This window comes from Ambystoma mexicanum, chromosome 5q (assembly GCF_040938575.1).
Source record: "Ambystoma mexicanum isolate Mex_15411 chromosome 5q, UKY_AmexF1_1, whole genome shotgun sequence".
In the NCBI taxonomy this organism is placed as follows: domain Eukaryota; kingdom Metazoa; phylum Chordata; class Amphibia; order Caudata; family Ambystomatidae; genus Ambystoma; species Ambystoma mexicanum.
In genome coordinates, this window is record NC_090933.1 from 620,001,819 (window position 1) to 620,145,997 (window position 144,179).

A 144,179-nucleotide genomic window follows, 5' to 3' on the forward strand; every position below is an offset into this window, starting at 1 on the left:
TTGGACACATACTACCCAAACAGGAGTACCACTTTGGAAACCATATGTCTATACCACATAGCCCAAAACTACACATACAAAAATAATATAAAACCTGATGAACAAACCGTAAACACAAAGTGACAAACTGTGAAGGCAGCTTAGTAAAACTCACCAAACCAAATTTAATTAATCATATCAAATTGTCATTAAAGACTCCTCAACATAAAGAAGTATATTACATGTCCCTGCTACAATTCTTTAAACCATGGAGAAAAGAAGAAGAAATACTAGATAACTATGACTCACATGAAGATGCTTTCAAAGCAAATGAAAGCAGTATAACTGATGTAAACTTTGCACAGTACAAAACAATGTTGCACAATGAACAGCAACACGAAGAAGAACTCCAGGCCCAACTAGATAAGGACACTCCTGACAGTAGTCAAACTTCTGTCACAGGAAGCCAAGAACCACTGGGAGACCCACTAATAACAAATGAGGCAGAATTAGCTATGATAGAAGTAGAAAACACCATGTGTCAGTATGAAGATAAAGAAGACTTAACTATACTACAATCAAAGCTAAACAATGAGCAACGTAGCATTTTTCAAGAAGTAAAAAAAGAAATTGCACATGGTGTACAACATGAAAACAAAGAATGCACCTGTCAAAATTACAAACCGATACTATTGTATGTCAGTGGTGAAGCTGGTTCTGCCAAAACATTCCTAATCAAAATCATCAGTAAGTTCCTTCAACAATTGACAAACAACAAACTGTCAGCTGCCCCCACAGGTTTAGCTACCTACAACATAGGTGGTGTCACTTTACACCGATTACTACTCCTGCCAGTAGAACACCAAAACAAATTATATTATTACAAACTTTCTGCGAAGCTGCAATGGAACTACGCAGAGTATTGAAACAAATGAAAATGCTACTAATAGATGAAGTGAGCATGGTGTCCAACCTAATGTTGGCTTTGATTCACCTCAGATTACAAGAAGTACTCAAAACAAACTATGAAGAGCTCTTTGCAGAAAAACACATTATTGTTTTCGGAGATCTTCTTCAATTGACATCAGTAAAAGGTGAGCCTATTTTTAAAATATTAGGACACAAACTCTGCCGTAAAACTGTTGGCAGCATAGGCAATGTCAACCTTTGGCAACTTTTCCAATACAGAGAATTAACAGAAAACATGCTCCAATCTGCAGATCTCACTTATGCCAACATCTTAAAAAGTATCAGAGTTGGTATACTTTCTAAAGAAGCAGAAGCAATATTGAAAACCCGGCACATTCATGCACTTTATGGTGATAATGCATGTGCTACAGATGTTATGGAACAATTAGCCCACAAAAATGTCAATTGTATGACCTTAATGCCAACTCTTGCAAGCTGTTTCAAATTCAATGAAATAATGTTAAGTAAAGAAATGCAACCAATAATGGAAATTAGCGCCATAGACAAACTAGATCTACATGGAATGACACTACCCATGTGTGACCAAGCCACAACAAGACTAAATAGTTTAGAAAAATCAATCTCAAACACAGCAGGCTTGGAAAAGATATTAAAATTATCCTTAAATTGCAGAGTAATGCTGAAACGTAACCTTGATGTGGACCAAGGACTAGTTAATGGAGCACTGGGTACAGTTGTTGGCTTTCAAACATACCCACGTGACAACAAAATTCAGTTTGTCAATATTCTCTTTGACAAACTTTCAGAAGTAAAAAGAATAGGACGGTCAACAGCTCGATTCCTTCTCTTCAAAGACATGTATGTCTTCAAAGACATGTATGTTTTCTCTTGCATACACAGTCACCATTCATAAATCACAAGGTCTTACCCCAGACAAAGCAATGATAGACATTGGTAACACAGTCTTTAAAGAAGGCATGAGCTACGTAGCACTATCACGCTTACGTACACTTGACGGTCTATTTCTAATCAACTTTGATGCAAGTATAATAAACGCTGATATTCCTTGCATTTTAGAATACAATAGACTTCGTTCACTATACACTCGCCATCTAAACACATATTCTGTTCCACAAAAAGTAAAACATTATAAAAGAAAAATAAATCAAACAGAAAAGCAACAGGATGTCACTGCAAATCCTCCAAAGAGAGTAAAAGAAAGTAATATTTCATCAAGTGCCACAAGCAAAAAAGAATCAATTAGGGAAAGTAAACCAGGTACTTCTTCAAAGAAGGAAGACAAACTCCAAAAAAAGCAGTCAGATACAGAACTACCTGGTCCATTTAAACTCTCAAATATAGTTGTTGTAAGTTGCTACGCAAATGTAGCAATGAATATTCTATTTCAATTACCACCAATTTTTGAGAACATTTACTTAACCAGTACAGACCCATTGTGTTTGCAAATGTTAGTACTTCACAGAAACGCAGCAAACAATCCTGACAACACGTATCGTGTTTATGGAATAAGACAACAATTGGACTACTGTGCTGTAATGGTGAAATTCACTATAAACTCACAGGAAGATCCACAAGAATTTCTAATGTACTTACTATCAGTTCTGGAAAACAGAAACATACCTATAAATGAAATGTTCCAGATTTCATACATATGGAAACAAACATGCACTCGCTGCAACAATGTGATACAAGAACAAATCCCCAATTAACTCTTTGTGTATATATCAATACCTAATTGTGAATCCGCTCCATTTCAGCAACTTGTACAAAATGCAAACCATGGTAGATTATGTTCGACCTGCAATTCAGATAATCGCTCCACGTTAGTAATACAAACACATAGTAAATACGTAATACTAATGCTTCTACGTTACAATGCAGATGGTACCAAAAACAACTGCAAGCTGACTGGATTCACACATGGTCAAATATCACTTGGTAGGAAAACCTTCACAACAATAGGTATAATCTACCACGCAGGAGCCACAACCAATTCAGGGCACTACACTGCATATATAAAAAAGAAATGTGGATGTTTCAATGTAATGATAGTACCATTACTCTAAAGCAGAGATTACCAGCAAATCTTACAAAGGCTTATTTAATGTTCTTAAAACCAAAATTTGATAACTAAACTGTACTTAGACCTTAAGTACACTTGCAGTAAAAAAATATAAACTGTCAACTGCCCAAAGATGCTACAACAACTAATCAGATAAATTAATACCACTCAAATAGAGAAAAAAACAGACCGTTAGAATACGCCAATTTGTATCTAACTGTCCCAAAATTTAGAAATATCCAAACAGATAAATCAATACCACAAAATTATATCAAAAAATAAACAGTTAGAATATGCCTACTGGTATCTAACTGCTCCAAAATTTTACAATATCCAAACAAATACCTAATATCTTACTGCTCCCAAAAACTGGAACAATCCAATGTATAAAGCATTAGCCAGAAACAACAAGTAAACATTGAAAACAAACAAACAAATAAACTGTAGCATAACACAAAGTTTTTTTTCTCCCACAGACCCAATGATTTTAGCAACAAACACAGAAACTGAGCAAATTGCACAGTACTCTGGTTTGTCATCTACTAAATATGAGGGTAAAAAAAAAGAAGAAAATGTTGGTTGTACAATGTAATAAGTCTTTATAAAATACTAATACTAACATGCTATTTTCTTTTATCACAGAAATGAACAAGAAAAACATGGACTCCCGTTACTAAACGAAATAGTAAGTATAACATGATAAATACAAACATCGCAGCATATCACACCCATACTGGCTTATAACAATGTTCCTTATAAATTTGTTTTTGACCCAAAGTTATAAGCCACTATGAGTGTGATATGCTGCGGTGCTTGTGGCCATAGCATAGACTCTTGGGTGCATGGCATATGAGTGTGATATGCTGCGGTGGTTGTGGTCAGGGCAGGGAGTCTTGGGTGCTTGGCCAAATGGCCATGCACCCAACATTCTATACCCTGGCCACAACCACCGCAGCATATCACACCCATAGATTCAAGCATTGCAACCATTTTAATGTCCGCAGACACAAGGAAGTTCCTAGAACACATTCAACTTGCCAGAGGATGATACGGACAGCGTCCTCAGGACACCCCATTTTCTTTATGTGCGAACATTTCAGGACACCGCGAGTGTTCTTAGAACACTTTCAGCTTGACAACGAACAATACAGACAACGTCTTCAGGACACGCCCTGCGAACATTCCAGGACCCCACAAGTCTTCTTGGAACACTTTCAACTTGACACTGAATCCATTCTGCTTACTTACGAACATTTCAGAACAGCCGTGTTGTCCGCAGACAAATTGAACACAACAAAAAATACAACATTGCTCCTATCTCATACTCCCCCACCCTCCGCAAACACTCTTACACACCAACACACTCCACTAAATACAATTTTTAAACCAAGTTTCACCTCGCTGTCCGCGGTCGTCCGTGAATGCAAGATGTCGGGCGCCACCAAAAATCTGACGCGCTCCACGCCCCACGCCGTCCAATCAGCGAACACGTCGGATGTCCGCGGACATCGCGCAAGCCACTCGGCCAATCAGGGCACTGTCCGTGGAGCAACAGTGCCCTGATTACACCAAATTTGCAAAATCACGCTTTCAGGACCAAGCCCCCGCTCCTGCCGCAAATTTGGTGTAAATCCGTCCAGCGGTTTGGGCTGTAGGCGTGCACAAAGTTTTTTTCCCATTATGTCTATGGGAAAAATCAAAGGTTTTGGGACCCCCTCTATAACTTTGCCCCCCCCTGGACCAAACCTCTCCAAACTTTGCAGATGAATTCAGAGTGGGCCATATACTTTGAAAAGTTTGGTGAGGATTCGTCCAGAGGGAGCGAAGTTATAAGCCGCCCAAAAAATGCTCTTCCTATGGAAACACCAACTTAACCATAACTACATGGACGCTACCGCGTCCATGTAATATATATATATATACATATATATATATGGCCAATTAAGAGAAAGTCTTGAAGAAATGTAGAAACCTCCCATCACCTATCGCAAACCATCCAATTACCTGGTTGTCATACGGAGATGACATTGTTGTCCTCGATCAAACTGCAAGAGGTTTGCAACATAGTCTTGAGGCTCTGGAACAGATTGCTAATAACCAGAGTTTAACTATGAATGTACCTAAAACAGAAATCATGACCATTAAGGTCAATAGGAAAACTATTAAGATATATAATTGGGCTATTCAAAACATGCTGCTAGAAGAAGCTATTGTCATTTGGGATTACCTATTATGAATAATATGGATAGAGAGATTTGCTCCAAAGTCATAATTAACAAAACAAATACAAAATGTAAGGCCATCAGAACTTTTATTTAAAAAACTGGTGGTCACTCAATAGAGGGCCTGATACAATTGTATAAAACTTGCATCGTGCCTTGCATTCTGCATAGTCTGGAGGTCACTGCAGAAGAAGTGGCCTGGTTGAGTGTGCTAGAAGGTAAATTATGGAGATCCTCTCTAGGGATAGCTCAGTCGGTTCTGATGGAAGCTATTTGCAGCGAGTTGGGCCTTATTCCTCTTTTTATATGTGGCAGGACAGTCTTAAGATTGTATCATGAAGTAACCTGGATTGTTATCAATGTGTATACACTTTCTTTGACAAGTGATTTTATATTTAGCACTTTGCACAGTGAAATATTGATATATGAGTATCTATTGTATGTATGAATGTTATTTTTAAACTATGCTTAAGGTTAAAATTAACCAATAAAAAAACAATGTCCAATTGCAATACACAATGTTGCCAATAGGCACACTGCCATTGCCTCTGAAACACAAGGAAAAATGTGCAAGTATCTGTAAATTAGCAGGTCGTTCATCCATCTTTATTCACATTATGTTCTGTACATATTTACTCCACACATTGTAGCAAGTTTTGTTTATTTGTGTCACTACTTCCTCTGGGAACCCCAGCAGTCCTCCTGCTCTGCAGCTCACCAGCCCATCCTGCCATCTGTTGTTAGATGGAATGGGCGGAGGTATAGCAATTATTGCAAAATCCACCCTTAACATCAGAGAAGTAACCAGCACAACCCTACCTTCTGCCGAACTTCTATCCGTCAAACTCCCTTTATCTGACACACAAACCATACTGCTCCATATTATATACAGACCCCCAGGACCCCTCTCCACCTTTGAAGAGGATATCTCTCTCCTACTCACCACCAATTTGAAACCGAAATCCCAAATCATCATTCTGGGAGATTTCAACTTGGGACTCAATGACCCCAATGACAAACCAAGCCACTTCCCTTAATGACACGATTACTCATCTAGGCTTCACCCAATACATTAATCAACCTACTCATACAAAAGGAAGATCCTTGGATTGGCTTGCAGATGCCAATTGCAACCTCTCACTGACTGACATCACTCCCTGTGCTTGGACTGACCATCATCTTATTACCTTCTCTTTACCTAGATCCTTACCATCTACCACACGACCTACAAAGTTACCTCAAATAATTTCCAGAAACAACCGCAACATCACTATAGAGAACCTCAAACCTTTTCTCGCGCCTATCAGTAAAGCTAATGTACCCACGCAAAAAAACAACCCAGCAGCCATAGTAGACCTATATAACAATACTTTAGAACTAGCCCTCAACCAGATAGCTCATCTCAAACAACGAAAAACCAAACCTATTGCCCACTCCAACAAATGGTTCTCAGCAGAATTAAAAGCTCTCCGTAATATTAAAAGAACTGCAGAAACTAGCTGGAGAAAAGCCCCTTCTCTCTCCACTAAAGACAAATTTGCTTCAGCTGCCTCCACCTACAAATCCGCCATCTTAAATGCTGAGAAAGAGACCTACAACTTGAGAATACAAAATGCCAAATCTGGCACCAAAGAACTCTTCGCTATACTAAGAGAACTTGAATCACCACTGCCCCCTACAGAGGACTGCAACAAAGACAAGGCCTGGTGTAACAATATCCAGCTCGCCCTTGCTAACAGAATTGCCCTCCTACAAACCAAGATAGAAGCAAAAAAGCTAGCATTGCCTTCAAGCAGAACGACAGCAGCAAAACTAACTACACTACCCCTATCTGCCCATCTTTCCACTTCTCACCAGTCACAGAAGAGGAAGTAATCAAGATAATCGCCAGCCTCAAACCATCCAACTGCAAAGGTGACATTTGCCCAGCATCCGTCATCAAAGATGGTGCTAATGAGTTAGCCCCTCTAATCACCTCTCTGATCAACTCCTCCTTCAAAAACTCAGTGGTCCCCAACAACCTTAAAGAAGCGTGGGTCCTACCCCTGCTAAAAAAACCTAACCTAGACGCCAACATCCCCACAAATTACAGGCCCATCACCACAGTCCCATTTCTTCTCAAAATCTTGGACAGGGTAGCCTATCTCCAAATACAACAACATTTGGAAGAAAATAACCTCCTAGGCTTGCGACAATCCGGCTTCAGACCAAGGCACGGGACTGAAACTGCCCTCTTGGATCTAAAAATCCAAATGGATGACGCCAAAGACAAGGGCAAACTGGCCATCTTGCTCTTGTTGGATCTCTCTGCTGCCTTTGATCTGGTTGACCACCAGATCCTCACTCAACACCTCTCCTCGGCTGCTGCATTCTCTCAGAATGCCACTAAGAGGATCCAGTCATTCCTGTCTGACCCCCACGGCGGCTCCGGACCCTATCCCAATCACATGTGGAGTGCCGCAAGGCTCCTGCATTTCTCCCACACTTTACAACATCTTCATGAAGCTCCTATTTGACCGTCTTGACGATCTGGGTGTCAGCTACACTAATTATGCAGATGACACCCAGGTCCTCCTCACGCTCACTGGCAGCTATGAAGAAGATGCTGCAAAGCTTAATGATATCTATTTAGAAATCCAAACTTGGATGGCCACACACAGTCTTTGCCTTAACGACGATAAGACAGAATTGCTTATCGTAGGCTCCCAGGCTCGCCTCAACAAACTGGACCAAAGGTACCAATACTTTACCATTGATGGCAACATCATAAAAGTCTCCAAAGAGGTTAAAACATTAGGTGTATACCTCGATTCTACCCTATCATTAAAGAAACAAATAAACTCTACCATCTCAGCTACCTCATACACCAAAAAATGTATCAATGCCTGCAGGCCTTTCCTCTCCACCTCTAGCTGCCTCACCCTAACTAGAGCGCTGATATTGTCTAAATTAGACTATTGCAACACACTCTACTTAGGCACTACCACTAAAAATTTGAACAGACTCCAGATCCTGCAAAATAATGCACTAAGATGTGCCCTCAACCTCCCACGCAAGGCGCACATATCCACGGTTAGAAAAGAAGTCCACTGGCACCCGATCCGTGACAGAATTAAGCTAAGAACACTGGTCATCACCCACAAGTGCCTATCACATACTGCCCCACGATACCTTTCTGACAAATTCGCTAGACAGTGCCCCACTAGAGCCAACAGAACACCTTACCTACACCAACTAAAGATCCCTAATTATAACCTAAAAACAGCAGGGGGCTCCAGTTTTCCAGTGCTTGCAGCACAATGTTGGAACACCCTCCCCATTACAATTAGATCTGAAACCGCACTCTGGCCATTCAGAGCCATGGTAAAATCATGGCTACTAGCCTAAACAGCCAGACTCTCACCGACATGACTAACGAGCCGCCGCTCTCTACCTGTAGTAATGTTCACTCCACGTACAGCCTACTCAGGACCAACCTGTAACCCGGTCCACTTTAGCCACTGTAACTTTTTTTCTTTTTTGCATATTCTCTGTACATACTTTTCTTGGTATATTCTACTCTTGTATGTAACATTCAGAGCCTGGACTAATGTACGTTCTGTCTGTTGTACTATGATGCTCGTGTAACGATATGTAACTCTGCTGTACACATGATTATGCACCCAGTTACCTGAGGGTTCGGATGCGCTTTATAAATAAACAAACTAAACTAAACTAGAGAAGACGGCACATTACAAATATATGTTTGCAGTCTGATTTGGCACTGCATCAGCTCCTTATTTTCAGAGCGCTCACTGGTGTCTGTATAATTAGAATGGTTGCTTGAACCTTGTGTCCTTGGAACAACCCTCGTACCCTACATAGAGCTAGGTGCACTAAACACTGTGCAGTTAGAGCTGGCATTTCCTTGGGAATAAACAATCTGGAAGTTCCAGTATCATGTGGAATCAGGGAACATATGTAACAGGAATCCTTTGACTTTACCCTTCCCACCTCCCGCATATGATTATACCAAAGGTTACCCGTGTCAGGGTGATGCACATTGCAACAGTATCCAAAAGAACCCCTTGATATTCAGTGTCCCTTCTGCTTTTGGGCACTGAAACACTCCTATTTGTTACACTCCTACTCTTATTTGCTAACACATGTTCTACTTCAATGTCCTTATATATCCCCCTTTTATCTGCCCCATCTTATAATGCCAAAAGAAAGGCAAGAAGAGAGAAAAAAAGAGACATGCAATACACAACATTATATTCTTCATGCAATGCGCTGTTCCTGGAGGCTGTGAAGAAGAGCTAATATTTATCCATCCAAAGGGATGCATTGCTTGAACAAATGTCAAAAACATATGAGCACAGCTCATCTTTTAGTGCTGTTCCTCCTGTGTGTCCTGTGGAGGAGGACCGGTGCTAGTTTCCTTTCTGAAATCTGTGAGGTAGATCCAATACTTTAGTCCCTCAACCTTTACTGCAGATGGAGTAGAGTAGATAACCTTGTAGGGTCCATGAAAGTGTGTGTTTTTCCATTTCCTGATGAATGAGCATACAAACACTGAATCTCCTGGGAAGAGCTGAGGTTCTTCCAGCGATGCTGGGTTGACCGTGTCTATTGCAGCCAGCTGTTGTGAATGCTGTGCAAGCTGTTGGGAGATAACTTTAACACATTTGGTTAAATCCCTTAGATAGCCCCGAAACTCCTCCCCTAATATATCTGCTGTTCCATGAGCATCTGAGGCTGTGAGTGGTGGGGTGAGTGGTGTGTGCAGCCTCATACCCATCACAAATTCGTGAGGGCTCAAACGGTGCTCCTTCCCTGGCTTATTCCTAAGGCTGAAAAGTGCAAGTGGCAACCTATGGAGCCAGTTTTGCCCCAAAGAGTGGCATATTTTTGGCAAACACTGTTTTAATAAAACATTAAGACACTCCACAATTCTTTTGGCTTGCGAGTTGTAAACTGAGCATAGTTTATGCTTTATGACCAATAGGGAGGTAATTTCTTTGGATAGCTCGTTAAAAAAGTGTGTCCCATTATGTGATCGTAGGAGATCACACATTCTCCAGCGAGGAAACAACTCATGTACCAAAAATGTAGCTGCTGATTTGGCATCAGGGTGGGCACAAGGTCCTGCTTCAAACCAATGGGACAAGTGGCATACTACAACAATCAAATAACGATAGTTACTGCACCTGCTATCCATGTCAACGTAGTCGATGTGGAGCTCTCAAAAGGGCCCGGAGAGGCAGGGCAATGTTCCTCATAATGTTCGGACAGTGGGGCCTGCACTGTAAAGGTGGCAGGTGGTACAGTTTGCTACAAACTTGTCCACATGTTCCTGAAGATTGGGGACAAACCAGTCCTCCTCAATGTCTGCTGCAATGTGTTTAATGTGTAGAGTAGCGCAGTTGCCCAAAGGCAACTGTAAGCGATTCCTGAGGAATTGCAACTAAACCTGTAATATTTTGTCTGCAAATTAGCTCTGTTGGTAAAAGGGAACATCTTCTTTTGACCCACAAATCCTTCTCCTGTACCTGCAGAGGAATAATCTGGGTTAGGGGAACAGCATTGTAAGGAACTGGAAGCTGCATTTGCTGGAGTGCTTGCTCAGGGGATACTGTGAGTCTGGTACTTGTTGGTACGCTGCTTCTTTTACTGCACTGTCCACTGTGTCATTACCATAAGCAATTGGGTCTGAATTATTGGCATGGGCCGTGAATTTGACCACGGCCACCACTGATGGCTGCATCAATGCGTACATTAATCTTGCTAATAATGCTGTATGTTATATGGGAGTTCCATCTGATTTCTTTTAACCCTCTCCTGCACCATCTGGACAATCCTGAATGCACAGTGGAAGTAACGTATGCTGAGCCCGAATAAATGATAACTGAAGTACCTCATGACATTTCTAATGCTTCTATAAGGGCTATGAGTTCTGTTGCCTGTGCAGAATAATATCCAGGCAATCTTGCATGTTACAAAGGCATAAACTATACAAGCACTAGGAAATTACACATACATAAAATATACAAACAATTCAGTCTGTTAACATATATGGTAGCAAAATACACAGTATTTAGTATAGTATACTACTTCTTTCTGACAATACTGCATTTAGTGTTTGTCTACTTTGTACCCTTTTTCTGCAAGTAATGTTAAAAGTGGCACTGAATCTGTTTTATGCTGTTCTTTTGTAGAGCTGCAGACCAACACGGTATCTACATGTTGACTGATTGTGCTCAGTACCAGTATATTACCTAAATTAATTTTGAGTACTCTGTTGAAAATACCTGGGGACTCACATACCCATGAGGTAATCTTGTGTGCTGGAATCACTACCCATGGTACATAAACACAGTGAATTATTGAGAATCTGGGTATAGTAGAATGGAACAGAATGCATTGTTTAGATCAATGGCAGTAAAGTGTGTCGCTTCAGTAGGTATGTTGCAAAGAATCGTGGCAGGATTTGGAACCACTGGGAATTCTGCCTCTACAATATTAATCGTCAGAGGTCCTGCATCATCCTACAACTTTTTACACAAGGTATGTGGACACTATTTCATGCCTTGTTGCCATAATGATACAATGGTGTCATAAATTCCTTAATCAGCCCCCTCAAGACAAAGAATACAGTCATACTCTTGGTAACACTGCACCTTGCTTCAGCTTTATGCAAATAGCCCCTATGATCTTCAATAAACCTACACTGTGGGGGTTACTAGTCCATAAGTTTCTGGGTACCTTCTCCATAGCCTCCTGTAAGTATGAGAGCAATGCCGTGGCAATAAACATAGGATAGGGGTACTTCTCTGTATTGAATAATGATTTGGCAGGGTATGCACATTTCACAAAATAATTTCTCCTTTGCCTTCGGCATCTGCAAACAGCTGTTTGTCTGATGCATCCCTCAGTGGCTGGATTGGGTTAATGCACAAAACTGTTCACCATTCGTCCCCTTCCTCGTCTATACATAACAAAATGACTTCATCCTTTTTCGTAATCACTGCTTCGAAACCTAATATAATGAACATGCGTGCATCATTTTCCTGGGGGACAGCTGGCCTGAACAGAAATCTGTACATGCAGCATCCTATCCTTTACTCCTGGTACCCATTCCAACACAACTGTCACCCCATAGAGAAACAAACAGGATGCAAGGGCACTCCTCTTATGGCACTGTCGCTGTACAGCGCTTGTGTTATCATGGCAGCCCTAGCATGGTATATGCCTGGTGTTGAAAACAATACGCCTTCCTCAGGAAATGCAATGGTCATATTTAGTTTACTTAGGAAGTCCCTGCCCAAAATGATGACTGGGGTATCTTTTGAATACAAAAAGGGATCGGACACCTCCTTTGTGTCTACTGTAATGGGTTAATCTTCAGTGAAAGGAACCAACAAAATTGCCCCAGAGAACCCCCAAAACCACAGGTGTCCATTATCTTTCCTGACAAGGGAAACATTCCCTTCTAAATACAGGACTTTGTAGCTCCTGTGTTAACCATAAAGGTGAATGTTTTATTTTCAATACATACTCCTACCCGGGGTCTTCCGGGTTGGCAGTGACCGATAGAACTGGCAACATCAGAGCTCTCTGTGAGCTTTTCTATTTGGGGTAGGCTTGTGTCCCAGGAAGTAGTAAGGCGTTTCCACCTAAATCACTTGCTCCGGTTTACTGTGTCACTGTACCTTGTGGCAAGGGAGTTCTTTATTCCAGGATTGTGCAGGGTTCTGCGAGGGTGATTACTGCACATATGACTGTGTGACATTTGGTGCTGAGTACTGAATTGGCTGCTTGGGCATGGGGTACTGGAACTGCTGCAGTTGTAATGGGCTATGGGCTGGGATGGACATGGGGCCTGGGGCATATGGGGGAAGTGAGGGCAATATCTTTGATGGCAGGTGATAAGTGAGCACAAATGCTGTTCCACCAGGGCAGGCACAGGATTCATAAGAATAGGGTGGTCTGTTCTGCATTCTCGTGCAAAATGTCCCATCTTCGCACAAGACCAACACGGTCCTCCAGCCCTGGGCCTCATTCCTTCAAAGCCACCCCTCTGTCTGTTTGCAACCCCCCTCTTCCCCTCTGGAAACTTCCCATTTCCCTTCTGTCCTCTCTGTACCCCTCAACTCATTCCTGCGCCTAACCCGGGTGGGGCTATCCTTCTGTGGTGCTGGTAATCATAGCTCCTTCCATGGTCAATTTAGCTAACTTCTTCTGCACCAGTTTAGATTCTGCTTTTTGCTCTTGCTCCGCTATCTCTTTCTCCTTCTTTTGTCTTCGTCTACAGTGGTGTACTATATGCACCTGAATGTCGGCCCATCCCTTCTCCTCAAACCAACCACCTTATCTAAACCCTTTTGGACTTCCCTGGGGAGACCCTTACGTAAAAAGTGATCAAATATAGCTATATTCTTGTCCTATGCTTCCCCGGCTCTGATTGCCACATCTCCATTAATACACAGTGCAGGGTCCTCATCTGCTTTCATGGTACGGGTCATAATTGAATTTATGTCAGGTGTGTCGGGGCATGCTCCACTCAAAGCTTTCCATATGCACGCTCGACAATTGTTAAATGGCACTCCATCGTGGTCGTCACTGTTCATTTGCAGTCCCCTACAGCTAAAATGTTCCCTGCTGTCTTCTTTTGAAGTGCATATATCCACTTGCCTGCCCCCACTGTGAGTGAGGGTAGTACCTTCATTTCATATCCATATGTGACCAGGGAACACAGTGTGCTCTTCCTAGTCCCTTGGCAACAATGGGAACTGTTCCCCCATCTTCGTATTCTGTGGCATTCTCCCTACTCTCTTGCCTTTTGCTATGGCCATTCACTCACTGATGCATTCTCACCCTCGGGCCTCATGGTGTCTCAGACCTCTGTCCAATCCCTTGATCTTCCTCTGCTCCTCATCTGCTGCTCACCCCTCTAATTCCCTCTGTTCCCTATTCTCTACTTGCATAATCAATGTTGTATCATTGTGCCCCACTGGGGTCCTCTGCCTGGGCTCAGTGGGGGCGCATATGGGGGGTTGGTGTATCCCACAGCGGGCTGCAGAGGAAAGCACCCATAGGAAGAGAGCTGGTGGCAGTGGTGGTGTGCGTGCACTTTGTCTGTTCTCTCCTTGTTATCATCAGGTTGCCCTCTATATTTTCCACAAGTTTAGTATACTCTGCCTGCTCTTTAACTTTTTTCATTTACATTTTGATGCCAAATACGTATACATGTGCTTGAGGACCACTTTATCGTTTGTGCTCAACTCAGGCCGAGATTGAAACATCCTTCCTTCGACCCCCTGAACCCACTCGCATTTTCTCCCTATACCGTGGCAATGCTACACACATATGGTCTAACGGAGTACTCATACTCCTTCCCAAATCAAACTTTATTTACCCCCCTAGGTTTACTGATCACCAGTTCCGTGGTGTCTTGTTCCAAAACCTCCCAATGCTTCAACAAAATCACTCCCTCTTCCCATGCCCACATTCCATCCCCACCCAGCCCAAAACACTCACACACGCACCATAACACACCTCTTATCCACACAAATAGATTACCACCATCCCACACTACCCTACTCTTATATACACATTTATTATTAACAACATCATCAAATAGAAACACAGTTATTTACACAATGGTATACACCCTTCCTCTATCTCCTTTCTCTCGAGATGAGGGAAATCAGCCATCAACACACCCCTTTCACTAAAGGGTGGAGGGTCCTCTATATACGAGACGTTACCTTTATTGCATTGCTGTCTTTCCTCAGCAAGAGGAGATATCCCACATCAATTCTTCTCTTTTACCACTACTACACTACTATAATGTAATCTTGCCCCACAACGGGGGAGTTTCACCTCCTTATTACTTAAAAAACAAATATGTCACCCTGTGGTATTTCACTCTCAAAGACATCCAAACTCAAGCTGTGACGCCCCTTTTGTTGTTCCCGCAAGAGTGCACTCACGTTCTAAGCGTCCCTGAGAGCTCCTCCAATGCGTTGCCTCCCTTTAACTGCCTGTACAACTGGGCGCAGCACCCTACTCCAAGGATCAGGCAGGCCTTCTGACAACACGGCACCTGTGGGCTTGCTCAGAGTATGCACATGGACCGGCCACTGCAAATGGGTGCTGCAACCCACAATGCACGCAATCACGTTGGGGTCACCAAATTTGTAAGGGAGACCCAAAAAATGATCAATAAAAACAACACCAAAGGGTCAATAAGAAGTGCACCGTTTGCAAGAAAAACAAAGTGTTATTACATGTAAATGGGAGTGTCAGTCAGTCCCATAGGACTGAAAACTGAAACCATGCTCAACACCCCCCTTTAAAGTGACATATTTTATAGCGGAGAACCGCACGTTAGCATAAGCAAAACATATCAAATACAAGATAATCCCATGTTCGCCATTGGCTAAAACCTATACGAAAATCTAAACATCCACTATAGCTCATTAGCCCATTGGTGAAGCATATCTAAATACAACCCCTTGCAATTACTAATTGTGCAGTCAGCAGAAAACACTGTGATGCGATTGATCAACTACTTTCAGGGACTTTGTTGCAACAATGGACTCTCCTTATTGGTTAAGGTAACATTAACCAACTTGTGATGTGCATACCGGCAGGGCCCAATCCAATGAGGGAGCAAATGGAACCAATGAGGTCAGCCCTACCTGGGAATAAAATGGCTTCCTCATGAGACCAGACACTTTGACACTCTTCGATATCTCTTTTGACCTTGCAGCTATACTCTTGCTACTGTATTAGAACACATAACACATGCATAAGACTGTGATGCTCTCTAAAAGTATGTCAACGCTAACTACAAGTAACACGTGTAGAGAACTGGAAGACCAAACGGGAAAATACTGACAGTAAATGACCAGCTCTTCTTGCTAATACAATTTACGCAGCCTAAACCTCTTTCCATGCTTGGGACATTACACTTGCGTCCCAACAGCTTTCAGAGGGCTCAATGATATCAGCCTTGAGTATTTCCTCTACCTCCTTCTCAATTATTCTCTTCCGAGCTTCAGATATTTGGTAGTGCTGTCAATGCATGATTTTCCCTGCTGGGTTCTAATACAATTGAAAAAATTAGAAACCCTGCCTGGTTGTTCAGCAAATACCTCGGAAAACTTGGCGAGTACATTTATAATGACTGCTTTCTGGGGCAGGGACATTCAGGTGAAATTAGAGTAGTTTCTTTAGCGGAATCTGTAAGGAGAGAGGCCATAGTAACAGTGGTATTCTCACTATTACCCACTCCTTCACCGGGTTGCTATGATAGACTTGCATCTTCTGTCGTCTATCAGGTCATGATACAAGATAGTTCAGGGGCCCCTTTCTTTCTGGGATTTTATAGGGTCGATACCACCTAGAAACCATTTTGTTTTCTGAAGTGGGTAGGAGAACCAAGTCTGATTGTCCGATGGAGAAGGTACGGGGTACTGCACATTTGTTATGGACAGCCTGCTGATGTTCTTGGGCTTCTACCAGGTGTTCTCGTACTCAGAGGTTTGTGAGATCGGCAGAATGGCTTCTTCTCTCTCTTCCGTTTCCTTAAACATATCTATTACATCTCTGGGTTCCCTCCCATAGATAAGTTCAAACAGAGAACATCCAAGAGAAGCTTGTGGTGTTTTCCTGACCCGGAACAGAGCCCATGGAATCATCACATCCCAGTTTTTCCCATTGGCTCAATCAACTTGGAGTCATATCTCCTCGATACAGCAATCCTTTTTTTAAGAAGCAGAAGGGACCTGCCTGACTGTGTTGTTCTTCTTCTGTGACTACTTTCCCAAATGCCTCTCTGAGGATGGAGTCATTCCTCTAAGCAAACACAAGATCAGGTAATTTGTCAGCCTTGTCTGACTCTCTGAGGGACTTAACTTTTCTGCTTTGCTTTCCAAACCCTTTTGCTCCCCTGTCTGTCTCGGTTTGAACTGTTATCTCTTGGGGTATTGGTGGGCTACCTTTTAACATAATGTTGGTGGTCAGGATAAATGATTTCCCCCTAACATCTAACCAATGTCTCCAAGCAAAACCAGACTTTGAAGCTCATCTCATATATGTTTCTTTGGGGGGCTAATGTTAATCCAGTGGTAATTAGATGTGTTTCACTGGGTGGTATTTTGATTTCTGTGGTGCTTTGTAGATGAAACCCTATGGATTTTGAGGTGGCAACAATAGGGCCTTGGGACTTAATTTAGTGAATAATAAGTGTCCCCAACTTTTGTCAGCTGGTGAGGATACCATGCTGACACCATATTTGGTGGGTCAGAAGGAGGACACTGACTCTTTGAGGACATTTCAAGGATGGCTTTATTAAATAATAAATATAATGCCTAACTTTCCCTATCTCTATGGTGTATTCCCTACCTATCAGTACTAATCAGTGGTCTGTGAATGTCAAAAAGAAGACCAGTGTCCAAGGTCCAAACTAACCCTAACTGACCCTATCACTATTCTAACAACTAAAGACAGAAGAATGGCTCCCTTCTCCTAGAGCTTGCTTCATGCATGTTTCTTTCTTCTTCTTGATTCTTCTTAATATGATATTTTTAAAATAGTCTCATGTGACTTCTTTAATCAGTTCATATAATCCTTCAAGGTTTCATGAGGTTTTTGTCCCTTCTCAGAGGTAGGGTTCCAGAACCTTGAAAAACGACTTTGCACTTTAGCGACAGATGATTCACCCTTTTGTTTCCTCTATTGCTTTGGCTCATATACAATGTGTTCCCCTTTTCTTAGGGTAGTGATAACCAGTGTTTACAATTCTCTCTCTTTAAATCACCTTGTTTCCTCCTCATTTATAGTCTTCTTTCTCTTTATGTTGGCTGTCTCTTGACAGATATTTCACTTTGCCCTTCTCCTCAGGCGTTACTCTATCTTAATTCGTCTCACAATTTCTATTGCATTCGTGTTTCTTTCAATGAACACTCTGGTTTTCTCCACATGCATTTGTTCCTTAAACTCACATTACAACCCCAGTGACCCGGTAATTCCGGAGGTGGAATTCCATAAATCCCCATTCCCATGGAGTCCAATAGGACTCCATGGGGATGGGGACAATGGAAACACTGGTTCCGTCTGACGGCCGGGGTTTTCCATTTCCGCCCGCAGACAGGTGACGTTACTCCCGCCAGGTCAGACCTGGTGGGAGTGACACCTCCCGCCTGCAGAACTCAGAATCAGCCGGTCCAGAAACAACGGTGGCGGCAGATTTACCGGAGCGGCTGACTCATAATGAGGCCCAGTGTCTCCTTCAATGTTTACTGTCTTCAAGTTTCTATTATCACCATCATTCAATTTTCTCACTCTCTTGTGAATGTGACGAGTGTGGACGGTCCCATAACAATGTCCTCCTGGATATCCCGTTCTCCCCATTACCTGGGCTTGCCTGGGATAATGTCACTGGGCCCTTCATCGCTCGGGGTTCATAGCTTTCCTCGCTTTCTCATGTTCTTGTTTCCCTGTGGCATTCAAAGCTCTGTATTCTCTCTCTGTATGGACTGACAGCTCTGCGGGAAACCGGATGGTAGGCAGTTGCGGCCACCTAGTGGTCTTGGCATAGTTCAGGGGACCACCGATCCACCACAGGATCTCCGGGATCATGCCACCACCATAATCTCTCTTTTCAGCGTTCTTGAAGGGCGATCTACGGCTTGTGCTCTGCTATCGGCTCTCCGGCAGTTTTCAAAGTTGTGGGCTTCGCCGTCTCTGGTGTCCGCTCCCCTCTCAGGTTTTGCATCACCAGGGAGCTTGCCTGGCCGACGGATGTGTCTCTCTGCCTAGGCATGCTGCAGCGTCTCTCTCCACTTCAACTTCTTCATCCCAGTTAAATCTCCACTTAAAGAGACCTATTCATTTTCTGGTTGACAATAATTGATGGCAATGTTTTCTTCATCCAAGTCTCTATTTTGTATGTCCTTTAAGTTGTTTGATATTCACAAATATGCCACTTCAGGATATTCTGTTGGGAGTTCCTCAGAGAAACAGGTGTCCTTGTGCCCACAGGGGGGGGGGGTCTCTCCTGGCGAGGCCCTGCTTGCCTCTACCCCTAGGGAGGGTGTTGCTGAGTGGGCATACCTCCCTAGCCTCGTGGGGGGGGGGGTCTCCCAATTAGGGAGAAGGGACAAATTCCGTCAATTCATCACAGGAAGAAATTCGTTTCTGATCACTGGATTTAAGTGGAGGTTGCATTTATTTAAGCATTACCTAAATGTATAATTTACAATCCATTAGTCAGAGACTATACTTTTTTCTTCAACCCTTGTGGCTTTTACTCCCAAACGGACTTGGTCCTGTAGCTGGGAGTGGCAGAGATTGTCATTACATAATATCGCTATACATTCCTGGATTTTAATCATTTTGGATGTGAAATTAGGATAAGGGTCTGGAGGGTGAGCACCAACCCTCTGCTTGCTAATTATTTTGTCAAGAATATTGAATGTGTTTTCTGTTGAGAATACATTTTTGTTTTGCATGCATTTAATTCTTAAATTAGAGGTCATTTTTATTAATTATTCAACAAAAGGAAGGAAAAAGAGGAGTGATCACTCTAGTTGTAATCTTCATTTAAATCAATGAACTTTCATGTGTGGATGACCAATCAGAGTCTAACAATATGGATCTTAAAGGTTTAAGGTGTAAATTGAATGTTTTGTGGATTCGAGAGGTGGAAAAGGAGTCATTGTATACCATATAGGGAAATTGAGGAACAAGAGGACAGATTTTGGGCAGCTCACCACAAAGGGATTTAGGAGGGAAGAAGAAGACGATGAGGAGGTCACCATGAAGGTATTTGCTCTGCTTTTTTCAATTGCTACTCCTCTTTCTATTATGCTGACATGGAATTAGAAGACTGGGCTCAATAATGTTTTTCAAACGTCACAATTCCCAGATCGGAGGTATGTTACTATGTCATTCTTGATTCTCGAATTCCAGTACAGGAAATGATCACAGCCTCTGAGTTAATGAAAGTTAATAAGTGTCTGGGGTTGGCTGGTCTGCTGACTGTTTTATATTTGATGTATACATTTTGTTTTCCATGTTTACTGTAAAATTGTTTATTGAGATATGTTTGGGTGCTGCTCTTCCAAAATCCATGACTGAGGCAGTAACTTCTGTAATTTCTAAACCAAACAGGCCTCTCTCCTGTTGTGCTAATTTCTGCCTGATATTTTTACTTGATGATTATATAGAACTCCTGTCCAAAACCGTTGCCTTGAGACTAAATGGCCTGAAGCAGACGTTTATTAACACAAATCAAGTTAGGTTGATGAAACGGCATTGCGGCCATGATAATATGCAGGAGTTGCGAGAAATGATCCATCTTCACAAGAACTGGAAAGAGCCTTGTGTCGTGGTCATTATTAACATTGAGAAAATGTTTGATTGTGTGTGTTGTAAATACCACACATATACTTTGACTTTGGGTCCCTCTTCCTCACAATGTTTAGAACCCTGTTCACATGTTGCTGTCAATGGATGTCTTTTGCAGGCACTTTCCCTGCAGTAAGTGAAGTTTCAGCTGAGCTTTCAAGAGATCCACAGTTGGGCTGGCATTGATTGGTATGGGCACTAGGTTCCAGTAGAGTGGTGTGAGTAGGCAGAACGTGCAAGTGAGAGGAGGCACAGAAACTGTATGGGACAGTGGGATGGTGAGGTTGTGTGCAGAGATGGATCGAAGGGAGCAAGATGGTGAATAAACTGAGATACAAGCAGACAGGTACTAAAGAGCAAGGGCCTTGATAGCATTGTAGACTAGGAGAAGGAACTTGAAAAGAGAGTGGTTGTGCATGGGGTGCCAACTGCGTTGTCCGTAGATAGACGTGGGGGGCTATCTTGCTAGGTTGTAGAAAGTATGGGTAGAATAGTTGAGGACTTTGCCTAGAGGGAGGAAGGAGTAGATAGGAAGGCCAAGGAGTAGGCTTGAGCAGTAGTCAAGTTTGCCGAGCACAGGAGTGGAGATTAGTGTTTTTTAGAGTGGTTAGTAGGAAAAGGACACATTTCCTGAATGTTGAGTGACTATGTCTCTAGGGTTCTGCTGCATGCGGAAGATCATTTGGCACTGTTTTCTCCTGGTATAAAAGCCATTCTTCAATGCAGTTATCAGTAGACATGTATAGCTCATGTTTTGGACACTGGTATTATTGCAATCTGGGACGAACCAAGGGATGAAGTCACTTTTCCCCAGGAGAGAACTTTCCTTGTGAGGCTAGGGAGGTGAGCCAGCTGTTCAACATTCCCCCTAGGGATGGCAATAAGCGGGACCTCACAGGAAGAGACTCCACTCTTGGGAACAAGGACTCCATTCAGATGAGGAACTCCCTTTTAATTCCACTTAAAAACAACCCGAGGCTATATTAGTCTCGAGAAAACCAGAATCCTCCTACATGTGTTATTGGAACACCTCTGCAGAAGATAAATATTCATCCGACACTGAGTTGAGTAAAAACCTAGGAGTAAGGAAAGAATACAGAATTGCCTGACACTGGGATGAAGAAATCCAAAGTAGTTATGATGAACGTGATTCCGACACAAAGAAAGGACTGGTGCTAGAAACTGGGAAACCCGCAGAGCAGCATCATAAACGGAGGAGGAGCCAGAGAATCAGAGAGAGAGAGAGAGACCCAGGAGTTTCGAACCAGCTGGAAGGAAGTTGGTAACCAGGAGAGAATGCTGTTCTCAATGCAAGCGTGCAGCAGGAAGCAAGCAGTGTCTACACTGCAGTGTGAGAGGGGCAGGACTGAGGACGCTTGGCTTGCCAATGCAGTGCAGAACCAAGCACAGAGAGACAAAGCCGTGGCTTGCAAGCCCCGAGCCACAAGTGGACACCGAGAGTACTACTTACCTGGGGGTGGCTGGGAAGGAAAAGGAACAGCAACACCTTTCCACACTGAGACCACACGGGGAGAAAGACAACATAGCATGTTGGAACAAGGAAACAAAGTGAGAGCCATAGCCATTCTTTTGAACTATTGAGGAACGTCAAAGGTGAGTGCTGACCCGGTGATGCAGCCCTCTTACACAGCAGGTAATGGGGAGAGCGGATGACCCGAGGGACAAGGCACATATAATAAGAGTGAGAATAAAAAAGGGACTCCGCTTACTTGTCCCAATGAATGTTAAGACATTAAGAAGAGTGAGACTCACACAGGGGAGCAATATACATGTCTCAGTGATTGTATAAAGAGTAAGAAGAGTGAACCTACTCAGGAAATCAGCTAATTTATCCAACTGAATGGAAAACCTACAAAGGGAGCTAAACAGGTCACTGGGTACATTACACAGATCCCAGTGTGAAGACAAGGACATCACAAATGATAACAAGTAGTAATCAAAGAAACATTGAGAAAGAGAAACTTGAAGGTTCAAAAAGAACTAAAGAAATAGAGGTGGAAAAATTCTTTGAAAGAACTGAACAAACTCGTCCAGGAAATAGCAAGAAGCTATTTAAAAATCAGGGAGTCATTCTCCTGACCTTTAGCTATTTAGTACAAGTGTTAGGGTCAGTAAGGATTAGGTTTTGGACAGAGGACCGACTTACTTTGGACTTTCGACCATACTACGAGCACCTTAGTTTAGTTATGTTAGGTAGGGACGACCTTAGAAAACGTAAAGTTAGGCTTTTTCCTTATTGTTTCATCAAATATCCTTTAAAATGGAAAACATGTGTCTGCCTCCTTCTTCTGACATTGATTCAGGCTTGGAGGGATAGTTGAACGAATTTTCATTATTCCCAAGGTAGTAATCCCAAAAATATAAACTGAGGAAAACATGCATTGAACAAGGGTGTAGCAGACATTATCTTATCTTTGCACACACGATTTGCAACTGTACCCTCAACACGAGTGAGGGGTAAACAGAGACAACACAGTCCTTACATAACATCAACAAGATGTTTTGCCTGATTTAGGGATTCAAAAGTGTTGATTCTGATCTGATTGTAAGGTGCATTTCCACCCCAGATTCTCTTGGCACCGAGCCATCGATAACACAAGGGAAAGGGTAACAAACAAGATAAGTGTAAAACATTAGAGTACAGTCTGGCTTTTAATGCACAGCAAAAGAACAATTGTGAGATAAGGAAAGAATTAGCAAAGGCAGGTCTTGCTTTGAACATTTAGTATATTTCCTTGTTAAAAACAGCAAAGCTGTGTCATAAAATGTAAGGTGAATCAAATAAAAGACCTTAAACTGAACTAAGCAGCGCAACAAAAGTCAGGACAATTGGCGAAGAACAGGTGAAATGCATGCAAAGCATTTTATGCCAGCCAGGAGCCAAGCTGCCACATTGTGGACCACCTGTAAATGTTTGATTAAAAAGGCAGGACATCCTAAACAATGGGAGTTCCAGTAATCCATTCTGGCTACATTGGCAATAATAACAGTGTTCTGAAAATCAAGGTATCTAAGTGGCAGAACACATAGACGAAAATATCCTGCACTAACAAAGGAATTAACTTGCAGGTCAAGGACAGTCTTTTCATACCTAAACCACAAATGTATTGACCCAGGAAACTTGCCAAAAGAGGAGTAATAAAGGTGGTCAGGGCCTCTATCTAGTTGGAGTTCAATAATATTCAATTAGTGTTCATCCCCTTCTGAGCCACCAATCAGAGGTGGAGCAAAGTGACATCAGGATTAGAATCAAATTGAAAACTGAAAGACTGGATATGTGCAAGCAAGAGGCAGAACTATTAAAAATAAAGAATAAGGGAAAGAGATGAACCCCTGTGAACCTCACAGGAGGTGACCATGGCATTGGATGAAAAAGGATCCATATGCACTCATTGCTTATGCTCTGCCACGATTAATTGAAGCCAGGTTAGACCAGAGCCACCAATCTAAGCTTTTTTGAAGCAATGAATTTGCCATCGGTGGTTAACAGCGAAGACAGCTGATAAATGAAGGAATCATTCAACCACCGCCGACCACTGTCGACCACAACACGAAGGTCATCCAAATGATTCTGTACTCCTTGTGGGTGGAATTCAGCTTCTTGAGAGGACAATATATCACAAGACTCAATGTACTTATGGATTTGCTAGGCTGCAACCTTCTCTGCCTCTTTAGCAATGAATGATATGTTTAGATGCATGAGTGGGAATGACGGAAGGCATGTTCAAGAGGGGACGCAAGTAAGCAGATTTTCCTTGCTCACACTAACTAGGCAACACTCTAAAGGGGATACATTTTAATAGTATCAGTGCGATCTCAATAATCTTGTAAGAGAAGAAAACAATATTTAAGCATATGTGTAAAAGAAGGCAACTGTGTAATATAGAGTACAGAAGAAGGCAGGATTAGTAATGTCCTTCAAACTAATGAACACATGCTACAAACCTTGGTACCAAATAAAATAAGCAATACATGTACATTACGCAAAAGTAGGGGATGACATCCTGGATGTACATGTCTTGTTTGGGCTTATATGAGAGCCTCTCTGTAAAGTCAGAAGGGAGTTTTATAGGTCTGCTTCTCAAGGGGGGTCATTTTGTGCTCCAGTTCGTTCCAGAGTGAACCGCTTAGCCTCATGCGTTCGCCGTATACATTTACCCATTTTTCTGGGAGTGATTTGAATAATGATGAAATAACCAAAGTACAGTATTGAAACGGTAGGTTACCGGTGGGAAGAATTGAGACATAGGTTATTTAAAGTCGTCCAATTCCTGTATTGTGGGCGAGAATAACTTATCAATGGTGCTCCCAGTCCTGGCACCATGATGGTAATAAGAAAATAATCACTCCATGTTAAAGGCTGAATCTCTGAAATCGTAGCTTGGCTAGGTAGGGCAAAAATTAGATATAAACTTTGCCGAGCACTATAAGTGGGCCAATCACTAACTGATGAAGGTTAAGAGACATGGGGCCTCATTACAAGTTTGGCAGTCTGCAAATACAGGTGACGGTAGCAATGTACTGCACCCTTTCTGGTCCGCCAAACTACGAATTTGCCGGGAAGGCGCACAGAACTGCTGGCAGACCTGACTTGCTGGGAATTCAGGCCCCCATTGGCAGTGTTTTCACTGAAGCAACAGTGCTGGTGCTTCAGTGACCCCATTCCCGTGGAGTCCTACATGGGAATTGGAATGTGGATTTACCGTTCTGCAGCCGCTCATGATATCCCAGTAGCATCTGGATATCAGGCTACAGAAACGGTAGTACGGGGTTGGTGGAAACCCGTCGGTAGCACCAGTACTATCATTTGGGCAACAAAGATGAACAGACTGTTTCCAAAATTAGGGTCAAAGGCAGGGCAGAGGCAGACCAATAAAAAGTTGGTAGAACATGAAGGTGAAACATTCATTTTAATGGCAAAATATTTATCTCCCAATTGGGAAGATGACAGATAGTTTTGAACGGGAGAAGGAACCCCTGAGAATGACTGCAATCCCTCCTCCTGAGAAAGTGGGTAGGTCTATTAACCATTTTAGACAATCTTATTCCCAGAAGGTATAACAAAAGCCATATTTGATCTGCTTCCATCCATAATCCGTCTTTCCGCTACAAACAGGAGGTCAATAATGAGGCGAGTGATAAGATCGGGACTTCTATCTTGTCCTTCACTAAGGATCAACTACGAAGGAGTCCCCAAGATATAGGATTGTGGAACAACACTTTTTTAGACCATGGTTTACGGGCAGGACTAATAAGAGCAATAAAGGGAGGTGGAATAGATGTGGCAATTCTATGTCCTGAATTGCCAGAACAGGATGATAGGTGGGGGTTCAATTCAGCAGAATATAAAAGCATAATAACATCTCTGGCAATTACAATGTGCTGAAGGGAAAAAGTGAGGCATTCTTGTATTGGCCGAGGCGCAAATAGATTTGTTTCTTTCATGCTTCTGAGACTTGAGGGCCACATATAAGGCCAAAAAGAAGATTCAGGGGAAGAATTTAGATCAATAAGCAAAGTTAAGAATGTACAGAGACCAGGCACAATTTTTAAATTGGAAAAGGTCCCTAAACCTGCAACGATGGAGTCCAGGCAGAACTCCAGGATCTCTGACCCCCTGAGGTTATACAAGGAAATGAAGGGATTAATCATAACATATCATACACAAAAAGGGCCAGGCACACGCATGCTTTTATAGGCACTTCAAGGAAATATATTAAGCAATGTAAACATTCCCTAAATGAGCAAGTTTGGGGTCTGGCACACCCACAAACTAAGGTACATATAGGGAAATAAAGAGGCAACAAGCCGAATCTGCAGAAGTAATGCTGCTTGCACAAGTACTGGAGCGGGACACGGTGTAACCCTTGCCTGACTTCCACTGGATGTGCATGCACTTCACTCACCTGACTGTTATTATAAAGCACACAGATGGCATGGATACCGGTCTTTACAACTGACAGGTGGACATCTGCTCTTTCCTAGTATAGCAGCTCAACACCCAAGGCTTCCAATGATTTCTTTCTGGAATCCTCTGTTTATATTCTGAGTACCAGAGTCACAGGTATCTGTTATTTTCTATTCTTTTTCTGACATTTCTAGTTTTATCATCTCAAACAGATTTCAACTGCCGTGACCGGCAACTAGTAGGTGTAGTCACCATTTTCTTTAAGTACATTCACAATTAGAGTACTTCTCGGCATTAGGGATTGGGAGGGTGTGTGTAGTAGCACAAGGAATTGAGGTGTGCAGTATCAATAGTATTGATCCTATTTCCACTGTTTTTCAGCACCAGTCCTGTGATATTTCTCGTGTCCAGCCGTGCAGGCTGTCTGCCACTGCTCATAAGAAATACTCTAAGGTACCCTGAAAAACCATGCAGTGCAGGACAAAGTCAACAAATCAACGCAAAGTCTCCATGTATCATCTAAGTTAGTCTATACATAGATCACTATTTATAAAGCATTGATCAAATACACTCCGAAGAGTTGTTAAAAAAGAAAAATCACAAATAGTAGAGGTATGGTGGAACATAAATGCAAACTTGTCGGCATGATGAAAACACAATTCACACAAATGCAAAAAATCTTATCTTAATCGTATTAAATAATAGTCTTCATGATCTAAAAATCCATTCACTTAAATCACATATCTAAATACTATGTGCAAAATGTAGAGTGCGAAGTGCTCTAGCATATTTTCCTGCATACATAATAAATATACACATATATCACAACAATGCTTGATATTGATATAAACATCACACAGAATAATAGATTACATCACTTATTTATCTGTACACAGTCTAAACAGATATTGACTGATAGCACTAGCTATCAAACAATTCTGTTGCCTGACCCCACTATGCACTGGGACACGTTGTTGTGCATGGGGGATGGTCCTCCACCCTGAATTATCTAGGAAAAGGGGCACCTCTGGCACAGTATAGGTATCCGGTGAAGCTCTTTGAGGATGGTGAGATGTAGCAAGATGTGCCATCACTTTTGATTAGATGGGCTTCTGCATACTGAATGACTTTCAGCTGGGCCAGGGCTTGGATTGTGAGCAGGGGTTTTCTACCATCAAGGAAGAAGAGAACTAGGGTTTAGACTACAGTTCTGAAGTATGGGGCCAAGGTGAATCACTTCATCTTGTGCAGAAGTGTTATCTGGCGCTGGACTGTTTGTGTATTCTTGGTAATGAGTCTAGAAGAAGAGATCTAAACTATTGGTGAAACCAAATCACCAAAACCGAGACGAAGGTGTGAAATGATCATATTAAGCTGAAATTTAGTGAACCAGCTTTGAATCTGTGTGCATTTGATCGAATGTAAGAGGAGGAGGTATTCTATCTTCTTGGGTGCAGTTACAAGGAGACACTTGACCTCCATGTCCGTACAAGGGAGTGGGAAGCTTGCAGCAGATATGGTCGCCAACGCAGTAGACCTTCAAGTAAAGCTGTGCATCTTCTGTATGTTGGGTCATCTATATGTCTTGGATGGCTAAGAGTTCCACTATTCTATTTAATTTCTATATCCAACCCTTTTTGTTTCTTATCCGGGTGCATGGGGTGCGCTATTACTCCTATGTGGATGATACACAGATCCTCGATCGCCTTGTTCTCACTCAAGCCGACACAGCGTCTCGGCTCAGGAACTACCTGGAGGATCTGGGGCGAAGGATGATGAGAAATTGGCTGAAGCTTAACGGCAGTAAGACCAAGGTCCTGGATGTGGGTACCACATCTCCCCAACTATTCTGGACCTTGCAATACTGGCCATCAAGTTTGGGCCTTCTCCCCCTCCCGGTTTAATCGGTCTGGAACTTGGGCATAAAAATATCTGCCTCTCTTGCCTTTGATGACCAGGTGACTAGTGTATGCAGTGCTGGGCACTTTAAACTGTGTATTTTGCGGAAAGTTCTGCCCTTCATTCCCACCGAATGCCAGGCACCGGTGGTGGCAGCTCTGGTTCTAAGCTCTCTTGACTATTGTAATTTCCTTTTCCTGGCCCAACCACGCTATCTGATTAATAGGCTTCAATTACTACAGAATACGGCTGCCCGTTCTATGGTACGCCCCCCACCCCCTTTTGGATCCCATCTTTCTCCTCTGCTAAGGAAATTGCACTGGCTTCCTTTTGCCAGCTGAATCCTGTTTAAATCTTTGTGTTTGGTGCACCGTGCCTTCTGTGGCATGGGCGCTAAGTACCTTTAGGCCAATTTTGTTCACTACATCCTGACCCGACTGCTGAGATCTCAATCTGCACTCCTTGTAGCAGTTCCTCGATATCATCTGTCACGTAAGCCTTTTCTGTGGTGGCTGCAAGATCTTGGAATGATCTTCCTCTTGCTCTTCGTGCTACTGCGAATCACCTCACCTTCCGCAGACTTCTGAAAACTACTCTTTTTTGGTATGGATTTCCTTCACGCGGTTATGTGATTGTCCTGTTGTGTACGTGCGCTTTATTAAGTTCTGTTAACATAACATAACATAACTATCTCAACATTTAGAGTTTGAAGAAGACCAGGGATGGGATGGATCCCTTGGGGGACGTTGTCTCTGTCTGTGTATTGGTGTCTGAACTGCTTAGTAAATGATGGCGGAGTGAGTGTGAGGTTATAGCGTAATGTGCAGGCTATGAATCATCCCAAGGTAAGAGAGATTCGGTTGAAGAGATGGGACCTGGGTGGTGGGGACCGTTGGGTCCTCCCAATAAGATTTTAAGGATTTACTAAGTATCCGATGTAACATAATTAAGCATCTATAAAGACTTACCTGAATTCTTTACAGCATTGGGGATGAGTTGGTCTTGTGGGGAAAGGAGATGGAAGAACTGGTGTGAGCTGTGGTGAGGAAACAGCCAACTGAGGACCTGCCACCCCCAAAGTAGGACCCACAATCCAGAGACAGCTGCATACGAGTGGTAGGCGCTGGATGATGCAGCTGGTAGGAGGAATTGTTCCACCGGAGAGTATTGGAGAGTGCAGCTGGAAAAGCAGCTGTGCACCCCAAGGGTGCTTGTTTTAGTAACGCAAGTCCAGAGGAAGCAGAGGGGGCAGAGTGAGGTGAAAACAGGATCTGCCCTGGAGCGCCAAAGGTTGTCAGGTTGGCGTGGAAGGAAACTGCCACTTCAGTTTGCCCTGCCGAAAATGCAGCAAGAGAAAGCAGAAAAGCGGAAGACCGGGCTGCTGTTAATCAAGCTGGCGAGGAATTGGTGAACATCGCAGGCAAATTCAGCATGGCAGGATTATAAGCAGAGGCAAGTGTGACCGTGCCATGAAGTAAGCAGTTCACCGGTTGACTGGTGCTCACCCAGGGAGCAAACGGAGCTCCTGACCCGAGCGTCTCCTGTGTGGTAATGATGATGTAGGGGGTGGGGGAGCTGGGAGAGCAAAGGAAAGGAGGTTGAGGCATACTGACATTGCAAAGGTGATGATGAGCCCATGTGTTTCAACAGTAGAGGTGCAGCAGATCAGCGTGCGGGAGACGTAGAGTGGAACAGACATGGGAGTGGATGAGGATCACCGCAAATGGAATGCGTATCTGCCGTGGCCTGATGCTGTTGGAGGGAAATAACATTGTGCATGTTGAGAACCACCCCTGTAATGCAAGTAGGGAATGGGCGTAAGGGAAGGAAGCTTTTTTTTGTGAAGGTCGTCGTAGGGGCTTTTTTTCACTTCTAGGATTTGCAGGTTTTTAGAGTTGCCACTGCACAACATGGACTTTTAGAAAAAAATATCCAAGTTGGAGGGTGCTGTTGTGTGCCTCAGTGTTGAGCATTAGGGTGTTGACAAACTAAATGAGGGCAATGTTCATGCAACCAAATGTTAAGTGGTAATGCGCCGGGTTGGTGTAATGATTGAAGATCTTGTAGGTTGCAAAGTGGTAAGTGAAATGGTGATGTGAGGCTTGTGTGTTGGCGGGGGATTTAGTGGGGATAAGGGATATGTTGCTGTGTACTGATCCCCAGGAAGAGGTGTGGTTGAAGCGTAGTTATGGGGGCAAACTGAAGACATGTACGTCTGTGTGTTTAGAGTTGCAGTGTGGTTTGTGGCAGAGTTGCTGTCTCTGTGATTGGATAGTTAAAAGCGTGTGATGAAAAGCACCCATTGACTGGACAGTTATTGCCGCTTTGTGCATTGGTGATTTTTTGATTGAGAGTGTGGTGTCAAAGTGGGCACAGTGTGGCTAGTAACTATGGTAAGCGGTCAGTATCCAGGCTTAAAGTTGCTGACATGGGGAAGGCAGTGTTGTGCCAAAGTGTCCAGATGAAGTGTCTAAGTGTTGGTGGTGTGGTCATGGGGAGCATTACCCGTGTGCACGCTTAGGTGTCAGGGGCATGTGTGTGTGTGTGCTTTGTTTTGGTGATATGGAGATGTGGGGAATGTTGTCAGATTACACATTGAGATGTCAGGGGGCATACATGTGTGCGTCATGTTTTGATGACTTGGTGAAATGGAGAGCGGTGCATGTGTGTCCGCGAGGTTCGACATGGCATGGCATTAGTGCGTGCCATGTAAGCAGTGATTTAGTGATGGGGAGCATTTTCTTTGTACGCACTGAGTTTATAGGAACACACAAATGTGTGTGATGGGTGTTGGTGATGGGGAGCATTGCCCATGTGCACACCGAGTCCATAGTATCACGCACATGTGTGTGACAGGTGATTACTAGTGCTGCTTAGTTGATGAAACATGATGGATGTCACGTGTAGTATTGGAGAGGTGAGTCGAGATGGAAATGGTATTTCACGGTTAGTGTGAACATAATTTGAAATCTCTCTAGCATGGTACATTGGTGTGTGTGTTTGCATATATGTATATTGTCATCAGTGTGTGGATGTATGCTTTGTTCTTGGGAAAGAAGTGAGGTGTGCGTTGTATCTGCCTTGTGTGTTGGTGTCTGAGCTGCTGGATGCTGACTGAATGATGCCAGAGTGAGTGTGAGGTCATAGCAGAATGTGCAGGCTATGAGCCATCCCAAGGTTCCATGAAGAGAGAGTCAGTTCAAGAGATAGGACCTGGGTGGTGTGGACCGGTGGGTCCTCCCGATAAGATCTTAAGGACATACCGTGTATAACTCAATAAAGCATATATAAAAACGTGCCTGAACGGTATGGAGTATGCTTTAAAACCGGGGACTCTTCTGGGTATGGGGTGGCACAGATATTTGGCATAGCTCATGTTTGGCATATGGCAACCTCGAGCATAACAGCTTTGTCGTCCCCAGCCTCTGCAAATCATCTGCTTTTATTTAATGAAATTGAGACTAAAAGATGTGCCACATTTCTAGTATGGGGCACGAGTTGCAGACAGCATTGTTAAACCAGGGAACTAATATGAACAAGTGTCTGGCGTATGTGTCAATTTCACTGATAAACAGTGAAGTGCAGAGAAACACAGTATTATTGCCTTTTATGCCTATTTCTATCCACAATGGACTTCACTATAACTAGGAAAATGCAACAGGCAATCCTGGCAATTGATGTGCACAAAACATTTGGCGGAGTCTACTAGAAACTTCTTTGAGATACTTTGTCACATCTGGGCTTTGAATGGGAATCCCTTAAGCAATCCAGTGCTTATACTATAAACAATTATCAATCCATTGAAAAGTAGAAAACACAAGCCAACACTGTCACCTTCCACAAATTCTCTTTCATTTGGTTCTATGTGGAAATGCTATTGTGTGAAAACTGCTGGCAATTAACCCACCAGCATTTACTTTTACAGGGGTGCTAACCCCTCTGGTAACTCTGCCTCCACTCCATGCCTAAGCGCCAGTCACTTATTTCACTGTATATGGGAGGGGATAAAAGGAAATGCCACAGCATTGTCTTTTACCAGAAAATACAAAAATGTGAATTTTTCCAAGTCACAAAAACACCTTATCCTTAATCAATGTAAACAAACTAGACTGTACCCCAACACATTATGAACCATTAAGAACATTATTCAGTATTTATAGATTCAAGAGAGCAGAAAAAGATCATTTAAAGCCAGATTGTGTTCCTTACTTTCGAGACATTGAATTGAGTATGCCTCTTAATGTCTTTGTACACGGTGCAATAGTGTCTTAGTACCACAAAAAAATGCAATATTGTTTTATTACCTTACTTACCCATGCATACAACGTTCTGAGGTCCGTGTGTCCCCTATGTTACTAGATTAGACCATATCTCACTAGTTTGGACTATATGAGTAGCAAACCAAGCCTGAAGTGAGCACGAATAGGCTTACAATGCTGAAAGGAAATGTTCATAATTTCTTTGTGAGCCATTTTAGGCTTATTATAATATAAAGATATGCTATGGTCCTTTTCTCCCAGGCAAATCTGATCTATGTGCTGTAACCAATGTTCAAAACGAATTTTCTTAGGATTGCATTGAATAAAATGTAGCCATGTTATTCTGTTTATCGGCACACTATAGCACGTATTTGGAATTAGCTCATTCGTTAAGTTAACCTGAGTCTTACGCCAAACTGAGCACTAATACATTAACGGTTGTATAGAAATGAGGTATCTAAATGTGTCCTACCTAATTCAGGATGTACATTGCATGAAATTGCAAATGAGGAGAGAACCAAAAGCCATTATAGTAAAGGATTTTGAACTCTGCAGTCTAAGAGATTCAGAGTAACCACAAATTGCAGCTCCTTACATTCGCAGTGAAACCCTTGTTTTATCTGAAAAGTCCTAACATTGAATCGATAGGGTGACTTTTAATATTACTTGCAAATCTAGCTATAGCTCCATTTGGTTGTACCATTTGTGTAGCCTGTTTGATCACGTCACTTGAGAGGATACATTCAAAGCGAATACCCAAATAATCAAATTTACAACAAGGTTCCAACCGCAATTATCATTGCTATGCCACAGTTTTACCACCATTTTCCTTTTCCATACTGCCATCATAATTCCTTATTTTTTTTATTGTTTAACATTCACAATTATGCCTTCTTTTGCCAAACATAGAGTATATGCTTCCACGGATTATGAAGGCCCACCAGTACTCTGGCTAACAGAACTCCATCATCCACGTAACTCAATACTGGTAGTTGTCTGTTGCCAATTCGAGCAACATTTGATGGGTTGGTTTCCCCAATGTGATGAGGGTGAGCTTGTGCACAGATTTAAGAGGGTTGCCACCAAGACACGCCCCTTATGCACCCACCTTTCACCCCTAAACGCTCTTGTCACTTTACCATCTCTACCATTACTAATGCTTGCTGTGCTACTAGAATGTAAATCAATTATTCTTCTGGAACAGCAAGCTCCCGATCAACATGATCAAATGCAGCCATCAAATTCATGAATACAACGTACATTGGGTTGTTAAGACGTAGGATGTACTTCGACCAAATTAAAAGAAGATTCACATTGTGGTCTACCATGACAGAAGCCTGGCTGACTATCACTTAAAATACAATTTTATAGGGGCCATTATATACATCATGCATGCATTACTTTATCAAAACGCTTAGAAGTACCTGGAAATAAAGAAATAGATCTACAGGCTTCAAGTAAAGTTTTTTTTCGCCTTTTATACAAAGGTACAATTAATAGAGTTTTCTAGGAGGACGGAATTTACCTATCGACAGGTAAGTGTTGTAAAATAAAGTATGCAGAGAACCCAAAGTTCAGGTTCAACTTTAAATATTTCTATTGGGACACCATCATACCCACAGCCTTAAACCACTGAAGTTGAAAGAACCTCTTTCACCTCTTTCCAAGTTAACAAGCACCTTCTGATCTGACATCTTTACTTTGATCAACTTCTGGCTTTCTCTCTTCAGTCGTGGTTGATATAGTATAATGATTTGTAAACTATTCCACCCAACTATTGGCAGAAAGATGTACTTTAATAGCGTTATCCTGCTTACTAACACCATTTCCTGCAATAATTCTCCAAGAATTACCAGCATCCTTCTGTTGAGCTACTTTAGTAAATTTGGACAAGCGCTCCTCCTGCACATGTTTCCTCTTTTGGTCTAATGTCTATGTATAGGCTCATCTGGCTAACCGCACTAAGCAGCTGCTTGATGGATCTTGTTTATGTTTATTCCTTTCTCTTATATTTACAGCTATTGTCCACCCATGAACTCTTATTTTTGCCTTTTACAAATACCAATTCTAGGAGTAAATTTACCAAAGGGGACAAAAAGTTAATCAAACATTCTTATTCTCTACTCCACCAATATATTTCTACCTAAATAAGCCATTATTTTATCCTTCACTGCCTGGTTGGTTTGTCATACAGTTCTTCTAGTTTTTTGTGAATACTGAATGGTTAGGGAGGCCCACCTTCCCTCCTTTATATTGATCACTAAAAGACCTGAAATAATCAGCTTATGGTGAATTTCTATATGAGGAATAACCACGAAGAACCTAATTTACCAACACTTATTCTGTAATGAATAAAGGTATGAAATAATTAGGGTATGAAACCTACCATTGTCAAATACATAAGTAACAGGTATATCTAAGTTAGCTCATCCATTCACTGCTCCCTAGCCATGTTATTATGCTCCAAATCAGCTGCTCAGTATTACCAAACATTTTAGAGCAAATCAGAGCTTCTAGGTAATTAGGTTCTTCACCAGAGTCAGCATCAATTCACTTCTATCACCGAGATTAGCATTGAAATCACCAGCTATCACATGTATTTTACCCATCTTTGTAGACCGGGCTGTCATGATGCCTACCCCCGGGGAACCAGACCAGGTCCAGCAGCCCCGGGAGCAGGCATCACATTCCCGGGGAAAGGCCCAGCGACCCCTGTTAGGGGCCATCTGGACACAGTCCTGGCGCTTTTGGCGCCAGGCTCATATGAGACTTCAGTCCTGGCACCATAGGCGCCAGGCTCATAAGGGGAAAACTTACCTGGACTTACCTGATGCAGACCATGCTGCAAGGGATCCAAGCCCTCAAGAGGCCTTGAAGGGACTACTTTACCTAGGGACTCTTTGCCACTCGGGTGTGGCGGTGGAGGAATACTTACCTGGAACTACTTTGGAGGCTATTTAAACCACGCCCGAAGAGCAGAACACGCTTCGTGTTATTCTGCATCCAGCAGCGTAATGCTCAGCGTGCCTGCAGCAGCATCCAGACTTCAGCCACGCCTGCCTCAAACCCGGAGCACCTAGAAACAAGGGAAAGAATGAGAAAGGTTAGAACCAGAACATTTACCAGCTTCTTACCTGATTCCAGAGCCATCGCATCGTCAAACCAAAGGAAAGACTTTATTTTTAAACACGTTGCATCGCCAGCAGCAGCGCCGCGCTGCACTCACCATTCCTCGCAGCATCTTCACATTTCACCGCAGCCTCCTGCATGTTCCCGCCGCATTCCGGCACCTAGGGGGAGATAAAGACAATAAGGTGAGCCAAGGGAACATATAGAGGAATACTGGTTACCACCCTAAAACCTACCTGATTTACCACCGGGGGAACCCTTCCTCTCCTCGGGTCGGCGCAGCTCCCACTGCACCATCGCCGTACCACGGCCCCTAAGGGGAAACAAAAGCACAACAGGGTGAATCAAAAGGACAATCAAGGGGAGCCACCTGCCGCCATAGACTTACCTAATTTTACCGCCGGAGGTATAACTCCTCGACTCTGGTTTTCTCTCAGCACCTGAATAAAGGAGAAGACCACAGATTACGGGATTGAATAGGAGTGATGGTCAGGCATTTGAACTCTTACGAACTGCATACTTACAGCGTCTTGCCGGGAGAGTCAAAATAGCCCTGGAACTCACCAATTCCTTTGACCAGTGGAGCAACTGGTCCACCATGCGCCCCTGCGCTCGAAGCAGGATGGAGAGCTCACCCCTTCAAACCATAAGGTGAGACTTTGGAGGGGACATCGGAGGTGGTCAGTGGGGAGAACAATGGGGGTGGGGGGGAATTTACGCTCAACTCCACGGGTGGTTAATTCCCCTTTCTCCATTCACAGAAGAGTACTGCTACCGGCCAGACAAACGACACATCTCGGCCCTACGCATTACGCTGGAGGAGGCCGCAGCAGCCCAGATCAGACAGGCGCCTCTGTGGGAGTCAGGTGAGCGTAACACGGACCTCTACCGCCGCTAAATTCATTAAAGTAGTTAGACTCAATAAGATTCTCCAATATTCCCATTAGCATCTTCTAGTATGCTAATTGAAATAATGAACAATAGTATACTAAAGAAAAAGAACAAAACACAGAAACAATTTTCTATCCCAAATACTTTTAGTTAGCATACAATAAGGACCAGAATCCATGACCATTCATGACTATCTGCGGTCTCTGCAGTCTCCCTCTCCAGGCCATGCTTTATTAAACAAAAACAGATTGCACGTGCACCCCATCACATAAGACAGCCCTTCTACCATTTTTAGTGTTATGTTTGTACCACTACCTCATTACCTGCTTTGAAACAGTCACACATATATCCACACATATATCCACCAATTAGTTAAAAAAACACTACAGATAACCCTATCAGCATATTAAACTTCCACAAACCTACTGTCACTTAAAACGCTGCACACACCTTTTCCATATGCATTTGCCTTGCTTATGTAAGTAAATTGTACGCAATGCTGCTATAAATGCACTTTTGCATTGTACAGTAAACGAAGTGCATGAATGGAAAGAGGAATGGGGATTACCAAGTAAACAGAATTTACTTGTATACGCACCTTACAAATGCACAATAAATAAATAGAAGCCAGGAAGGAAAGTACCAAGACATGCCAAAGTGGGAGGCCACTAACTACCTACCGCGGCAAAGGAGTTCCAAGGGTGTGGTACACCTGCAAGGGCATTGCTGAAGGGTGAAGTGGTGTACTGGTGTCGACCAGATTTAGGGCTTGGAACCTGTGAGGTTTATGAGGGACCAAGCCACCTGTGCCAGTGACAGTGGTGTGAGTTAGCAAGGAAAGGATTAAGTAAAACAGGAACACGAAAAGCACAGTTTTGAGACATTTTCAGAACTTAATGAAGTCCAGCTCTAGTATAGAATGAGCAGGAAGGCTGTTCTAAAGAGAGGCACTGGCCGAAGACAAAGACATGCCTCCCACTCTGTTTCAAAAAGCATTTAACAAGCAGAATAGTGGAGTTACAGCGGCAGAGCACTCTAGCAGTGCAGTATTTAGGGAAACAAAGTTGAAATTATATTCCTTGCAATTAGCAGGATCCAATGTACACAACCTGTTGCAGTCTCTACCTCTCCTGTTCCCTCCCGGGCCCTCTGTGCGGCTCTGGCCTCTCACTTCTCCTCTAAAACTCAGAACATCCTGTCCTCTATCTCCTCTTCCTCTTCCTCTCTCGACCCCCCTTTGGGCATCTCTTGCTCTCCTCCTCCTTTCTCCTCTTTGTCTCTGACTACACCTGACAAGGTTTCTAGACAAGTCCAATCTATGAAAGTGTCGTCCAAACAGTTGCTCCTCTGCTCCTCCAGAACCATCAAGGACCATATTGGCACCCTCGCTCCAGCCTTGACCAATTTCTGTAATCACTCTTTCACCACTGGAACTTTCACCTCTTCCCTTAAGTACTCTCTTGTGCACCCCCTCCTCAAGAAGCCGTCTACCAATCCTACTTGCCTGGCAAATGAGCACCCAATCTCCACCACCCCTTTCCTGGGAAAACTCTTGGAAAAGCTGCCTATCTCCCAGCTTACTATGCACACTGAATCTGTTGGTTGTCTCCATGACCATCAGCCTTCCTTCAGAGCTGCCAGTGGGACAGAAACTACTCTCCTGAACACCCGTGATTATCTGCTCTCTAACCTTGATTCCAGCATTCCTTCTGTCCTTATCCTCCTTGATCTTTCCTCTGCATATGACACCATCAACTACGCCATCCTGATCAATCGACTGCGTGAGAACCTGGGCATCACGGATCTGGCCCTGGAGTGGTTAACCTCCTTCCTCTTGGACCACCCCTCCCAGGTCCAACATGGTCCCTTTCTCTCTGTCACCTCTCTCTATACCTGTGGCGTTCCACAGGGCTCTATCCCCTCGCCATTGTTTTTCAACCTCTACCCACTTGATCTCTACCTTTTCCTCTAACTTTCAGCATTATGTGGATGACACTCATCTTTCCTTCAGGCTCCCCTGAGCCTCCTCTCCCCTCTCGCTCGTTCCTGACTGTCTATCTGCGATTCAGGATTGATGCACCTCCAACGAGGGGCAGGGAGAGCAAGAGGAGATAGAGGAATGGATGTCCTTAGTTTTAGCAGAGAAGTGGGAGGCCAGAGCTGTATAGAGGGCCTGGGAGGGAACAGGAGAAGTACAGACTGCAACAGGTTTGGCCAGTTCCTTGCAGATTTTAACTTTGGCCGTGTTGTTAGAGGCCGCAGAGATGCAATTGAGATTGAATGTGTGCTCTCTTCTTGGGCAGGACAGAAAGTCTGTATTGCCTTTGGAGCAGATGGCAGGCCAGTTTGTCAGAGGATGCGCCCAAAGCCCTCCACTTCCTCTCAGCCACCCTGCACTTGCATTTCAGGATGGCAAAGTTGAGATCATTCGAAGAGTTGCACTTAGAGGAAGCTTCAGCCGGATTCTCATGACAGGGACAAGGATGTCTAGGGTGTTGGAAATAAAAAGATGCATATTAGAAACAGCTGCACCAGGGTGATAGTCAGCTGCAGGAGTAGGAGGTGCAGTGAAAGTAGAGGCAAAGGCATCCCCTGACACACGCTTCATGTGCTGAATGACCAAGAAGGTAGGTGGCAGTGCAGGGGTCGGGGGGCTTTGCCTGAGGGATAGAGAGTTTCAGGAGGAAATGAGAAAAGAAGAAAGACATCAGGTGAGCCAGAGGGAGGAAATAGATATGTAATTTACACCTGATTAAAAGCCTAAAATCCTCACATTGCCAGGGTGATGTCTGCCCAGCCACCATCAACAAGGATGGAACCAAAATTCTAGCCCCTTTCATAACCACCGTGATCAATGCCTCTTTCGCCTCCAATCAGGTACCCCAAAATCTCAAGGAAGCTTGGGTCATGCCACTATTAAAGAAAGCCAACTTGGACCCGAACATCCCCACTAACTATAGGCCTATCACCACGGTTCCCTTTCTCCTAAGGATCCTGGACCGGGTGGCATACTTGCAAATCCAGAAACACTTAGATGAGAACAACCTCCTCGGCCTTAGACAATCCGGATTTAGACCCAGACATGGGACCAAGACTGCTCTCCTAGACCTAAAGATTCAAATGGACGAGGCAAAGGATAAAGGAAAACTTGCAGTCCTCCTATTACTAGACCTATCTGCATCCTTTGACCTCGTTGACCACCAAATCCTGACCAAACACCTCTCCACTGCCGCAGCTTTCTCCCCCAATGCATCGGATTGGATCAAATCCTTCCTAGCAGACCGCACTACCAGAATCTTTTCACCCTCAACCTGCGCAGACCCAACTCCAACCCTGTGCGGCGTCCCGCAAGTCTCTTGCGTGTCACCCACTTTATACAATATCTTTACGAAGCTCCTCTTCAACCACTTTGACAACCTGGGTGTTGTCTATACTAACTACGCTGATGACACCTCATCCACCTCACTGGCTGCTATGACCATGACTCCAATTTACTCAACAGTATCTCGAAATCCAAGCCTGGATGGCTGACAACGGTCTTTGTCTCAATGACGACAAGACAGAGCTGATGATTGTAGGCTCTCAGGCACACCTGAGCAAACTTGACTGCAGTTACTCATCTTTCGTCATCGACAACAACATAATTAGCATCTCCAAAGAGATAAAAACCCTGGGGGTTTACCTCGATTCAACCCTCTCCCTCAGAAAACAGGTCAACAGCATTGCATCCTCTACAGCCTACACAAACAAACTAATATATAGTTGCAAATCTTTCCTATCCACAAGTAGCTGCATAACACTAGCCAGAGCACTCGCCCCCTCCAAAATTGATTACTGTAACACACTATTCCTTGGCACCTCGGAACACAACCTCAACAAACTCCAGGTGCTCCAGAACAACTCACTACGAGCAGCACTTAGCCTCCCGAGATCCTGCCACATTATCACACACAGACAAAACACCAACTGGCTGCCCATCTGAGACAGAATTACACTTCATACCCTGGCCATCACGCACAAGTGCCTCACCAATTCCACCCCGAAATATCTCACAGATAAACTCTGCCTCCACCAACCCACCCGCATCACCAGATCCTCAAACCTAATGATCCCAAGATACAAACTAAAATCAGCAGGCGGCGCCAGCTTCCCAGTTCAAAGAGCCAAACGCTGGAACGCCATCCCCACCACCATCAAATAGGAACCATCTTTCCTTACCTTCAAAGCTGGCATAAAAACATGGCTAAACAACAACCCTTCCCAGTAAAGACCAGCCAACTCACTTTCAGTTCCCATTGTAACCAGCGCCCACCGCTGCATCATCACCTGTGTATCTTGTAATCAACGGTACTGTAACCTGTGTCATTGTATCTCGTAATCATCCCAACTGTAACCAGGGACACTCCTTCTGTGATTTATTTGCATAACCTGCATACCTGCTGTAACCTGTAACCTATATTCTCAAGCGCCCAGTTACCCTTGGGTTTGGCGCACGATACAAGTAATAAACAAATGCAAAAAATACAAATACAATGATAGGCTAAAATCCTGGGGTACTCTGCAGGTACACAGTGAGGTGATGGAGTACAAACATCCCAGTTGCAGCTTGGAAGGGAGGTTAGTGAGAAAATCAGATCAGCCAAACCAGTGACCGGTCTATGATGCTAAAGATATCATGTAACTGTTTAATAAGGATACACTGGTTTACCATTTAAAAGGTGAACACGACTTCAGGGAGCACTATCCCCCATTGTACTACAATCATAAATGCCATATACTCTATTGAGACATACATTGTTAGTCGCACACAATGCCTCAATGGGAGTCAGACAATCAGGGGAAAAACAAAGTGAACACATTAGTTCAGGAAAGTTTAAGGAAAACTGTGTGTCATTACAATAACACTGGAAATGAGAAAAGAAGAAACACATCAGGTGAGCCAGAGGGAGGAAATAGATATGTTATTGCCACAATGATAGTATAAAATAAAATATATATAGTATTTATGATTAAATGGTTACACGATACCTTTAGCATCATGGACCTGGCACTGGACTGGCTGATTTGTTTTCCTCACTAACCTCCCTTCCCAGCTGCAACTGGGCTGCTTGTACTTCACCACCTCACTGTGTACTTGCAGAGTACCCCAGGATTTTATCCTAATAAAACCCTGGGGTACTCTGCAAGTACACAGTGAGGTGGTGGAGTACAAGTGTAACCATTTAATAAGGATGCAATGGTTCACTGTATTAAAGGTGGTCGAAACATGAAGGAGCACTATCCTCAATTGTAGTACAATCATAAATACTATATACATTTTAATTATATAATCCAGCCATATTACAAATACTGTATACTCCACCTGCATTACCTATGATTACTATACACATATTACTATACTATGTGTTGCCAGTGGGCAGAATTTTGGGGGTTTGGCCTATGGACATGCCCCCAAGAATATGGTCACTGGCCACAACCACCACAATAGATGTCAACTATTTAACAAGTACATACAATACACCTTCAAATAACACAATTCACTCAGAATCCCCCGCCCTCCATGTAATGTCTGCGGACAGCAAGAGGGGACCATGGATCGGTGGCACCTACACACCCCTTTTTCACCAATGGAAACAGCTCAATATTATCTCCATTCCACTCCCCTATCCTTTCCATGCCCCCTTTCAGCTATCAAATAACCCCAAATGTGTTTTCCAAACTGTTCGTTCACAGCGCTGTCCGCGGCTACCCCGGTGTCCGCGTACTGGGTGGCACCCAGACCCACTTTTTTCACCTAGAAAAACAGCTCCATATCATCTTTATTCCATCCATCACCCTCTCCAGCCCGTCTTTCGACCACCAAATAACCCCAAATGCGTTGTCCAGACGGCTGACACTGCTGGCTATCCACAGATCCAACATGGCGACCATTTCCAAAAATATGACGCACCTCATGTTTTTCTCCATCCAATCAGCGTGTGTGTCCGATGTCTGCTGACATCATGCCGGACCCTGATTGGTCCAGGGGGGGTGTCCGCGGACCGATCAGGGAATTGAGTCTGCGGACCGGACCGGACCCAGATATCACTATTTTTTTTAACTTACTTTTTGGCCATTTTTTTAAAAAGAACTACTGGACAAATTTACACCAAATCACTTTCGGAATCAAGCTGCCGCTCCTGGTGCAAATCTAGTGAAAATCCATTGAGCAGTGTGGGTTGTAGGCGTGAGCAAAATACATTTTCCATTGCGTCTATGAGGATTTCCACAAATTTGGAACCACCCTATAACTGTGCCCCCCTTGATGAAACCGCACCAAACTTTGCAGAATCATTGCGAGGGTGCCACATAATTCTTTTTGCAAAGTTCGGTGTGGATATGTCCAGGGGGAGAAGATATAAGTCGCCCAAAACCCTAGAAATTCACTGCATTGGGAAAGTCAGCACCGGATTAACTCAGCACGTTCTCCCATGAAGCCATGTCCCTCATAATGCCATTTTGTTTGACATTGTGAATTCTTTCACTAATAATATATATATGTGAACCCTTAGGCTTTTAAATGGGAACACGCCGAGGTAAGCCGGTCCTGAGTTTCCCAATGTGCTGAATTTAAAGTTTAATAAACACCCTTGAACTGTGATCACTTGTGTCTGTCTTTACTGTTGCCACCATGAGTTCCTTACACCTTGTAACTAAAGTTTTTTCCCTGAATTTCAAAGGTTTTGTTACAATTTATTGCTCGCCTTAACATCCCTGCAACTAAGGTTTTTCCCTGAATTTCAAAGCTTTTGTCACAAATTATTGCGTACCTTAATCTCTGGGCAACTAAAGATGTTTCCCCTGACTTTCAAGGGTTTTGTTATACTGTAGTTTCTTCAGGCCCAATAGGGGGCCACTAGCCGTGCCCGTGGCCAGAGAGATCCTTTACCCACTGCAAAGATGTGATCATTCCAGGTGTAAAATTACTTTTTTTTCACTCTGTCCCCATTCCTGCGGGATTCCCCTGGTATTTCCCCAATAATAGCAACAAACTTGAACAACCCATGCCTGTGGGATTTCCCCCCATATTCCCCCGATAATGCTCGAAAATCCCAAACACTTCCTGTCCTCGCAGGACTCACCATGAGCCCCCCTCTTTCTGTGGTTCCTCCACTCCCCTCAATTGCTTTTTTTCCTCCCTGTCCCTCTCCTGGATATTACCCCCCTATTACTGTTTGGCTCGTGTGACACATTTTTGTTATATAAGGTGGACTGGATTGAATACGAGTGCTGAATTTCTGGAGTTTTGTTGCCCTAAATCTCATCACCTTAATTCTCTCTTAACAAATGTTTTTCACTGAATTTCAACGGTTTTGCTATACCTTAGTTTCCTCAGGGCCCACTAGCCATGACCTTTGGCCGTTGCCGCTGCACATGTTATACCAATAGTTTTCTTTTGGGACCACTGGCCGAAAATGTTGCATGGTTGAGGTCTCACTAGCTATGGCCTTTGGCCATGGCTTCTGTGCATGCTGCACCAATGTCTTTCTTTTGGGCCCACTAGCCATGGCCACAGGAAATGTCAAACCATTACTTTGTTACCAAACACCAACTGCACCTTGCCAGTAGATGTAGGCACTGTAGAATGCAAACCTTTTTTTCTAATTCTTCATTCCTGCAATAATTTCACAGGAATCATTTCCAATAACAGAAATTCCTGCAGTAGAGTAGCCGATTCCCGCGATAACGGGAACAATTGCCCAGAATGAAAAAGTCCTCACAGGCACTCAGCATGTGCCCCCCTTCATTCTCCAGGACCCTTCACTCCACACAATTGCCTTTTTATTTTTCAGAGTACTTCTTGCAGCGTTGCTGCTGTTACCTCGTGAGATTCCTGCAGTCCTCCCCTGTAAACCAAAAATGTTCTAGCCGTAACTGGCTCCCCAACCCACCCCTAAATCCTAAACTTCACATGGTGTCTTCTTTCCCACTCCAAACCTCTAGTCTGATGTGATTGCTATTGGTATTTATATAGCACCTCTGGCCATGCCATCTAAGCCCTGTGGTTCAAAACAGTCATTATTCCCATAGGAGTGACTACATAAAGAGAAGAGTTTTGAGTCCCTTTCTGAAGTCGAGAACGTTATTGGGGAGTTAATTCCAAAGTTTGATTGCATCCTTTTTCCTCCGCCAAATAGCATTTTGAGTTCTTTTATTTGCGGCTTCTGGTAATATCATGGGAATAACTTGCACTGAGCTAAAAAAATAAAAAAGCATCTTTCATTTCTCAAATCCCTCTCAGCTGCAAAGAACCAAGTCTGATATATACAAATGTTTTAAGGGACAAGGAACTAGGGGGCAACAAGGGGGCAACCCCATGTCTCTGCCAAATAATTTAAAAACTACTGGATGGATTTATCCCAAACCAGTCAAGGAAATTAAGTCAATGATGTGTGCCCAAACTATTTCTTGTTTGGTCCAAATCTGCCCAGTGGTTATTGTATTATGGCTGTTCAAAAACTGCACTTTTTCTCTACGGGAAAATTAATGCGAGTAGGTGTTTATATGTTTTCTTAATAACTTTTTCTTTTTTTTAATAAAATGTTCAGTTTGGGGGTAGGGCTTTGACAAACCTTTGGTTTAAACAATGTCACACAAATCCATCAAAAGTTATTTGCCTCTGTCAACTCCTCTGCTGAAAAGCCCCAAGACAAAGGTTTTAAGGCTGACCGTGGACATCGCAGTGGGTGAAACATTTGGAAAACACATTTTGGGCTTGGAAAGCGGGGCTGGCAAAGGTGGGGGAGTGGAAAAAAGATGATATGGGGCTATTTTTGTGGGTTGAAAAAGGCCAGACTGGTGCCGTAGCTGCTTGCGGGGTAGTTCGCAGGCAGCATTCTGAACGGACAGCTTGGGAACGACATTTAGAGTTATTTGATGGCTAAAAGAGGGCATAGAAATGGTATGGAAGTGGAATGAAGGTAATGTGGAGCTGTTTTTATAGGTGCAAAAAGGGTTTGCAAATGCTGATGGGGAACGCAGTGAATTTCTGTGTCTGCAGACCTTATTTTTATTGCAGGTGGGTGGGGGGGAGTTTTATTAATTGACCGTGTATGATACGTACTTGTTATACAGTTAATTGTGTTTTTGTGGAAACGACTGTTGAGGCTTCCGGGTGGTACTCCACTTCCTGCAATAAAGCACACTTTGCCAATTTCTTTCTAAGCTCAAAGGTAGAATGGAAAAAAATGTTGCTTCTGCGCTGTGTAATGTTCCCTCCTGCATTTACACTGTTTAAGGATCTTAACCTCTTGCTTATGCAGGGGAATTGTGTCATTTTTGAGCTTTGGGTGAACTCAGTCCTCCTGTTGTTGATTCACAAACCCATTGAAGAGTTGGAACATAATCCTGTTAGGGAGAATTCTCAAAATGTGCTAATTCCCCTTACCTTTTGAGGCCCCCAGCAGGGGGATTTGCTGGATTTCTAGGATTTTATTTTTTTACCTGGGAAGAGTGTGAGCCTTTTTTCCAACTCTTCCATGCATTTTGAGATGTGTTTTACTTTAGTGTTCTTTGGTTATGGAATTTTAAAACAACTCCATAGGCATCCTCTTTTTCTGTGTGTCACACAGCACCTTCAGTGCAGTGACACAGGGATGTCTTTCAGACTTCCCAAGGTTTAAATACTTTCTCTGGGATTGACTACTGTCTCTCAGAGCATGTAAAGTTAAATTGACTTTACTAGTCTCATTAAATTTACAGACTCGGCACACACTATCTCCCTATAGAGTGCTGGAGGGGTTGCCTAGCTTCCCCTGAGTCAAAACACCCATGTAACAGTCAAATGTTACCTTTTCCTACTTTAAATGGCTGGTGGCAGTGGTCTTGATCAAACTACCATGATTTTTCCTGACCGTTAACAACAGTTGCTAAAAATCGAGTCAGCCACATTTTTCAATATGGCGCCCAAGACCTATCTGTAAAAAAAGTCTCTGGTCATCATTTTTCGCCATTTCTTTTAGGAAAAGTCCTTCTTGTGTTTGTCTCTGCGTGCCAAACCAGGTTTGGTCCCTTTGTTCATTGGTCTTTGGTGGGCTTCAGTGCTGAATCCCTCCTCTGGCGCCTAAGTGTCAGGGTGGATAGGATGTGAGGGAGGTGCCCGAAACTCCCTGTGCTTAGTCTCCTAGGAGATCTGAGTGCACTCTGGCATGATTTGCCGGCTGGCTGTCCGGCAAGGACAGCCACCCCGCCGTGTGAGTGACAGCCAGGCTGGAATGAATGGGGGAAAACTGTTTAAAAGCAGGTCTCTGGGACTTGAAAAGCAGAGTCGACCACTGGAACGAAAAAACCGAAGATCAGCTGAAGGAAGAGGACTGCTGCAACTCCTGGATGACCGGTGAAGCCCTGCTGCAGGTCCGAATTGCCTGAAACTCCATCAAGAGAGAAGCCCTTCATGGTTAACTTCTTCCCTTAAGTTTGGTGGGAACAACCAACTCGCAAGCCACCTGGACACCGTCCCCATCTGATCGAATTTTCATCAGAGTGCTTTTGAAAACCGGATAGCCAGAGGGAAGGAAACCAGCTTGTGGATTTTAAAGCACTCACACCTTAAAACAAAGTTTTGCCAAGCTTGTGGCCTCATCCCTGGGCGGTGCAGGAACCTCCTGACATCGTCCTTCTTGTACCCACGACTGACGCTCAGGAACAGCGAGGTCTGCTTGAACTGCCAGGAACAACTGCCTCAGCAAAAGCTTTTCTTCACTTACAAGGTACTGTGCAAACGCGGTCCAGAAATCTTTTCAGCCACAGAGAAAGTGAGTTAAACTTTCCAGACTTCGAAGGCTTGTCCTTCCCTAAACTTTCGTCAAACTTTTCACCTAGCCGAATTCTTCTAAAAACCATGGCAAAGACTTAACCGTTTACTACCAGAACTGTGCTATCCTATACAAAGACTCTGAACCATTGACTTTGGCCCAGGTCTATGAACTGAATTGCTGGTTGTAGTTTACTGAAACCCGTTTCCCTGCCTATGAAAGTATTTGTGCTGTTGATTCTTATAACCTTGTCTTTTTACCCTTTTTGAAAGTATCTGAAGTGCCATATTGCTCCCACTTCAGGGGAGCTAAACTTGTTCAGTTACTAACCGGTTGTGTATTTGTGGTTTATTAGTGTGATATTGAGCTCCTCTTGCTAGTGTAATGTTTTAAACTGACTGTGTAAATAAATGTATATTCTTTTACCAAGAAACCTTGAGTAAGTGTTTGTTTGAACCACTGTATTTGTTGGTCCTTTGTGTAACGTGTTCTACTGCTCACTCAACTCTTGAGATAAGTCTGGCTGCTCAGCCATCGCTACCACTTTACTGCGTAGTACAGGCTTGTTTGTACCAAAGGTGAAATTGTACTTACACTTGTAGTCTTAATTGCATTTAGTGTTCCCAAAGGGTACTGCATGTGATTCTGCCTAACAAATCCAAATAAGGTTAAGAACGTGCACCTTCAGGCTGATTGGATTAGCAACAGGGATAATATTGTGGTCTGCAAGGTATTTGAACCCTTTCTAATGGACATTAAACCTTATAACGCTCCACAGCAATGTTTAACTAGACATGCTTCCCCTTTCCTCAGAACATTTTGGTTAAGGATTAAATTGAATCTCCTATTAACAAACGATGTGATAGGGAGTCGGTCTGGGGTGCCTCAAGCCGATCAAATATATTGTTGTTGTAGGTTTGGAGTTGAAACTCTGAAACATCTAATTGCCGACTGCCAAACTCTATCAGGCCTTCGTGAAGAGAGTTTTAAAGGATATTTTACCATTCGCCTGTTTTTATCCTGGTATGATTCATGTTGCAATGTGCTCAATGATCCTAATGATAGATTGCTAATTAAGGTTGTACATTTTTTCAAGTTGCTTTCATCTCTATATGATATTCAATTGATTTAGCTGTATGTTAATTTGCGATGAACTGATGAAATGTGTGCAAAGTTTGATTCTTAACTAAATCACACAATAAATAAATACTAAATGTTGTTGTAGTCAGTGGCTAGATATGTGCACTGTTCACAGTGACTACAGTACTAATATGTGTATTGAAATTATATGTAATGTAGTTGGAGTATGGGAGAATCACCATAGTAGCAATATGTGTAAAGTAACTATACGTAATCTAGTGAGCGTATAATGTATTTGTAATATGGAGGTATTATGCAATTTAATTGTATACAGTGCTTATGATTGTAGTACAATTGAGGATAGTGCTCAAGGAGTATGTAGTCGATTAAGAATGTTGTGGGCACTTAGTTGTGTAGCGTCATGAAGCTGCAATCTCTGGTTTGTTTTTGTGGAGAAAATAACAGTAAAATTGGTTTAGCATGTTAGTTCAAACGCTGTAGTGCTGCACAGTTTGAATAGAAATGTTCTTTTTCAGACCCTCATACACAGTACATTTTAAGTACAATGCTTGGTAGAGCTGCTGTTTAGCCATTATATAATGATTGGGGTCTGTACTGGATAAAAAATCCGAATACAGTTATGTCAGTGTAAAGGTGACAGTATGTTTGTTTGTAGTATGTTTTAATTAAGGGAATGCTTGGAATAGTTAGATACCTGTTGGCTTATTCTAACTACATTAGAGGTCAAAAGATGCTGCTGCACTAACTGGTTACCTGGCCAAACAGTAAACCTTATGGGGACCACGTGCTTTATCACCAGTAGCTCCATGCACTTTCTCCGGGCCCACCACGCACTATGGACTGTATGTGCAAGCACATGGTGCCATGGCTTTTTGCACTTACTTAGAACTGGCCACCACAGCGTCACTTACTGGAGGTTCCTTACTGCACTATACCCTTCTATTCCCCTGGCATTTCTCCTCCTGTTTTCTGTTGCACTTGTGTGATATGAATGACACAAGGCCTACTACCATCATTTATTCTGTTTCCTTTTGTTGTTCACTTCTTTGTTAAATTGCGCCTAGAAACACCGGTGTACAGGTGAGTTACAAATGACTTATTATATTAAATAATTGTTGTTTTGTTCCCTGGACCCACCACTTTTTTGTTGGTCTTGTGACGACGTGCACATTTCTTGTTTTGATTGTAGGGGCTTCACAAATAACCAAGAAATAAATGAATAAAGTAAATGAGGTTTGGACACTCTGGAAAGTAGATACTATGGCTGCAGATTGCAATAGACAATGAGTTTATGTGCCACAGTGTTAGCCAACATTGAAACAACGGCAAAGGAATTTGTATTGCCCATGTGCATTATGAACATCTGCCTGTGGGCTTTGCACATTTACATCTTACTGCACAGGGCAATGAGAGGAGCGTGCATGAACGCAGAAATGATTGTGATTGCGGGAATAAATGTAGACAGAAACTCACCACCCTTTTTTGGTCTTGTGCTGACATGTACATTTTTCTTTTTGGTTTTAGGGGCATCACAAATAGGCAAGAAATACATGAATAAAGTAAATGAAGTTTGGACATGCTGGAAAGTAGATACTGTGATAAGTTGCAGCTCTTCCTGACAAACTACTTTTGTTCACAATACATTCGATCTTGCCGCTCCAACTCTCTGCTAGGGAAATGCTTCTCATAGCGGAGAGCAGGGGGCACATTACTATTGACGTATAGGGAAATCCATGCCTGTGTGCACAGCGCATGAGGCTATTTTTTTTAAAGAAAATGTAAATATATTGGGAACAGGCACGTTGTTACCAGTAAAATGGAAGTCAATATTGTGATATGTGGCTTACTTGAAATATTTGGTTGTTTTTGTAATGCGCTGTTTGACAGTAATATTGTTACTTTTTGTGGCATGTGTTTCCAGAAACGAAACTGACTTGGGCATGCTGTAATTGCTACATGAAGGGTGTCATTGTTATGTATCCTTCAAAACACAGCACTAAGAATTTGTGGGAGTAAATGTATCCACAATCCACAAACAAAATATAAGATTCACTGTATTAAAAGCAGACATTGGAAAGTGAATTTTCTATTTCAGGAAACTGTGTTGCAAAGCGGTTGATCATCTGCAACATCGGAAGAATGGATTCGCAAAACAATATAATCAAGATGTTAAGTAATAGTTATTGTAGTGTGGAAAGTTTACTGTGCGACATATGATGAACGCTGTGATGGAAGAATGGTCACTTTGATGCAAAGAGTAGACATGATCATTGTTACTTGAAACTTTAATTTATAGCCAAAATAAAAATGCACTGTTTATTTAATTGTAAACTGATTACTGAAATATGTTTTTGCATTATCAAGTTGTTATAGTTATATACTCCGCTCTGTGCGTGCCATGGGTACAGTCTACCAGCCGGCAGCTTCTTCAACAGTATTTGGACAATAATTATCAACAACAGATACATGATAACAATAATTTGGGACGATCGCCAGACAACAATTTGTCCTTATTGCGGTTTCAGCGACAAGGAGCAACATGGGAGCATATAGGTTCTAGAAAAGTGCGGATGTGAAAGTGTTACATTTATTTCAATTTTAAAGCAGTAGTTTCTCCTCTGTAATGGACCGCCATGTTCATAGAATATTCGTAGGTCACGGAAGATAATTTTTGGTGAAAAACGCAAGACTTGCATTGCTGGATCGATGATCGGATTTGGCAGTAGAAGATTAACGTTGACAGTTCCACTAAAAATATGAATGCTGCGAAGTTCGGTGACTATGAACTGTGTTTGAAAAAGTTAAAGTTTTCGTGGACTCAATTGAATGTTTTCATCATTGTGTGAAAATGAAAAGTATTTGTTACGGTCCCAACTATTTCTGTTTTCTTCAAAATAAAATGTTTCTGTGATTTTTGTAAATAGACACAAATGTTTTGCGTTTGTTGTGGATGTCTGTGTTTAAGTTCCTTGTTCTGCCTTACATACCTTTATGATGTTGGTGATGACTGGGTACGTTTGGCTATGTTGGCCACTTATGTCACTGAAATCGGTGGAGCTCATTCTGAGTGTATCGTGATGTTAGCGTTAGAGGCGGGTGAATGTAATGAGTGCCGGGAGGGCCTTTGAATTTTAGCCAATAGAATCTTATTGAGTCTATCTACCTTATAGAGAAACATAAAGTAGACAGAGTTTATAAGATTACTATTTTGTTCTATTGTTTAACTGTGAACAGTTGTTCCTAAAGGTACCTTTTTAAAAATGTTTTATTTTTTTTATTTGCAGGAAAGGTATCGATGTAAGGTGGGGCAGGAAATGACGGAATAGGTACCAATCAGTAATACGGAGGGGACGTGTACAGGGGAAGATGTTGCACGTGTGTTACATCAAAGGTACGGGGCAGGTTTTCTCATGCTCTTTGATTATAGTTTCAAAAGCACTTCGAAAGTATTCCCTTCTACAGAGGACTGTTGTCTTCGAAAGATATGGATCAATAGCCTCCTTTATTGCTTGCAAGGTAGCTGGTGGGATTTTGTGTCCCACATAAGTAGGCTGTGTGGTTATGGTATTGGTTGTGCAATATGAGGTGGAGGAAGACTGCCTACTATTTGCTAAGAAAAGAGCAGCCTTTCTGAGAGCATTGCAGTGGTTGGATTGGGTGTAAGAGGATTCAATCCAGCACTACAGCTAAGTCAATGCCTAGTCTGGGATACTGAATGGAAACCCTTATTGATATATCTTTATGTCCAGTTCATGAGTTCTAGATGACTACCCCTATATAACACCCCTCTCTTGGAATCCCCCTGACCCCACTGAGCCACAAAGTAGTTCTGTTTTGCAAGTTTAAACGGTTTATTTGATAATTTAAACAATATATATATATCACACTTTATAATAAATTAATAATTGAATATCACACTTAATCTGAGCAGTAATCAATAATGGATAGTCCGGCACTAGCACACTTCTTTATAATCCATGATGAGTGGTTATAGGATGGACAAGATAGCAACAATACTTTTATGGTTTCAAATGGATGCAATGTGGAATGAAATGCAGTACAGAAAATAACTTGATAGGATTTCAGCAAAAGAAAATGTAATCACTTTTTTGGACAATTCACCCCCCCTTTTATGCACAGTAAGGAGATGAAGATGACACAGTTCTTAGGAATGCAATCAAATAGAATTCAGTTCAATTCCCCCCCAGCAGCTTATACAACAGATAGGAGTTTTGAAACACAGGCAAAATGCTTTGAATATGGTGACAATGCAGTGAGAAATATGCTGAAAATTGTTTTAATTCCCTTTAGGAGGTTCAGGGTGAGTGAAATATACTTGGGATGAGTTCAGGCTCACTTTAGCAAGGATCTAGGAGTAACTAGCAGGTTAAACGAATTTTTGGCAAAGGAAAGCAAGGAAGCTGCTGTTTTCACACGTGGCTGGATTTTTAACCAAATCGCAAATCGCGGTAAAATTCGCGAGTGCGAGAATCGTGATTACAGAGAAAGTATTCTAAGCTTTCAGAGGAAAGTTAAACCAAGTTCCTAGCCCAGACGGTTCCAGAGATACGGACGATTAAATAAAGGTAGTTTTTCTGATTTCAAATTTTAAAAGTTCAAAGCGACAGGTTACAGCTTGCAGATAGAAAATGACAAGTGACAGCAAATGACAGGTGACAGTTAAGAGGCAGTTCTGGTTAGATTAAAATAGATTGAATTATATTATTTTAACTAAGAGATTGGTTCTGCACAGTTCTGCTAGGTACTCACAATATATTTAGAAATAGGCCTTGCCACGGATCTGGTCAACAGGTTTTCTTCACTCGCCACGGACGGTTTCTGCGCACAGCGTCTGGGTCAGCTCTACTCTGCTGGCCTGGTCTGGGTCTCTGGTTCTGATCAGGTCTGTGGGTCCGGATACAGCGGTCTCCGGTTCAGCTGGTCTCTCTCTGGATACTACACTGCTCCCTGGCAAATGGCCAGAGTTCTTGCAAAGAATTCAAACAGCTCGCCTGGCTGTGAATAGTGACAATGATTTGAGGCCTGCTAAAGAGGGATTTAGCTTGTAGTTGACCTCTGTGCTACAAATTCTGAAGTAAAGTCTTGGTCTCTGAAGGTGGATAGATTGAAGTCTCTATGTTGGCTCTCTGAAGGTTGATGGAGGTAAAGTATGGATTTTCCCGGCAGAGCGTCCCGCAGCAGATGGAATAGAATGTCCCTATCTGTCCTGACTGTCTGCTTTTATGTGTTTTGGAAGTGGGTGGAGAGGCTAGCTTTCTAGGCCCTACCCCTCCCCACTTGTCATTGGCTGCTTCCTCCTCTTCCCCTTGATTGGGGGAATGAAATGAAGTGTCATCATGATGAGGTCTGTTTATGATACAGAGAACCCACCCGTGTCAACTTTACACACAATCTATATCTGATCCAAAAGACATATTTCATAGATACACAGTGGTTTGAAATTACATGCACCCATCACATATCACATGAGATATACCCTGTTCAAACTCTGCTCTTCCTGGGGGCTTGCATTCAGAAATGGCAACCTTCGGTGCTTTTTAGTGGGTTTTGCAACATCGGATTTTTCTCCAGATTTATACACATGTACACGGCCTGTCCATACATACTCCAGTAAATTACCATGTCTCTAGCTTAAACACAGAGTCTGTAGTATACATAAATAGCAGGGTTTTGCCCCAGAACATCACACAAATTGGAGTTTGGGCTTGAATCGAAGGTACATTTTTTAAATGAAGGCTCTCAAAGTTATACATTCCTGTCATTTGATTACAAAGAGTTATCAGTGTTTCTGTAAAATATATATTTTGCTTTCAATTCAGTTCTCAGAGTGTTGGAGTCCGCCTCCAAGACTTGGGTGGGTCATTGATCACATGTGTCTTCTGGCAGGCAGGCCTTTGTTGACAGGAAACCGTCAAAATCAACATATTCTATTCAAGTGCAATAGCCTATTGTGTGATCTCCAGGAGGTTGAGGTCAGCAGACCAGGGGGTCACTTTGCATTTGGTTATTATGACCATGTGATATCCTGGGCTGTGGTGTGAATCTCTTGAGGTGAGAGGGTTTCCCAGGCTTCTGGCCTCTGGGAACAGCAGGTGGCTAATTTTTAATTAAAATGCAGCCTTTGAAGTCAGCTGAGTCAAATCCCTTTGTCAGCAACTGCACTTGGTTCTCCTGTCAGAGTTTAGACCGCTAGCGCCACCTTGAGGATTTTGTTGGTACTGCATCCATTTTTGGGATCTTTCTTGGATTAATGCATTCCAAACAGGAATGGTTCTTACATGGTAGTAAATAATCCTTGCTTAACATTGTTTTGATGGGGCTCCTTACAGTAAAATGGTTATGTGGAACCCCACAAAAGGGTTGAATCTTTAAAGTGGTCCGGTGAGCCACGATTTCAGCAACTTTTTGACATCAGTAACAGTGGATTTTGTTAACAAAGATCTTTCTTTACACTGGTGGGTGGCAAGTGAGGTAACCATTTTGGTGTGCGCACAAACTGCGTGGTTCTCCTGAATTCTGGCGCACTTGTGGGCTTTTTTAGCCATCTTGGATTTTCTAAGCCCATAGCACCAAATGTTGCAGCATGATAGCTCAAACGTGGGTCAGGACACCCAACAAATCCACCCACGTGACTGCCCTTTGAATTTAAGTCGATGGGGAGTCGGGTGCACAAGGGTTTTGACCCACGCACTGGTCTGTCCGCATAATCTTCTTCCAATTCTGCAAATGGCACAGTTCAGCATCTTTTCCTCCATCCGGTACTGATCGATCGGTTCTCCTCGCCGGTCCTGATGGGAATATTGGGTGGTACCCTGGGCCCCTCGCGTCTCTGCTCCCGGTCTCCGGATCGTCCTCCCTGGCCAGTCTCAAGGTTTTCTTTCTCCTAGGACGACAAAGGAAGAGCGGCAATACCTATTCATAGACATTTTTCCCCCACCATTGATATAGTGGGGTGGCATATAAATTTATAGTCAAAACATATGAACATGCACATTTCTTTTTGCATTCAAAAACGAAAACACCCACGTTGAGAAACTCAGAATTTGATAGGCGATATGTAGGATATTTTAAGTTAGAACTGAATTAATCTGAGACAGTACCCTCTAGGGGTCCAGAGGATTCCTCCAGTTGTTGCAGAGTGTGCCTGGGATGGCAACACTTTAGCTGGTTTATGTGGACCAACTTGTCTTCCCCCTCTGCCAAACCACCTTTGGGGATGCGGATCTTGTAGGCCACAGGGGAGATCTTGTCTATAATCTCATAGGATCCCTTCCATGTAGGCAAAAATTTTCGCTGCTTGGCCTGGTTCCTTTGGAAATTGTATAGATAGACCCGGTCCCCCACCTGATATTCCTTCCTGGAAGTTTTCAGGTCATAGTGGGTCTTCATACTCTCAGCTGATCCTTCTAGATTCCGCTGAGCATAGGCAAAAGCATGCTGAAGGTGTTTCCTTAAATTCTCCACATACTCATGAGTTGTGGAGGCATTTATCAACGTTTGCTCTTGGGTTCTGTAGAGCAAATGCTGAGGAAGCACCATCTTGCGTCCAGTCATCAACTCAAATGGTGACATTTTGGTTGCAGTTGGAGGGGTAGATCTGATGGCCATTAGGACCAGAGGTAATCGGATATCCCAACTTGGCCCATAATCTGCCACAAACTTCTTTAATATGCTCACAATGGTTCGGTTATATCTCTCTACTGCCCCAGAAGAAGCTGGCCTGTAAGCAATGTGTAGCTTTCTCTTGACCCCCAGTATCTCCCACATCTTTGTCATTACTTCACTGGTGAAGTGGCTACCTCTGTCTGACTCAATCCTTTGAGGTAGACCAAAACGGGAAAAGATGTGGTTAATCATCAGGGCAGCTGCTGTTTCTGCCTTGCAATTTGGGGCTGGGAGACATTCCACCCACTTGGTAAACAAGCATGTAACGGTCAACATGTACTTGTTTCATCTAGTCGAGCGAATCACAGGGCCTACAAAGTCGATTTGTAAATCTGACCATGGCAGTGTCATCCCCCTCTTTTGGAGAGGCGCCCGGTGTGTGAGGGATGTTGGCTGAAATTGTGCACACACAAGACAACCCTTCAAGTATTGGTTGAGGTCCTGGCCCATGTGTGGCCAGTATGCAACCTCTCTTAAGATTTCCAGTGTTGTGTGAAACCCCCTATGACCGGCGGTGGCCGCATCATGGGCGTGACTTAACATCAGGCTTCAGAATGAGGTAGGAAACACGCACTGATCGTGGCCAGCTTTGGATTTCCTTACCAACAAACCGTCTTGGATCCGGAACATTTTTGGACATTTCATCAACACTCTAAGGTCCTCTTTCCCGTTGTAATCGGTATCCGTCAGGGGAAAGTTCTCAGGGTCCTCAATGTGTTGGTAAAATGTACCAATTATTGGATCCCCCTTCTGAGCGGTAATCAAATCAGCATCAGGGGTCTCCTTGCTCCATTGTGCAATTGAAAGGTCATTGTGAGCATTTGTCTGGGACCTAGGGTTAGCAGTGACCTGGATTTCCCCCAACAGGGACTCAATCTCAATTAGATCCCCTTGGATGGCCCCGGTTTTGGCCAGCTGATCAGCTAAGTCATTTCCAGTTTTGTCTGGTCCCTCTACTTTGGAATGACCCTTGATCTTTTTCCAATAGATGGTCCTCTCATTCGAGGTGACCAGATCATCAATGTTTTGGATCAACTTCCCATGTTTCAAGGGTTTGTTATTAGCACATAACATGCCTCTGGTTTTCCAATTAACCAGGTGCTCCACGAACCCGTTCCGGACATAATCCGAATCTGTGATTATGACCAGTTCGTGGAGTTGATGTTGGACAGCAGTGAGGATGGCTTGATGCACAGCCATCAATTCTGCCACCTGACTACTTCGGGGACCAATTTTGTATCCAGCGGAGGGTTCTGGGAACTCATTCACCCATGCATTCCCTACGCCGGCCACCAGTTCTTTCTCCCCGTTGTTGTCAACATGGTAAGAGCATCCATCCACATAGACAGTGGGCATTCCCTCACACTTGTCCTCTTCAAAGACTTTGTGTGGGGAATTAAGGTATGCCTCCATGTTGTCCTTGATTTTTAGACTTTCGTCCTCGAGACAGTTTTCTCTGGCACAATCATGCAAGTCAGCCAGACCTTGCGCGAGGGGACTCTTCTTGTTTTGGCCATATCGGACCTCCACAGGAAAGCCTTGCATTGACAGAATCCAGGAAATAATTCGGGAATTACTCACATTTCCGGCCCGGATTCTGTCACTTTGGAGATATTGCAGAGGCTGGTGTGGAGTCTCCACTATGATGTGTTCCCCCATGGATAAACGGGCGGTAATTCTTCAATGCCCACACCGTTGCCAGGAGTGCCTTCTCACAATCGTTGAATTTTTCCTCCACAGAGGATAAAGTTTTGCTCGCATAGGAGATTACTTTATTGACCTTGTCATGCTTTTGGTATAATACTGCCATCAAGCACGTATTAGAGAACCCCGTCTCCAGGAAGAACTCCTTGTTTCTGACAGGGTAAACTAGGCAAGGCGCTTGTGAGAGGCTTCTCTTGAGTTGTTTTACCGGCTCGGCTTGTTCTGGACCCCATTCCCACTTGACCCCCCCTTCAGGAGATGAATCAGGGGTCTGGTGATCTCTGCTTAGCACTCAATGAACTTTCTGCTGTAATTAGTCAGTCCAAGGAGGCTCCTTAGTTCCCACAGAGTTGTGGGGTCTTTCAGTTTCTGAAGTGCTTCCACTTTCATTTCATGGGGACAGAGACCCTGAGGAGTAATCTCATGCCCCAAGAAATTAACACGGGTTCTACACCACTGTGCTTTCTGAAAGGAAAGTTTTGCTCCGGCGGCCCTCAACTGGGTCAGAACATAACAGATCTCCGCTATGTGTTCCTCCACAGATGAACTTTTGATGAGGACATCATCTACATAAGCCAGGTTACCCCTCGCACCCAGGTTGGGCATGGCCTTATTTAGGAGAATGTTGAATTCATTGCCGGAGTTGAGGTATCCGAAGGGAGTCCGGGTCCATGTATACTGCTGGCCCCCAAAGGTAAAAGCCAGCTTGTATTGGTCCTCCCTACTGACCGGCACGGTCCAGTATCCATTGGTCAGGTCTATTGCAGTGAATACCTGTGACCCCTGGATCTGGGCCAGCCCTTGGTCAATGTAGGGCAGAGGCCATCGGGAAGTATGGACCCGTTTGTTGAGCTCCCTGAGGTCGGCACAGAGTCTCCACTGGCCGTTTGGCTTCAATATTCCCAGCACCGGATTATTGAAGGTGCTGTGTATTGGACGGATTATTCCCCGGGACTCAAGGTTCTTAATTATTTCAGTAAGCGACTCCATTGATGCGAGAGGCAAGCGATATTGCTTCACAAACACTGGAGTCATGCCAGGGTCCGTGGGGATTGTTATTGTGTCAATGTCGGTGCGGCCACAGTCATATGAGTCTACCGCAAAGAGATCTTGGAAATCCAAGAAAACTTGTTGCAACTTTTGCTTCTGTTCCAGAGTCAAACAGGCATCAGCTAGGTTGACTCTCTCTTCCACCATCTGCCTGAAGCCTGGAAAGACTTCTGGTTTGGCTATCTCAGCGGCCTCCTCTTTGCTGATTTGGACTGGAGGCCTCAGGTGGGAAAGGCAACCCTCATGGACCTGGAAAATCACCTCATCCCTCCTGAAGTCACAAGTCACATCTTCCTTACCATAGGGCCAGGAAGTGTACACCAGGAAGTTCCCCCCATGCCGGGTAAAAATCCTGTCTGGTGTTGTATTGTCCTCACTGTCACTGTCAAAACAGTCCTTGGGAATTGGTCCTAACAGTTCATTTCCTAAATCGATGGAAAAATGTCGGTCATCAACCGCCATTCCAATAATGGTGCCTGCGGCTAGAGTAATACTCTTTAAGTCGCTGTTATCCACCTCTATTAGAATGGTGTCATGTTCTATGTTGACTAATGGAGTTGGGTTTACCCCCAACCCTTGCTGTTGGAGAGAAGCATTTAGGTGTATATAAGCATCAGGGTTTTTCAAATGTTGTCCTCTTTTAACTTTCACTTCCAGGGAGAATTGTCGGGTCCTTTCTGGGATGGTGACTTCCTCTTTGATCTGAATCTCAACTGCATAAGGTAGCAATTGAGCTGACCTAAATGCTTTTTCTGGATCATCAAAGCCCATGGTATTATCCGCTAATCGGGACCAAGCTTTGAAGTTTATTAGGTCCAAACTAATGGCAAAGCGATTGAGAATGTCACTGCCTAAGTAAAAAGCGGCAGTGACGTCTCGCACAACCCAACAATTGTGGACTATGCTCTTGTTGCCAATGGAGATTTTGAGCATACACCTGCTTGGCAGGAGATGTTTGGAATTGGGTGCTTCCAGGTCCATTTCCCATTTGTCTATCAGTTTGAATGTGGGAATGGCTGGATCTTTTGGGAGTTGGCGGAACATGGCTTCGCTGATGAAGCTCTTACCGTTGCTCACACACACTCGGGCGAGAACAGAGTCCTTCCCATCGTTTAACTGAACAGGGATGAACAACTGCTCTCCAATTTGCTGAATATCAGCCAGGCTCTGAGCTGATTTCACATCTTTCTGGACTATAGGAGTGGGATCTTCTGGCCTACTAATGTTGATAAAAATTACTCCATGGTGGTCCATAACTGAGTCCTTCTGCCCGAACCCCTTTGTCCAAGGTGTTATTCTACAGACCGCAGATATCAACATTCAGACGAGGAAACATCTTCTCATTTTAAACGGATATTGGAATCCGAAACAAATCAGTAGCAAGAAATTTGTAAACTCTGTCATCACTCAAATCGACAATGCTCAACTAACATATACAAATCTCTCCATCATATTCAGTGGAGACCTGAACTGTTCTTGGTTCAAGCTAGAACAACTTTCAAAGACATTTACACCTATATCCGACGACGACGAACCAGTGAGAAGCCATATGTGGAGAAGTGCCTTGAATATTCGTGGCTGCCAAATGGTAAATGGAAGGGTGAAAGGTGATCAACCGCCCCGTCATACTTGGGCCAACAACAAATCACGATCAATCATCGACTACTATTGGGTTTCCCAAAACTTGTTTGAAAATGATCCTTCCCTAGAAATTTGTGAAATGAAATACAGCGACCACGATCTTCTCAGATTCTCATGCAGGTGTGAATGGTCAAAACAAACAAATAACTATTCAATTCCATTGACAGTAAATACAGGAGGAAACCGAATACGCATAAATGGCTCCCAAGTCAATTTTTTGACTAAACAACTCGAAAAATCAAGCAAGTCTTTGACGGTCGATTATGTGCCATTGTTATCAAATTTTCGATCATCTAAATTTAGTCATAAAGTTGCAAATAATTCTCACAAACACTACACTACCATGCTCATTACAGATGCAAAGAAACAGATGCACAGAGATATTAGAGCTTTGAAAAGGTCCCCTCTTTCAACCTGTGGTGGAAAGCCCCTAAAAGTGGCAATCCGTTTGAGAAGGCAAACATATCGTAATTGGCTTCGATCTCAGAAAACAATAATTGATCAAGACAGAGCGGAATCACTCATGAAACATCTAATTACACTAAACACCCATGAGACTTGGAAAATATTAAATTCAGGAAACCAGCAATGCCATTCTTTAATAACACACGAAATCGACGCTGCAACGTGGGAAGCACATTTTTCAAACATGTCCTGTAAATTAACAATGGAACCAACACCAACTCCACGTGGTTCTGTGCCAAACTGGGACCTACAAATCACGTCAACTGATATAGAAGAAGCTATACATAGACTAAAAAATTCTAATGCAATGGGTCCTGACATGATTTCAAATGTGATGCTAAAAAGAAATGCTCCTGAATGGGCAGTCTTCATCGAGACGCTCTTTCTGCAATTGTCCAACAAAATGGTGATCCCGAAATCTTGGCAAAACGCTATTGTAGTGCCGATACACAAAAAAGGCAGTAGGGCGGACCCAGACAACTATCGTCCAATTGCTCTTTTGGACACGATTGGTAAAATTTTTGCTTCTTTCCTACGTCTAAAATTGTCAAACTGGGCTACGAGAAACCAAATCATCGACATTCGTCAAACAGGATTTACAAAAGGAGTCGGAGTTGAGGTAAACCTCATGATCTTAAACATCCTAAAACTAGAAACCTTAAAAGCAAAGAAAAAAATCCATATTGCCTTTATTGATTTACGAGGAGCGTTTGACAATGTAAATCGTGACCTGTTATGGAAGAAGTTGTTTGCCTGGAACTGTCCTCAAGAGCTGACCGCTCCAATAATTGCGTTACACTCTGATACCTCAATTAGAGTGCGGCTGAACACCCAGGGCGAATTGTCAAATCCTGTATGCACCAATAAAGGTGTAAAACAGGGGTGTCCATTAGCAGCGGAACTTTTCAAACTGTTTATTTCCGATCTCTCCAAACACTTATCGTCAGCACGTTCCTTCGCTCCGAAAATTAATGACACACAAATTCAATGCATTGTGTATGCAGACGATGTTGTCTTGATAGATTCAACTGAGATCGGGTTGCAAAGACTCTTAAACAAGCTACAAGAGTACTTGGATTTGAACGATTTACATCTGAACTCTGGAAAAACCAAAATAATGACCATCGGAGCGGCTGGCTCTAAAAAGCAAAAGCAATTCAAGTGGTACATAAATGGGATCCCCTTGAACACCACAAACTCCATAAAATATTTAGGAATTATGTTTAATTCCTCAATAAACGAACAGCATTGGAAATCGGATCTTCTTAACAAAATGACCCAACTGAGTATTCAAGCAAGCAAAATCTATAACTCATTTGGTAAATTTAGCCTAAAACCAATTCTAATGTTCTATCTTCAAAAAGTGGTTCCAGTAATCACTTTTGGTTCTGAGGCTGGGTGGAACCTTGACGCGAAGATTTGGCAGAGGCTAGAGGGCCTATTCTGGCGTCGTGTGCTGAAACTTCCATCTTACATTTCAATGATCCAACTAAATTACGAGCTGTCACTAGTTCCCTTGTACACACATGTCATGTGGAAGTCACTAATGACCTTGCGTAAAATGAACCTGACCCCAAGGGCCCCTGCGTACAATCTTTTCGAAGCAAGCCCTGATCAATCACCAGCTGGACTTTTACAAGAATGGAGACAATTGTTGGCCAAACTATTGACTCGAGCAAGCATCTCGCAAGAAGATCTGATTCTACGTCCTCAATGGGCCAAAAAGAAATTTGAGCAATGGAGTTGGATCGAGAATTATGATCAACGCGCGCTAATGCCAACCACGCTGAAATCTGATCTAGTAGTTCACAAATTAAATGTTCCTAGTCGATATTTGACCAAATGTCCATCTAGACATCATCGTGCTCAGTTCTTGCGACTTCGGTTGAACGCCCTTCCGACTAAAGCAATGCAAGCATGTCGTCACATGAGAGAAATGACCGACAACCTCTGTCGATTCTGCAAGCTTGAGATTGAAACTACAGAACATCTACTGTCGGGGTGTACGGCGTTGGTTGACCGGAGGATACAACATTTAAGTGGTTTTATCCCCGGGACCTCAAACAACCACCACTGGTGGCAATATGCAGCATCTGGACATAACGTCAAACTGACATATGGGGTAGTGAACTTTTTAGATTCTTTGAAACTACATGAAAACTAAAGGACTACCTCAAGTTTAGTCTTAACTACCAGGAAGAGTGACTGACTGGTATAGTGCCTTTCCTACTCCAACAGATGAAATGTAATAAAAGCACGGAGACCTGTCTGTTTACACACAGGTTTATCGAGCTGAAATTAAAAAAAAAAAAAAAAAAAAAAATAGGAGTGGGAGTTTCTGATTGTGGATTAGTATAGAATTTCAGAGTGTTTCCTTCCAGCGTGGAATACCACTTTAGACTGGAAGGAAGGTTGATTTTCAGAAATAGAGAGGACCCCCCATCACCAGTCTGTTGTCCTACTGCTATTCCTGTCACGTCTGGAATCTGGTTGTTCTGGAAGTGAAATTCTACTTGGTCAGATTTTTGTTCAACCATGTGGCAGGTGCCGTTTAAACTAACATGGTTGACACTCTGTTTTAATTTTATGGGTCGGCTAGTCTGGGTCCAGAGGACCTTGTTTACGCAATCTATTAGGGGTGAAAACCTTCTCAGGAGGTCATTCCCTAGTAAATAAGGGGTGCCCTCTGGAGTCACAACTATGACTGGGTGTTTCAACTTGTGTCGCCCAATTTTAATGTCCAAATCTGCCGTCCCCTCGACGGGAATTTCCTTCCCGTCAAAGTTCTGGAGTTGTCCAGGAAGTGAGGTGAGAGGAATTTGGTAATTCCCTCGCCTTCCTGCATTCAGTTCATCAAAGGACCTTCTGGACAGAAGGGTAGCTTGAGACATCGTGTCCACCAGCGCTGAAATCGTACCCTGCCCCTGTACTTGTACCGGGGCATAGTATCTTCCCTCCTTCTCCTCAAGGGGGCACAGATAATGCACATTTTTGGACAACTGGTGGGATAACTTTCTGGTTTTGGACATTGCAAGAGAAGAAATTTGGGCAGAATTCTGTGGAGAGCCTTGGGAATCTCAAAGAAAAAGTTGGCAACTGGAGATCAGGGCCATTGTGAGTTCCCCTGGTTCCGGTTCTGGGCCGCCCCCCCCTTTTTGGAGGCAGTCACCAGGGTGGGTTTGAACCAGGGGATTTTGGTATTGTGGGTTCTGGGATGAGATGATGGGCGGCGGTAGCTCAGTCTCCATATCTCCCCAGTCTGGATTGGAATCCCTTGGGACCCATTTTTCTTTGGGAGGAGTTGCCCCATCTCTGAAGGAGAAGATCCTTTTCCCAGGATCTTCTGAGGATCCCTCTCCCTCAAATTGGAAGACCTGTACCTACTCCACAAAGTGGGTCTGTTTGGGTCCTTTGTTTCTCCTACCCCCCGTCTGGCTCCTTGGGAGGCAGGCTTTCAGGGGCAGGAGATTTTGTTTCCGGTTCCTGGGTTTCCAGGGGCTGTTTACAAGTTGGGAAGGAAGCTTCCTCCAAGGCTTTACACCCCCCTTCCCCTTGTGCCTCCTCCCTGGGAACCGGTGTGTTATCGGGGTGCTGCCCCCGTCATTGTTCTGGAGCACCAGGTCCAGAGTTTGGGGCATTCTGCGGTGGCACGCTCATCTGAGGGTTCTGTTGAGCCCTCAGTATGTGACCCAGATCCCGTGCCATATTTTGGACCTGGCGCTCTAACTGGGAAACCCGCTCAGGCTGATACGGGGCTCTATTTTCTCCCCTGGGCTGATCTCGGGAAGGGTAGCTATCCCTTCTCTGGTAGTACCCCTGGTTGGGAAGATTTTGGTACCCCTCCACCCTTGGCCTCCCCTCTCCCGGATTAGGTTGTCTGGGCTCAGGGAATTGGGGAAAGAAGATGGATGATTTTGGGGCTGGAAATTGGGTGGATACCTGGGGAAAAAGTTCTGCCCAGGATTTGGAGAATTTCTGCCCTCCTGGGGGAAGTTAGGAGGGAAGTTCCCCGGGTCAGGTGCTTGGCTGGATCCCCCCCCTTGGGCTGGAGGAGTCCACACATAACCCAGGATTGGTCTGTTTCCCTTGTAACGGGGACTTACATAGTCAGGAGAGCGAGGGACCCCATTTGTGGGACTACCTCTTTCACTCCCTGTCTGTGACTGGCCCGAGGACCTTCTGGGCCTAGCATTATTAGGTGCAGGTAGGTTTTTAGGCCCCCCCATCTCCAAATCCAAAATGGGGTGACCTTTACCTCTGCCACCTTGGCAGCAGCAGGGGTGCTGTTGGTTTTGGGGTTTTTCGGCGCGTTATTTTTATTTTCGATAGGCTTCTGTACCTCATAGATCCGGGTAGCCTGTTCAATGACCCAGTCTAAAGATCTTTTCTCATGAAAATCTCTCACGAGCTGGGTCATTATATATTTGGGCAAGGCATGGAAAAATGTATTGACAAATTCTCTGCTGTCTGTGCGCACCCTTGTGGTGGTCTGCGCAAAGGCACGTTTCAGTTCTTGCACAAATTCTTGTGGGGCCTGATCCTCCCCACATTGCAAATTGTAGGCTGCCTTGCGAGCCTCTTGAGGATTTCTGTGAACAGAAAAATGTTTCAAGATGGCCGCCTTATAGGTGGACCATCTTAAATGATTTTTGTCCTCCAGCCCCGCAAAGAAACTGGAGTATTCTGGGGAGAATGTCCATTTGACGTACTGGATGCAGCTACTGCTGTCCTTCAAACTGAAAGTCTCCATCATTTGCTCGTAAAGCTCCAAGTGTTACCAAACAGAATACTTGGCGTTCTTGTGATAAGGCATGATGACACTCCTTATTGCCTTTATTTGCTTCAATGGGTCCTTAAGCAAGGCCCTTTTTGCCTTATTGGCCTTTTTGGTTCGGGTAACCCTGGTCCATTCATCCTCCGACTCAGAAGCGCTGCTCCCAGAGGTTCCTGTCTGATCTTCCAGGTTTTCCCGGATTCTGCAAGCCTGGGAATGGCTGGCAGAATGTGGGGACCTGGTCTCCTGCATCCTGCGCCGTTCAGAGGAGTCTTCAGATTCCTCCTTGCTGCCAGGATTTGATGGGTACCACCCCCACTGACCTAACTGGGCAGAGGTTTTCAGGATGCCCTTAATGGGCCTACTCTCCTGGGGTTCCCCACTAAATTGCATTGTGCTTGGGTGCCCATACCCGGATGCCCGCCCATCCATTCCTGGGAGGTACTGGCCTATGAGCCCCATGCTTCTGGCTGGATAGTAATCTGCCATCCCTGTGGCCCGGTGCTCATGTGCGCCAGGGGACAGGGGGGTGGCAGAATCCAGGGACTGAGAGAGATAAAGGGCTCTGGTACTAGGGCTCCTGAGGTTATGCTCAGGAGTTTCCCTTTCCCAGCGCACCTGCTCTCTATCCGCCCCTGCTACCTGTTGCAATGCAAGAGAGCCTGCGCCTTCAGTTCCTCAGTTAAGGCCTTACTAGACTCTATCAGTCTCTCCTGCATCGCTACCTGTTGTTGGAGCCTATCGTTGTGCTGGCAGAGAGCCTCATTCTCTCTCTGCGTTTCCTGATTGGTCCTGGAGCACTGGGCCTGTGTTTGCTGCAGGAGGGTTACCTCCTGAGCTGTGTCCCTATTGGCCTGCTCCTGTATTGCCAGAGCCTCCTCCACCCTCCTCGTGTGCTCTAGCAAGTCCTGGTCACCCAGTCCCTGGTGTGCCAGGTGATTTTCTTCCATTTTTCTTCTTAAGTGGCAGACTTCCTGGCCTAAGGTGTCCCTTTCCTAACCAAGAGCTTGAATTTGTGACGCCAGGTCGTCCCTTTGCCTTTGGAAGGCACCAGCTTTCTGGCGCTCCTGATCAAACTCTGCCTGAGTATCCAGGTCTTTCAGGATCAGTTTATTGCTCTCCTCTTTCTCTCTGTCTAGTTGGATGTGCAGGGTGGCTACCTGCTCTGTGCATGCCCTGTTGAAATTGATCTGTTGCTCCAGCTTTTTCTGGCTCTGCAGTAAGGAGTCCAAACTGTCTTGGCGTTCCTTCTGCAAAGCCAGAATTCTGGTATCCTGGTCTGTCTTTTCCTGTTGCAGTATATCCATGTCCTCTTTTATTTTAATGATATACTGCCTACTATCATTTTCTGACTCCTGGCTCCCCTGCAGCCTCTGCTCAGAAGAGACCAGGTCAGATTGGACCTTCTCTAACGCCATCTGTCGCTTATTCGCCAGATCTTGGCTTTCAGTACATTTATCCTGCATGTCTCCCATATATAGGTACAGGTATGCCGCTATCCTAACCATCTTGTCTTGTTCATCCTTAGCTTTAGGAGCCATGTATAGTTCACTCAGGGCCACATGTAAGGGACCCTGATCTCTCCATGTATCTGACCCTGTTTCAGTGACCTGTTGCGTGATGGCCTGCAACCAGACCGTTTGGTCCTGATGAGTCCACTCACCTCTCACAAATAGCTAATGTAAGAAGTGTTCTCTGGCTATTTTCATATCTACCAAGGTCGTCATTCTGGAATTTGAGTTCCTTCCTGACTTACAGAAGTTTATATTTTATTTTTGCAAAACAGACCTTTTCCTTAGAGCGTTCCTTTGAGGAGTGCTTTACAGCGTAACACAGCGTGGTGATCCGACCGGATATGTGTATCTGGTCAGCTGGCACACTGTATTAATCTGCACAAGTGATAGATCTAACCCAAACGTCCGGCTCGAGCCCCCAATTTGTAAGAGGATTCAATCCAGCACTACAGCTAAGTCAATGCCTAGTCTGGGATACTGAATGGAAACCCTTATTGATATATCTTTATGTCCAGTTCATGAGTTCTGGATGACTACCCCTATATAACACCCCTCTCTTGGAATCCCCCTGACCCCACTGAGCCACGAAGTAGTTCTGTTTTGCAAGTTTAAACGGTTTATTTGATCATTTAAACAATATATATATATCACACTTTATAATAAATTAATAATTGAATATCAAACTTAATCTGAGCAGTAATCAATAATGGATAGTCCGGCACTAGCACACTTCTTTATAATCCATGATGAGTGGTTATAGGATGGATAAGATAGCAACAATACTTTTATGGTTTCAAATGGATGCAATGTGGAATGAAATGCAGTACGGAAAATAACTTGATAGGATTTCAGCAAAAGAAAATGTAATCACTTTTTTGGACAATTCACCCCCCCTTTTATGCAAGTAAGGAGATGAAGATGACACAGTTCTTAGGAATGCAATCAAATAGAATTCAGTTCAATTCCCCCCCCAGCAGTTTATACAACAGTTAGGAGTTTTGAAACACAGGCAAAATGCTTTGAATATGGTGACAATGCAGTGAGAAATATGCTGAAAATGGTTTTAATTCCCTTTAGGAGGTTCAGGGTGAGTGAAATATACTTGGGATGAGTTCAGGCTCACTTTAGCAAGGATCTAGGAGTAACTAGCAGGTTAAAAACATTCTTGGCAAAGGAAAGCAAGGAAGCTGCTGTTTTCACACGTGGCTGGATTTTTAACCAAATCTCAAATTGCGGTAAAATTCGCGAGTGCGAGAATCATGATTACGGAGAAAGTATAAGGAGGAGGAAGTCAGTTCTAGGCTTGTTGGAAAGGTAAGATTATAAGCTTTCAGAGGAAAGTTAAACCAAGTTCCAGAGATACGGACGATTAAATAAAGGTAGTTTTTCGGATTTGAAATTTTAAAAGTTCAAAGCGACAGGTTACAGCTTGCAGATAGAAAATGACAAGTGACAGCTTTGCAAATGACAGATGACAGTTAGGAGGCAGTTCTGGTTAGATTAAAATAGATTGAATTATATTATTTTAACTAAGAGATTGGTTCTGCACAGTTCTGCTAGGTACTCACAATATATTTAGAAATAGGCCTCGCCACGGATCTGGTCAACAGGTTTTCTTCACTCGCCACGGACGGTTTCTGCGCACAGCGTCTGGGTCAGCTCTACTCTGCTGGTCTGGTCTGGGTCTCTGGTTCTGATCAGGTCTGTGGGTCTGGATACAGCGGTCTCCGGTTCAGCTGGTCTCTCTCTGGATACAACACTGCTCCCTGGCAAATGGCCAGAGTTCTTGCAAAGAATTCAAACAGCTCGCCTGGCTGTGAAGAGTGGCAATGATTTGAAGCCTGCTAAAGAGGGATTTAGCTTGTAGTTGACCTCTCTGCTACAAATTCTGAAGTAAAGTCTTGGTCTCTGAAGGTGGATAGATTGAAGTCTCTATGTTGGCTCTCTGGAGGTTGATGGAGGTAAAGTATGGATTTTCCCGGCAGAGCGTCCCGCAGCAGATGGAATAGAATGTCCCTATCTGTCCTGACTGTCTGCTTTTATGTGTTTTGAAAGTGGGTGGAGAGGCTAGCTTTCTAGGCCCTACCCCTCTCCACTTGTCATTGGCCACTTCCTCCTCTTCCCCTTGATTGGGGGAATGAAATGAAGAGTCATCATGATGAGGTCTGTTTATGATACAGAGAACCCACCCCTGTCAACTTTACACACAATCTATATATAATCCAAAAGACATATTTCATAGATACACAGTGGTTTGAAATTACATGCACCCATCACATATCACATGAGATATACCCTGTTCAAACTCTGCTCTTCCTGGGGGCTTGCATTCAGAAATGGCAACCTTTGGTGCTTTTTAGTGGGTTTTGCAACATCAGATTTTTCTCCAGATTTATACACATGTACACAGCCTGTCCATACATACTCCAGTAAATTACCATGTCTCTAGCTTAAACACAGAGTCTGTAGTATACATAAATAGCAGGGTTTTGCCCCAGAACATCACACAAATTGGAGTTTGGCCTTGAAGCGAAGGTACATTTTTCAAATGAAGGCTCTCAAAGTTATACATTCCTGTCATTTGATTACAAAGAGTTATCAGTGTTTCTGTAAAATATATATTTTGCTTTCAATTCAGTTCTCAGAGTGTTGGAGTCCGCCTCCAAGACTTGGGTGGGTCGGTGATCACATGTGTCTTCTGGCAGGCAGGCCTTTGTTGACAGGAAACAGTCAAAATCAACATATTCAATTCAAGTCCAATAGCCTATTGTGTGGTCTCCAGGAGGTTGAGGTCAGCAGACCAGGGGGTCACTTTGCATTTGGTTATTATGACCATGTGATATCCTGGGCTGTGGTGTGAATCTCTTGAGGTGAGAGGGTTTCCCAGGCTTCTGGCCTCTGGGAACAGCAGGTGGCTAATTTTTAATTAAAATGCAGCCTTTGAAGTCAGCTGAGTCAAATCCCTTTGTCAGCAACTGCACTTGGTTCTCCTGTCAGAGTTTAGACCGCTAGCGCCACCTTGAGGATTTTGTTGGTACTGCATCCATTTTTGGGATCTTTCTTGGATTAATGCATTCCAAACAGGAATGGTTCTTACATGGTAGTAAATAATCCTTGCTTAACATTGTTTTGATGGGGCTCCTTACAGTAAAATGGTTATGTGGAACCCCACAAAAGGGTTGAATCTTTAAAGTGGTCCGGTGAGCCACGATTTCAGCAACTTTTTGACATCAGTAACAGTGGATTTTGTTAACAAAGATCTTTCTTTACACTGGTGGGTGGCAAGTGAGGTAACCATTTTGGTGTGCGCACAAACTGCGTGGTTCTCCTGGATTCTGGCGCACTTATGGGCTTTTTGGCCATCTTGGATTTTCTAAGCCCACAGCACCAAATGTTGCAGCATGATAGCTCAAACGTGGGTCAGGACACCCAACATGGGTGTGGCGGCTCATGAATGTGGTCCGTAGGATTACTTTTCAGGTAGTCCGTGACTAAGTACAACGTGGCACTCAGTGCATTTCACTTTTGTAGCTTAGCCTTTGGTACATTCCCAACAGTGGTAAAGAACTGCCATACGCATGATTCTCTGTTGCTGCTAGAGGTAGGCACTTCCTCTACCTCATATTATTGGTCCTTTTCATTGTCTTTTGAAGTACCAAGCTTTTGTTGTTGTCTACGTTCTCCAGCTGGTAGTGGTGACAGTGCCTCTTGGGGAGGAGAGATGGCAGCAGATGATGCCATTTTTAAGATAAATTGCAGTTTAGCTAATATGCTTCAAAGTATGTGCTGTTTGCTAGATTAATAATGGTTAATGAGTGAGAATAGGTGTAGGAGCTGTGCAAAGGTAAAGTTTCAGCTTGAAAATTCCTAGATCAGTAGAAAGTGCAGTTCCGAACTGTCCACGAAGCATGGACCCGTTCGCGAAGTGCAGACATGTTCGCGGACACATCATTGTGCCGTGCTCTAGTGTCTGGTCCCTTGACACTGTTCGGAAGGTCTGTGATGACGTCAGACGTTCACAAACAACTAGCGGATGCATACACAGTGAAAAAAGTGGAAAAAGTGTACAGAAGTGTTAAAAATGATGCTAGAAGGTGGGATATGTGTGGATATGAGTTTTAAGGTGAAACTTGTAAATTGGACACACTTATTGCTATATTGGGGTACGTAGGATTTTAGTAAGTAGTAGGAAATTGGCATGCACTCGTAAAAACCCAGTAAATTCACTGAAAAACTTTGTTAAAGGGACGTTATGGTTAAGTTGCACTTATAAAAACCTATGAAATTCAATGAAAAAACGTTGTTAAAGGGACGTTATGGTTACAAGTAAAACTGAAAAACCTAAGAAATTCGCAAGTTATGATAAGCTAAGCAACCATAACTCGTGCCACCACCGTGCACTGCTAAGACTAACACCCAGGAATTCCAAGATGACATAACATATGTCACTGATGACATCACATATAAAATTAATGTTGATGAAAAGTCCCTACAAGGGGTTGTGTTTATAATAATGGTAACAAGATGTCTGGAGTGATCGGGAGATCTATCATGAACTACTTAATCTGTTAAAACTACTTAATCTGTTAAGAATGTACTCATCTAAACAAAACATTGTATTTGAGTGTTGTTGTTAACACAGGAACCTAATCATAGATAAACATAGGCAATGGCTGCAGCATGCACCATAGAAGTACAATATTTATAATCCTGTTATTTAGGATAGTAAAATAATGAATTCTACCTTATCAGAGTGTGGAGTAATGTTAAACATGCAATAACAAGCTAACAACTCAAGATGTACTGCACACTTGTGCTAGTACAACCAATACATATGAAGACCCACAATGCAAATCAGAGGCACATAGAGGGAAACTAAAGTAAGGAAGAAAGAAACAGTATCACTAGAAAATGTTAATAACAGTAAAGTTTATCTACATGTATACTGTAAGAAACCTCACGTTGTCTCCCTAGCTAATCCCCGTGGATCTGTCATCGAGGTGGCCAGGACATGGCCATCACTATTGGATCCAGTTTCTGGGGGTGGACCAGTGAGGGAGGATCACTTGGATGGGGGGTCTTTAGGGAGTGGGACACTGATGGGTGATACGTGGTATCCCCCTTCTGTCAACACCTTTTCCCCATCATACCACGTAGGATATTCCAAAACACTGCCCTCCCCCCTTTTCCCACATGAACGCTTCCACACAAAATGAAAGACAACAGACTAACACCAGAGCCATTTACCTGACATGTCCCAATGCAAGGGTCAGGCAAAGTCAGGCAGTTGACCAGAATCACACACCTGATGGCCCTTCCCTACAGGCATAAAAGATGCAGCACAAAAGCACAGGACGAGCAAGGAAGACAGCACAGTGTGACACCTAACTCAGCATGGCAGTTCAAGAGGAGGCGAAAGACAGCATAGACCAAGAGGATAACAAGAAGTGAAGTGACCTTGCCCTTTCCAACCAGGACACGTGGATCCTTCAATGAAGGAATCTAAAGACTTCAAACAATAGCCAGCGTGTGTTGCAGCAGATGTCTACGGTATCAAGACCCTCCTCCACTAATAACCAAGCCGAGTAAGGACGCTGGTCTCGGTGGTACCGACCTTGACTCCAAGGATGAAGAAAGGCAAGCGGTTCATCACAGCCGGTGAGTCCATAGGAGAATCTATAAGAAACCAAACTGTCTTGATCGAAAAGTAGCCAACGGCTAATTTGAACTTTGAAAGAATTAAAGATACGATTGAGCAAAGAGGAGGGAAAAAAAAGAAACAGAGGAGGCTTGCACCACGTGGGTGCTCAAGCAGGAAACTCTGAGCAATTACCCAATGGTAGAAACTACCGTAACCAGAAGCCCTTGGGAAGAGGCGAAAAACAGATCAAAGTGGTCATACAGGGGTCTTGTAAAATCCTCTGTACCGTCGAAAGTCTTTGACCAACAGATTATTGCGAAGCTAAGGAAAATGAATCCCGCTTGGTGAAATGAGCACATTAACAGTGTGTTTGTAGAAGTTGACGAAGCCTGAAGTACTGTTTAAAAATAAATGAAGACTTGTGAAAGTAAGAGGTATTGGAAGACCAGGGGAGGTGCATTGTCCCCTTTGTTAAGTGGGTCAGAACCTGGTCGAGGGAGATCCAGGGGGTGAAAAGTCATCACCCAAAGTTTTGAGAAAGGAACTGTTCAATTGATTGTTTGTATATGTTATGCGAGGGGTCAGAGCCTGGAAGAGGGGGACCCAGGGGTGAAGCCATCATCCAACGTGAACTGTGAACTTTTTGTTTGTGTTTGTTTGTTGGATTGATACATCAGGTCTCGAAGGCAAGAGACTTTTTAATGTGAAGAGACTTTACCATCGAAGAACCTGATAGCAGGAATGGAACTGTTGGCTCCTGCTGAGAAAGCTCATGCATGTGCTGAGCTTCAAGTTCTCACCTTGTCGTGTGCTGAAAATGTGGGAAAGGGAGACCCCTAGCAATTACATCCTGACTTATTGTTTGGAACACTTCTTTTATTTATTTATTTATTTATTGAAACCCTATCCCACACTCTTTCTAGAATTAGCTCTAAGGAATTGGCAATAGGTTTTTCTTTAGTGCAGACCTTTTTATTTTGGCACAATGCCACTAGGACTGCTTTATTTTTCATTTGATGGTCGACGCTTGCTCCCATCTTAGATTTAGGTTTAGCTTAGACATTTTTCGACCCTGCATTCATTGTTAGATAAACACCTTGAACTGTGATCACTTGTCTCTGTCTTTACTGTTGCCACAATGAGTTCCTTACAATACAAATACATTGTGTGTTTGAGGCCTGCTTATTGCCACATGTATGTGCAGCATGAGCTGAGACCAAACCCTAAGGAAAGTACTTTAAGAAAATATGACAAGGTTAATTTCTAGATATATGGCACCTTTTGAATTTTAATATTCTGACTGTCAGTGAACAAAACCACCCGGCCTAGATATGATAAAAACAATGGGCCCAGACATGTGATGTCAACAGTGATGTTATCAATTACATTTGTGATGTCATCTTTGATGTCCTGGGTGTTAGTCTTAGCAGTGCATGGTGGTGGCACGAGTTATGGTTGCTTAGCTTAACATAACTGGCGAATTTCTGGAGGTTTTACTTGTAACCATAATGTCCCTTTAACAAAGTTTTTTCAGTGAATTTCATACATTTTTATTATTGCTAGTTAACCATAACATCCCTTTAACAATGTTTTTTCAGTGAATTTAATGGGTTTTTACCAGTCAACACAAATTTTGTACAACTTAGTAATATCATACTTACCTCAATATAGCAACATTTTTGTCCAATTTGCAAAGTTTTACCTTAAAACTCTGGCATTTGCCACCTTCTAGTATCATTTTTAACACCTCTGATGTCATTGCAGACTTTTCGGACAGCGTCTCATTACCTTGGGTGCGGTATGATGACGTGTCCGCACTACGCAGGTGGGTCCGTGCAAACTGATATTTATCTTAGAAATGGCATCAGCTATTACCATCCATCCTCCCCAAGAGTCATTGATACCAGCAGCAGGCCGTACACAACAAAAAAAACCCATAGTACTTACAAAGACAATGAGGACCAAGAAGATGAGGTAGAGAAAATTCCTACATCTAGCACCCAGATAGAATCATGGGCGTGGCAGTTCTTTACCACTGTTGGTAATGTACCAAAGTGAAATGCACTGAGTCGCGGACTACCTGGGCAGTTCTCCTACGGGACCACCCCCATGCGCTGCCACACCAAATCCAACTACAATGCTCTCAGAAACGTTGTTCCTTTCTTAGCAAGTAGTAGGCTGTCTTCCTCCACCTCATCTTCCACAACCAATACTGCAATCACACAACCTACTTCTGTGGTACACAAAATCCCACCAGCTACCTTGCAAGGGATAAAAAAGGCTGTTGATCCATATCTTTCGAAGATAATAGTACTCTGTCTATATATTGTGCAGTTTTGGGATGCCATCTTTTGAGAATGATAACATCAATTCTCAGGGTGTGACTTTTTTTGCTGCCTAAGGAATTTAGTTGTCAAATATTGGAAATGCAATTTTCCTTTATAATGTATGGAATGCTTTGAAGAGGTTCCTGTAAGCCTGTAAGGAAAAAAGATAAAAGCAACTAAATAAAAAGGTAAAAGATGGTTACACGCAAAATAAAAGTTTGTTTCAGAGCCACCACTATAGCCACCACTACCTTACCTTAGGTTTAATATCTCTCCCCACCCCCTTGAATTGGTTGATCTGTCCGAGGACATTGTGATAGTCTGTGGACAGCACGTGCCACATCTGGGGCTTTTGAGGATGGCAGGCATGGAAATGGGAATGTGGAGCCCAGGGGATTGGCCAATAAGGTTTCCTGGGTGTGGTATGCAAGGAGAGAGTGTGGCAGAAGGTCTGTTTGCTGAGAGGAGTGCAGATGGCTATGGCTCTGGCTGTGTCTTTCAGGGGGCACTGTGTTATTGGATTCTGGGGGACTTGTGGATCCATTGGTTGCAGGTGTTTGCAGAGTAGTGTGGAGTGGCTGAACATCTTGGATTTCATCATGTTGAAGTGAAGTGGTACGGCATGCCTAGAATGAAGTGGGTGGAATTGTTCCCATTTTGTGTAAATGTGGTCCCGCTCCAACATCTGGACATTATAATTGTTCATTGTGGAGGGAACAGTTCAGCTATAAATCAATAGAAAGGTAGATGGATATGTCAACAGTTAATCATTCATTAAGAAATTATATCAATTTATTTGAAATAACAAATTATAAACATGGTTAAATTTAACAAATTCATATAAATATTGTGTGTTAAACATTGTATAAAAAGACTTAAAACAAAGTGCTAGTGACAAAAAAATCCTGTAGTTGAGTTGCAGGTTTTCTATAAATGTATAGGTATATCATCAATGCCTCAGGAATTGTGGGTGTTCTATTCAACTGTGGCTATCTCAAAAATGATACATATAGTAATCTAATACAGACATTTAAATAGATCTTGCTCTCGACATGTTTCTTTTCACTGGTTTACAGCTCCTATCTTGTAAATTACAGCATGAGACACTTCACAAAGCGACTATACTGAAAATGCAGTCTTATACAATTTATACGTTTTTTTTAGATCCAATTATCCACTTTGGGATTATTAACTAAGCATCTGAAGGACTAACGAATCTCCTCGGAAACTTTCCTAAATACTGCAGCCACAAACCTGGTGAGGTAATGCTTTTTCCTTATCCCAAAAGCATATTTTTGCTCATAGGTAATTTAGCATTTATAGCTCATACCTATTTTTCTATGTTTTGTCAACAGTTATTCAGAATTTGCACAGTATTAACAACGAATCATGGAAGATCAACTTAGATCACCCACAAAGTAACAGTGACCCAACATTGTTCTCCTGAAAAATGTTCTGTACTAAACCAATTAACAGAAACATGTTGAGAGCAAGATCTATTTAAATGTCTGTATTAGATCACTATATGTATCATTTTTGATATAGCTACAGTTGAATAGAACATCCACAATTCCTGAGGCGTTGATGATATACCTAGACATTTATAGAAAACCTGCAACTCAACTACAGAGATTTTTTTGTCACTAACACTTTCTTTTAAGTCTTTTTATGCAATGTTCCACACACGATATCTATATGAATTTGTTAAATTGAACTAAGTTTTGAATTTGTTGTTTTAAATAAATTGATATAATTTCATGATGAACGATTAGTCTTGATTAACTGTTGGAATATCCATCTACCTTTCTATTGATTTATAGCCGTATCATTCCCAAATAAAGTTAGGTATTTCACTATTTTTATAGTACTATTTTCCCTATAATTGTATGGGAACAGTTTAGGCCATATAAATGGAATTTCACTGTAGTTTGCAATGGAGGAGAGATTTGGAAAAATGATGGACATGTTCACGAACTCCCAACACATTTTTATCGTATTACCCAGAGACAAATGTGGCTGCACTCGAGTTTATTTGATCCACAAATGGAGAAAGCGAGGTGCAATGTCAACATGGGTGTTTGTGCATTTTTGAGAGATGTTGGCATGACGTCTTTCGATAATGTATATATAAAATTTCATAGTACCAATATTTTCGCAGAGATGGAGTACATCTTACTGATGCTGGCAATCAGCTGGCAATCAGCTTTTTCTGCACAATACTCAAAGTGCTTTAAAGCAATTTTTGTAAGTATAAAAAGCATTTTCCAGTCGGTGTAACAAAAAATGCATGGAAGGATGGTAAAAACAAAATGCCTATTGTTGTGCAAGTTGCACAGACAGGTTTAGTTCAGTAGAATGTTGTTTTGTTTACTTTAAAACTTGAACAAACATTCCAAAAACAAAAAATACAAAAAAAGGCTTTTTTCAGAGCCACCACTTTCTCACGTAAAAGAGTGCAATGGTTTAGGTGCTGCTACCACATTTTTAGATGTCCGCAGACTACCACACTGTCCACAGACTTCGCAAGCTGCGTAGGGGCCTGCACCTTTTTTTGGTATTTATATTTTTCTACTGTGAAAGGTGGTTCTGAAACGAACCTTTTTTTTGTTGATTTTTTGTGTTTTATTATTTTTGGGGCTTTTTTCACAGGAGACACAAGGGAGGGTAGGAAAGGGGCACTAACCACAGGGGCAAAGGGGCAGGTGGAGAGAGGAAGATGTTGGGTGGGCCTTAATTAGGTAGGGGACAGTGTTTCTCGTATCCCAGACCACAGCAATGAAAGCACTTCAAAACTGCTCCCCCCTGCAGAACGGTGGTTCACAGTGCATACAGAGCACTGTCACCCTCGAAAGGTAACGGTCAACTGTGTCATTTATGGCCTGCGAGGCTTCCGCACGCAGAGATCCTCTGCTACACAGGAGTGTGCTGGCAGGAGCAGATGATGAGGATGTGACAGTGGATGTCAACCTGCTCGCCCCTTCGAAAGGTACTACCCTTCGAACTGCTCCGTTGTGATTCGACCTTAGGTATCGCTGCATGGAGCTAGTCCCATAGCTATACAGACGCAGTTTTCTGCAACTGAGTACAAATTTGCACTCAGTGCATGGAACCTTGTCTGCACACACCTTAGGTACCCGCCCAACGGTGGTAAAAAGCCTCCACACTCAAGATTCATGCTGGGAGCTGGTGACAGGGATTTCCACTACTTCATCCTCTTACTCCTCTTGACCCACCTCTGTATCACCACGTCTGTTCCCCTCAACAGGCCCTCCAGATGGTGGTGGGGTAGCTGCAGAGGCCATTGATACCATTATCTCCAAGTACAATGTAGAGATCAAAAATATCCCAAATCTGCAGCAGGTGCGTACTCATGGACAACAAGAAACAAAGGAGCAGCAGTGGGTGTGTCCCTTTTTGGGGTACTGTCCGTGGACTGCGCGACTCTCTGCAGACACTTCGATCTACGGGTAGGGCTCAAAAAGTTACAAAAAGTGGCTTGATCAACCAGGACATGGTCGAAGACATCTGTAAGGGTGACGTTTCAGCTTTAAATACTCAGGATTGGCCAAAAATCCAGTTTTAAACTGTCCGGGGGTATGGACAGTGCCCGCGGATACTCCCACCACGCAGCGCAGGTGTGGTCTAATGATGATGTCCCCAGACAACTGCAGATAGGATGGCTGTCCTGCGGACACCTGCTGCGCGAGATACGGTGTGCGCATGTATCCAGGTGTCCGCAGGACAGGGGTGGGGCCCCCGAACTAATGAAAAGTGCAACACATGTGAGCAGACAGGTCCGGACAGGCACAGTGTTCGGGGGCACAGCAAGAACATAGGTGCATGCACACAGTTGGCCGCAGGACATGGGTGGGGCCTCCGAACTATATAAAATTGCGTCATGACCTTACGGACATCTCTGGACAGGGTCGCTGTTCAGGGGCACCTCCATATTGTTTGCAGACAGTATAGACAGTCGCGCTGTCAGCAAACTCCAAACAGGGCTTTTAAAAAAATTATTAGGACACAGAAATATACTCAAATAGGAAAGGCAAGGGGTAGCAGAATGGGAAACATTCTACAGACAGTTCATGAGGGGAGGAAGAGATTGAGGTTTCATCGTAGCGTCTTTGATTGAAGGAATTTGGTGGAGATGATTGGCTGAGACAGGGAGAAGGGGCACAGGTACAAGTGGGACAGTGGTATTGAATATTGTCTTTATTATAACTTAACAATTTATCAATTATTGCAGACTGATTTAATAGTTAATTTGCTGCATTTGGAGTTAGGGGCTGTACGTGCCCATCTTCTTGGTAATTTAGTAGTAATTCGGGGCCACTTTCTTCATTTGCATTATGTACTATTAAAATGAAAAACATGTTTTAGTGACATGTGAAACAATTTACATCACTTTTTCTACTTTAAAAGTTTATTCTGTACCATTAGAGTTATTTCCTTCACACATTTCATCATGGGGGACATTTTCTTCTGACCACTCCCGGGTGCTTGCCATTTCTGTTTAAAGAAAACAATACTGCTATTTCTTACAAGTCATGTACATACAACAAACTCTAATGTTAAAGGAAGAAATATAGGCCCTGATTCATGGATTATTTGTGCAATAAAAAATGGGATTTGTCAGCCATTCTGCCCGCAAATCCCCATTTGTTAAACAGGGATTTGCAGGCAGAATGGAGCACGAATCCAGTTTTTTTCGGCGCAAACAATCCATCAGTCAGGGCCAAAGTGTACTTACTACTTTTTGTAAGGGTTTCTTCTGAGTAGCTTGGAGTTGCTTATGTGTGTGTACACAAGGTTGCACTGAGGTAATACTGTTAGAGGTACAGTTCACTTTTGTGCTTGGTGCAGTAAAATCGAAAAACCCCAGAAATTCACCAGTTATGGTAAGCTAAGCAACCATAACTCGCGCCACCACCGGGCACTGCTAAAACTAACATCCAGGACATCAAAGATGACATTACAAATGTCAGTGATGACATCACTGATGACATCATATGTGAAATTAATATTGATGGTAAGTCTCTACAGGGGGTTGTGATTATGATGTTGGTAAAAAGATGGCAGGAGTGATCGGGAGACCGATCATGAACTAATTAATCTATTAAAGAATGTACTCATCTAAACAACATTGTATAGGAGTGTTGTTGTTAATACAGCAACCTAATCATACATAATCATAGGGAATGGCTGCAGCATGCACCATAGAGGTACCATTTTTATAATCTTGTAATTTTGGATAGTAAAATAAAGAATGCTACCTTACCAGTGTTTTGAGTAATGTCAAACATGCAATAACTAGCTAACAATTCAAGACTTACTACACACTTGTGCTAGAACAAACAATATACATGAAGACCCACAATGCATACACATCAGAGGCACGTACAGGGAAACTAAGGTAAGGAAGAAACAGCATCACCTGAAAATATTAATAACATTAAAGATTATCTTTATGTATACAAATTAATTGTGTTTTTCAGGCCTGCTTATTGCACCATGAACTGAGACCAAACCCTAATCAAAGTACTTTAAGAACATACAAAAAGGTTAACTTCTAGCTATATAGCACCTTTTGAATTTTAATATTCTGACTGGTAGTGAACAAAACCACCTGGCTTAGATATGTCAGAGAAAAAAAACAAGTGGCTCAGCTATGTGATGTCATCTTTGATGTCCTGGGTGTTAGTCTTAGCAGTGCACAGTGGCAGTGCGAGTTATGGTTGCTTAGCTTACCATAACCGGCAAATTTCAAGTGTTTTTCGGTTTTACTTGGAACCATAACGTCCCTTTAACAAAGTTTTTTCACTGAATTACATAGGTTTTTAGTAGCGCAACTTAACCATAACGTCCCTTTAACAAAGTTTTTTCACTGAATTTCATAGGTTTTTAGTAGCGCAACTTAACCATAACGTCCCTTTAACAAAGTTTTTTCACTGAATTTCATAGGTTTTTGTAGCGCAACTTAACAATAATAACTTTGACTTTATGTACATGTAATATGGAACATACTGAACCTCTTCTACTGAACTTGATGTCCGCGAACTCTTTTAATGTCCGCGGACATGTTCGGAGAACAGTACCACTACCTAAAAACTCTGGGAGGGTATGTTTGATTGTTATATCATAACATAGGAACATTTAAAAAATTCAAAAAGCAGGACACATACACATTATATGTAGTAATACATAAGAAATGTAAGCCATATATGTAACACACTAACCATTCATTTAAATATAATATGTTCTAAAATGGAATATACCAGAAGAAGATAAATTGGCTTCCAACATAATTACCTCACAGACACTCAACAACTAAGAAAAAGACCAGACCTACAGAGTACTTTGAACATATCCTACCTGAAATAGTAAGTGTACTTCATTTTACTCATATATTTATAAACTTTCTGTATTAGATTAAAAAATAATTATTATCTTTTTTTTCTCACAGAAATGTCTAGTGCTTTGGAATGGCTAGAGGAGCATTTCCCACATGAGGAAATGTCACAAGATAGTGAAACTAATGGTAAACACTTTACAATATAAACCATTTAATTATTATTATTTTATATACATTTAACATATATATATATTTTTTGTACAGAGCATACCAAAATAGAAAATACCTCTGAAGAAACTGTTATGAATAACACGCTTGACAGAATAAAAGAAAACATTGATTTATTGTTGACCAATTTTAATAATTTGAAAACTTTTGTTGAAGATCATTTTAAAACAAAAACCTCATACCATTGCCCCACATGTACTTATCCCCCCTGACCATATCCCAGTCAATTATCCCCAAACCCTCTACATAAGCCAAAACGTTTTGATGAGACTTCCATCCCTACTTCACCTGATACCAATCATGTTGAAACCCCTAATTCTCCTGTTTTTGTTTCCGTTTCTGCCTCACCTTCTCTGTCATAAATTATTAATATATGTTAAATAAAGTTACATTTTTATATTGTGTTGTAATTAGTCACGGATTACTCCACAGACAGCGCAGGTGTTCTGAAATGTTTGTACATAAACTAAAATGGAGGTGTCCTAAAGAACACTATACCTGTCCGTAGTGTTCGCTAGCAAGTTGAAACTGTTCTAAGAACCCAATTGGTGTCCTGAAATGTTCGTAAATAAACGAAAATGGAGGTGTCCTGAAGAACACTATACCTGTCCGTACTGTTCGCTAGCAAGTTGAAACTGTTCTAAGAACACACGCGATGTCCTGAAATAGTCATAAAGAAACTAAAATTAAAGTGTCCTAAAGAAACTATACCTGTCCGTAGTGTTCGCTAGCAAGTTGAAACTGTTCTAGAACACACGCAGTGTCCACAAATGTTCGTTTGACGTGTGACGCACATTTAATTACTTCAGGACCCGAACAGTGTCCGTAGAACATCAACGTGCATGCGCAAACCAATGTCCGTGCATTTGGTGTCCCGCGGACAGACGCTTCCTTCGCGGACATGTTCGCAAAGGGATCATGTGACCACGCCCACACTAATCGCGTGTTCTGAATGCGGACACTGTTCGTGTCCCTGAACAATTTAAAAGTACATTTTCAAGTAATCCACAATATATTTCAATAAACACTCACCATAGCACATACTAATCATGAGTTTGTACATACTTTTTGAAACTTTTTGAACCTTTTTTTGTGTTCGATCTGTCCGCAGTACAAGCACCCCTATAAAAGACCACACCCTAGAGCTTATTCTCATTGTGTTTCTGGCTATTCTTCAGAGCACAGCTATTTCTCCTGCAACTTGCAGATTACACCATCGAGATGGCATCCCTGGCTGCACTACTGACACCTGGTGCTGTACCTGCTTCAGCACCACCCCCACCCCCTCCACCACCACCACCTTCCCAAGGGCCTGAAGAGGGGAGCAGGAGTGAGTATGCAGAGGAGGAAGAAGAGGATGACGAGAATGAGGTAGAGGAAATCCCTACTACCCGCACTAGGCATGAGTCTTGGGTGTGGCGGTTGTTTACCATTCATGGTAATGGTCATAAGGCTCGTGCAAACCGTCTCATCTACAACGAGTGCACACTCAGTCGCGGGCGGCACGGTTCGTACCTCTTTGGGACCACTACCATGAAGCGACACCTGAGGTCATTTCACTCTAGGGCTATTTGCAAGGTTGTACCTTGCGAAGAACGTAATAGGTTGATTTCCTCTACTTCATCCTCCGTTTCTGATCCTGTCACCACAAGGACCACCTCTGTGGGACAGCATCTTCCTCAAGCTGCCTCACTGGGCATACAGAATTCTGATGACCCTTACCTTTCGAGGGTCACAGTTGTATGTATGTACTGTGACACAGTACTCTGCAGGGGGGGAGCGACTTCGCAGTGCTTTTGAGACTATCGTCTCAGAGCACGAGAAGACCTGCTCACTACCCAAATAAAACCCACTCTACATCTTCCTCTCTCAGCTCGCCCTTTCTTATCCCTGGGGTTGGTGTCCTCCCCCTTTAAACCTCCGTTTCCCTCCTCTCCTACTGTGTCGTGTATAAAAAACCCCAAAAAATACAAAATAACAAAAATCCCCAAAAAAATAAGGCTCTTTTCAGAGCCGCCTTTCACAGTTAAAAAAATAGAAGTGAAAATAAATGAAGCAGGGCCCTTTGTATTTATAGAAGTCCGCGGACAGTCCGAGAACATCTAAAAAATTGGGTTGCTACCCTATCATAACCATTGCAATTTTCTCTGGGAGGAAGTGGTCCTCTGAAAAGAGCCTTTGGGAAGTGGTTATTACCCGAATTGTTCGTTTACAATTGTTTGAATGACACAATTGTTCGAATAATAGGGGTCCGAATTGACCTTCTGCACAATTGACCGTATGGTCATTTTAATATATATTATGGGTTGGGTTGGTGTAATAATAATATAAGGGGATTGGGAGGGGGGTTGGGGTGGGGGTTGGGTTGGGTGAGGGGCTGTGGGGGGTTTCCCCCCGCATATATATCCTAATTGACCGTTTAAATTCGGTCAATTGTGAAGAAGGTCAATTGTTATTCGAACAATTGACATTCGAACAATTTGTATAAAACTGGGAGGTGTTTGTATGTCAAAAATTGTAAATACTTCAAAATGGATGCTGTAATTCTAAAAAAGGTTGCAATGCATTTTGTAAATTTCTCAGAAAAATCTGATTGCCAGCATAAGTAAGATGGTCTCCATCTGTGCGAAAAATATATGTACTACGAAACATAATATTTTCATTGTGAAAAGAGGACATGCCAAAATCTCTTAGAAAGGCACAAACAGACTTATTGACATTGCGCCTTGCTTTTTCCATTTGTGGACCAAATGAAGAAGAACAAAGCCACGTTTGTCTCTGCGCAATCCGTGAAAATATTACTTGAGAATTAGGAAACATGTCCATAACCTTCCCAAGTCCATCTTTCATAGCAAATTGCAAAGATATTCCAGACACATGTCCTAAACTGTTCCCTCCACAATGAATTACAATTATGTCTGGATGTTGCACTGTCTCCAAAGTAGCACAGAGAGGTAGCAAGTCCAACCACCTCATTCCACGTACTCCATGCCAATGTACTTCCACATTTGAAAATCCAAGATCTACAGCTACTCCACAGCTTTCTGCATGCACCTTCAACCAATGTATCCACGAATCTCCCAAAATCCAAACAATCTGTTTTCTGAAACACACAGCCATGGCTATCTGTTGTTCTCTCAGCAAAAAGAGTATCTGAGAAACTCTCACCTGGCACAACACACCCACTAAACATTCCTGACCAATCCCTTTCAGTGCTCATTCTCATTTGCATGACTTCTGAACCCAACATCCCTCATTTGCATGACTTCTGAACCCAAATATCCCCAGATGTAACACCCGATGTCCGTGAACTACCGCCATGTCCGCGGACATATCGTAACATGAACAGCCCTTCTACCATTTTCAGTTCACTCTCTGTGCCATTCCCTCATTGGATGTAGCTAAGAAGTCACATGACCATCCACCAATCACATTCAAGACCTCTACATCTAACTGCATCATCATAGATCAGCACTGCAAATGTATTGTGAATCTCTCTGAGTACAAGTGTCACATCATTGGCAAGCACCATCTACAAGAAATACTGTACAAGTCTCCAAGATTTCTACTTGCAGCTCCATGCATATCCATATGCATAAACACAAACTACAGGTATGCATATTTTCTGTACAGTACATGAACACATTTTCAAACTGACTTAATATATTTTTTTTAATTTCTTTCTTTATTTAATTACTTTAATTTAAGCATGACATTGAGGCACTATTACCTGGAAGAGCTTAGTTATGGAAATAGTGGTATTCAGTGTTACATTATGAATTTCACAAGACATAGTAAAGATATTTTGTTTGCTACAGTTAGTCATTGCAATACAATTTGTTCATTAAGAACATATCATATGTATTGAACTGGTGCGACGTATCTTATGTAAATAAGATAGTTTTAATGGATTTGAGGAAGGCGATGAGGATTTCAATTAAAAACAGTGCTATATACAAACAAAATTACTAATTTGTTTCTTTTACAATTGCTGTGAAGACCATTCTCCTGAAAAGAAGCAGCTGAATTTGAAGAACAAAGAAGAACTAAGAAGTAACCTGTTAATTTTAGAATAAAAGTAAGTAGAATATCACCATAATATTTCTATTATTACTGCAACACACTGTAAAGTTAATTCATACTATTTCTGTGCCTAAAAATAGAGATTGTGCACCATTCTGTCCAAAAATCCCCATGTCTTAAACAGCAATTTACAGCCAGAATGGCCCACAAATTCCTATTTTTGGACACCCAAATTACCCAACTCAACCGCTAAAATTTTGATATTATAGAACAAACAACTGTTTTAATTATATACATTAGATTTACTATTTGTACTTCTCCACACCACTAGCTTACTGTTTTCTGTCATCTAAACCCCAGTTTAGTAGCACATAAATTCAAGAATACCCATCCCTACTAGTTGTAGTTCCCAATGCACAATCACACACCATTACATACATCTTTATCATCTTACTCAAACACTCATGCACACAGCACACATACATTACAGAACACCCCAACCCATACCTTCTTTATTTTTTTCAACAGACCCTAAAGAATGCCTACCAAAAGTCAAGTCCGTAGAACGCAACGCAAAAGTAGAGCAAATGAAAATAGAATTGTCCAACATAAGCATCCATCTCTAGCCGAATTTGTAAAAAATGTTGAAACAAAACAGCTAATGCAGTCATTTAGTGAAACACAAGAAGTTTCAAGTACAAAAACTTTGCCTCCTCTATCAAAATGTAAAACAAACCAAAAAACAATTAACAGAAAATCAGCTATCACTACAGATAAAACTGCTTCTTTAAATTTAGATATAGTGCAAATTAAGCATACCAAGAAAAGTATGCCCTGAAAACTTAGAATTACCCCTCCATTCAACTGAATCAGAACATCTAGTGTACAAATGGCCATGCACGTCAATGTGTAACATTCCCAAACAATTTTTCCAAGTCTTTACGCCAATTCCTCAATCAATATGTAAAAAGCAAAGACAAAATCAAAATTAAACTACTGCAAAATATGGATACCTGTCCAGTGCGAAGGTACACAGGACTACAAGGACATTCATTGGCCTGCATTACAGGACCTACTTGTAAAACCACCTTCCATGATATCAAAAGGATATCAACACATCATTCAACTATAAGAAATATAGTCTATAAACTGTACTATGCAAAATGTCCTGATTTAGCACTAGCAAATTTACATAACATTCTTCTACATGGTACAGCAAAAGACCTACTTGAAGAAATTGACTATATCCAGAAAAAATATTTTGGAAGTGAAAGCCATTTACAGAATGAAATAGCTTTAAACCAAATAAGCAACAATTATACACATGGCAACCTTTTAGTAAACGCATACCAAAAAGAAATACTAAAATTTAAAAGTACACCAGCTGAAGTACCAAACCATGTTTGTGTACGTTGCCGCAGAAATGTTTATAAAAGTAACACAAAAACTGTAGACCTATCAAACAATCATACAAAATACAAGACAATGAAGATTCTAAATGGTTTGAATTAGCTCTCTACCTTGTAGCAGAAAACAAATACGAAATAACTGACCCCTTAATACTTTGCAGTTACTGCACTACAAAACTTAACAACCAAACTCCTTCACGTGCTATCACAAATAATTTGGAATTATACCCACTACCAAAACCCCTACAACAACTTAATTTATATGAGAGCATCATAATTCAAACAGTGCACCCATTTCAAGCAATAATACGCCTTCAACCAAAAACAGGAAAATTACCTCCCTCTGAATTGGTAAAAGGCATTCGTGGAAAAGTAGTTTATTTACCATTAGATTTAAAAGAAAATGTGCATACTCTAGGAGTGCAACGTCCAATGCAGCAATCTTTAATTATCTTAGTAAATGGAGTACCTACAAAAGACAAATAAATATGGCAACAGCTGGTAGATTTACATAAAGTTAGACATGCCTTGCAATATCTTAAAAAGAATAATGAATATTACAAAGAAATTAATATTGAAGAAAACTTGAAGGATACAACTGAAATAATTCAAGAAACACAAGAAGCTGGTCAATTTGAGCTCCTAGATCCTGCTACAATATCAAATACTTTAAACCATTATACAATTAATTCTTTGCACTCTAATGACAAAATAGAAGATGCACTGAAAACGTACCAAATGCGTCAAACAAAAGCATCACCAATCAGCATATGGGAAAAAGGTATAGAAGCACGTGCTTTTCCTCTACTCTTTCCTACTGGCAAAGGAGGAAGGTACGATGATAGACCTATTCAAATATCAGCTTCAGAATACCGCTGATTACGGATGTATTCTGAAGATCCCAGATTTAGACAAAATGTGTAATACATATTCCACCTACTCTTTGAAAGTGAACTAGCAACTTTATGTTATGGAGTTGCACACATATTAAAATCAGGATCACACTTTCAAAATATGAGAGGTACACAATTATTACAAAAAGTGCAACAAAAGGATGAGGCTTTACAATCAAATATTACAAATCTATTAGCAAATATGTGTGGTACTAAAGAGAACTGGTTTCGACGTCATGGAGATGTACGTTGTATGATCAGAAACCTTGGCCCACCCACTTGGTTTGGTACATTAAGTTGTGCAGAATATGCATGGGAAGATTTACATGATTTCCTACGCATATCAAACAAAAACAAAACAAACATAGATATACTGACACCTGGAGAACTTTGTTCTTTGGATCCTGTTAATGTTTCAAGATATTTTCACCATCGCTTCATTGCTATGCTACATTTTATTTGTAATAAAACTGTTCCCCTCGGAGAAGTGCAACACTTCTTTTGGAGAAAAGAATACCAAGCCAGAGGAGCACCACATATCCACATGCTTTTATGGGTTAAATATGCTCCTAAATTTGGTCAAGACAGTGATGCCACTGTTTTACAGTTTATTGAAAAATATGTCACTTGTGAAATTCCATTAGAAGCAACAAATAGTGATCTTCATGCACACATTTTACAATTTCAAAGACACAATGTGGAAAATATTGTCGTAGCAAATACAAAAACAAAGGGAAATACTACACCAAATGCCGATTTGGTTTTCCTAGACCAGTTACAAATACAGGTCAAGTGAACAACCTCATGTCTTGAGTTAGACATAGTGTTAAAGGTAAGTCACCTAAAAATACATATTACATAAAAAGAAAAGAGGAAAAATATATCAATGATTATAATGAAATCATTGCCCACTTATGTAATGCAAACATAGATGTGCAGTACATTGCAGACAATTCTACTGCAGTTGCACGATATGTCACAGCATACTTAACCAAAGCAGAAAAGACAGAGCTCCAAGATCTCTGAAATGACCTGTCATCAGATAAAACAGTGTCTCAGATATTATACAGCTTGGGCATAAAAATGCTCTCCCATAGAGAATGTGTATCATATGAAGCAGCTGATTGTTTAACTGGTACTGCATTGTATGGTAAATATGGAAATATAGTATGGCTAAGTCTTGGTCCAGCTAAATCTAGAAAAAGAGTTCTAAAATCCTACGAAGATATAGAAACAATAGCCAAACATGATCCCAACAGCCAAGACATTTTAAAAAACAATTTATTGGACACATACTATCCAAACAGAAGTAATACTTTGGAAACCATGTGTCTATACCACATAGCCCAAAACTACACATACAAAAATAATATAAAACCTGATGAAAAAAAGGTCACTACAGAGTGACAAACTGTGAAGGCAGCTTAGTTAAACTCACTAAACCAAATTTAATTAATCATATCAAATTGTCATTAAAGACTCCTCAACATAAAGAAGTATACTACATGTCCCTGCTACAACTCTTTAAACCATGGAGAAAAGAAGAAGAAATACTAGATAACTATGACTCATATGAAGATGCTTTCAAAGCAAATGAAAGCACTATAAATGATTTAAACTTTACACAGTACAAAACAATGTTGCACAATGAACAGCAACACGAAGAAGAACTCCAGGCCCAACTAGATAAAGAAACTCCTGACAGTAGTCAACCCTCTGTAACAGGAAGCCAAGAACCACTGGGAGAACCACTAATAACAAATGAGGCAGAATTAGCTATGACAGAAGTATAAAACACCATGTGTCAGTATGAAGATAAAGAAGACTTAACTATACTATAATCAAAACTAAACAATGAGCAACGTGGCATTTTTCAAGAAGTAACAAAAAAAATTGCACATGGTGTACAACATGAAAATAAAGAATGTTCCTGCCATAATTATAAACCTATACTACTGTATGTCAGTGGTGAAGCTCGTTCTGGCAAAACATTCCTAATCAAAATCATCAGTAAGTTCCTTCAACAATTGACAAACAACAAACCGTCAGCTGTTGTCACTGCCCGACCGGTTTAGCTGCCTAAAACATAGGTGGTGTCACGTTACACCGATTACTACTATTGCCAGTAGAACACCAGAACAAAATAGACTATTACAAACTTTCTGCAGAAGCTGCAATGGAACTATGCAGAGTATTGAAACAAATGAAAATGCTACTAATAGATGAAGTGAGCATGGTCTCCAAACTAATGTTGGCTTTGATTCACCTCAGATTACAAGAAGTAGTCAAAACAAACTATGAAGAGCTCTTTGCAGGAAAGCACATTATTGTTTTCGGAGATCTTCTTCAATTGACACCAGTAAAAGGTGAGCCTATTTTTAAAACATTAGGACCCAAACTCTGCCGTAAAACTGTTGGCAGCATTGGAAATGTCAACCTTTGGCAACATTTCCAATACAGAGAATTAACAGAAACCATGCAGCAATCTGCAGATCTCACTTATGGCAACATCTTAAAAAGTATCAGAGTTGGTATACTTTCTAAAGAAGCAGAAGCAATATTGAAAACCCGGCACATTAATGCACTTTATGGCGATAATGCATGTGCTACAGATGTTATGGAACAATTAGCCCACAAAAATGTCAATTGTATGGCCTTAATGCCAACTCTTGCAAGTTGTTTCAAATTCAATGAAATAAAGTTAAGTAAAGAAATGCAACCAATGATGGAAATTAGCGTCACAGACAAACTAGATGTACATGGTATGACACTACCTATATGTGACCAAGCCACAACAAGACTAAATAGTTTAGAAAAATCAATCTCAAACACAGCAGGCTTAGAAAAGATATTAAAATTATCCTTAAATTGCAGAGTAATGCTTAAACGTAACCTTGACGTGGACCAAGGACTAGTTAATGGAGCACTGGGTACAGTTGTTGGCTTTCAAACATACCCACATGACAACAAAATTCAGTTTGTCAATATTCTCTTTGACAAACTTTCAGAAGTAAAAAGGATAGGACGCTCAACAGCTTGATTCCTTCTCTTCAAAGACATGTATCCATGCAGAGAACAATTTTCTCTAACTCTTGCATACGCAGTCACCATTCATAAATCACAAGGTCTTACCCTAGACAAAGCAATGATAGATATTGGTAACACAATCTTTAAAGAAGGCATGAGCTACTTAGCACTATCACGCTTACGTACACTTGACGGTCTATTTCTAATCAACTTTGATGCAAGTAAAGTAAACGCTGATATTCCTTGCATTTTAGAATACAATAGACTTTGCTCACTATACACTCCCATCTAAACACATATTCTGTTCCACAAAAAGTAAAACGTTATAAAAGAAAAATAAATCAAACAGAAATGCAACAGGATGTCACTGCAAATCCTCCAAAGAGAGTAAAAGAAACTAATACTTCATCAAGTACCACAAGCAAAAAAGAATCAATTAGGGAAAGTAAACCAGGTACTTCTTCAAAGAAGGAAGACAAACTCCTAAAAAAGCAGTCAGATACAGAACTACCTGGTCCATTTAAACTCTCAAATATAGATGGTGTAAGTTGCTACGTAAATGTAGAAATGAATATTCTATTTCAATTACCACCAATTGTTGACAACATTTACTTCCACAGTACAGACCCATTGTGTTTGCAAATGTTAGTACTTCACAGAAATGCAGCAAACAATCCTGATAACACATATAGTGTTTATGAAATAAGACAACAATTGGACTACTGTGCTGGAATGGTGAAATTCATTATAAACTCACAGGAAGATCCACAAGAATTTCTAATGTACTTACTACAAGTACTGGAAAACAAAAACATACCTATAAATGAAATCTTCCAGATTTCATACATGTGGAAACATACATGCACTCTCTGCAACAATGTGACACAAGAACAAATCCCCAATGAACGCTTTGTATATATATCAATACCTAATTGTGAATCCATTCTATTTCAACAACTTGTACAAAATGCAAACCATGGTAGATTATGTTCTACCTGCAATTCGGATAATCGCTCCACGTTACTAATACAAACACATAGTAAATACGTAATACTAATGCTTCTAGGTTACAATGCAGATGGTACCAAAAACAACTGCAAGCTGACTGGATTCACACATGGTCAAATATCACTTGGTAATAAAACCTTCACAACAATAGGTATAATCTACCACGCAGGAGCCACAACCAATTCAGGGTACTACACTGCATATATAAAAAAGAAATGTGTATGGTTTCAATGTAATGATAGTACCATTACTCTAAAGCAGAGATTACCAGCAAATCTTACAAACGCTTTTTTAATGTTCTTAAAATCAAAATTTAATAACTAAACTGTACTTAAACCCTAATTAAACTTGTAGTAAAAAAATGTAAACTGTTAGAATATTCCAAAAGCTATCTAACTGCCCAAAGATTCTACAACAACTAATCAGATAAATGAATACCACTAAATTAGAGCAAAAAATAGACAGTTAGAATATGCCAATTGGTATCTAACTGTCCCAAAATGTAACAATATCCAAACAGATAAATCAATATCACAAAATATATAAAAAATAGACAGTTAGAATATGCCTACTGGTATCTAACTGCTCCAAAATGTTATAATATCCAAACAAATAAATAATATGTTACTGCTCCAAAAAATGCAACAAGCCATTAGCCACATTAAAACATTAGCCAGAAACAACAAGTGAACAGTGAAAACAAACAAACTGTAGCATAACAGAAAAAGGTTTTTTTTTTATCCAACATGGATTTTTTTTTCTCCCACGGACCCAATGATTTTAGCAACGAACACAGAAACTGAGCAAATTGCACAGTACTCTGGTTTGTAATCTACTAAATATGAGGGTCCAAAAAAAAAAAAGTTGATTATACAATGTAATAAGTCATTACAAAATACTAATACTAACATGCTATTTTCTTTTATCACAGAAATTAACAAGAAATACATGTACTCCAGTTACTAAAACAAACAGTAAGTATATTATACACTCTATGCCCTGGCCACAACCATCGCCACATATCACACCCATAGTATCTTATAACTTTGTTCCTTATAAATTTGTTTTTGACCCAAAGTTATAAGCAACTATAAGTCAAACATTTCAACTATGGCCTATGGAAACTTTTAATGTTCGCGGACATTATGAGTGTTCTTAGAACACTTTCAACTTGCCAGTGAACAATACGGACAGCGTCTTCAGGACACCCCCTACGAACATTTCTGGACAATGCAAGAGTTCTTCGAACACTTCCAACTTGACAACAAACAATACGGACAGCGTCCTCAGAACACCTCCATTTTGTTTATTTACGAACATTTTAGGACACCGCGAGAGTTCTAAGCACACTTTCAACTTGACAACGAACAATACATACAGCGTCCTCAGAACACCCCCATTTTGTTTATTTACGAACATTTCAGGACACCGCGAGTGTTCTTAGAACATATTCAACTTACAATCCAACAATACGGACAGCGTCCTCAGGACACCCCCATTTTGTTTATTTGCGAACATTTCAGGACACCGCAAGTTTTCTTAGAACACATTTAACTTGCCATTGAACAATACGGACAGCGTCTTCAGGACACCCCCTACGAACATATCAGGACACCGCAAGTGTTCTTAGAATAGTTTCAGCTTGCTTCCGAACAAAACTGACACATATTGAGTCCTCAGAACACCCCCCATTCAGTTTATTTAGAACATTTCAGAACACCAGTGATGTCCGCAGACAAATTGAACAACAAGAACGTCTACCACATGAAAAAACACAACTCTCAACCTATCTCATACTCTCCCACCCTCCCCAAACACTCCTACACACCAACACACTCTACTAAATACACATTTTGAACCAAGTTTCACTGCGCTGTCCGCGGAAGTCCGCAAATCCAAGATGGCGGGCGCCACCGAAAATCTGACACGCTTCACGCCGTCCAATCAGCGAACACGTTGCATGTCCACGGACATGACGTAAGCCGATCGGCCAATCAGGACACTGTCCGCTGAACGAACAGGGAAGTGTGTCCGCGGACCGAACACAGATATCACTAATTTTTTTATGACCTACTTTTTGGTCATTTTAAAAAAGACTACTGGACGGATTTTCACCAAATCTGCAAAAGCACGCTTTTGGGACCAAGCCGCTGCTCCTGGTTCGAATTTGGTGAAAATCCGTCCAGCGGTTTGGGCTGTAGGCGCAAGCAAAGGTTTTTTCCCATTCAGTCTATGGGAAAAAAATAAATTTTGGGACCCCCCTATAACTTTTTGCCCCCTGAACGAACCTCACCAAACTTTGCAAAAAGATTCAGAGTGGGCCATATACTTTTTTTTGCAAAGTTTGGTGAGGATTCGTCCAGGGGGAGCGAAGTTATAAGCCGCCCAAAAAGTGCTCTTCCTGTGGAAACACCAATTTAACCATAACTACATGGCCACTACCATGGACATGTGATATATATATATAGTTACGATTTGTCTGCAGACAGCACATATTACATACAGGGATTTTGAGGCTGAGAGGCATACAAATGAGACTGTGCAGGGTGAGGGATTGGTCAATAAGGTTTGCTGGGTGTTATGTGTAAGGAGAGAGTTTGTCAGAAAGTCTGTTTCTGAGAGGAGAGCAGAGAGCTATGGCTGTGTCTTCAGGAAAGGCAGATTGTCTGGATTTTGGGTGACTCATGGATAAATTGGTTGGAGGTGCATGCAGATCGCTGTGGAGTGGCTGCACATGCTGGATTCCCTCATGTGGATATGCACTGGGATGGAGTGCATGGAATAAAGTGGCTGGATTTGGTTCCTCTTTGTGTTACTTCTGTCACAAAGCGTCATCCAGACATTATTATTATTCATTGTGGAGGGAACAGTTTAGGACATGTGTCTGGAATCTCCTTGCAATTTGCAATGAAAGAAGGACTTGGGAAAGTCATGGACATGTTTCCAAACTCCAGAGTAATTTTTTCTCGTATTGCGCAGAGACAAATATGGCTGCATTCTTCTTCATTTGGTCCACAAATGGAGAAAGTGAGGCGCAATGTCAACAAGGCTGTTTGTGCCTTTTTGAGAGATGTTGGCATGTCTTCTTTTCACAATGAAAATATTATGTTGCGTAGTACACACATTTTTTGCAGAAATGAAGTACATCTTACTTGGCAATCAGATTTTTCTGCGAAATATACAAAATGCATTGCAACCCTTTTTGGAATTATAGCAATCCTTTTTCCAGTAGGTGTTGACCACTTTATGTATTCAAAACACAAACACCACAAAAAGGCTCTTTTCCGAGCCACCCCTTCCTTCCGGAGAAGAGTGCAATGGTTTTGATAAGGCAGCACCCCAAAGGTTTTAAATGTCTGCTGACTGTCCGCGGACTTCAGAAAATGCCCAGGGACTTGCAACATTTCATTGGCACTTCTATTTTTGAACTGTGAAAGGCGGTTCTGAAAAGAGCCTTTTTTGGGGATTTTGTTGTTTTGTATTTTTTGGGGTTTTTCAGACATTACTCATAAGGAAAGGAAGGGAAGGGAGGGTAAGGAAAGGGCACCAACCATGGGATAAGAAAGGGCAGATGGAGAGAGTAAGATGTAGGGTGGGCCTTAATCAGGTAGGTGGCAGTCCTTCACATTTTCCCAGACCGCAGCCTCAAAAGCACTTTGAAGGGTCTCCCCCTGTAGCGTACCGCGTTCAAGTACATACACAATAATGTGACCCTCGAAAAGTATGGGTCTACAGCATCACATATATGCGAGGCAGCTGGAGGGATGTGCTGCCCCACAGCAGTGCCTCATGTTGTGGCAGGAGCAGAAACGAAGGATGCTGCAGAGAAACTCAACCTACTACGTTTATTGCAGGGTACAACCTTACAAATAGCACCACCGTGGAACAACCTTAGATGTCGCTTCATTGAGGTAGTACCATAGCTGTACAAACCTGGTTTGCAACGACTGAGCACCAACTGGCACTCAGTGCAGCACACCTTGTTTGCACAAGCTTTCGGTACTCCATCAAGAGTGGCAAACAACCTCCACACCCAAGATTCACTGTGACTGCTAGTAGTAGGGACTTCCACTTCCTCATCCTTGTCCTCCTATTCATCCTCCTCTGCATCCTCACGCCTGTTCCTCTCACCAAGCCCTTGGGAATGTGGTGTTGGTGGAGGGGATGGGTGTGTTGCTGAAGCTGAGGCAATAGCAGCAGAAGCAACTGGGGATGCCATCTTGAAGGTTAGCAAGAACCAGGAACTGAGAACAGCAGGAACAGAACAGCAACCTGCACCAATTGTCCTGTTGTAAATGCTCTGTCTTGGAAATCTGAAAGCAGAATGAGGAGCAGCTCTGGGGTGTGGCCTTTTATAGGGGTGCTGGTGCGCGCTTCACAGACACCTGTGCTGTCCATGAACACTTTGAACACCAAAGAGGGCTCAAAAAGTTCCAGAAAGTATGCAGATTGTTAGGTACATGGTCTAGGATATGTACAAGGGTGTAGTTTCACAGGAAAATACCTTAGATTGCTTAAGAAAGCACTTTTTCGGTGTCCGGGGGCCGGATTGTGTTCACAAACCAGGACCCATGCTTAGCGTGGGTGCGGTCACATGAGGTCACGGACACGTTCGCGAATGGGACGGGTGTCTGTAGGACACCAAATGCGTGGGGTTGGGTGTACGAATGCGTACGGGTGTTCAACAGACAGTGTTCATGTCCCTGAACTAATTAAAAGTGCGACGTGTGCAGCGGACAGTTACGGACAGGCACGATGTTCATAGGAGCCAAGGATGTGATACGCATGCGTACAGGTGTTATACGGACAGTGTTCAGGTCCCCAAACTAATTAAATGTGCATCACAACTTTGCGGACAGGCAGACAGGCTATGTGGTCTATGGATATATTCATTCTGATTGCGGAAAATGTAAACAGGGGGGATGTTCTTAGGACACCTTATTTTGAATTCTAGCGGACATGCTGACAGATTTTGTGTCCTGCAGACATCTCCACTTTGATTGCAAACAGTGCGGACAGGTATGGTGTCCTTAGGACACCCCCAATTTGGTCAATTGCAGACATCCCGGATAGCCGCGCCATCCACGAACACCCTAACAGCCTTTTTTTTTTTTAAAACACAGAGGAATATTGTAACAGCATATATAATATTTTACTATTGTATAAAAATAGACAAATTACGAAAAAAGAGGGGGAAGCAGAAATTGATAGAAATACAGGGTAATTAGGGGTTGGATGTTAGGGGAGGAAGGGATTGCAATCTCATCATAACGCTTTTCATGATCAGGATTTTTTGGGGATGGTTGGCTGGAAAATGGAGAAGGGGTACAGGTACATGTGGGACTGTGATATTTAGGGGCCGATTCATGGAACAAACATGCACCGAAAATCTATGCGCAAGCAGGCACAAGCAGGTGCAAGCGCGAAAAAACAGGCGCACACGTGCGATTCATGGAAGTCCCTGCGCGTGTTTACCTCGGGATGTGCGCCAAACCGGTGCATGGCGCACACGTCACTGAAACATCCCAAACGGTGTGCGCGACGCGCACAGTGAAAGCGCACAACCTCGGTGCACACACCAAAAAGGGGGCGGAACACGGGGCGTAACGCGCGGAATGGGGAACAACGCGTGAAAATAAGGGCGTAACTGGGATGTACTGCTGGGAAGCAGACGGAACGCCCACACGCACGCAAACCACACGTATTCATGGAATCGAATAAGGCAAAGCCGCGCACGGCCAAAGACACACACGGCCAAAGACACGCACATGCCTAAACACGTCCGCCACACAAAGGCAGGTGTTAGCGTCCCTGCGCATCACAAAAGCGCCAATATACAGCAATGATGAATGTCCCATACTGCTATTTTGCCTGGGGTTCGCGTGACGTTTTTCACGCGATCGGGCCTGGGGGAGCGGGCTACGTGGCTCCGTGTATTACGGGGGTTTGCATGAAGTTTTTCACGCGATCGGGCCTGGGGGAGCGGGCTACGTGTATTACAGGGGTTCGCGTGAAGTTTTTCACGCGATCGGGCCTGGGGGAGCGGGCTGCGTGTATTACGGGGGTTTGCGTGAAGTTTTTCACGCGAACGGGCCTGGGGGAGCGGGCTACCACTCACCGTCTGCCTTGCGTGTAGAAGAACGCGTAGCCAACACCCGCTGAGAAGTAATAGCGTGTGAACCCCAACGGCTGGAAAACACACGCACCGCACCCCACGAAAAGGACGTACAGGAGCAATGTAAAGGCATGTGGGATCTACAAGCCCTGCCAGGGAAACGCCCGTGCGCGAAACATCACTGACGCGCTTACGCACTAAGGGCCTTTGGTCCAATGAAATCGCATATGCATGCTGACGCGCTTACGCACTAAGGTCCTTTCCTCGATTTACACGCAGACATGCAAGATTTTCACGTGCCAAATCACTCCGTATCAAGCTGGCCACGCGTAAGCACACGGAAGACCACGCTCCTGCCCAAAAGGCCGAATTACTGCCCCCCAGAGCCCCGAGCAGCCTCCCACGAGCCATCTGCTGCTGCCTGCCTGCCTGCTGCCACCGTGCCCCGCCATTTGGTGCCTGCACATCAGCCATCTGCAGGGATCCATTTGCTGTGTCCACCCCTGCTGGAACAGAAGACTCCCGACTGGGATACCATCGCTCCACAGCCCAGCCCCAGGACCCAGTTGCCCACCCACTCCTGCCTCTGGGGTTGCCATGTCGGGCACTGCAACATCTGGCACCACTGGCAACCCCCTGGCCAGAGAGGCAGATGGGCACCAGCTTCACTGCCACCAAAGTTGGTGTCCTGGTGGAGCAAGTCCTGGGGCAGTATAATGCCCTCTTCGGAAGTAAGCGCGCCAACAAGGAAGGACGGACTCGGATCTGGACGAACATCGTGACTGCCATCAACGCGGAGGGGGTGGCAGTCCGCAACTACCAACATGTCAAGAAGCGCTGGGATGACTGCAGGTCCAGGACCCTCTTGAAGGCCTGGCGCCTCGTGGAGGGGGGCTGGGGCCACATGAGTACCATCCAGATGAGGGTTCTGGAACGCGTAGGCCCAGCGCTCCACGCCCAGATCCTTAAGAAGCAGACCCCTCTGGAGTTGAGCGGTAAGTGGCCAAGCATTGCTGTGTCAGACAGGGCATGTCGCAGTGTGCTGGTTGTCTGATACTTGCCTGTATGTGTGACATAGGCCATGTATGCATGTGTGTGTGCAGGGACGTCATGCATGTGAGACCAGTAATGTGTGAACCACACGGTTAGTGCATGTGTTCAAATGCAACATGGGTTGCCCTATGCGGAATGGCCACATGAAAGCATGCCAGTCTCTGTTCCTGGACATGGGTGGGGGTGAGGGATGGGTGCTGATGCCATGTACATGTATGCTGTCCATGTCTGTGTCTGACCTGCGTGTCTGTGACTTGTGAATGCCAGGGATGCATGACACATGTCTGTCGCAATGTTCAGGTTCACTGATGCAGCCTAGTCATCCTTGTATTCACTGTGTCTGTGGTGTACGAGGCCAGATGGATGAAACTAGGGTGAAGTTTGTGCATGTGATAGGCATGGCCCATGATGCATGTGAGTTCCAAAACAACATTGTATGTTTCAAGAATCCCTTGGACATGTATGCTAATGTCCATAGCATGCGACATGCCTGTTACCGCATGTGTTTTACCTGCACTGACCCATGTGTTGTGGAGGGACATGATGGAAGTGATCTTTGACAGTGCCACTCATCTGCTATTGCTTCCTGTCTAGGGGACCATTGTACAGTACCCTGATGCTTGTGTTCTATGTCTCCCTCTACACAGTGCCACGTGAAGAAGAGGGCGGAGACGGCTCTGTGGAGCAAAGTGGCAGGGATGCCCCCACGGCTGCAGTGGAAGGGGTGGGTGAGCCCCCACAGGGGCTTGCAACGGCGGAAGACGGGGTGGAGCCATCCAGGTTGGTGGTTTCCACAGAGGAGGAGGAGGCCGCTACTGAGGCGCACATGGGGCCTTGTGGGGGCATCCCTGCTAGTACAAGTGTTGCAGTCCAGGGGCAGGGGCAGGAGGCAGCACAGGTCGCCGTGGAGGGGCCTGTGCATGTCACTGTCCCTGACACTGTGACTGCACCACCATGCACCAGCAGGGATGCCCCATCCCAGGCCTGTCCGCAGGTAGGGGGTATGTCCATGTCATCTGACTCCCCTCCACATGCGGACGAGGGGACCCCTGGCCGTATGGAGAAGGTCCTGATTGGTGTCGCGTTGCGCACAGGTGCAATTCGTGATGAGGTGCGTGCTTCCCGTGAGGAGCATGCACGTCATCACGGAGAGCACCGTGCCGACGTGGCCCAGTTGGGATCGTCCATGGTCGGGGGTTTCCTACATGTGTCGGCCAATCTGGCGACCCTCTCCTCCTCTGTGGAGACTATGCACCAGTCGTTCTCCATGCCGTCTTCCAGCCCAGATGCCACGAGGGTCCCCTGTGGACCTGCCCCAACCAATGCAGCCGGCTCGGTGGGGATCCCATCCCTGCCACAGTCGGGAGTCGGAGGTCCAGCAGGGGTGGACACACCAGCAACTGGACCCCAGCAGATGGAGGATGTGACAGCATCATCGGGCAGGGCACGTGCACCACGGCGTCGGTGGATTCCATTAGTCTGGATGCCGTCGTGCTGGCACAGGCAGTTGTGTCGGAGGCAGCGGCAGGCTCGACGTGGGAGGCATCATGGCTCGGGGCCATCAACATCAGGGGTGCAGGCATCGGCCGGAGGGCAGGAGAACCCTGGAATGGGAGTGGCTTCCGTGTGGGAGCGGTTGGGCCAGCAGATAGGTGCGGAGCGACAGCGGGCAGAGGAGGAACGGCTCACAATGGTCAGGGCGGAGAACTCCATGCGGAGGGCACTGAGGCGGGCTGAGTGCCTCGAGGGTCTTCGCAGGGAGTTGGAGCTGGACACTGCTTTATCCCTGCGACACATGCCCGCCTCCAAGCCATTAAACAGGAGTTCGATGATGCCCTGGCCCATGACAACATCCAGTGAGCCGTTGGACTAGCCGCTGCCCTTGTAAATAGTTATGTAGTTAGTGTTATCTTTCCTTTGTTTTTGCATTTTTTGTTGGACCTTTTGGACAATGGGCCACATTTTTGTATATAGTTTTTTTTTTATTAGGTAGTGTTGTTAGATAGGTTTCATTTCTTTTGTTGGGATCCTGGACCCTGGCTTGTTCATCTGTACATAGTTCACTGTTGGATTTTCTTTTCATTTTACAATTTACCCATGGAGCAATGGCTTTCAATAATAATTTCCCATTGGATTTTCTTTTGTGGACTGTGACTTTGGACACCATTCCTTTGGATTATGATTTTTGGTTTTGCATTTTTTCACGGACATGCTTCTTTTTTACTTTTTTTACATTCCCATTTCTGTTTGTTTATTTTTGATTCAATTAATGTTTCCTTTAATACACATTTTTTGATAAAAATTCAATGTGTAGTATCATCTCATTGGTTTCATGCATATCATGATATGGGTTTTGAGATTCACTGACACCCATTGGGTGTATGTGAGGGACATGTGTTCGTTTCCAAACTTGCAATTGGTGTTCTATCATGTTATTGCCATTTCTAAGTGGGTGGGTGTTTTGCATTTGGAGTCTGACCATAGCGACCAGGGATCTAGATTGTGATGACATGTTGGCTGGGGAACATGAGTTGGGGCCTGGTGCAGGGTGCCCCACAGTGCTGGGGGTGGGGGTGCAGGGGAACACGAGTTGGACATGAGTGGGGGCCTGCTGGCAGGTGCCCCACAGTGCTAGGGGGTGGGGATGCAGGGGAACATGAGTTGGACATGAGTGGGGGCCTGCTGGCAGGTGCCCCACAGTGCTGGGGGGTGGGGGTGCAGGGGAACATGAGTTGGACATGAGTGGGGGCCTGCTGCAGGTGCCCCACAGTGCTGGGGGGTGGGGGTGCAGGGGAACATGAGTTGGACATGAGTGGGGGACTGCTGGCAGGTGCCCCACAGTGCTGGGGGGTGGGGGTGCAGGGGAACATGAGTTGGGCATGAGTGGAGGCCTGCTGGTAGGTGCCCCACAGTGCTGGGGGGTGGGGGTGCAGGGAGACAGGAGAGGGGGCCTGGTGGAGGGTGCCCCTGACTGGTCGGGGGTGGGGGTGCAGGGAGACAGGAGTGGGGACCTGGTGGAGGGTGCCCCTGACTTCTGGGGCGTGGGGGTGCAGGGAGACAGGAGTGGGGGCCTGGTGGAGGGTGCCCCTGACTGGTGGGGGGTGGGGGTGCAGGCAGACATGTGTGGGGCCTGGTGGAGGGTGCCCTGCACTGCTGGGGGGTGGGGGTGCTGGGAGACATGTGTGGGGGCCTGGTAGAGGGTGCCCCTGCTTGGTGGGGGGTGGGAGTGCTGGGAGACATGCATTGTTGATCAGTAGTGCAAGGTGACATGTGGCTTGGCTGGGGGGCATGCCCATGGTGGATGGGCTGCCTGCGGGACATGAGCAGGGGTGCAGGGTAGTCCCCCGTGGTGTGGGCTGCCTGCAGGGGCCGTGGAGGTTGTAGAGCGAACACCTGGGAGGACCCACACGGCCAATTCACGTGTAGTACTCCCCAGAACCCCTGAAATACACGTACCCTGATGGAATCGCGTCTGAAATTTCCCGTGAAACCCAGTAATACACGTACCCTGCTGAATTTGCGTGTAGAACTTCCCGCGCACCCCTGAAATACACGTACCCTGCTGAAATCGCGTGTGGAACTTCCCGCGCACCCCTGAAATACACGTACCCTGCTGGATTCGCGTGTGAAACTTCCTGCGCACCCCTGAAATACACGTACCCTGCTGGATTCGCGTGTGAAACTTCCTGCGCACCCCAGTAATACACGTACCCCGCTCGCACAATCGCGTGTGAAACTTCCCGCGCACCCCAGTAATACACGTACCCTGCTGAATTCGCGTGTGAAACTTCCCGCGCACCCCTGAAATACACGTACCCTGCTGAATTCCCGTGTGGAACTTCCCGCGCACCCCTGAAATACACGTACCCTGCTGAAATCGCGTGTGGAACTTCCCGCGCACCCCTGAAATACACGTACCCTGCTGAATTTGCGTGTGAAACTTCCCGCGCACCCCAGTAATACACGTACCCCGCTCGCACAGGGCCAATCACGTGTGAAACTTCCCGCGCACCCCAGTAAAACACATACCCTGATGGAATCGCGTGTGAAACTTCCCGCGCACCCCTGAAATACACGTACCCTGCTGAATTTGCGTGTGGAACGTCCCGCGCACCCCTGAAATACACGTACCCTGCTGAATTTGCGTGTGAAACTTCCCACGCACCCCTGAAATACACGTACCCTGATGGAATCGCGTGTGGAACTTCCCGCGCACCCCTGAAATACACGTACCCTGCTGAATTTGCGTGTGAAACTTCCCGCGCACCCCAGTAATACATGTACCCCGCTCGCACAGGGCCAATCGCGTGTGAAACTTCCCGCGCACCCCAGTAAAACACGTACCCTGATGGAATTGCATGTGAAACTTCCCACGCACCCCAGTGATACACGTACCCCGCTTGCCATGCTGGTACAGGGTTAGCGCAGCCCTTTGCACTGGATTGGAGATTTTGATGGCTTTTCCCTGCGCAAGGGGCGTTCTTGGGGGCGTAACTGGCACTGCTGCAGGGTCGCTGTGCCACTGTGCGGCACGGCTGGTTTTGGTGGCTGGAATCCATGAATACGCTGTGCGCGGAAATGTATTTTAGAGCACACGGCTGGCGCAGGGTTTCGCACACGCACACTGTGCGCCAGCCACGTGCGCCACTTGTGCGCTGAATTCTATGAATTACCCCCTTAATTTTCTCCATGATATGGTTCTCTACAAAGTTTTTCAAAATAATGAAATTGGTCATTAATTTATCAATTTTTGCTCTAAACGCTGCAGATGATTTTCCAAAGTGTCCGTTTCAGTATTAATCTTATTGTCTGTATGTACTGTTAAAACATTTTTTTGTTAAATACACGTAAAATATTGTTTATTAATTGGCTTATTTAGAAAAGTATAGTGTCTACCATTACTATCACTGTTCACACTCATTTTGTCCTGAGTAACATTTTCTTCTAGCCATTCCAAAGTACTAGACATTTCTGTGTAAACAAAAAAGAAAATGATTTTTCAGTGTATCCTACTACAGAAAGTTTACAAATCTAGGAATTAATGTAGTGTACTTACCAGTTTGATTTAAGTTTTCCTATGACTGCTATTTAGGTGTTCTGTTGATATTTGTAGTGCAGTTTCTGTATAAAGCATCAGTGAGGTAATTCTGTTGGAGGCATATGTTATTTTTTTTGGTTTGTTCCATTATGTTTCATATGCTATGTAATTGGACTGTTGGTGCCTTACATATACAGTTTGCACTTCTTATTTATTTTTTAATGTAATTTATTTATATGCTGCTCTTTGAACATGTTCAGTGTGTTTATTGCATGATACAACAATGTAAGATACCCCCTGAGTTTTTGGATAGTGTTGATGTTGACCGAGTCCATCCGCAGACATGCGCAGGGTCCGCGGATATCAGAACCACTGGCGCAGGACAAGGGGTTCAATATATTGTATGGTGCATGTATATAAACTAAGGGAATACTACTAAAAACCTATCACATTCATGATATCTGTATCTATATTCAGTGAAAAAATCTTTAAGAGGATGTTATGGTTAAGTTGCGCTACAAAAAAACCTATGGAATTCAGTGAAAAAACTTTGTTAAAGGGACGTTATGGTTACAAGTAAAACCGTAAACCCCCAGAAATTCACCAGTTATGGTAAGCTAAGCCACCATAACTCGCACCACCACCATGCACTGCTAAGACCAATACCCATGACATCAAAGATGACATCACAAATATCATTGATGACATCACTGATGACATCACATGTCTAGCCCCTTCTTTTTTGTTCACTGCCATATCTAGGCCAGGTGGTTTTATTTACTGACAGTCAGAAACTTAACTTTCAAAAGGTATTACATTGATAGATATTGCTATTCTCACATGTTCTTTTACTACTTTTTTAATTGAATTGCAGCTTATGATGTACATATATAGAGGAAGAAGCAGGCTTGAAACACAGCAATCATTTTTGAGCGTGAATACAATCATGTAGATTATACACAGTTGCTAATGATACTGCCTCTTGTTTGCTTACTTTACTCTTCATATATAAGCCCCATAGTTGTATGCATTGTAGTCTATTTATGTTTTGTGTGTATTAGTAGAAATATGTAGTAAGTGATGCATTATTAGCTACTTAGTACATGTTTCACAGTACGGAAAAGTCTGATACAGAACATTCACCATTTTATTATATAACTTTGAAAAATTACAAATATAGCACCTCTGTGGTGTATACTGCAGCCAATACCTACATTTCTGTATGAGTAGGTTCCTGTACTAGAAAGAACACTGCAATGGAATGTTCTTTAGAACACTACATTGCGTAATGAAGTATGTAGTTTATTACACATTTCCCGATAATCCCTGATACCTTTTTGCCAACATTACATTCACAACCCCTTGTATGAAAAGTAAATGCACATGTGATGTCATCAGTGATGTCAACAATGATATTTGTGATGTCATATTTGATGTCCTGGGTGTTGGTCTTAGCAGTGCACGGTGGTGGCGTGAGTTATGGTTGCTTAGCTTACCATAACTGGCGAATTTCAGGGGTTTTCCGATTTTACTTGTAACCATAACGTCCTTTTAACAATGATTTTTTACTGAATTTCATAGGTTTTTATTAGTGCAACTTAACCATAATGTCCCCTTAACTTTTTTTCATTGAATATATTCCTTCCTTCAAAAAAAACAAGTTTGATGCAGCATAAAGTCAGTTCAATTTCCAGTTTTATTAGGCATCAGCCGAAGATTAAAGGAACACGGTACAACACGTTTCGCTGCTCACACGCAGCGTGTATACGTAAAAATGAGAACAAAAAACATCTGTGTATATATGCAAACATTCGGCTAGTTTCTATGCCCATTATGCTAATTGTCATCTTTTTCGCTCTCTAGTATTTGCCATGCTAGTTGCTTAGATAAACACTGAACATAACAAGGTGGCCATTTTGTAAATGGCATAGGTTCCCTTATTCCAGTATTAATAATAGCCAATAACACTGCAAAGTTCATGGCATCTTCAATAAAAAACAAGAGGTTTGGCAAATAAAGTGCTTAAATTGCAACTAATTTCTAGATATATAATGCATATATTCGAGTAGATACGGGTATGTATTTAGTAAACCGCTGAATGTATTGAAATAGGGATGGCACACTCTGCTCGGCTATAAATACAAATTGTAGAAATATTGCTCTAAGGTGGCAAATACAAACCCTGAGTCAATCCAACTAAGGAGTACTGTTAGATAAATTGTACCAGTTATGTAGAAGGCAGACCTTAGTTGCAGACTGCTCGTTACTTCGGAATTGGCGAATAAGCCATATTCCAAAATGCATGTTGATAACTGGCAGAGTATAAGCATGGTGATAAAGTGCATAGTGCTCTAAGGTGCTTAATGCTAAAGAGCATCTATAGCTATATGTAGCAATGAGATTAAAGTTCATAGTGCTTTAAAGTGCATGGTTATATTTAAAAAACATCTTCTACTATCAAATCTGCAATTCACAAAATTCTAAAATATACTTCTTAGTTTAAAAGCAAGGTTATGTGTGCACATCCTTATTCTAAAATGGGGCATAATTGGCTAACAATATTTCTCTAAAGAAGAAACAAAGAAAAGCAAAAAAAGGGAACCGGCTATACCGTAAAAGCAACTGCACAACCCAACATTTGTAATGGACGACCATAGATCTGTGACTGGCCAATGAAACTCACCCTAGTGAATTAAAATATGATAGATATATAAACAATAACAAATTTACATTTAAAATTTGGCAAAAAGACTTCATGTGGAAACATTGCATATAGCATTGTACAAAGTATGTGACCATTCAGCTGACTATATAAGGCCTTGTTTAAGTAAGCATTTAGACAAAAGAACTTCTACCAATTGATGAAATTCTATAAAAGGCAATATTCAAAATACCAGCTGACTAGAGACCACAGGACAACAATATATAATCATTTATCCCATAGCTTGGGTCCCTAGATATGTATATAACTCCTCGTCGAAATTTGTTAATTGAAAGATCTTTTAGATGGAAAAAATGTCAATGAACATTTTTCGATGGAAAGGCTACAGACCAGGGACGAAGTTCATCTGAAAAGGCTACTCTGATGAATCTTCGAATGATGTCACTTCTCCCCAAGGGTGAGCCCTCTCCTGTAGGGCCATGGTGGAGCAGCCGCTAACCAATATTCCCCATATGGCCGGTAAAACGTGGGAGGATCTTTCAAGGGAGGACTCCTCCCTTGGGGAATAGGTATGTACAATCTGGGGCACAATACCCTGATTCCATCTCACACCCCATCTCCACTCATGACTCTGCTCACATACACTCTCAAATGCTATATTGTGACTTTGTCAATAGGCAGTACTGGGACAAGTAGGAGCCCGGGAGGCATGAAGATCACCTAATTGAACCAATAAGAGACTTCGCCATTCATTCACAAAGTTGTGGCCCTTTAAAAAGGTAAGAGGGACTCACCTTGGTGTCAAGTTGGTATAGCCAGCCCCGGAGTACCAGAGAGGGAGGAAGCTGTCAAGCACAGGAATCTGGAAATCAAGGAAGCCAGAGGCCTGACCACACAGGTGAGAGGCAGGAAGTATCCCTGTCAGGTCCGGATGAAGGGGAAAGGAAAGGCAGTGGCATTATGAACACAAGGAGGTGGACCGTGCAGTCCAATAACAGTGCTGACACTTCACAAGGGCCCTAGTTTGCAGAGCTGTGGCAAAGCCAGCAAAGCAGCCAAAGGATAGGGAAAACAGGAGCGAGACCAGTCCCAACCCCTAGCAGCACCGACACCCGACGATAAGGCCTCAGAAGGTAAAAAGGAGCCTGGGCGGAATGGCAGGGGCTGGAAGACAAGGAGAGGGTCTCTGCTTTGGCCCGTGAGCAGTAATAGTCAGAAGATCACTGACCTAAGAATGAAGAGTTCATCAGAGGAAGTTTTCCTCATTGCAGTGGCAGTCCTAAGACCACTGACCCAAGAGAATGAAGAGTTCATCAGAGGAATTTGGCCTCATCGCAGCGGCAGTCATAAGACCACTGACCCAAGAGAGAGTGAAGAATGCATCATAGAAATACTTGCTCATTACAGTGGTAGTCATAAGACCACTAAACCAAGAGAGACTGAAGAGTGCATCAGAGGGAGAGTTCCTCACTTCAGTGGAAGCCATAAAACCATTCAACTAGACTTCAGTACAACCTACATCAGAGGAGAGATTCCCCAATTTAGTTACCGTTATCAGTCCACTGATCTGGACCAAGTTGTGTGTTGTTTTACAAAGATACCTGCTGACAGGAAGGGGGATCTGAAGGACAAACTCTTGACACCAAGGTTAGAAGAGCAGCATGAAGGGCCTAGAAAGAGAATACCTTTAAGAGAATAGTGTCAGGAACTGTTACGCTCACCTGGTCTCTGCAGTGGCGTAGGGGCACGGTTGCAGCCCTCCCGGGGGTGAGGATGCTCGGTCCGACTTCGCCCTCTGTGTTGATGTGGTGACTGGTGGTAATAGGTGATGCTGCTCGGAACTGCTCCTGCATGAAGAATAGGGGGCGTGAGTATGCCAGCTTGTGCGCCTGATCCCCTTCCAGACCCCTTCACCCATACCGTGGTACCCGTGGGGTGCGCTTCCCTGGAAAGCTCATCTGTTCATTAGTTTTGGCGAGCACTCCTTCCTGCTGCTTCTAGCAGGGGCGCTTGTATGATCTGGACTGAGTTCCTTCACTGGTCCCTTGCACATGGTAGTCCAGTCCTGCTGCGACTAAGCCACTATACCTCAGGTAAGTGTTCCTGTTTGCCTTTGTCTTTCCTCAATTGTTTTTGTTGTATTGTAAAGTTTGTTGTCTTGTATTGCTGTCTGTTCCGCTTTTGATGTTTGCTCTTTTGATTTCTTCCCTTGCAGATGATGTTGCCGGCCCAGCAGAAGCTGCGGAGCTTGAGGCGGCAGCCAGAGGGAATGAGGAATGAAGCTGCAGTGGTACAGTAGCTGGTAAGTTCTTAGCTAGGGGGCGCACAGGGTTCAAATGCAGCACCGCCCTAGGATGGATGTTCTAACCTTGTCTTTCTTCTTCTTCACAGGGTTTGAGTTTGTGGATGCGGAGCACGGAGCTGCAGCATCAGGATCAAGATCACTGGATGTCAGGAGATGAGTCTGCAGATGAAGCGATGAAGCACCGGTTTCCAAGAGGTGATTATACAGGAGAACGCCTGGTTTCAAAGTTAAGTAAACTGGTCCAAGCGGCGGTGAGCGTCACGTCGCACGCGAGTGCACAGTAACGCGAAACACCGGTTTTAAGGATGGAGCAGCTTATATAGTTGAGCTTCTGAAGCCACGCCCACCAGGTTCAGCCTGCCTGCCACACCCAATGAGTCAGTACATGAATAACAGGACTAGGGAGCCACACCCAATGAGTCAGCACATGAGAATGTTCTCTGAAATAAAGGCTTTCAGCGCCTGGAAAGTTCTTGTAAAATAAAAGCACTCCTGCACTGAAATAAAGTAAAAGCACTCCTACACTGAAATAAAGTGTTCCTGCTCAGATCTCTAAATGAGCTTGGGGCCAAAGGCGCCAGGGCTCAGTCCAGCCAGGGCCCCTGTGTTTATGGGTCCCAAAGGGACATAAGTGAGCCAAGTTACCCATTGCCTCCCATCACTAGATGGTGTGGTTTTTGTGTTCTGGGGCCTGTGGCCATGACAAGAACTTTGCTGGCGAAAATAATACTTATGAGAGCAAACCGGGAGAAGGGAGGCATTCACCTGGCCCTGACTTTGAGAGAAAGAACTGGTAAACAGAGACCAAACCAGGAGAAGGGAGGCATTCTCCTAGCTCGCAAATTAGTCCAGCTACTGGAAGAACGTTTGGTGCCTTTTAATTTTTGTACTAGAAAGATTGGGGTCCTCCTTTTTAGTGGTGACTGGGCTACAGTTGGAGCTTGCATGGACAATGGGCACCCTTTGGACATTCTGACTATGCGCACCAGAGTATCCTTTTCTTTGTAGCCATTCACCTTTAGAGATAGGGATATGTATGCATTTTCTTTATTGTTCAATAAAATATTCATATAAATGGCACCTCTGTCTATGTATCCTACTTTAAATGCTGTGTCACACAATCCTTTCACTGAGGACAGAAACTGGTAGAGATAGTAGAAACCATCCTTAGATTGACAGATCTAGGACAGATCTAGGACAGATCACTGCCACAGTAGACCCATTGGCATGCAAAAGACCCATAAGCAGAATGTCTCAGTCCAGAGAGAAAGAGAGAGGGTAGACTTCGACCAACTTGCTGTACAAATGCCCTGTAACATAAAAGGCAGACAGAGACCTCAAACACCATGTATGGGCATATGCGTTATTCCTTCTCTTGGATAAGGCCACGCGTACCCACGAGGAAGGAAGACATTTTGATAGAGTACCCTGTAGTGAATGTTGCCACTTTTCCATTCAGGAAGATGCCATGTGTAGGATGTTTTAACCGGGTGACGTTTAATTGAGAGGAGCTTTCTACTCACCCCAAACCAGACATGCACAATTTTCCTTTATTTAATGAAGCTCATTTTATGAATCTGGGACGCTCAATGTAATAACATGTATTCCTTACAACTTCCTTCCCCTTTTGGGACCAGAAACAGAGGGTTGCACAGAAGGTATATTTATTCACCGAATAGAAATATTTGAATCACATGACAGATAAACTAATTGTTTCTTCATAAAAGAGAAATGATCAGAAATAATCAACACACTACTCACTTCAGTTTTCAAGGCTACAGTTATGGAAAAGAGACTTGGATAGGTAGGGATATTTTAACTAATTTGTTGTTTTCACAAATGGAAGATTCCTCCTGGACTCTCATGTGTTCCATCCATGGTTCAAGTGTGCTCGGGGGGAATTCAGTGCATTGATAATTATGGTGAATTGTGTGCTACTAAAGTCTCTTTTCTCAAACTGCGGTGCGCAGGCTGGGCTATATCTAGTCTCTACAAGTCTGAATTTATTTCAGTGCAGCCTGCTCTACTGCCCCAAGCCCCTTTGCTCTTACTCCTTGCAGTAGCACAAGGGGGAAGGCACGGGATCTTCAGAATTCTTTTTCAGATAGATCTTTATTAATTCTTTGTTCTTTTCCTTAAAGAGATTTCCTTGGAAGCACCCTTTCCCATTCCGCAGGACCTGGAAATAATTATTTATTTACTGAACTAAAGACAGGTGTATAAAGGCTGATTTTTTGACACAGAGAAACACATTTTTTTTTAAAAACAATACATTCTATCACAAGCCACAAGCTTCATACATGCTACTGTCTCATTCAGTCATTTTCTAGCACTCCAATTCGATTACTTACCTGTTAATTTACTTGTTTATTGCTTTCCTTTTCTTGACCTTCAGGTTTAATTCTTCATCATTCTCTTCAGCTCTGGCTTCAAGTGGCTCCTCAATCATTCTCAAAGCTGATTGAGGGTGACAGCTTTCCAATTGATTGATATGGACCCATTTTTCTTCAACCACATCTCCTTTTGGGATTTGGATCTTATTGGCGACAGAAGAGATCTTTTCTATGAGCTCAAAATCACCTCACCAAGAAGGTAAACATTTCTGCTCCTTGGCTTCTTTGAAAATTGTATAAATAAACCCTGTCATCTATCTCGTACTCCTGTTTTGTTGTCTTGAGGTTATAGTAAGACTTTAGTCCTTCAGCAGCCATCTGCAGATTGCGTTGGACATATGAAAATGCATGCTGTAGGTGCTTCCACAAGGACTCAATATATTCATGAGTAGTTGAGGCATTCATCAACTTCTGCTCCTGAGTTTGGTAAATCAGATGTTGAGGTAATATTTTTTGTCCTGTCATTTATTCAAATGGAGACATCTTGGTGGCAGACTTAAGTGTCGATCGAATGGCCATCAGGACAAGCGGCAACCGGATTACCCCACTTGGTCCAGAATCAACCACAAACTTCTTCGAAATACTCACAATTGTTTTGTTGTACCTCTCCACGCCCATGCTCAATGCTGGGCGGTAGGCTATGCAGAGTTTTGATTTTTCTCCTAGAATTTCCCACATCTTAGTCATCACCTAACTGGTAAAATGACTATCTCAGTCAACTCAAATGAGAGAAAATGTGGTTTATCATTAAAGCGATGGCTCTCTTTGGCTTACAATTTGGGGCATGAAGGCACTCAATCCACTTTGTGAAGAGGCATGTCACCATCGACATGTATTCGTTTGCTCTGGAAGTAAGAGTAACTGGTCCAATGAAGTCTACTTGCAAATCGGACCCTGGTAACGTCATTCCTCTTTTCCGTAAAGCAGCTCTGTGCGCGGGAGAACTCAGTTGGAACGGAGCACACATGAGACATCCATTTAAATAGACATTGTGATCCTGGCCTTTGTATGGCCACTAAGCAACTTCTTGAAGTATCTCAAGAGATATTGAAACCCTCTATGACCAGCAGTGGCGCGTCATTGGCATGGTTCAGCATCAGACTTTGGAATGAGGTAGGTACCACCCAATGGTCATACTCATATTGGGGTTTCCTCACCAATAACATGCCTTGAATCATAAACATACTATGAAATTGCATCAGAATGTGAAGGTCTTCCTTTCCTTCATAGTCTGATTCTACCAGAGGGCATCTGACTGGATCTAAATATTTATAGAATTCCCCAATAATGGAATCCTCTTTTTGAACAGTGATTAAATCTGCATCAGGATTATCTCTACTCCATTGAGAAGCTGTAAATTCACTGTCTGTCCTAGTGTGTGATCTGGTCACTGCCGTGACCTGGATTTCTCCCAGGAGGTGTTCCATACCTATGAAGGCACCCTGTAGAGCTCCTGTTTCGGTCAATTGATCAGCCAACTAATTTCCAGTCTTATCAGGATTGTCAATCTTGGAATGCTCTTTGATCTTTTTCCAATTAATGGTGATTTCATTAGATGTCACCAGATCATCAATAGTCTGGATCAAGCTCCCATGTTTTAATGGTTTATTATTTGCACAGGCCTCTGTTTTTCCAATATATCGGGTGTTCCACAAACCCATTCTGGAACATTATAATGATTGGCGATAATCAACGGTTCTGCGAGTTGGTGGTTTACTGCAGTACAGACGACTTGATAAATTGCCATCAGCTCTGCCACCTGACTACTTCAGAGACCTATTTTGTAACCAGTAGAAGATTCAGGCAAATAATTTACCCAAGCGTTCCCAATTCCATCAACCAATTATTTCTCCCCACCGTCTGTAATATGGTAGGAACACCCATCTACATAAACTGTGGGTATCCCATGAAAAGTGTGTGTCATACACCTTGTGCGGTGACACCAGTTATGCCTCCATATTATTATTGATCAGACTTTCGTCTTTGACACAGTGTTCTTAAGCGCAATCTTGCAAGTCCGCCAATCCTTTAGTTGGGGGCGGGGGCTTTTCTCATTTTGGCTGTATCTGACCTACACAGGAATATAGATATTTTACCAGTTGGTGGGATGGCTCTACGGTGATGTGCTCCCCCTGGATAAACAGGCAGTAGTTCTTCAATGTGCACACCATTGGCAGAAGTGCTTTTTCGCAATTATTGCATTTTTCTCCTATGGAGAATAAGGTTTTACTTTGTTGGCTTTTTCATGTTTTTGGTATAACACTGCCTTCAAGCAGCTATCTTAGAAAGCATTCTCTAAGAATAACTCTTTATTCTTGATGAGGTAAGCCAAACACGGAGCTGGTGATAGGCTTTTTTTCAATTGTTTCACTGAGTCGGATTGTGCTTCCCCCACTCCAACTTTACTCCTAGCCTCCAATAAGTGGACCAAAGCTTCTAGTGATCTCCGTATAATCCTGAATTAATTTTTGACTATAGTTAGTCAGTCCAAGGAGGCTTCACAATTCACACAGAGCTGAGGGGTTCTTTAATTTGAGTAAGACCTCAACATTCTTTTACTGAGGATTGAGACCCTTGGCTGTGATTTCATGTCCCTTCCTGAAGTCCTTCCGGCGACTCCCCTGGTGCCCCTGAAATGTGTCCTGCATGCTACAGCAAGACTCATTAAAGGACCCTGCAAATTCAACCACATCACTTTGACCCTCATCGAACTGCAGTGCCTCCCCACTGCAAGCCTGCATCATCGACAAATCCTGTTGCATCATCTACAAGGCTGTAATCCTAAAGTCCCCAAGCTGCCTCACTGAGATACTCAGCATCTCCGGGGGCCTGAGATCCACCAGAAGTAAGGAAATGTGAATGGCGACATTGCCGGAAGGAAAGAACCAGATGACAGGCCTTCTCTGTGTATGCCCCAAGACCCTGGAACCTCCTCTCCCTGACAACATCAGACTCGGCCCATCACTTCTACAGTTCAGTAAAGAGCTCAAAACCTTCATCTTCAAGGAATGATGACTCCTCAACACCTAGGTCCACATACCCTGCACTCCCCACACTCCCTCAGACTTGGATCTGCGCCCCACTGTCTTTCCCCCATGCTGCCAATTGCCCACCCTCCCCTGTTAGCTCCCTGCTCCTTTTTTCTCTGCTTCCCTCACTGTGTTCTTCTCCCTATGATTGCAGAAAATTGAAAATGCCTTACTTAAGCCGAAAGCTCTATTTTCTATTGTTCACTCTCGTTTCCTCTGAATCGCTGACCTCTATGGTTAAGCCATCACAAAAACTGTGCAACGACTTTGCATCTGTTTTCTCCACTAAAATTGATGTGATTAGATCAAACATTGCTAAATCCTTGATGACACTGCCTCCTGACACCACCAGCTTTGTGCCCCCCCTACTGATTCTTCTCGCAGCTGGTCGACCTTCCCTCTGTTTAGTGAGGTAGAAGTCCTGGCAGCTATATTAAAGATTAAATCTTCCTGCCCTGAGGATGCCATTCCTGCTATCATCATGAAAACAATTGCCCCTGACATTTTGGCTGAAATTACTGCGGCTATTAATAACTCCTGCCAATCCGGACTGGTCCCCCTGGAATTGAAATCTGCCAGGGTTATCCCTCTCCTCAAGAAGCCCTCTCTTGATCCCACCGTCCCTGCCAATTTCCATCCTATCCCTCTACTCCCATTCCTGGATAAACTCTTGGAATCTCTGGTCAGGCCTCTTCTGTCCTCCTTCTTGGAATCTTCTAACATTTTTAACCATGCACAGGCAGGTTTTAGGCCAGGAAGAGGGACCGAAAGCGTTCTTGTCTCAATACAAGACGATATGTCCAGACTAGTCGATGCGGGCAGAGTAGGGGGCTCTGATCCTGCTAGAGTTGTCTGCCGCTTTTGACACGGTAGACCATTCTATCCTTTTATCACGCCTTGCACAGATTGGGATCTCCGGTTCTGTTCTTGCTTGGTTTACTTCTTTTCTTTCAGACCGCACCCAGACTCTCGCCATGCCCCCTTTCTCTCTGCCCCCTGCGTCCTTACCTGTGGTGTCCCTCGGGGATCCTCTCTTTCCCCGGTTTTGTTCAACATTTATATATGGTTACTGGTCTGCCTTATTCGCTCCTATGGACTTAACTGTTATTCCTACATTGATGACACCGAAATCCTGATCCGGCTTGATCAGGATCAATCCGTGGTCTCAGCTTGCCTTCATGATTGCCTTAAAGCAGTCGGTGTCTGGATGGACCAAAACTGGCTTAAGCTCACTGGCGATAAAACGGAAGTGATGCTGGTAGGCTGTCCTCCTAACCCTTCACTATGGACCTTTGGCCCTCATCGTTGGGTCCATTACCCTGCCCTGTTAACAAGGTAAAAAATTTGGGGGTTATTCTCTCTGCCTCCCTCTCCATGTAAAACCAGGTTTCGGCTGTCTGTCAGTCCGCCCATCATCAGATCAGGGTTTTAAAGAGGGTCCTACCTATGATCCCGGAAGCCATGCGCCCCCCGGTGGTGGCGGCGTTGGTTCTCTCACGGCTGGACTATTGTAATTCCTTGTACTTATCCCAACCGACTGGCCTGCTCCAACGGCTCCAACGTATTCAAAATCTGGCAGCCAGATTGCCCACTGGCTCCCCCTAAGGTGCCCATACTTCACCAGTGCTTTGCCGACTCCATTGGCTCCCTGTGGTACAGAGAGTCAAGTTTAAGTCATTATGTATTGTCCACCGGGCAATTCACGGCTTAGGAGCGGAGTTCCTTCAATCTAAATTTTCCCGATATGTTCGGGAACGTAACCCCCGCTCCTCTACAACCAACCTACTTACGGTCCCCAGGTTTAACCGGGAAAGACTTGGCGGCAGAGCCTTTTCTATTGCCGCGGCCAAGCTTTGGAACACTCTTCCATTACCACTTAAATCATTTGCTAATCATCTGGCTTTTAGGAATGCCTTGAAGACCACTTTGTTCTAGCTTTCTGCCCCTATTGTTTTTCCCTAGCTTGCAGCTTCCTTACCAGCGCCATGATCCCTTTGGGCGACCGTGCGCTTTATAAGTGTATGTAACATAACATAACAAAGTGCTCAGTTGCTTCCTGAAGCATGGCCAACGCTCAATAAATACCCTAATAATAATAATGTCCCAGAAAGTTCACTCTGGTTTTGCACCAATGTGTTTTCTGGAAGGACAATTGTGCACCAGCTTTTTGCAACTGGGTAAGACATGTCAGATGTTCTTCCACAGTTGAGCTTTTGATCAACAGATCATCCATGTAGGCTTTCGCTCACATCAGGCATGGCCATGTGAAGGAAAATGTAGAACTAATCTCCTGATTTGATCTACCCAAAGGGAGCAGGGGTCCAGGTATATTGTTCCCCCCCCCGAAGGTAAGGGCAAGCTTATGCTGACCTGCCCTATTCACGGGTACTGTCCAATAACCGTTTGTCAAGTCAAGGTATGACTACATTTTTTATCCTTGGATCTCTGCCAGTCCTTGGTCGATATAGGGAAGAGGCCACCTTGATATGTGGAGCAGTTTTTTCAACTTCCTCGGGACAGCACAAAGTCTCCATTGGGTTTTAGGATCCCTAGTACCGGGTTGTTAATGTGTTCTATCCACAGTACCTTTATGCTATGGGATTCCAGGTTTCTGATAATCTCTGCAAGTGATTCCATGGACACGAGAGGCAACCGGTATTGTCTTAGAAACACAGGAGTCATTTCAGGGTCCGTTGGTATTGTTGTTGCATGAACATAGTTGTATGCCCGCAATCATAGGAGGCAACTGAATATATTTTGGAAATTCAGAAATACCTGTCTCACTTGTTGTCGCTGTTCATCGTTTTTGCAGGCCAGACTGACCTATTCTTCGACCATCTGCTGAAAACCCAAAACACCTGCATTGTTCATATTTTAGATGTATCCTCCAGTTAGGTGGAGGGATTTATTTTAATGATATGTACCTGAAAAGGAGGTTCAATGGATTAGAAATCTTCTAACCCGTAAAGGCATGAAGAATACATCAAAACATTTCCCCCATGTCAGGCATTTATCTTTTCTGGTTGAATACTATGTTTTGACTTAGCAATTTTCAGGAATTGGACCTATAATTTCATTTTCTAATTCAATAGAATAATATTGGGAATTAACGCCATTCCAATAGAGTTGTCTGTGCCCAGAGTAATACTTTGAGGGTTGCTGTTATCCACCAATATTCGAATGGTGGTGTCATTTAGATCGACTATGTGTGTTGGATGTAGTAAAAATCCTTTTGTTTAGGGTATAACTCAAGTTTATAAATACTTACTGATTTTCCAGGATTTGTCCTCTTTTTATTTTTATTTGTACTGTAAATTGTTGTACCTGTCCCGGGATAGTAACCTTTCCTTTTGCTTGGACTTGACAGCATAAGGCAACAATTGAGCTGACCGAAATGCTTTCTCAACCTTGTCAATGCCCATTGGATTACCCCCCCAGTGGTCACCAAACTTTATCATTAATAAAATGAAAATTAAATGCAAATCGATGGAGAATATCACTACATAAATAAAAAGTAGAAACAAAATCTCTAACGATCCAACTATTATGGCTAGTAATTTTATTGGCAATCAGAATGTTTAACATGGACCTGGCTAGGTAGTACCTGTTTTGAATTTTTGGTTTCCAGACCAACTGCCCATTTATTTGTCAAATTAAAGCAGCGAGTTGTCTGATCTCTTTGGAGTCACCAAAACAGTGCTTAGCTTATTAAGTCTTTGCTATTGTTTAGACAAACTCTGGCAAGCACATTATCTTTTTCTCCAATTATCTGTATGGGGAGAAATGTGTGTTTGCCTTTTCTGTGGATGTTGGCCAAATTATGAATATGTTGTTCTGAACCGTTTCCAGGAGCACTTTGACATTTTTTGGGGTGCTACTGAATATAGATCAAGGTATCTCCGTCCACCTTGGAAAACCACTTGCTGTTCGGAGGGAGATTATTTCTTGGCAGTTGGGATGAGGTGCCCTTACTACTCTGGTCTCCTACTGAGATGGTCATTTCAGGAACCTGATTATTTTTAAAATGAAATTCAATTTGATTGGGATGTCGTTAAATCATGTGACAAGTACTATTCAAGCTGACATAATTGGTACTTCACTTCAGCTTGATGGGGTGGTTTGTTTGGGTCCTGAGAACCTGGCTCATGCAATCAATCAAAGGGGGAACAGCCTCCGAAGGAAATCGTTCCCAAGTAATTAGGGTGTGCCCTTTGGAGCCGCAATAATCGCTGGATGTTTCAGATGGCGTTGCCCAATTTTGATTTCCAGATCTGCAGTCCCATTGACAGAAATGTTCTTTCCATCAACATTTTGGAGTTCTTCTAGAAGAGGCTTGAGAGGAATTGTAGGACTCTTCCCCCCTTCCTAGGTTGAGTTTATCAAAGGTTTCTTTTGAAATCAAGGTCGCCTCTGACCCTGTGTGTAACAGAGCTGATAAGTTACACTGGCTTTGTATCTGGACAGGAGCATCGAATCTACCTTCTTTAGAGAGACTAGTTTACAAGGAAAGTGTGAGCTATTTGACAGCTCGCATACATTTCCTGGATGTCATTTATTTCTAGTGCAATACCCTGGGTTGCCCCCATATCTGCATTTCCTTCCTTGAGGTTAAGATCACGCGAGTTGGCTTGGGTACCCGTCAGTAAAAAACATACATTCGAAAATAAGGTAGGGAGGAAGTGTATCCCCCCCCTTTCCACAAACTCTTTGTTATCTTCTCTCACGAGGGGGAGTACCTCTATCGGGATTTAATATATCTGTGTTATTGAATTGACTTTTATATCTAAGGGTTTCTTTGCATTTCTCAGTCTCTTTTTCTACATTCTGGGATTCAGCATTGTCTATTTTTACCCACTTCCCTTTAGGAGGTGTCACTCTGCAAGATAATACTTTATTTTCTGGGTTTCCTGTTTACTCCCATGTCTTAATAGTGACTATTCTATTTTTCTTTTCTTGAAATCTCACTCTTTTTCTCTGTTCTTTTAGTTCCAGTTCCCAGTGGAATGAGCTGTTCCTACTATTTTCTTGCCTTTATTTAATTCAGGGGTCATTGTATGGGTCAGAAAAGAAGCTTCTATGGTTTGGCATATGTTTTCATGCCTATTACCTTTTTCTTGTTCCACTACGACACAATCACTGGGATAGTTTGCCTCTTGTCATTGTCTACTTGGGCACCTGATCTGGATGTTGGGGCACTTTGGGGAACACTGGTAGTCTAAAGGGTTCAGTTGGGTCCTCAACAATTGTCCAATGTTCTCAGTAAATTGCTTTACCTGTCGCTCCAGTTGGAGATCTTTTCTCCTTCCTCAGAACCATAGGGAGGTCTTTGGTCATACCTTTGTTGCTCCCTGGAAAGGAAACTATTCCTCCTAACAAAGTAACTTGGGTATGGTTGAATGTTACTGGAACCTTCATTTCTGGGTCTCCATTAGGACGGATTCTGGGCTCTATTGTCCTGGAATATAGGAGGAGGAAAGTTGTTCTGTAAATTTTGATTTGGAGGGGGTGTTGAATTTCTTTCCCCGAATAAATTCTGAGTAGGATTTCCCTGCAGAACGGCCCATTGATTTGGATGTACACACTTTTGTGGGGTGTGCATCTGTAGCCCATGATGGGCCTAGAGTCCAGGTACTGTGGACTTAAGTAGGTACAAGTGTCAGAAGGCTCTGTATTTTGGAACACTGGGTGAGCGTAGCTTGACTGGGACCGGACAGAGGGCCTGCTCTGTCAGCCATTCTGTTTGGGGGTAGGAGGAACATTCTTCTAAACCACCCCTCCCCCGCCCAACGACTCCAGAGGAGCAGCGCTCTTGACCTCTGCCCCTTCTGCATTGGTAAGCATTGATATTTTTTGGGGGACTTTATGGATTATTAAGTCTGTGCAAATGCATGCTTCAACTCCTAGGCAACCTCTCTAGTAGTCCTCAGCATACACCATAGTGTATGTAGCTGTGCAGTCCTCTTGTGGGTTTCGATGGGTAGAAAAATGTTTTCAAAATGGCTACCTTATAGGTACATCATTTATGGGGATTTTGGTCTTCCGACCCTGCAAAGAAGTTTAAAAACTCAGATGTTATTAAAATCATTCCATGTTCCAAATGACGAAATTTGCTCATAAAGCTCTCGATCTTTCCTCACTGAATATCTGGTGTTTTTATGATAAGGGGTTATAAATCTTTTGATGGCTTTAATTTGTTTTATAGGGTCTTTAATGAAACCCTGTTGGAATCTGCCCTTCTTGCATCTATGACCCAGAGTCCACTCTTAGACTCAGTCAGAGCTACTGCTGGAACCCCATTGCCTCTTGTCATCTGGGCCGTCCCTATTGTTCCGATTTCAGTAATGCCTTCCAGATGCATGGGATACAGGCTCCTGCCTTTGTTCTTTCCTGTAGGATTTCACAGGTTATTATCTCAGGATCCTTTTGTAGAGGTCAGGTAATATGGGGTTTCTTCTTCTGAGAGAGCTGAAAACAAACACTTTTAAAATGCCCTTCCTTGGCTCAGGCTTTTGTCTTCCCATGTCAGCTAAGTGAGCTAAATGGTTTCTCTGCAGGGTCAATTTCTGCTGTTCCAGATCTCTCAATCCTTCATTATATTTTTTCTTAGGCCCAAATGCACCTTCATTTCCAATTATGTTCCATCCAGACATGCTGAATGGGCACCCTTCCCCCTTCTCGCTGGAAAAGGTGACAGGTTATCCATATCAGATGAGGAATGCTCTCCTTCCTGGTCAGAAGTATTTGGGAGAGGGACTGTTCAACAGCTCTCAGCCTACCTAGAGGAAGCTGTAGGTGGGTGGAATGAGGCCTTTGGCAAGAGGGAATGATCTCCTCTGTCCAAAGTTCTTGCATTTGGTGGTTGTCTGCTGGGTAATTGAAGGACAATTCTATAGTCCCTTACTTTCTGATATCATTTTTTCTATTTCAAGAATCAGTTTCTGATTATCCTGGACTAACTGCTCACATATGCTGGCCTGATTAGTTTCCAGCATTTTGCTCTGGGAAGTCAATAAGTCCTTTTTATTTTGCAATTCCTGATTTACACATTCATTCTTGCGCCAGCAATTTTGAATGATTCTCAACCTTTCCTGACTTTTCTCTTGCCAGTTCTGCATTTCATTTTCAAAGTGCACTTTTAATTGAACGGGCCATTTCATGTCAGTTCCTATTTGTTCCAATTTGTCCTCCATATGCAAATATTCCTCTTTCACATCAGCTATTTCTTGGGAAGAGATTTGGTTCAAACCCTAATTTTCCAGCACCCGATTTAGCTTCTGCACCAGTTTCTGTTTCTCATGTATTAGAGCTTCATGCTCTTGTGCGAGCTGATCTCTCTGTCATTTTGTGAAACTTAAACTATGGTTAATTTGGTGAAATTCATTTTGGGACTCAACTTACTTGAGAATTAGTTTATTTTCTGGTTTAAATTCCACTAGGGGTAGTTTTAGTGTCACAATGTTGTCTCACAAAGCATTATTATATGCAGATTGGTCATTATATTTCCCTTTTAACTGATTTTGGCCCTCCGTGCTGTTGGGTGTCCTGACCCACGTTTAAGCTATCATGCCACAACATTTGGTGCTGTGGGCTTAGAAAATTCAAGATGGCGGAAAACCCACATGTGCGCCGAAATCCAGGAAAGCTGCGCAGTTTGTGCGCACACCGAAATGGTTGCCTCACTTGCCACCCACCAGTGCGAGAATGAAAGGCCGGGTTGCCATGAGGGAAATGGGTTGCCAAAGGAAAAACAGTAGCGCCGGTTAGCTTCAAAGCGCTTTAAAACCACCATTGGACTACCCGCACAGTAGTCTGAAACCATTGGGAATGGCAATGCTGATTGCCAAATGCAACCTAGAATTGTTGGGAATTCATTTTCTTAAATCCCAAAAATGGGTGCAGTACCAGTACTCACCACTATCCAAAAGCCGGCAGTTTAAAACCACCCTGTGTTTCTCTGAAGGCAGGCTCAAACTGTCTATTTTAAACATTGCAACACATCTAAAAACTCACTGGACACCAGCAGACATTTGGTGGAATGGAGTGTTGTGTGCCTACAAAATCTGGGAAATGAAGAGCCCAAAACAATGCTTATAACAAAACTGCTATGGAGTCAGCAGTTTAAGTTGCACTGGATTTAAAGACACTAAAATCGAAAATGTTTAGATTAAATGAGTGACCTATGTTTGGTGTCACATGCCTTTGTAACTGTTTAAATGTCATAGTTTTAAACTTAGAATCAGCCTTCTAGCTGCATATGTGAAAATGTTTAGTTTTATTTGAATGCAGAAACTGGGGAACAGAAATGACAGCTTAAAGAGATTCCAATTTGCCTGGCAACTACCCCCATCAGGAGTGAAACTTGAGTCACAGCTGTGTTCCCAGGCATAGCTGCCCTTTTGCTGCTCACACTAAGGATATGCCATCTATCTGATAATTGAATTACCTGTGCTCTGCAGGAGAGTGAACAATGCAACTCCCTTCACCCAGGCAGAGGGTTTATTGAGAGGATCATAAATGGCTTCCTCTTGAACAATGAGCCTCTCCTGACTCAGGCAAAGGTTTTATTACAGCAGTCGTAAAATGTAGCTTCCTCTTGGCAGAAGCTGGGAGGAGCACTGCCTGTGAGAGCAAGCTGGCTTGGCAGAACTGGATAAACCAGTATTTCTACCTTGTGCTGAGAGGAAACCACACCCCTTTGGAGCCAGAACATAACTTTAAAAAGATGGATCATTCATAGAGCGGACATGTGAAAATTTTATAAATGACACCATAATTCTTGTGATTTTTCTGCCCACATTTTAAGAGGTTTTTCGACCCGGTGGCACGTTCAGGGGGGTTTTAGCGGAAAAGTGGATATTACTCTAAATGTATGCATGTTAAAAATCTGAAACTTCATCAGTTAATGTCCATACTCCCTGCGCACATGTATGTAAGGTTGGGTCAATGTCAGAAATTGAAAAATCAGTTAAAAAGTCAATTATCTGCCATTTCTGAATGCAAGCTCTTAGAAACAGCAGATTTGGACAGAGACATGGCTAAATTCAGCCACACCATGTATATGTAATTTCAAACAACTGTGTAACTCTGAAATATGTCTTTTATTATCAAATATAGAATGTGTGCAATCTGACAGAGGAGTGTCCTATCTGCAAGCCATAAAATGACATCCCTCTGACTCACAGTTCATTCCCCAATCAAATGATAAATGGAAGTTTGACCAATTAGAAGCTGAGAGAGAGGTAGGGTCAGTGATGCTAGAACACACCCACATTCTAAACACATAAAAGCAGACAGACAGGACAGATAGGGACCTTCAATTCCATCTGCAGCGGGACGCTCTGCCGGAAAAATCCATACTTACCTCCATCAATCTTCAAAGAGCCAACACTTAGACTCCAAGATAAACAGAGACTTCAGAACCTTAACCAAAAAGGCCACTGCCAGCAAGAGTATTTGTCAGCAGGCCTCAAAATATTTTTGCAACTGAACTCTTCAGACAGCCGGGCGAGCCGTCTGAATTTTGCCAAGAACTTTTGCAAGAACCCGGTGACAGAAATATCCAAAGAGAAGGCAGGACCCGACCCAGAGAACCGGTGCCTAGCAGAGACCAGGCCATTGTATCCAGAGTGCTGACCCCGATGCTGTGAGCAGTTCCAGAGGCCAGGCGCTGTGAGCAGAACCCGGGAAGACCTGACCAGACTGAAGTCCGTGACCAAGTCGCTTTCCGGTTCAAAATCTCTTGTGAGTACTCAGCAAAACTCAGAACACCTCTCTTAGTTAAAATCATATAATTCAATCTATTTAACCTAAGTAGAACTGCCTCCTAGCTGTCACCTGTCATTTGCAAAGCTGTTACCTGTCATTTTCTAGTTGCAAGCTGCACTTGTCTTTTTGAACTTTAAAATTTCAAATCTGAAAAATCGACCTTCACAAAATCGCTCATATCTCCGCAACCGTTTGTGACTTGCAATAACTTTCATCTTTCATAACTGACTTGTTTAGAGACTTGCAATAACTTTCATCTGAAAGGTTAGAATCGTGGCTTTCCTACGAACCTAGAACCGCATTCCTACCCCTTATAGTTTTACCGCAATCGCGGAACACGCATTCGCGAATTTTACCGCGATTTGCAAATTTCTTCACATGTAAAAACTGCTGCTGCTTGCCTTCCATTTGCCAGAAATTCGTTTAACCTGCTAACTATCCCTGCCTCATTGCTAGTGTGAGCCTGGACTAATATTAACTAGATACCACTCACCCTGAACCTCTGAAAGGGAATTAAAAGCATTTCCAGCATATTTCTCATCCATTGCTAGCACATATCAAAGCATTTTGCCTGTGTTTTCAAAACTCCTATCTGTTTTCTGTAGTGTAAGCTTGCTGGGATTGAACTGATTTACATTGATTGCATTTCTGAGAACTGTGTGCTTTCCTCCCATTCCCTTGCATTGCATAAAGAGGGGGGGAGTGAATAGCCAGAGAAAAGTGATTACATTGTTTTGTTGAAATCATATTGAGTATTTTCTATACTGCATTTCATTCATTCAACCTTGCATTTCCTTGAACCCTATAAAGCATTCTCTACCACATTATACTTCTGTACCTATTTACCAGTGTGCTACCTTATCCATTTCATCTCAACTCCTTAGTAATTATAAAGAAGTGTGCTAGTGCCAGATTCTCTGTCGTTAATCTTTATCATATCAGATTAAGTGTGATATTCAATTATTAAGTTATTATAAAGTGTCATATATATATCTATTGTTTAAATTATCAAATAAACCCTTTTAACTTGCAAAACAGAACTACTTCTTGGCTCAGTGGGGTCAGGGGGATTCCAAGAGAGGGGTGTTATATAGGGGTAGTCATCCAGAACGCATGAACTGGACCTAAAGATATATCAATAAGGGTTTTCATTCAGTATTCTAGACTAGGCGTTAACTTAGCTGTAGTGCTGAATTGAATCCTCTTACAAATTGGGGGCTCGAGCCGAGACGTTGGGTTAGATTTACCACTTGTGCAGCTTAATACAGCGTGCCAGCTGACCAGATACACATATCCAGTCGGATCACCACGCTGCATTACGCCGTGAAGCATTCCTCAAAAGGGACACTCCAAGAAAAGTTCTGTTCTGCAAAAATAAAATACAAACTTCTGTAAGTCAGGACAGAGACCAATCTCTAGAATGACGACCTTAGTAGACATGAAAATAGCCAGAGAGCACCTCTTGCATAAGCTATTTGTGAGAGGTGAATGGGCTGAGCAGGGCCAGGATGCGTGGTTGCAGGCCATCACACAACAGGTCACTGAAACAGGGTCAGATATATATAGAGATCAGGGTCCCTTACATGTGGCCCTGAGTGAACTATATATGGCTCCTAAAGCCAAAGAGGAACACAATAAGATTGCCAGGATAGCGGCATACCTGTACCTATATATGGGAGACATGCAGGATAGATGTGCTGAAAGCCAAAATCTGGCAAATAGGCAACAGATGGCGTTAGAGAAGGTCCAATCTGACCTGGTCTCTTCTGAGCAGAGGCTGCAGAGGAGCCAGGAGTCAGAAGATGATAGTAGGCAGCACATCATTAAAATAAAGAAGGATATGGATGTGCTGCAACAGGAAAAGGTAGAACAGGATACCAGATTTCTGGCCTTGCAGAAGGAATACCAAGAAGGTTTGGACTCCCTACTGCAAAACCAGAAAAAGCTGGAGCAACAACTGGACTTCAACAGGGTATGTGCTGAGCAGGTAGTCACCCTGCAAGGCCACCTAGATAGAGTGAAGGCAGAGAGCAACAAACTAATTCTGAAAGACCTGGATACCCAGGCAGAGTTTGATCAGGAGCGCCAGAATGCTGGTGCCTTCCAAAGGCAGAGGGACGACCTGGCGGCACAAATGCAGGCTCTTAGTCAGGAAAGAGACGCCATAGGCCAGGAAGTCTGCCATTTAAAAAGGAAAATGGAAGAAAATCACCTGTCCCTCCAGGGGCTGGGTGACCTCCAAAAAGAAAACCAGAACTTGTTAGAGCACACCAGGAGGGTGGAAGAGGCTTTGGCAAGAAAGGAGCAGGCCAATAGGGACATTGCCCAGGAGGTAACCCTCCTGCAGCAAAGACTGGCCCAGTACTCCAGGACCAATCAGGAAGCACAGAGAGAGAATGAGGCTCTCTGCCAGCACAATGAGAGGCTCCAGCAACAGGTAGCGATGCAGGAGAAACTGATAGAGTCGAGTAAGGCCTTAACAGAGGAACTGAAAGCACAAATGCAGGCTCTTGCATTGCAACAGGGAGCAGGGGCGGATAGAGATGAGGTTCGCTGGGAAAGAGAGACTCCTGACCATAACCGCAGGAGCCCTAACCCCAGGGGCCTTCATCTCCCCCAGTCCCTGGACTCTACCACCCCCATTTCCCCTGGCGCACATGAGCACAGGGCCGCAGGGATGGCAGATTACTATCCAGCTAAGAGTCTGGGGCTCATAGGCCAGTACCACTCAGGAATGGAGGGGTGGGCATCCGGGTATGGGCACCCAAGTACAGTACAGTTCAATGGGGAACCCCAGGAGAGTAGGCCCATTAAGGGCATCCTGAAAACCTCTGCCCAGTTAGGTCAGTGGAGGGGGTACCCATCAAATCCTGGCAGCAAGGAGGAATCTGAAGACTCCTCTGAACTGCGCAGGACACAGGAGACCAGGTCCCCACATTCTGCCAGCCATTCCCAGGCTCGCAGAATCCGGGAAAACCTGGAAGAACAGACGGGAACCTCTGGGAGCAGTGCCTCTGAGTCCGAGGAAGAATGGACAAGGGTTACCCGAACCAAAAAGGCCAATAAGGCAAAAAGGGCCTTGCTTAAGGACCCCTTAAAGCAGATTAAGGCGATCAGGAGCGTCATCACGCCTTACCATAAGAACGCTAAGTATTCTGTTTGGGAGCACTTAGAGTTGTTTGAACAAATGATGGAGACTTTCCATTTGAAGGACAGCCAAAGCTGTATTCAATATGTAAAGTGGACATTCTCCCCGGAATACTCCAGTTTCTTTGCGGGGCTGGAGGACCAAAATCATTTAAGATGGTCCACATATAAGGCGGCCATCCGGAAACATTTTTCTGTTCACAGAAATCCTCAAGAGGCTCGCAAGGCAGCCTACAATTTGCAATGTGGGGAGGATCAGGCCCCACAAGAATTTGTGCAGGAGTTAAAGCGTGCTTTTGCACAGACCACAAGAAGGGTGCGCACGGATAGCAGGGAATTTATAAATACGTTTTTCCATGCCTTGCCCAAATATATCATGACCCAGCTCGTGAGGGATTTTCACGAGAAAAGATCTTTAGACTGGGTCATTGAACAGGCTACCCGGATCTATGAGGTGCAGAAACCGATAGATAGCAAAAGTAATGCCCAGAAAAACCCCAAAGCCAACAGCACCCCTGCTGCTGCCAAGGTGGCAGAGGTAAAGGTCACCCCCGTTTTGGATTTGGAGATGGGGGGGCCTAAAAACCTGCCTGCACCTAATAATGCTAGGCCCAGGAGGTCCTCGGGTCAGTCACAGACAGGGAGCCAAGGAGGCAGCCCCACAAATGGGGTCCCTCGCTCTCCTGATTATGTAAGTCCCCGTTACAAGGGAAATCGACCCATCCTGGGTTATGTGTGGACTCCTCCAGCCCAAGGGGGGGGATCCAGACAAGCACCTAACCCAGGGAACTTCCCTCCAAACTTCCCACAGGAGGGCAGAAATTTACCAAACCCTGGGCAGAACTTTTTCCCCAGATATCCACCCGACTTCCAGCCCCAAAACCATCCATCCTTCTTTCCCCAATTCCCTGAGCCCAGACCACTGAATCCGGGAGAGGGGAGGCCAAGGGTGGAGGGGTACCCAAATCTTCCCAACCCGGGGTATTACCAGAGGAGGGACAGCTACCCTTCCCGGGATCAGCCCAGGGGAGAAAACAGGGCCCCGTATCAGCCTGAGCGGGTTTCCCAGTTAGAGCGCCAGGTTCAAAACATGGCGCGGGACCTGGGTCACATACTGAGGGCTCAGCAGAACCCTCAGATGGGCGTGCCGGCGCAGAACGCACCCAACTCTGGACCTGGTGCTCCAGAACAATGACGGGGGCAGCACCCCGATAACACACCGGTTCCCAGGGAGGAGGCACAAAGGGAAGGGGGGTGTAAAGCCTTGGAGGAAGCTTCCTTCCTCACTTTTAAACAGCCCCTGGAAACCCAGGAACCGGAAACGAAATCTCTTGCCCCTGAAAGTCTGCCCCCTAAGGAGCAGAGGGGGGGTAGGAGAAACAAAAGACCCAAACAGACTCAGTTTGAGGAGGAGGTACAGATCTTCCAATTTGAGGGAGAGGGATCCTCAGAGGATCCTGGGAAAAGGATCTTCTCCTTCAGAGAGGGGGGGAACTCCTCCCAAAGAAAAATGGGTCCCTAGGAATGCAAATCCAGACTGGGGAGATGTGGAGACTGAGCTACCGCCGCCCACCATCTCATCCCAGAACCAACAGCAAGAAAATCCCCGGGTTCAAACCCATACTGGGGACTGCCTCCAAAAAGGGGGGGCGGCCCAGAACTGGAACCAGGGGAACCCACAATGGCTCTGATCTCCAGTTGCCAAATTTTTCTTTCAGATTCCCAAGACTCTCCACAGAATTCTGCACAAATCTCTTCGCTAGCAATGTCCAAAACCAGAAAGTTAGCCCACCAGTTGTCCAAAAATGTACATTACCTGTGCCCCCTTGAGGAGAAGGAGGGAAGATATTATGCCCCGGTACAAGTACAGGGGCAGGGTACAATCTCGGCACTGGTGGACACTGGATCTCAAGCTACCCTCCTGTCCAGAAGGGCCTTTGACGAACTGAATGCAGGAAGGGGAGAGAATTACCAAATTCCTCTCACCTCTCTTCCGGGACAACTACAGAACTTTGACGGGAAGGAAATTCCCGTTGAGGGGACTGCAGACTTGGACATTAAAATTGGGCGACATAAGTTGAAACACCCGGTCATAGTTGTGACCCCGGAGGGCACCCCTTGTTTACTAGGGAATGACCTCCTGAGAAGGTTGTCACCCCTAATAGATTGTGTAAACAAGGTCCTCTGGACCCAGACTAGCCGACCAATAAAATTAAAACAGAGTGTTAACCATGTTAGTTTAAATGGCACATGCCACATGGTTGAACAAAAATCTGACCAAGTAGAATTTCACTTCCAGAACAACCAGATTCCAGACATGATAGTAATAGCAGTAGGACAACAGACTAGTGATGGGGGGGTCCTCTCTATTTCTGAAAATCAACCTTCCTTCCAGTCTAAAGTGGTATTCCACGCTGGAAGGAAACACTCTGAAATTCTATACCAATCCACAATCTGAAACTCCCACTCCTATAGTCCAGAAAGATGTGAAATCAGCTCAGAGCCTGGCTGATATTCAGCAAATTGGAGAGCAGTTGTTCATCCCTGTTCAGTTAAATGATGGGAAGGACTCTGTTCTCGCTCGAGTGTGTGTGAACAACGGTAAGAGCTTCATCAGCGAAGCCATGTTCCGCCAACTCCCAAAAGATCCAGCCATTCCCACCTTCAAACTGATAGACAAATGGGAAATGGACCTGGAAGCACCTAATTCCAAACATCTCCTGCCAAGCAGGTGTATGCTCAAAATCTCCATTGGCAACAAGAGCATAGTCCACAATTGTTGGGTCGTGCGAGACGTCCCTGCCGCCTTTTACTTAGGCAGTGACATTCTCAATCGCTTTGCCATTAGTTTGGACCTAATAAACTTCAAAGCTTGGTCCCGATTAGCGGATAATCCCATGAGCTTTGATGATCCAGAAAAAGCATTTAGGTCAGCTCAATTGCTACCTTATGCAGTTGAAATTCAGGTTAAAGAGGAAGTCACAATCCCAGAAAGGACCCGACAATTCTCCCTGGAAGTGAAAGTTAAAAGGGGACAAGAGTTGAAAAACCCTGATGCTTACATACATCTAAATGCTTCTCTCCAACAGCAAGGGTTGGGGGTAAACCCAACTCCATTAGTCAACATAGAACATGACACCATTCCAATAGAGGTGGATAACAGCGACTTAAAGAGTATTACTCTAGCCGCAGGCACCATTATTGGAATGGCGGTTGATGACCGACATTTCTCCATTGATCTTGTAAATGAACTGTTAGGACCAATCCCCAAGGACTGTGTTGACAGTGACAGTGAGGACAATACAACACCAGACAGGATCTTTACCCGGCATGGGGGGAACTTCCTGGTGTACACTTCCTGCCCCTATGGTAAGGAAGATGTGACTTGTGACTTCAGAAGGGATGAGGTGATTTTCCAGGTCCATGAGGGCTGCCTTTCCCCACCTGAAGCCTCCAGTCCAAATCAGCACTCTGACCAGGGACTTCTCCACCCAGCTGGAGGAGGCCGCTGAAATAGCCAAACCAGAAGTCTTTCCAGGCTTCAGGCAGATGGTGGAAGAGAGAGTCAACCTAGCTGATGCCTGTGTGACTCTGGAACAAAAGCAAAAGTTGAAACAAGTTTTCTTGGATTTCCAAGATCTCTTTGCGGTAGACTCCTATGACTGTGGTCGCACTGACATCCACACAACAACAATCCCCACGGACCCTGGCATGACTCCTGTGTTTGTGAAGCAATATCGCTTGCCTCTCGCATCAATGGAGTCCCTTACTGAAATAATTAAGAACCCTGAGTCCCGGGGAATAATCCGTCCAGTCCACAGCACCTTCAATAATCCGGTGCTGGGAATATTGAAGCCAAACGGCCAGTGGAGACTCTGCGCTGACCTCAGGGAGCTCAACAAACGGGTCCATACTTCCCGATGGCCTCTGCCCTACATTGACCAAGGTCTGGCCCAGATTCAGGGGTCACAGGTATTCACTGCAATAGACCTGACCAATGGATACTGGACCGTGCCTGTCAGTAGGGAGGACCAATACAAGCTGGCTTTTACCTTTGGGGGCCAGCAGTACACATGGACCCGGACTCCCTTCGGATACCTCAACTCCGGCAATGAATTCAACATTTTTCTACACAAGGCCATGCCTGACTTGGGTGCAAGGGGTAACCTGGCTTATGTAGATGATGTCCTCATCAAAAGCTCAACTGTTGAGGAACACATAGCGGAGATCCGTTATGTTCTGACACAGTTGAGGGCCGCCGGAGCAAAACTTTCCTTTCAGAAAGCACAGTGGTGTAAAACCCGTGTTAACTTCTTGGGGCATGAGATTACTCCTCAGGGTCTTTGTCCCCAGGAAAAGAAAGTGGAAGCACTTCAGAAACTGAAAGACCCCACAACTCTGCAGGAACTAAGGAGCCTCCTTGGACTGACTAATTACAGCAGAAAGTTCATTGAGGGCTACGCAGAGATCACCAGACCCCTGATTCATCTCCTGAAGGGGGGGGTCAAGTGGGAATGGGGTCCAGAACAAGCCGAGGCAGTAAAACAACTCAAAAGAAGCCTCTCACAAGCGCCTTGCCTAGCTTACCCGGTCAGAAACAAGGAGTTCTTCCTGGAGATAGGGTTCTCTAATACGTGCTTGACGGCAGTATTATATCAAAAGCATGACAAGGTCAATAAAGTAATCTCCTATGCGAGCAAAACTTTATCCTCTGTGGAGGAAAAATTCAACGATTGTGAGAAGGCACTCCTGGCAACGGTGTGGGCATTGAAGAATTACCGCCCGTTTATCCAGGGGGAACACATCATAGTGGAGACTCCACACCAGCCTCTGCAATATCTCCAAAGTGACAGAATCCGGGCCGGAAATGTGAGTAATTCCCGAATTACTTCCTGGATTCTGTCAATGCAAGGCTTTCCTGTGGAGGTCAGATATGGCCAAAACAAGAAGAGTCCCCTCGCGCAAGGTCTGGCTGACTTGCATGATTGTGCCAGAGAAAACTGTCTCGAGGACGAAAGTCTAAAAATAAAGGACAACATGGAGGCATACCTTAATTCCCCCCACAAAGTCTTTGAAGAAGACAAGTGTGAGGGAATGCCCACTGTGTATGTGGATGGATGCTCTTACCATGTTGACAACGACGGGGAGAAAGAACTAGTGGCCGGCGTAGGGAATGCATGGGTGAATGAGTCCCCAGAACCCTCCGCTGGATACAAAATCGGTCCCCGAAGTAGTCAGGTGGCAGAATTGATGGCTGTGCATCATGCCATCCTCACTGCTGTCCAGCATCAACTCCACGAACTGGTCATAATCACAGATTCGGATTATGTACGGAACGGGTTCGTGGAGCACCTGGTTAATTGGAAAACCAGAGGCATGTTATGTGCTAACAACAAACCCTTGAAACATGGGAAGTTGATCCAAAACATTGATGATCTGGTCACCTCGAATGAGATGACCATCTATTGGAAAAAGATCAAGGGTCATTCTAAAGTAGAGGGACCAGACAAAACTGGAAATGACTTAGCTGATCAGCTGGCCAAAACCGGGGCCATCCAAGGGGATCTAATTGAGATTGAGTCCCTGTTGGGGGAAATCCAGGTCACTGCCATCACTAGGTCCAAGACAAATGCTCACAACGACCTTTCAATTGTACAATGGAGTAAGGAGACCCCTGATGCTGATTTGATTACCGCTCAGAAGGGGGATCCAATTATTGGTAAATTTTACCAGCACCTTGAGGACCCTGAGAACTTTCCCCTGACGGATACCGATTACATTGGGAAAGAGGACCTAAGAGTGTTGATGAAATGTCCAAAAATGTTCCGAATCCAAGACGGTTTGCTGGTAAGGAAATCCAAAGCTGGCCACGATCAGTGGGTGGTTCCTACCTCATTCCGAAGCCTGATGTTAAGTCACGCCCATGATGCGGCCACTGCCGGTCACAGGGGGTTTCACACAACATTGGAAATCTTAAGAGAGGTTGCATACTGGCCACACATGGGGCAGGACCTCGACCAATACTTGAAGGGTTGTCTTGTGTGTGCACAATTTCAGCCATCATCCCTTATGCACCGGGCGCCTTTACAAAAGAGGGGAATGACACTGCCATGGTAGGATTTACAAATCGACTTTGTAGGCCCTGTGATTCGCTCGGCTAGGGGGAATAAGTACATGTTGACTGTGACATGCCTGTTTACCAAGTGGGTGGAATGTCTCCCAGCCCCAAACTGCAAGGCAGAAACGGCAGCTGCCTTGATGATTAACCACATCTTTTCCCGTTTTGGTCTACCTCAAAGGATTGAGTCAGACAGAGGTAGCCACTTCACCAGTGAAGTAATGACAAAGATGTGGGAGATACTGGGGGTCAAGAGAAAGCTGCATATTGCTTATAGACCAGCTTCTTCTGGGGCAGTAGAGAGATATAACCGGACAATTGTGAGCATATTAAAGAAGTTTGTGGCAGATTCTGGGCCAAGTTGGGATATCCGATTACCTCTGGTCCTAATGGCTATCAGATCTACCCCTTCATCTGCAACCAAAATGTCACCATTTGAGTTGATGACTGGGCGCAAGATGGTGCTTCCTCAGCATTTGCTCTACAGGACCCAAGAGCAGATACTGATAAATGCCTCCACTACTCATGAGTATGTGGAGAATTTAAGGAAACACCTCCAACATGCTTTTGCTTATGCTCAGCGGAATCTAGAAAGATCAGCTGATAGCATGAAGACCCACTATGACCTGAAAACTTCCAGGAAGGAATATCAGGTGGGGGACCGGGTCTATCTATACAACTTCCAAAGGAACCAGGCCAAGCAGCGCAAATTTTTGCCTACATGGAAAGGACCCTTTGAGATCATCGACAAGATCTCCCCTGTGGCCTACAAAATCCACATCCCCAAAGGTCCTTTGGCAGCGGGGGAAGACAAGTGGGTCCACATAAACCAGTTGAAATGTTGCCATCCCAGGCACACTCTGCAACAACTGGAGGAATCCTCTGGAATCCTAGCGGGTACTGTCTCAGACTAATTCTGTTCCAATCATAAAACATACCACATCTAGTCTCTAAAATATTGTGATTTGCATGAAACTGTCTCTTAGTTATACTGTTTTTTATCAAAATAAGAATGTAATGTTTCGTCATGATGAAATGCATATGCTGTCCCACCATCTCAACAGTGGTGGAAAAACGTCTATGAGTAGGTATTGCCGCTCTTCCTTTGTCGTCCTAGGAGAAAGAAGACCTTGAGACTGGCCAAGGAGGACGATCCGGAGACCGGGAACGAAGATCCAATGGGCCCAGTGGACCGCCCAATACTCCCATCAGGACTGGCGAGGAGAACCGATCGATCCGACCGGATGGAGGAAAAGATGCTGAACTGTGCCATCTACCGGAAGAAGATTATGCGGACAGACCGGTGCGTGGGTCAAAACCCTTGGGCACGCGACTCCCCATCGACTCAAATTCAAAGTGCAGTCGCGTGGGGGGGCTTGTTGGGTGTCCTGACCCACGTTTAAGCTATCATGCCACAACATTTGGTGCTGTGGGCTTAGAAAATTCAAGATGGCGGAAAACCCACATGTGCGCCGAAATCCAGGAAAGCTGCGCAGTTTGTGCGCACACCGAAATGGTTGCCTCACTTGCCACCCACCAGTGCGAGAATGAAAGGCCGGGATGCCATGAGGGAAATGGGTTGCCAAAGGAAAAACAGTAGCGCCGGTTAGCTTCAAAGCGCTTTAAAACCACCATTGGACTACCCGCACAGTAGTCTGAAACCATTGGGAATGGCAATGCCGATTGCCAAATGCAACCTAGAATTGTTGGGAATTCATTTTCTTAAATCCCAAAAATGGGTGCAGTACCAGTACTCACCACTATCCAAAAGCCGGCAGTTTAAAACCACCCTGTGTTTCTCTGAAGGCAGGCTCAAACTGTCTATTTTAAACATTGCAACACATCTAAAAACTCACTGGACACCAGCAGACATTTGGTAGAATGGAGTGTTGTGTGCCTACAAAATCTGGGAAATGAAGAGCCCAAAACAATGCTTATAACAAAACTGCTATGGAGTCAGCAGTTTAAGTTGCACTGGATTTAAAGACACTAAAATCGAAAATGTTTAGATTAAATGAGTGACCTATGTTTGGTGTCACATGCCTTTGTAACTGTTTAAATGTCATAGTTTTAAACTTAGAATCAGCCTTCTAGCTGCATATGTGAAAATGTTTAGTTTTATTTGAATGCAGAAACTGGGGAACAGAAATGACAGCTTAAAGAGATTCCAATTTGCCTGGCAACTACCCCCATCAGGAGTGAAACTTGAGTCACAGCTGTGTTCCCAGGCATAGCTGCCCTTTTGCTGCTCACACTAAGGATATGCCATCTATCTGATAATTGAATTACCTGTGCTCTGCAGGAGAGTGAACAATGCAACTCCCTTCACCCAGGCAGAGGGTTTATTGAGAGGATCATAAATGGCTTCCTCTTGAACAATGAGCCTCTCCTGACTCAGGCAAAGGTTTTATTACAGCAGTCGTAAAATGTAGCTTCCTCTTGGCAGAAGCTGGGAGGAGCACTGCCTGTGAGAGCAAGCTGGCTTGGCAGAACTGGATAAACCAGTATTTCTACCTTGTGCTGAGAGGAAACCACACCCCTTTGGAGCCAGAACATAACTTTAAAAAGATGGATCATTCATAGAGCGGACATGTGAAAATTTTATAAATGACACCATAATTCTTGTGATTTTTCTGCCCACATTTTAAGAGGTTTTTCGACCCGGTGGCATGTTCAGGGGGGTTTTAGCGGAAAAGTGGATATTACTCTAAATGTATGCATGTTAAAAATCTGAAACTTCATCAGTTAATGTCCATACTCCCTGCGCACATGTATGTAAGGTTGGGTCAATGTCAGAAATTGAAAAATCAGTTCAAAAGTCAATTATCTGCCATTTCTGAATGCAAGCTCTTAGAAACAGCAGATTTGGACAGAGACATGGCTAAATTCAGCCACACCATGTATATGTAATTTCAAACAACTGTGTAACTCTGAAATATGTCTTTTATTATCAAATATAGAATGTGTGCAATCTGACAGAGGAGTGTCCTATCTGCAAGCCATAAAATGACATCCCTCTGACTCACAGTTCATTCCCCAATCAAATGATAAATGGAAGTTTGACCAATTAGAAGCTGAGAGAGAGGTAGGGTCAGTGATGCTAGAACACACCCACATTCTAAACACATAAAAGCAGACAGACAGGACAGATAGGGACCTTCAATTCCATCTGCAGCGGGACGCTCTGCCGGAAAAATCCATACTTACCTCCATCAATCTTCAAAGAGCCAACACTTAGACTCCAAGATAAACAGAGACTTCAGAACCTTAACCAAAAAGGCCACTGCCAGCAAGAGTATTTGTCAGCAGGCCTCAAAATATTTTTGCAACTGAACTCTTCAGACAGCCGGGCGAGCCGTCTGAATTTTGTCAAGAACTTTTGCAAGAACCCGGTGACAGAAATATCCAAAGAGAAGGCAGGACCCGACCCAGAGAACCGGTACCTAGCAGAGACCAGGCCATTGTATCCAGAGTGCTGACCCCGATGCTGTGAGCAGTTCCAGAGGCCAGGCGCTGTGAGCAGAACCCGGGAAGACCTGACCAGACTGAAGTCTGTGACCAAGTCGCTTTCCGGTTCAAAATCTCTTGTGAGTACTCAGCAAAACTCAGAACACCTCTCTTAGTTAAAATCATATAATTCAATCTATTTAACCTAAGTAGAACTGCCTCCTAGCTGTCACCTGTCATTTGCAAAGCTGTTACCTGTCATTTTCTAGTTGCAAGCTGCACTTGTCTTTTTGAACTTTAAAATTTCAAATCTGAAAAACGACCTTCACAAAATCTCTCATATCTCCGCAACCGTTTGTGCTAGAGACTTGCAATAACTTTCATCTGAAAGGTTAGAATCGTGGCTTTCCTACGAACCTAGAACCGCATTCCTACCCCTTATAGTTTTACCGCAATCGCGGAACACGCATTCGCGAATTTTAAAGCGATTTGCAAATTTCTTCACATGTAAAAACTGCTGCTGCTTGCCTTCCATTTGCCAGAAATTCGTTTAACCTGCTAACTATCCCTGCCTCATTGCTAGTGTGAGCCTGGACTAATATTAACTAGATACCACTCACCCTGAACCTCTGAAAGGGAATTAAAAGCATTTCCAGCATATTTCTCATCCATTGCTAGCACATATCAAAGCATTTTGCCTGTGTTTTCAAAACTCCTATCTGTTTTCTGTAGTGTAAGCTTGCTGGGATTGAACTGATTTACATTGATTGCATTTCTGAGAACTGTGTGCTTTCCTTCCATTCCCTTGCATTGCATAAAGAGGGGGGGAGTGAATAGCCAGAGAAAAGTGATTACATTGTTTTGTTGAAATCATATTGAGTATTTTCTATACTGCATTTCATTCATTCAACCTTGCATTTCCTTGAACCCTATAAAGCATTCTCTACCACATTATACTTCTGTACCTATTTACCAGTGTGCTACCTTATCCATTTCATCTCAACTCCTTAGTAATTATAAAGAAGTGTGCTAGTGCCAGATTCTCTGTCGTTAATCTTTATCATATCAGATTAAGTGTGATATTCAATTATTAAGTTATTATAAAGTGTCATATATATATCTATTGTTTAAATTATCAAATAAACCCTTTTAACTTGCAAAACAGAACTACTTCTTGGCTCAGTGGGGTCAGGGGGATTCCAAGAGAGGGGTGTTATATAGGGGTAGTCATCCAGAACGCATGAACTGGACCTAAAGATATATCAATAAGGGTTTTCATTCAGTATTCTAGACTAGGCGTTAACTTAGCTGTAGTGCTGAATTGAATCCTCTTACAGTGCACTGGTTATAAGTGTCACAAGTCTCTCCCCTGTTTTTTCGGTTTGCTTGCAACCTTCTTTGATGATTTCTTTGGCACGCTCCGGGATTTGTATAAACCCGTGTGCAGGTCTTCGGGGTCCAGCGTGAGGATAGTAATCCAACTCCAGGAGACGTTCAGATGTCCAGGAAGGGAATCAGGAAGGACCAATGTCCGGGCTCAGAGGCACGGAACGCCGTGACCAGAGTGCAGGTGAAAATCCAGGAAGGAAGCTCAAAGGTAAGTTCGAGGAAAGGGAAGGAAAGGAGGAAGATTCAAGGAATCGGGAAACAGGATACTGAAGAAAGCCCCGAGCGAACTCCGGCAACACACGTCCAACTACAGCGAGCGGTAGCATTGAGACGCGCAGAGCCACGGGGGCGTGTCCGTTTAGTAGAACGTTGAGCGTTGGGCGTAAAGACTGGCAAGCTGCGTTCTGTATCCGGTTGCCATGTTGGGAGGATCAGGGCATTCAGTTCTCTATGGGTCAGGGACCACGAAGTCCAGAATGGACGCAGGCGACGGTTCATGACAATAAGTGTCCTGGAGACTCAAAAACAGTATTACTTGGTTTTGCAGCTTGTCACTTGAGGTCTTAATTTCTGCTTGATTTTGATTTATGACACTGTGCTGTTGCAATATGGAAGCCCGATTTTTCTTCAGTGTTTCTTGCAGCCACAAAATATCTTGCAGTTGGTCGCTACACAATTGCTTGTCGCTCAGCAGCTCTTCAGACTCTTTCTGGGCAGCTTCTTGGCACGGTTGCATTTGAGCCTCCCTGTCTGCTAAACTGCCCTCCACCAGTTGAAGTAAAAATACAAGTCTACAGAGAGAGAGATCAGTGTAACCTTATCTTCTTGCCAGTAGAGGTCATGTATAGTCTCTATAGGGACTGGTTTAATGGGCCATGTTCATCTGAAATTTCCCCGCCGACTGAGGCGATTCTGTCTAACATATCTGTCTTTCAAAGATCAATATCTGTGGCTGTCCAGACCCATTTCAAATATACCTTTCAAAGGGCATGAGCCTTGGAAACAGGTACTGCTACGTCAGACATCTCTTTAAATGTCTATGTCTATGTCTATGTCTATGTGTTTGTAACGCGCCGACAGCCCGCAGGCATCAGGGCGCGGAGAACATCTGAGAAAGGAGTCTTGTCGAACGCCGGAAGGGTCGAGATACCAGTGAGAGGTTCTGAAATCACTGGGGGTTATTGGAAGAGGTATGTTTTTAGAAGTTTCCTGAAATTGCCGTAATTTCCTTCTACTCTAAGATTCCCTGGGAGGTTGTTCCAAAATTTGGCTGCCATAAATGGGAAGGCTCGGCCCCCCCCTGCTGCTCGTTTCACCCTGGGGATGGCCAAGAGGCCTGTGTCGGCTGATCTCAGGTTTCTTTTAGGTGTATAAGGTGCGAATTTCTTTTTTAGGTATCCTGGCGCCGTGCCAAATAGGCATCTATGCACGATCATCATGGCCTTAAAGTGGACTCTTTCTTCGATTCTGAGCCAGTGAAGATCTTTCCTTGCCTCCGAAATATGGTTTCCAACTTTGATTTCCTTAACAGTACGGACTGCCTCATTTTGGATGACCTGACAACGATGCAACTCTTTCTTGGTGGCCCCCACTAATAGTGCATTTCCATAGTCAAGACGGGATAGAATGACCGCTCTTGCGATGTTAGCCGCATTTGCTTCACTTAAGTAGGGTCTGATGGCTCTCAGCAGGCGCAAGTAATAAGAATTATTTTTGTGTAGATAGTTGACTTGCGATTCGGCCCCTACTGAGGCTTCTACCACCATCCCAAGTGTTTTAACTTGGGGTAGTACTGGAATTTTGGCATCTTTTATGCTAAAAGCCTCGTATTGATCGCCTAGTTTGATTCTGGCATGCTGAGCTCCAAAAATCATGAGCTCAGTCTTGCTGTTGTTGAGGCACATCCAATGCTTCTGCATCCAGATATCAATGGTTTTATATACCTCTTCTACTTTTGCACTGTCTAGTGTGTAGTCTCCCGTCATTTCAAAGACCAGCTGCGTATCATCGGCGTAGTTGGTGAAGAACACACCAATGTTTTCCAATAACTCACACAAACTGCGCATGTAAATATTAAAAAGCAGAGGGGACAGACTGGCTCCCTGCGGTACTCCAAATAGGATGAGAGCTGCTTCTGACAAAGTGTCTCCCCAGTGAATGCGTGCTCTCCTATCACTTAAGAAGGAAGCTATCCAGGCCAATGCTGTTGGAGAGCAGCCGATGGTTTTGTCTAGGGCCTTTTGTAGTAGTTGATGGTCCACTAGGTCGAAAGCAGCACTAAGATCTAGTAGCATGAGCATCCCAGACTTGCCCCGTTCTATCAGCTCTAGCATGTGGGTTTGTAGGTCAAGCATAGCTGATTCTGTGCTGTGGGCTGTTCTAAAGCCCGATTGCTGTATGTGTAGCAACCCCTGTGCTTCAACATGTTGTTGTAGCTGATTAGTGGCAATTTTGTCTAGAATCTTCAAAACAAAATTGGAGTTTGTTATTGGCCGTAAATTGCTTGGGTCCTTCGGATCTAGGCCCGGTTTTTTGACCAGCGGGGTTATTGTAACTTTTTTAATGCTGTTGGGAATTTTCCCTTCGGAAAACGAGGTGTTAATTATTTTAGTGAGAGCTGGTGCAAAAATTTCTTTATTATCCAGGATGATTTTTGTGGGCAGGATGTTCTCAGCGCATGAAGTAGGTTTCATTTTGGCTAATACCTGGCAGAAAACTTCCTCTGTTATAGCTTTGAACTGAAAACTGTCCCTATTACCTGATTTGGGCTCTGCTGTGGGGCAAGTTTCCGTGCTCGTGGATTCCCTTGCTTGAATTATATTAGTTCTAGCTTTTAAGATTTTAGCTGCAAAGGCTTCTTGTACTTTCTCGCAGTCTTCTTTAGATGGATTATGTGGTACTGAGAGTGCTTTTGGCTTTTCAATTGTCTTAAGGATATCGAAGAGTTTACTCGTTGAATTAGCAGCTGACTCTATTTCTCTGTTGTAATAATTGAGTTTGGCATTTTTGATTGCCTTTCTATACTCTAGGTCCTTTCGTTTCCAGTCCACTCTATTCTCTAGTGATTGGTTCTGCAGCCAAGTTCTTTCTTTGGCCCGTTTCTCTTGTTTCAATATGTTTATTTCATCATTGTACCATTTGCAGTGATTGTTGTTTTTTCTGACTAGCTTATTTTTAAGTGGGGCATACTTGTCCACTAATTTTTGCAGGCCGGAGGTGTATTTCTCTAGCATGGTCTCACAGCTATCATTTTCTGAAAGTGAATTCAGGACTTGCTGTAAGCACGGTGCCAGAACTTCTGGCCCTAGATTCTTAAAATTTCTGCTCTGAATTCCGATATGTGGGTTTTCTTTTCTTTGGGGTGGGGGGTCTAATTTTAGTTCCAGGGTAACCAGACTGTGATCAGACCAGATGCACGGCTCAGTAGAGACCTGTTCTGATTGTACGTTATTGGTACACACCCAGTCCAGCTGGTTCCCTTGTGGTGTGGTCGGGTCATTATTAACAACATAGAAACCTGTGTTATTCAGGGCTTTTTCTAGTGCCAATGCCTCTTTATCCGCCGGGTCGCCCCTCCACCTATTCATGTCGCCCACTAGTATGGTGGCGGAGTTTGCTGAGGTTAATTTATTAGTTTGACTGATTACCTCATTTTGAAAGTCTGAGGTTAGTCCTGGGGGCCTATAAACCACGACAATGTTAAGACAATTATTGGGTGTATAGGTCAGTTTTAATTGGATGGACTCACATCCCGTACATTCAAAGTTAGCTTTAAATAGATGTAATGCTTCTTTTGCTATGACCGCCACTCCCCCTCCCTGACCCTTATCTCTGTTTTTGTTATATATGATGTATCCCTCTGGGACCATGTAGCAACCTACCTCCCAAGTTCTTACTACCCCAAAGATGCACACTTTTCTTACTCCAACTTAACCACTTTCAATCAATCACTTCCAATTCAGACCTCTAATCATTTTCTATATAACAATGTCTAGGTCTATGCACACCTGAGTGGTTCCTTGGGAAGCTGCGGTATCAATACCATTCAATTCACTGCAACACACAGCTTCCATGCACATTCATAGGCTCTGGATAAATCGTCTATGCTGTGATGACAATAGTTATCCCAGAAATCATATCTCGCTGGAACCTCCAGTTCTGTAGGATGTTTTTATCAGGCGACGACTAATTCAGAGGAGCTTCCAACCACCTCAAACCAGGCACGTACAACTATCCTTTAATTAATCAAGTTTGTTTTTATTAATCTGGGACCCCCAATTTAATAATATTTATTCCTTACAGTTTCCCCCCCTTTTCAGGACAAGAAACACAAAGGGTTGTCCAGAAAGTATATTTATTAACTGAATAGAAATAACTGAATCACATTACAGATAAAAACATTGTTTCTTCATAAAAGACAAATGATCAGAAATAAGCAACACACTAGTCACTTCAATGCTACAGTTATGGAAATAAGAGACTTTATTAACACACACTTAACCATAAGTATCTATGCATTTAATTCACCCTTAGTATGAATGCAGCATGGATGGAATGCATGCGCGTCCAGGAGGAATCTTCCATTTCTGAACACAACAAATTAGTTACAATATCCCTGCCTATCCAATTCTAAATACTTGCCCTGTATTCAAAATACCACTCCCCTTTACTCAACAGACAGGTCAGAGTTTCAACAGTATTTTAAACACAATTGTAACCAACTATTGGACCTTGGGTATGTGAACAGCTTGTAGAAAAGAAAATGTATGTTTAGCAGTATGTTGGACAATATTCTCTTCAGTGCTGTTTCTATTCACCGTGTGAAATGTACCTTTCTCCCTTTCAGTGGGAAACTTGAAAAACGGAATGAAATGGACAGTGAATACTCACCCTCTCTCCTTTCATCTTCAGCAAGCCAGCATCAATAACAATATTCTACTTGAAGGTATACCCAGGAATGATTTCAATTAACTTTTTTCTAGGTATGCACACAGTAAAATGACCTTTTCGACCACGGTTAACAGTTCTTCTGGGCTAGACATCATTGCCAGAAAAAATGGTCAGGTGAATCCTACTGTACACACATCATGGGACCTAATCTATCAATATATCTATTTTCTAAAAGCACGTATACGTCTGAAATGTTCTCTAACTTCACAGGATGCACAATCAATGTATTTATCCCCACCCCTCAGTACTAACAAACAATAGGGGCCAGGATTTAATTGCATTTCCTTTATAAAATCACTCCCCACAATATGACATCCGTTTTACTCGCATCCAGATTTCTTTTAGTTGAATAACAGAGGTGGGCACCCCCTCTTAATGACTGCTTCAATTCCCCCCCGCCCTTCGAGGA